The 132,048-nt window shown below is 40.1% G+C and overlaps 10 protein-coding genes and 2 long non-coding RNA genes across 25 annotated transcripts; 6 read left to right on the top strand and 6 right to left on the bottom strand.

Moving 5' to 3' along the window:
* Nucleotides 1–19,661: 19,661 nt before the first annotated feature.
* On the top strand, nucleotides 19,662–24,560 carry LOC112187231 (translation initiation factor IF-2-like). Of its 3 annotated transcripts, none has more exons than XM_024325953.2 (10): nucleotides 19,662–20,051; nucleotides 20,846–20,908; nucleotides 20,980–21,095; nucleotides 21,167–21,228; nucleotides 21,338–21,403; nucleotides 21,521–21,579; nucleotides 22,869–22,961; nucleotides 23,042–23,142; nucleotides 23,332–23,371; nucleotides 23,534–24,560. In XM_024325953.2, exons 3-9 carry the CDS (start codon nucleotides 21,072–21,074, stop codon nucleotides 23,368–23,370), a joined length of 444 nt encoding a protein of 147 aa, XP_024181721.1. In that variant the 5' UTR covers nucleotides 19,662–20,051; nucleotides 20,846–20,908; nucleotides 20,980–21,071; the 3' UTR covers nucleotide 23,371; nucleotides 23,534–24,560. The 3 variants fall into 3 exon arrangements, with proteins under 3 accessions (XP_024181721.1, XP_024181703.1, XP_040369645.1); XM_024325935.2 differs by having other exon boundaries at nucleotides 21,521–21,665; XM_040513711.1 differs by having other exon boundaries at nucleotides 21,521–21,895.
* A 1,896-nt stretch (nucleotides 24,561–26,456) lies between these two features.
* On the top strand, nucleotides 26,457–28,055 carry LOC112182631. The gene is made up of 3 exons (XR_002929517.2): nucleotides 26,457–26,770; nucleotides 27,270–27,546; nucleotides 27,657–28,055. It is a non-coding gene; the product is annotated as an uncharacterized LOC112182631 (long non-coding RNA).
* A 307-nt stretch (nucleotides 28,056–28,362) lies between these two features.
* Nucleotides 28,363–29,234, bottom strand: LOC112181716. The gene is made up of 3 exons (XR_002929073.2): nucleotides 28,945–29,234; nucleotides 28,812–28,837; nucleotides 28,363–28,698 (listed from the first exon to the last, which is right to left on the bottom strand). It is a non-coding gene; the product is annotated as an uncharacterized LOC112181716 (long non-coding RNA).
* A 15,513-nt stretch (nucleotides 29,235–44,747) lies between these two features.
* LOC112167748 (glutathione S-transferase T3-like) lies at nucleotides 44,748–45,366 on the top strand. The gene is made up of 2 exons (XM_024304804.2): nucleotides 44,748–45,047; nucleotides 45,190–45,366. Exons 1-2 carry the CDS (start codon nucleotides 44,757–44,759, stop codon nucleotides 45,349–45,351), a joined length of 453 nt encoding a protein of 150 aa, XP_024160572.1. The 5' UTR covers nucleotides 44,748–44,756; the 3' UTR covers nucleotides 45,352–45,366.
* Nucleotides 45,367–46,009: 643 nt separating this feature from the next.
* On the bottom strand, nucleotides 46,010–47,263 carry LOC112167738. Its single transcript, XM_024304792.1, has 2 exons — nucleotides 46,744–47,263; nucleotides 46,010–46,605 (listed from the first exon to the last, which is right to left on the bottom strand). The coding sequence occupies exons 1-2, from the start codon at nucleotides 47,261–47,263 to the stop codon at nucleotides 46,010–46,012; spliced, it is 1,116 nt and encodes a 371-aa protein (XP_024160560.1).
* Nucleotides 47,264–48,454: 1,191 nt separating this feature from the next.
* On the top strand, nucleotides 48,455–76,403 carry LOC112187759 (serine/threonine-protein kinase Chk1-like). The gene is made up of 12 exons (XM_024326676.2): nucleotides 48,455–48,657; nucleotides 55,314–55,349; nucleotides 56,293–56,352; nucleotides 58,539–58,640; nucleotides 58,734–58,814; nucleotides 58,947–59,012; nucleotides 59,125–59,204; nucleotides 59,393–59,539; nucleotides 59,677–59,719; nucleotides 59,899–60,277; nucleotides 75,494–75,686; nucleotides 75,803–76,403. The coding sequence occupies exons 1-12, from the start codon at nucleotides 48,514–48,516 to the stop codon at nucleotides 76,401–76,403; spliced, it is 1,932 nt and encodes a 643-aa protein (XP_024182444.2). The 5' UTR covers nucleotides 48,455–48,513.
* Nucleotides 76,404–91,824: 15,421 nt separating this feature from the next.
* Nucleotides 91,825–93,928, top strand: LOC112180074 (F-box protein PP2-A13). 2 transcript variants are annotated; one of them, XM_024318582.2, is made up of 4 exons: nucleotides 91,825–92,699; nucleotides 92,819–92,937; nucleotides 93,009–93,074; nucleotides 93,174–93,928. In XM_024318582.2, exons 1-4 carry the CDS (start codon nucleotides 92,385–92,387, stop codon nucleotides 93,583–93,585), a joined length of 912 nt encoding a protein of 303 aa, XP_024174350.1. In that variant the 5' UTR covers nucleotides 91,825–92,384; the 3' UTR covers nucleotides 93,586–93,928. The 2 variants fall into 2 exon arrangements, with proteins under 2 accessions (XP_024174350.1, XP_024174359.1); XM_024318591.2 differs by lacking the exon at nucleotides 93,009–93,074 and having other exon boundaries at nucleotides 91,837–92,699.
* A 5,961-nt stretch (nucleotides 93,929–99,889) lies between these two features.
* On the top strand, nucleotides 99,890–104,556 carry LOC112180066 (F-box protein At4g00755). 4 transcript variants are annotated; one of them, XM_024318577.2, is made up of 7 exons: nucleotides 99,890–100,042; nucleotides 100,497–100,683; nucleotides 102,117–102,530; nucleotides 102,631–102,791; nucleotides 103,330–103,448; nucleotides 103,976–104,223; nucleotides 104,259–104,556. In XM_024318577.2, exons 2-6 carry the CDS (start codon nucleotides 100,539–100,541, stop codon nucleotides 104,208–104,210), a joined length of 1,074 nt encoding a protein of 357 aa, XP_024174345.1. In that variant the 5' UTR covers nucleotides 99,890–100,042; nucleotides 100,497–100,538; the 3' UTR covers nucleotides 104,211–104,223; nucleotides 104,259–104,556. The 4 variants fall into 4 exon arrangements, with proteins under 4 accessions (XP_024174345.1, XP_024174339.1, XP_040368597.1 ...); XM_024318571.2 differs by having other exon boundaries at nucleotides 103,976–104,556; XM_040512663.1 differs by having other exon boundaries at nucleotides 99,972–100,037; nucleotides 100,495–100,683; nucleotides 103,976–104,556.
* Nucleotides 104,557–105,100: 544 nt separating this feature from the next.
* LOC112182109 (peroxisomal membrane protein 11D) lies at nucleotides 105,101–108,254 on the bottom strand. Of its 4 annotated transcripts, none has more exons than XM_024320548.2 (8): nucleotides 107,979–108,254; nucleotides 106,738–106,946; nucleotides 106,390–106,464; nucleotides 106,230–106,304; nucleotides 106,051–106,131; nucleotides 105,873–105,947; nucleotides 105,567–105,740; nucleotides 105,101–105,411 (listed from the first exon to the last, which is right to left on the bottom strand). In XM_024320548.2, exons 2-8 carry the CDS (start codon nucleotides 106,927–106,929, stop codon nucleotides 105,376–105,378), a joined length of 708 nt encoding a protein of 235 aa, XP_024176316.1. In that variant the 5' UTR covers nucleotides 106,930–106,946; nucleotides 107,979–108,254; the 3' UTR covers nucleotides 105,101–105,375. The 4 variants fall into 4 exon arrangements, with proteins under 4 accessions (XP_024176316.1, XP_024176317.1, XP_024176315.1 ...); XM_024320549.2 differs by having other exon boundaries at nucleotides 106,738–106,943; XM_024320547.2 differs by having other exon boundaries at nucleotides 106,738–106,943; nucleotides 108,087–108,254.
* Nucleotides 108,255–112,521: 4,267 nt separating this feature from the next.
* Nucleotides 112,522–116,084, bottom strand: LOC112180045 (protein CELLULOSE SYNTHASE INTERACTIVE 1). Of its 4 annotated transcripts, XM_024318559.2 has the most exons (4): nucleotides 115,885–116,084; nucleotides 115,599–115,790; nucleotides 115,347–115,440; nucleotides 112,522–114,429 (listed from the first exon to the last, which is right to left on the bottom strand). In XM_024318559.2, exon 4 carries the CDS (start codon nucleotides 114,380–114,382, stop codon nucleotides 112,700–112,702), a length of 1,683 nt encoding a protein of 560 aa, XP_024174327.1. In that variant the 5' UTR covers nucleotides 114,383–114,429; nucleotides 115,347–115,440; nucleotides 115,599–115,790; nucleotides 115,885–116,084; the 3' UTR covers nucleotides 112,522–112,699. The 4 variants fall into 4 exon arrangements, with proteins under 4 accessions (XP_024174327.1, XP_024174322.1, XP_040364458.1 ...); XM_024318554.2 differs by having other exon boundaries at nucleotides 115,599–116,084; XM_040508524.1 differs by lacking the exons at nucleotides 115,347–115,440; nucleotides 115,599–115,790; nucleotides 115,885–116,084 and adding an exon at nucleotides 115,032–115,049.
* A 2,147-nt stretch (nucleotides 116,085–118,231) lies between these two features.
* LOC112167730 lies at nucleotides 118,232–118,891 on the bottom strand. Its single transcript, XM_024304783.1, has one exon. It carries the CDS (start codon nucleotides 118,889–118,891, stop codon nucleotides 118,232–118,234), a length of 660 nt encoding a protein of 219 aa, XP_024160551.1.
* A 2,486-nt stretch (nucleotides 118,892–121,377) lies between these two features.
* On the bottom strand, nucleotides 121,378–125,241 carry LOC112182081 (serine/arginine-rich splicing factor RS41). Of its 2 annotated transcripts, none has more exons than XM_024320507.2 (6): nucleotides 125,081–125,241; nucleotides 124,654–124,787; nucleotides 123,163–123,275; nucleotides 122,581–122,816; nucleotides 121,872–122,168; nucleotides 121,378–121,647 (listed from the first exon to the last, which is right to left on the bottom strand). In XM_024320507.2, exons 2-6 carry the CDS (start codon nucleotides 124,757–124,759, stop codon nucleotides 121,611–121,613), a joined length of 789 nt encoding a protein of 262 aa, XP_024176275.1. In that variant the 5' UTR covers nucleotides 124,760–124,787; nucleotides 125,081–125,241; the 3' UTR covers nucleotides 121,378–121,610. The 2 variants fall into 2 exon arrangements, with proteins under 2 accessions (XP_024176275.1, XP_024176277.1); XM_024320509.2 differs by lacking the exon at nucleotides 125,081–125,241 and adding an exon at nucleotides 123,475–123,708 and having other exon boundaries at nucleotides 124,654–124,789.
* Nucleotides 125,242–132,048: the final 6,807 nt, after the last annotated feature.

Below are 132,048 nucleotides of genomic sequence, written 5' to 3'. Positions count from 1 at the left end.
TGCAATAAAAGCTCCTCCTCCCCCTCACCAAATCAATCATAGCCAAGCACTCGTCTTTTCCCAGTCATAGCCAACTTCCCGGATGGGTGGAATGACAAGTTGTTTATCGCCTTCCAGTGCGGCTTGAAGCTCTTGAGGAGGATGAAGAGGTGGGCTTCGTAGATGCAGAACGACCCATTTTTAAAAGTAGGAGGAAGAAGAGGAAGAGTACTGCGTTAATCTTTATTAAAAGAAGGGAATATTATTTTCAATAAAATTTTAATAAAAAAGGAGGTCTTGACAGCTAGCGTTAGCCTTCAATTAGGGCTGTCAATGGGTCGTGTCGGGTTGGGTTCGTGTCGGGTCAAGGTATTAGTAGTGTCACAAGAGACAAACCCAAACCCAAACCCAACCCATTTAATAATCGTGTCGCAAATTTAAACTCAAACTCAACATATTTATTAAACGGGTTACCCGTTTCCAACCTGACCCATTTATTATATAGGTCATGTCGTGTTGGACCAAATGACCCATTTAACCACACATGACCCATTTAACTAAAAAAATGAAAAATTGATTAAATTCACTAAAAACTCCACAAGATGATGAATATAAATAATTATATATAATTCATAAATAATCAAATTCAATAATGATGAAGAAAAATATTTCAAATTGTCAAATCTTAGGATCAAATACTCCCAAGGTCCAAAATTTCAAGAAGAAATATAGCATAATCGGGTTATGCGGGTTTACTTCGTGTTGACGGGTTGACCCACGGTCGACCCGTTTATTAAATGGGTCAAGGCGGGTTGACCCTCGGCCGACCCGCTTTTTAATTGTGCGGGTTCAACCCATTTTATTTCGTGCGGATTTCGCGTCGTGTTATCGGGTCGTGTCAGAATTGACAGCTGTACCTTCAATTCTCAATAAAAAACAGCGTTAGCCTTCTGTTATGTAAGAGTACACGTGTCAAGCTATGATGTAAGTGACATAATAGGGACAAAAAAAGCTGGGGCAAGTTGAGGAGGAGATATTCTTACGAAGTGTACAATTTAATGCTATGCTCATCCAACATTATTATATGAACTATGTTCATAAAACTCCTTGCATGGTATCTCTGCAAATAGGTAATAAGTGGATAATGGAAGTACGAGGGAATGCCAGTCGGTGTTACAATCAATTAAGAATGCAAAAGGACGTATTTTATCGGTTATGTAGCGATTTAGAAGTCAAATTTAGGGTGTTGGGTTCAAACAGGATAAGTCATGTTGAAGTAGTGGGAATGCTATTATTTTGCCTAGGACAGAGATGTGGAAATAGGTCAGTAGCAGAACGATTTCAACATTTTGGTGAAACTGTTTCTAGATATTTTGGAAAGACTCTAGATCTTTTGTGTGAACTAGCTAAAGATATAATCAAGCCACCGGATCCCGAATTTAATGGGGTTGCACCAGAGATAATGAGGGATAAGAGATACATGCCGTATTTTATGGTATTTATGATATGTTACTTATAAATTATCAATTTCCTTAATTACTTATATTCGTTGAGAAATAACATCATTATTTACAGGATTGTATTTGGGCTATCGATAGAGTGCATATTCCCGCTTCAATAGCTCCTCAAGATCAAATACCGTACATTGGTAGAGAAGGAATACCAACTCAAAACATTATGGTAGCATGTAATTTTGATATGCAATTTACCTTTGTATGTGCGGGTTGGGAAGGGTCTGCTCATGATACAAGAGTGTTTCTATCGGTTCTTCGAAAGCCCGATTGGAATTTTCCTAAACCTCCACCAGGTAATATATTTAATTATAGTTATTATTTTTTTTTGTCAATCTTTAATGCTATGAATGAAGTTTTGTCAAATTTTTAATATGTATTTATTTGACAGGAAAATATTATGTGGTAGATTCGGGATACCCTCAAATGAGTGGGATTTTGGGACCTTACAAAGGCCCAAGACAGCATTTTCAAGAATATAGTAGGCAAGAACCAAGAAATGAAAAAGAGGTATTTAACCAAGCACACTCTTCTCTTAGAAGTGTTATAGAACGCACATTTAGAGTTTGAAAAAAAAAAGTGGAAGATTTTAAAGGACATGCAAGGTTTTTCATTTGAGAAACAAGTGAAGATTGTCATTGCCACCCTGACACTTCATAATTATATACGGAGACATGCACATCGTGATAGGCATTTTGTTCACGGTGAAGAAAGAGAAGGTGATGGGTAGAGTCATGGGATGGAGATGGATGATGATGTAGAAGAAGAATATCATGGTCATGGTGCACAAGAAATGGAAATAATAAGAAATGGCATTACTCAAAGTTTGATGAGTGCGCGTAATAACTTGAACATTTGAATGTGTTATGAAATTTTTTGTCGTTAGTTGATGCGAACCAGGAACCAATTGTTATTAATGTTACTAATATATTTGTATAAGTTATTTTTAAAATTGTCCAATACTAATCATATGCTCATCATAATTTATAAAAATTGAAAGTTGACAAAAATGAATAAGGACATAATAAAGATTAAAAATAATAACAAAAACATTTGATCAACATTGTATTACCAAACAATCAAGGCAAAATAATCTCTCATGTCCAATTTGGTCATTCCACAAACAAAAAGCACAAGCCAGTTTAAGTTTACCAAACACTTTGCCACTGACAGCACTTAAAAAAAGTCAGTTTACAAAACACTAAGCTGCTTTGCTTTTCAGCTACTTTTTCTCAGAAATAAGCAGAAGCCAGCTTTTCTGAAAAGCACAGCCATACCAAACACACCCTTATACATGTGTAAGTTAGATTAATAAGTCAGTGCAAGGGAAAACAAAGTACTTACAAGAATACAATAAGTCGTTGTACATGACCTATCTTCAATTACACCCAGACTCTCGTTCAAGGCATAGGCAGCTTTCTTTCCTATAAACTGTAGTAAACAAAATTTCAGTCAGTTTTGAACGTTGGTGATAGATCAGGAAGTTCACCAATTGTTTTCTCTAAGAAGCCTATATAGACAGAATATTTAAATAAAATAAAACCAATCATAATCATCAAGTATCAGATAAAAGAAAGAGGAAACTATGGTGGCGAAATGTTATCACTTAGTATAAGATAGAGAACATAATTTAAGACATAAACTTGTTGAATATCTTGAATGCAAAAGATAATGATCAAGTAAAGAGCTTACATGTTTTGCACCAGCTTGAGCATAAGATAGAAAGAATTCCTGTGCCACAGCCAACATCCATTACCACCTGCCAGCCAAACAAAAGAGGTTCTAGTAATGATGATAACTGCTATTTCATGTTCTTCCTTCTAAGGTAAGATTTGTGCCTTCATATGTTCAAAACATAATATGCTATTTCAAGCCAAACAAACAGAACATGATCATACCTAAGAGCACAAATATACCAAGTGAGAAAGAAGTAAAATGCAATCTAGTAACATATATTATTGAATGCCCAAGAGTCCTGAAACTTTAATCTATTAGGAAGTCACCAACAAGCTATAAACAGAAGGCAATACCACCATGTTATAGAACCAATTATTGAGAGACTAAACCTGTTAGGTTGTGGCCCAAAAGTTGCAACTGTGCTTAGAGGATCATATTCGAGGTAGTAATTTATATTTCCAAAACATAGAGTTGATGAAAATATAATCATTCGTCAAAGCAACAAAACTCATCATGCAAAACCCGAATTGTTTCCATTAATCTACAAGAGCAGAAAAATATATGAAGCTAGAGAAGATTGTCCATATATTATTTTTCATTCACTTGATAATACACCAACTTATTAATAGATGAATTTAACTTTAGCTACAATGCACCAAAAAAGGGTAAATTTAACTTTAGTTCATCCAACCTTTTAAACTCAAAGTTGCATCCTAGCCCACAAGCTCGGCTGTCATGGACATTAATATATCCATAGCATTAGATTCCATGAAGAAATATACATAAAAAACATAAACTAGAGTTCAGATGAGCAATACAGATGATGAAAAGGCTTCCACACCATTACGCCTATTTGCCACAATTTCATACAGAAAGGGCTTCTCCCTGGATCTCTTCACAAACAATAAACAAAAAGAAACAAATGTAACAGACATGATGACAAGGAGTTGCTAATGCTCTTATACACACAGTCCTTCCAACACCAAAATGTAACAACAACAATCCCAAAATCATTGATAAACCGAAACCAAGCTCAAAACCTTGAAATCAAACCACCCACAACACCCAATCGAAAAGCATACAAACCAATAAAGAAACACACTCAAATTGATTCTAAAAATATCACTCACCACTTGTATCTTAGGAAGTGGCCATCAAGAGGGGCTGACTCCAGAACATCGTCGAATACACAAACAACTGAGGCGGATACTGGATCCGCCATTTACTTGGCCCCAATACCGCCAGCCTTGACGGACCTCCCAAAACCCTAACAATTAGTCTTTGAATTCGTCCGCCGTAGATCGAGCCCTTTCGATTGAGATGACATGGGATTGCGAAGAAGGAGGATGGAGGAAGGAGAGGGGTTGCTCCGGCGCGTTTGGGGAGTGCTTGTAGTGCTGAAATCCCTCTTGGTCCCTTTACTGCAACAGAAAACAATCGCATCATAAATCAAAATCCCCAAAATTAAGAAAATCAAAAAGTTAGGTCAAAATCGAAAAGAAAAGAAATTGGATAAAACTGTTTACCCATCGGTGCTGAAAAGTGAAGGCTCGATTTGAGCCAAGAGAGTCATCTTTGGGGCCGGAGAAGCTCCTTGCAGATGTGGAAACTGGTTTGGTTGTTAGAGAGAGGTCTAGGGTTTCAATATGATGGATTTGGGGAATAGGTGTAGAAGATAGAGGGAGAGAGGAAAGAGGTCTAGGTTTGGGATCTGATGGAGAACAAAGAGATATGGTTGAAGTGGGGAGGTCATGGTTGTAGGTTCTGGTTTTGGAGGACGCAGAGAGAGAGAGAGAGAGTGTGTGTGTGTGTGTGTGTGTGGGTTTTTTGTTTTGGTTTTGGGTCTGTGTCAAGAGAGAGTGAGGCGCTGCCTAGAGAGAGAAAGAGAGGAACTTTGGCTTTTTTGTTATTTTTTTGCTCAAGTGTTAGGGTTTCAATCCCAGCCTATATTAATTTGGATACACCCTATCAATTTGGACAACGACTCACACAACAGAATCTCATAAAAATGTGGTCTAAATGCAGCCATTATAAATTTGGGGTTTGTCTCCTATCAATTTAACTTCCCTATTTGGGGAGTTGGAGAAAAATTGTGGTGAGAACTCTCCCTCCTTTCTGTCAAACATATTGATCAGACCACACTTATATTATTTTTCGTCGTATGATCAAGTGCTATGTGGGGGGGGAATTTGGAGTATGAGATGTGGTCTGGCACCACTTACATGGTGGGAAACTTGCCGCTCAAATTTTTTGTCTAAAACAATAAAAATCAATCAGACGGCAGAAAACTATAATGTATCATCTAAGAGGCGTCATCTGATTCAATTTTTGTAGTAGTGATAAAACAAGAAACCAACAAGAAATGGAAGATTGAAAACACAAACAGCAAAGGTTTGAAGTAAAATCAAACTCCGAGAAGGGAAGACAAATAGGCGCACCAATGGGAATCAGAAATAAGCACAATGAGCCTCGCCGAGCTTGGAGCCAACTTCGCAGTGAATAAGGCTGACAAAAGCATGGTCGAGCTGAGAGTGGGACCGTCAATTGAGAAAGTCGAGGGTGACGAAGACTAAAGATATGAGCAGAGGAGAAGTCGTTTCTCTCGGCTACGAGTTCGGCTCTGAAGAGAAGAGATAGAAGCATATATTCAAATCTGAAAAAGATACCGCTTTGGGTTTTGCATAGTATACAATCGAGGTAGCGGGTGAGGGTTTGGGGTTTTTTTTATGGCTGAGATTGAAAAAAGAAGAAGAGAAGAATGAGTTTTGATCTGGACTCTAGAAAGAGCAGGCACGTATAGAGATAGTTTGGCGTTGGTTTCTATGAAAGAGAGATTAAATTTGGCTAAAAATTTGAGCGAGTCCAATTTTAGCACATTTAGTCATTTACGATGTACTGAGAAAACACACTCTAAATGATCAGAAAGTCAAGTCTTTTATGGCTCACAAAAAAGGATGCCGTAAATATAATGTGATATATACGACGCACATGGAAAACACGCTGTAAAATACCAGAAAGAGAATTCTTTTACGGCGCACAAAACTGCTAGCCGTAAATAATAGTTGATCTTTTACGGTGCACATGATATACATGCCGTAATTTACGCATTGTAAAAGACAAGTTTTCTGGTATCATGTGCACCGTAATTTACATGTCGTGAAAGACAAGTTTTCTGGTAGTATAGACAATTTACTACTCTAGAACTTTCAACGGAACCCTCGTAACAAGGCGCATGCAATAATTATTCTTAGCAATTAAGCCCTAGATATGCATACTAAGCTACGCACCAAAGTAAACATAAATAGAATTCATCGATGTAAAAACAGAAATTAGGTTCTCATCCAATAGATAAACAAAACTAATTAAAAGTCATAACAAGTTTACAATCATGATTTATGACTTCAATCAACTCCTAACTACTAAAGAGTAAGTTATTCATGGAAAGAAAATTAAAATAAATCAAAGAAAGGGAAAAAGTCTAGGGAGAGAGGAGAGAGAGCCTTTTTAAATTGCTCCTTGAGTCCTCTTTAATTCCTTTTTAGTATGAGATTCCTTGAAGTAGAAGAGAAATCAACTTCTTGATCCTATAATTTAATTAGGATTTCTCCACATCTGTCACGCCCCTGATTTTTAAGACAAATAAAAATCAATATATAATCCCATAATTATACATGCATGATGGTTCAGCCATCAATACAAAATACCTGGAAACTTTTTTTTTCTTTAAACCAAGTACATACTGATGCTCTGAACCCACTATGTCAATATTGACCTGTCCACAGAGTCATATATTACATAAACTTACGAATTAAATTGTCAACTCAAAATAAAACGTAAATGCTCCTCAGAGCTTACTACACAACGGAAGTCCTTATCAACAATAAAGTCACAAAAATGGGTTCCTACAGTAAAGCTGCAAAGGCGCTACCTCAGCTTCAGCCACGATTATCCTGACCTGTAGGATTAACCTCTACACCATTGAATAGTGCACCGGGTTGCCACACAACGAACCCGGTAAGCTTATGAAAGCTCGTATGAGTAACTCAAAACCACCACAAATAAACTCACACCAAAACTAAGGAAAACAACTCACTCCTTGATTCCTTAAACACCAACTCAAGAAAGCAACTCACGCCTTGTTTTCTTTCAATTCACGAAATAAGGAAAGCAACTCACACCTTGATTTCCTATTCAATCACAAAATAAGGAAAGCAACTCACATCTTGATTTCCTATTCAAATCATGAAATAAGGAAAGCAACTCACACCTTGATTTCCTATTCAATCACAAAATAAGGAAAGCAACTCACACCTTGATTTCCTATTCAAATCATGAAATAAGGAAAGCAACTCATACCTTGATTTCCTAAAAATCGTATATAAGAAAAGCAACTCACACCTTGATTTCCTATTCAAATCATGAAATAAGAAAAGTAACTAACACCTGGATTTCCTATTCAAATCACGAAATAAGGAAAGTAACTCACACTTTGATTTCCTAAAAATCGTATATAAGGAAAGCAACTCACACCTTGTTTCCTTAAAACACAAATTCATGAGTTAGATATAACCTTGCACCGTTACCCCATAAATTACACTGGCAGATAGACTAGAGCTCCAACTGAAATCGTAACCACTTGTCTGACCAAAGACGTGATTACTCGATATACTACCTAAGGTCATCATGTGACCTTAATTCCTCGGGCCTCATAGTCCCTCGGAATAAAGCATTTAAAGGAGTCGCTCAGGACTCAAAATGTTACACAAATCTCAATGCTTTTCAAAGCAATAGAAATCATCATTTCACAATCAGTTGTTTTCCGAAAAGCCACAACACAAAACAATAAAAAGCATCATTCATGCATATTGTTTTCATAAATCAACAAATTCACCAATACATATATATTTCACGTAAATATATATATATATATATATATACGTAGTCATCCACTCAGGAATGCTTACTAATACCAACTATAGTCTGTAGTTACTAAATAACTCTCAAAACAATAAAGGTAATTCCGTTCGTAAATAAACCTTGTGAGATTACTCACCTCGAAATTCCCGCTGCATCTTCAATATAGAACATAGCAGCCAAACCACAAAATAACCTTCCAAGAATACTTTGTCAAGTACCTAATCACTTACGGTCTCAACTTAGTAACGATTCACAACGATTTAAGTCCGAAACCCCTGTTTTGAACTAAAATCCCCAAAGTGACGCCAATCGAGGCAAAACCACATCTGAGACCACCCAATGTCTCTAGAATACTTCTACTATTGATATGTCAAAACCACAAGTCGATCGAACGCTCAAATCCTCACGGATCGAATCATTGAATGGTCCGAAACCGTAAAAATCACAACATATTCATACAATCTCCCAAAATTACGTATTATATATCGAAACACTCGTATCAACGAGTAGATGATATATAAAATCAGAAACTATCCATTACATGGCTGGAAGGTTGCCAAAACGTCGTCACAGTTAGTGGCACAACCACCACAGACCAAAACTCAAAACTAGATTAATCCAACCGTCCAAAATGTCAAAAACACCAAATAGATCAACTTTAATACCTGGAGTTTAAGCCAACTCGGCCTAGATGGCCGCCATAAGCCCCGTGAACTGTTCACCGTGAATTGATCCGATTCCGACGTGAATCGATCAAAACAAACACCATGGATTGCTTGAGGAGGCTTCTACGAACTCAAAACAGGAAGCTTGAAGCCATACAGTCGTCGGAGCTAGGGTTTCCGATCGGGTCCGACTGCACTCAAGTTCACCGCCTTCCAGCGCCGTACACAGTGAAAATCGTCGATAGAGGACGTCACAGGGAGGAGCACACGGTGAAGGCGAGTCGGTCTGGACTTGCTTCACCCGTAGAGGTCGCCGGAGATAGCTGGAAAAGCCGGGTCGGGTCATGCGCACTGAAGAGAGAGAACGGAGAGTTTGAATATTTACGGAAATAGAAACCCAAATGAAAATAGTAAATTTCCCGAAAGGGAAATTTCTATTTATAGTGGTTTCCAAAAAAATCCAAAACTTCTGCAGACCATAACTTCCACATACGAACTCCGATTTACGTGGGTTCACGAATTTGTATCGATGCGCTCTACGACTTTCGTGAAGGAAGTTTTTGGAGTATCTCAACGTATCAAAAGTCAACCGTGAACCTCCCCCTAAATCCACACTTTTCGAATAAATAATTGTCCGAAACAATTCCACTTCACATACGACATACGAATCAAGCATAATAACAATAATTTGTACAATTGGTGCATTATTAATTACTAAAATTAAATAACCAAAATTCAGGTCATCACAACATCACTTATTCAGAATGTGCCATGTCATCATCTAATTGGGATTTCTCCATCAAAGTCTGGTGCTTGGGTAGTACATCAAGCTTTTACTTTTTTGCTCATCTTTCTCAACCCTAATAAACACAAAAGTAAATAAATAAAGAGAAAATAAAGCAAACTAACATAGACTAATATAGGGACTAACAAAATAAATGTCGCATAAAATGCTTGTATCAAAAACCTATATATAAAAGTGAATTATTCAAGAAAGACAAAAATCTCAATTTGCAAAAGAAAAGAAAAAAAAAATTAAACATGTTCTTCACAAAAACTACATACTATTTTTCAGTTTTTTTTTTTAAATCTCCCACAATCAGGGTCTGGGCTTCCTGCTGGTATCAAACTAAGGGAAGAAGTCTTCGATAATCAATTCTGTTCATTAGTTGTTTGCCTTGAGGTATGTTTACTTTCGGTGCTCAAAAGAAAATGAGTTTCTATTGGGACCTCCAAATTTGCTCACTTGACCTCACTTTATTATGAATTATTAAATGACATATATAACCTACTATAAAATGACTATTAAGGACAATAATTATACCAAAAAAATTGTTATATTTATTTTCTCTAGAGTTTCCAATTCAATAATATTATATTGCATTCGTTATTATTTTCCCTATCTATTTTCATTTTCCAATTTCACTACATACTCATTAAAGCATTCATATATATTTAATAAGAAATAAAACTATGATTAAGATAAAAATGTATGATATGCATATTGAACACATATTGGTCAGGGAGAACAAAATAAATTGTATTATGACCTAAATCTAAATCTATCCATTATATTTGCAAAAAGAAGAAAAAAATAGAGCTAGCAAATAAAAATAAATAAATGAATATTTAAATAATTAATCATGTGGTACAGAAAATAGAGAAACATTAAGTAAAAATGATTAATCTGTTTTTTTTTTTTGCACAGCTAAAAAAGAAAAAGTAAATAAAAAAATCACATAATAGTTCATGTTATTTTATTTTTATTAATTTTTAAAACTCAATACCTTGTGTCTGATTTTTTATATATTATTGGATAAGAGATTTATGTTGTCTGAGTAAGGAATGGAGATGTAATTAAGATTTATTGAGTAATTAAATCATTGAAATGACTAAGTTTTTTTTATTATAAAGATCTTAGTTTGTTTGTAAATTATATATGTGAGGTTATTTGAGGAACTTTAGTAAGGTTTAATGAGTAAATTTAGTATTTAAAAATTTGATAGGAGGTGTAAAAAGCATAGAGGTCAAGTAAGTAAATTTGGAGGTTCCAATAGAAAAACTCAAAGAAAATATATACTGAAGATTGAAAGAAAATTTTGTATGGACATGCTTGAAAATTGACGACATAAATGCATTTCATACAAAGGCTAATCGATCCCTCACCAACCTTTATTCTTGCAGTAATACATACCACAAATAGCGCTATGCCACTTATAGATATCACAATTGAAAAGTAGATTTCCAACGTCTGCATGCTGGTCTGGAGATTTTCACCAAAAGAACTACACCCCAAAAAAAAAAAGTTAGTTCTTGTTGTTAGATTGCAATGTGGCTAGATAGACACAACATACGCACAAAAAAGATGGATTTATACTAACATCATTGATCATTACAAGTTTACAACGTTATTGTTATAGCCTTATATATAATGGAAAAATTCACCAACGGTGTCTGGACACTTTGGTGACTTTCAGAATGATACCTGAACTCTTAATGTTATCAATGTGATACCTAGACTTTACTTTTCGTATTATCGTCATACCTCTGGCGAACTTCTGTCACGTCTCCGTCAACTGTGAGCACGTGTGACTCACGTGAGCCTAAATATGAGGGCAAAAAAGACATTCTGCCCTCAGTTTGTTTTAAGAAAAAATTCACCAAAGGTGTCTGGACACTTAAGGGACTTTCAGAATGATACCTGAACTTACAAAGCTATCAATGTGACACCTGGACTCATTTTTTCATATCAACGTCGTACCTACGACCAATTTCCATCACGGAGCCGTTAAATTTTTCACGTGAGTAACTTAATGAAGACAAAAAGACCGATTTACCCTCAAAACTTTTGTTTTTTCCTTCCTTTTATTTCTTTCTTTCTTTCTTTATTCTTCTTTCTTTCTTTCTTTCTTCTTCTTCCCCTGATTTGAATCATCAAGATTCAAATCATCTTGCTCGTCCGATTCCCACCGCCGATTGCCGATCAAACACCGCTGCTGTGTCTCAATCCACCTTCATGCACTGCAGATGTTTATGGTTTCCCCCACTTCAAATCCTACAGCAAATTGAAATTGCACTGAGGCTTCGCCGCTCACTCCGAGTTCATCCCCGCCGCCGCCGCCGACGACTTAGCCACCACCACTCTCGTTCTCTCCTTCGACCCCCTTTTATACACCATTGATCAGAAACTCAGACCCTGCCAGCCCTCCACTCTCAAATCACAGCTCCAATCCCACCCTGCCATCCTCTCCGTCATTCCCAACATGCAACACCACCTCCACACCATCCTCACCTGCAACTTCATCGGTCTAGCAGACAACTTCGGCCTCTAGCCAAACTTCGATCAGAAGCAATTGTAGGCAGCCAAAGATTAACAACTTCGGCCTCCACACCAGCCTCACCTGCAGAAAATTCGAGCTGTTCTGATTCACTAGCTCCGCCAGTCCACTGCTACCCACCATTGTACCTCGCCGATTAGCAGACAAAGAACTCGGAGCCTCCACCATCGAGAAATGGAGGCTCGCGTTCTGCGTGTCCTGCGTGGCAAATTTCGGCACCGTCGGAGAAGATGTTGTCTGAACAAAAATTGACTTGGGGTTCCACGACGACAGCTCGTCAATTGTGGCCTTGGCTTTCTTGATGACCCAATCGACGGCCTTGCTGGGCCGGTCATATCTGAGCCGATCTTGCACGTCGTAGAATTGAATGGCTGTGTGGGCGGCGAGCCGGACGCGGTAGTCCCTGGGGCCTTTACAAAGAGAAGATAGTGGGAGTAAAAAGTGAGTTGTGGGTTTTTATTTTTTAATAATAAAAGTATATTTGTAAATGTCATAATTGTCCTTGTGATTTAATTAATTCTCAAAAAAATTTAATCTTTTAAGGTCATTTCTGTCAAAAAAATTTATTTTAACTAACAAACTCTCTTCTCTTAATAATAGTATAAATAAATGAGAATCTATTTTACTCTAAAATAATATCTTAATGAGAACCTTTTTCCACGTTACTACGGGAGTCATCGAAGTGGTAATACAAGTTCACAAAGTTGTAAATATTATCAGTTTAGATATGTATAAGAAATGTTAACATACCATAATCTTGCCTTGGTCGGACTATATATGAGAAATGTTAGTGTGTGTGTGTGTGTCACTCATTAAACCCACTTTGCGATCACATATTCACATCTTAATCGTTCAGTTTTTAGGAATATATGAGTAGATTATTTATGCAAATTTTTAGTCAAATTGATAATCATTAAGACATTTATAACTGCGATTTACAGTTATGAACACGAATGGTTCAAGTTGGACAGATTCGGTTCGTTCATTGATTTAATCTAGTTCCATACCTGAACGATCATCAATTTTGCTGAAAATTTGCAGAAATGATCTATACATTAGGACCTAAAAACTGAACAGTCGAGATGCCGAAATATGATAACAAAGTAGGTTCCAGAAGGAAAATCTTAAAATGGCAAAAAAAAGGATCCCCTAGTGAATGACTCTACACACACACATATGTACACGTATGTGTGTGTGTGTGTGTGGCCCATCTAGTAAGGGATCTTTTTTTTGGCTATTTTAAAGGATTGCTAATTAGATCAACTTTTTAATCACATATTAGCATCTCGACCTTTCAAATTTTAGGTTTATATAAGTATATCATTTCTGTAAATTTTCGAGCAAATTGATAATCATAAAGGCATTCATAACTGCGATTTCCAATAATTATAAGCATGAACGGTTCAAGTTGGACAGATTTGGTTCTTCCATTAGTTTAATCTAGTTCGATACCTTAACGGTCATCAATTTGGCTGAAAATTTACAGAAGTGATCTATTCATATAGTCTTAAGAACTGAACTGCTGAGATTCCAATATATATCGAATTAGAGTTTGATATTTTTGGAAAGTTTCCGAAAACAGAAATAATGAAAATATTTCCAGAAATTTGTATTTATAGGAAATTTCCAAAAATAGAAGTTTTTCCGCTAACCATAACTTCTTCATATGATCTCTGATTTTCACATGTCGCATGTCTAAGAATTCGTATCGCCTTGTTCTATGACTTTTGTAAAGAAAGTCACCAAAATCATAATGAATAAAAAGTCAACCTCTATGCTCTTGAAAACAAAGCGTTTTCAAGCATTTATTCGTCCGAAATAATTCTATTTCCCAAATAATGCCAAATCAAAACACAAGAACAAGAAATTGTACAAACAGGTCCCTTATTAATTTTGAGAAAGTAATAAAAAAAAATCCAGGTTATCACACCTCACCCTGATTTAAAAAAATAAATAAATAAATAAATAAAAACAAGAAAGGTCTCCATAGCCTCCATTAATTGGCAACCACATAATATCTATCAATCTATCATATATTTCAATCATTATCTTCCATGCTGTTCCTTCAAGATATTTTTTGTCAATAATTCTACGAGTACGAGTACGATCAATGAATAGAAAGAAAAAGAGAAGGGTTAGTAAGAACAGAATATTAATGCTTAGTAAGTGATATGTTTTGAAGGTTTTTTTTTTTTTTTGTAATGATGATCAAAGGGTTTCACTCCTGCCCCCATGATGACTCGAACCCATGACTTGGTACATAGGTAGTGGGTGTTCTAACCACTGAGTTAACACCACTTCGTCATATGTTTTGAAGGTTATATTTGAAGGAAACGTGGTAAACATCATTTTGCATATAATAAAGAGAAAATATTTCAAACAGTACCCGAACTAAGGCCGACTCCTAACTTCAGAACCCGACTATGCAAAACTATCACTTTAGTACCTCAAGTTTGAAGCTCGACCCAAGAATGGTACACGCCGTCCATCACAGCGTCAAGTGTTTGCTACGTGGCAAACCATGAGGGCCCTCAAAATATGTCACGTGCTTAGCTAGTTAACGCCGTGATGAACGGCATGTACCATTCTTGGGTCGGACTTCAAACTTGGGGTACCAAAGTGATAGTTTTGCATAGTCGGGTACTGAAGTTAAGAATGAGTCTTAGTTCAGGTACTGTTTGTAACATTTTCTCTATAATAAATAGCATGGTTACCTATAAATAGAAGAATTAGTAACAGTTCATTGTTGTGGAACTTCCTAGGCCAGCAGCCCCCGCAATCATGCAGGTTTCTCTTGTCCCTGACACTTGGAACATATAGTACCCGTCTTATCGACATAGTACCCACGTTTTTCATGTCCATGTTTGTTTCCTTTACAGATGTGTGCACAGCCAATACCGCAATAATGCATTTTTGTAACCATTGAAAAGGTTAGGTAACATGGGTCTTGAGAATTTGTTTGAGATTTAGTGAATTATTTTCTTTTAAGAAAATTCTTCGCTCCAGCAGTGTAAGTGATAGGACCTGTCCCGTATTTCACCCTGAAATCAGAGGTGCTCTACGGGGCCCACTTTAGGAATAACTCTACCGAAAATTTGGCGAAATCACCCCTAAAGATGGACTACCCAAAACCTGCATACCACACGATTACACTTCTAGCAAACCAATCACCCTGCTCCCAAAATCATATCATCTCTAATTTCACAAATACAAGTCTCAACTCAATTCCATTAATCACATAGGTTATTAGAGCAATTCTAATCTAAGGTAAACAAGGAAAACATAAATCAAATGAATATGCGGAAGCTGTACTGTCGACTATATCTCAACTCCATGTACGTCTGACTTCAACTAATCTAGCCTGCAAGCTGGGCATTTAAAACCGAAGGGCCTAGGAGAAGTAGTTGAAAAACATGTTAGCATGAGTAGACAAAAATAAATGAATAAATAAGTTAATTTAGCATCATTCACTTGTCCTTTTTTTTTCATTATTTTTTTTATTTTGTCACATTGAAAGGAAAACGAACCTCTCATTTAGTCTAAATATCCAACTCCTCTTTCACCATTTGGACTAACCCAAAGGGTATTGATTTGTTCTTATAAATGAAAATAGTCTGTATGATGAGGTCTACCATGACGCTACCTGATTGCTGTCACATATGCACATACATTAGTTCCAACTTTGCTAATTTTAGACTTGTTTTGATCCCTACTAATGCCACCAACTGAGGAAAATTATTTGAGGAAATAACACCAAACTGAACCAGACTCGATCAGTTTGGTTCAGTCAAATCTTCAATAGTTCGGTCAGATATGTAAACCTTTATTTTTCCCTTACATTTGTGGCGGTTCAATTGTAGATTTGTAGGTCTATGATTATTTAACTAGGACATATATGAAATTAGGAATGTACCAAATACAGAAAGCCCATATAATCACGGGCTTGGAAAGATGTAGCCCCAAACCATCACATCTCTGAAACAAAGTCAAGTAAACTAAAGTCATTTTTGAGGAAATAGATAACTTCATTAATTTATCTATGGTCAGAAGGCACGTACATCAGATGCTGTCTTATACCAAACTCATAAATGGCACAAGGTACCGAGCAAAGGACAAGTGACCCTCACTGTTAAAATATACGCTCACTTATTGAGCCTAACAACAAAAAGCTAGTCCTCACTACGAACCTCTCTTTGAATAGTAAACCTAGTCGCCTAGAGACCTCAATTGGTATACAACTAGAGAAAACTAAGATGAAAGTAATAGAAGACCAACTTTCTAGTAGTAGGCAAGAAGACCAGGAAAGCCTAAAGGCTTTCCATTGCCATTTTCTCGAACCTCCAGCTGCAGGGTAATGCTCCTCCAGGATCCCAAATACGAAACCCTGAAGAAATAGGGCCTATTCGTAGGGTCCTCCAAAGAACCCAATTCCAACATGAACACACTCCAATCCCATCTGATTTTAGCCTTAAAGCTGATTTGGGCCACCACAGCCCTGCAGGATAGGTGTCAACACAATGGACATGGGCCGCATAGCAGCCCGGAAACTGGGAAGCCCAGGCTGATCTGGACACCCAGAGTAGCACACTCCGGCTGCGGGACGATGACCACCTTCACCCCAGCCACCAAGTCAGGGACCAGCCTCCTCCCTCGAAGATCTCCATCAATCCCAACGGTAACAACCACATCCCATTGGATCTGGAAACCCAGCCATAAACATTTGTCACCATCGCAATCTGCAACTCAGGCCTCGACACAGACCATCGCAGCAACCACACCCACCAAAGCAGGAACCAAAGGCAGCCCAGAAAAAATTGTTGGAGCCGGCCATGCCTAGGCCGTGGCCAGAAGCCACCTGACCCAATCGTCACCATCAATAACCACCTCCATAAAAACTCTCCACATCGGAGAAACCTCGGCTGGAAACAGGTAGGAGCGGCCACAGGCGTAGCCGCTGTGCTCAGTCGCTGATAAAAGCGCTGGCTGGAAGGCTTGGGAGACTCCCATTGATGTGGTCTGTCACTGGCGGCTCTAGGATAGCGAGAGCTTTTGCTCTCGAGGGTTTTCATTTAGTACTATGAGTCAATTTTTAAGTAAACTAAAGTCCTTATTCGTAACAAAGATTCATTTATCTTTGGACTCAACTACACGGACCTCAAGCTAGCAGCTCAAACCTGCGATACAGGCATCGCAGGTCATGGCCCGAGACTTGTATCGCAACGACTAATTACCATCATTTCGAGTAAATATGGCACGGAACGTGAAATGTACAATTCTCATTTTACTATCCACACTCTATGTTTTTTTTTTTTAGTATCTTAATATTATATTTTTACAATCCATACTATAAAAAGACAAAACTTAAGATACTAGAAAAAGAAACATGAAGTATGAGTTGTAAAATGGGGAATGTAAATTTCACTTCCTACATGGCAACTCAAGCATCAGTTTCTAATTACTTCATTCTTCTAATACTCTCACTGATTTAGGCATCAGATAGTTTTTCTGCAAGTACCCCTCTTCTCCACCTATAGTTGCATTTCAAGGTTTCATTCAACAACCCTCAAGGAAACGGTTCGAGATAGATTTGTTGGAATTTACTTAGAATATTTCAAAATACCAGCTATATTTGAAACCTCCATTGGACCTTTAATTGCATATGGTAATAGTCATTAACTCTCTTTGATTGTGATTGACACCAAGATTTCATCAGTTTACTCACATACCATTATTTGATCAAAATCTGCAATTATGGTGGTTCATTCCTTATTTGCTTTATTCTGTTTTGATTTACTCATCAATGTCAAGATATATATTGCCTTTCTGTTACATAAGTTACAGAGTATAAATGTCATTTCTAATTAGACGTTTTGATTCTTCCTAATCAATGTCATAATATTCCTTTCAGTTACATGAGTTACATAGCTTAATTGCTATTATTAAATTGTCATTGCATTGATCATTCCCGCCATATATATAATCCCTAGCTTTCCAGATTGAAACACACAAGAAAACTCAATCCTTTGTTTCCTTTCCGAGTTAAAATTTCTTATGTGTTTCCTTTAATTGTTCTACTCCACCAAAAGAAAGTTTTCAAGTTGTTCGATACGATCCAAGTATTGTGAGTGTACACCTACAAGGATCGAGGTTGTTGTACCTTGGAGGGTAGGCCATCAACACTTACTACACCGAGATATAATCTCCGAAGGGCGGACATCTACTCTTAAGGGCAGTGTACCACACGCCTCAACCTACAAGTTCTTTCTCAAAGCATCATCCCAGTGGTCCTTGTTTGGACTTTGAGTGTATCTGCTCAATCTTCCAATAAAAGAACATTTGTTCAACCTTACACCGATAGAGGTGGGGAGTACGATTCAAATTCCTTTATCTCTTTTTGTGAAGAACATGGCATAATTCATGAGGTTACTCCGCCGTATTCTCCGGAATCAAACGGAGTAGCCGAAAGAAAAAATAGAACACTAAAAGAAATGATGAATGCCATGTTAGTAAGTTCGGGAGCATCACTAAATTTGTGGGGGGAAGCTATTTTATCGGCATGTCACTTACAAAATAGAATACCCTACAAGAAAACGGGAATAACTCCTTATGAGTTATGGAGAGGTCATGCACCTAGCTTAAAATACCTTAAAGTGTGGGGGTGCTTAACAAAAGTCCTTTTACCTGAGCCGAAAAAGAGAAAATTAGGACCAAAAACATTTGATGCAATGTTCATAGGATATGCTCAACATAGTGCAGCCTATAGGTTCTTAGTTATCAGTAGTGACCATAATTTAATGGGGGTCAATACCATACCATAGTTGAAACTAAGAATGCAACATTGTTTTCCTATGAAACATGGTAGAGACGAAAGAGACAAATCTGTTGTTCCGTCTCTTTGTACACTAGAGCCTAGAGAGAATCTTGAACTAGAATCAAGGAGCAAACGAGTTAGAAAAGAAACCTATGGCTGGTTCATAGTCCAAAAGACACCAGTTTTGATGCATTAATTCTCACTTTCTTTTAGTATTCCTTATCTTACAGATTTACACTTTCCTTGAAACTTTGGTATTTTGAAATATTCTAAGTAAATTCCAACAAGATTAACTCGAGGAAGATTTGTATTCATACGTACGAGTTGCTGAAAGACGACTTGGTGTTCTCAAATCGTTAAGGCAGTCGATTCAAGATTGGGCATAGTTCCACTCGAACTTTATTGGTGATTTCACCTACCCCTTCATGTCTGCTATATATATACTTCTCTGTATGATTAACTTCTGTTTCCTGCGATTTTCTATTAACTTCTGTTTCCTGCGATTTTCTATTTTCACTTAACCAAGCCCAACTCGTCCCACCTTGGTTTACACAAACCTCTTGTTCGGTAATGGACTAACAATAAGCATTTTGGACCTATTTTAAAGGATGGTTTTGACATGTAAGGAAATCTCACTTTTACGGGTTGAAGGATTACTGTAACAGTGTAACGTGTGACAAAAAATTAAAATTTTAACCAGACAACAATATAAATTTACATGCATCACGTTGCTTGGCTGGCCAGAGAATGTGCTTCTGCGGAAGCCAAAAGATGGCGGCCAGCGGCAGTCAATCAAATTGTATTTTTTTATCATATGGCTGCTGACCATTTTGAACTTGTCGTTGAAGACCCAAGTCCGTCATGAGCAAGAAATATGATATTCAATGGCGGACTACACGACGCATGGCGAAATGTCATGGAAGATGGTTGATGAGGGAGTGTCAAGTCTATATTCCAACTCCAAAGACCACTACTTCATTAGCAAAACTCAGTAATCCTAATGAAAGCAGTCACTTCTATTCTCCACAAAGTTACAGGATCCCAGTCTCCGATTCGATGGGACGAGCACGACTTGACCTTGATCGGTTCCGGCTCCTCTGGGCGTGTCTTCTTGGGCAAGGATCAGTCCAGATCGCCTATTGCTGTCAAAGAGGTATTTCTTTTTTGCCGTTTTGGGTCTTCATTCTGTATTCTAGTCATAATTTTGGATTACTTTGCTCAGTTGCTGGGTTTTGGCTATGGACTCTATTTCTTTTGGCTCTGTTCTTGTTGACTTTATTTGGATTGTGGTTAGGAGTTCGTCTATCTCTTTCTGATTCTCAAATGGGTTCTTACCAAGTTTAGCTTCATAGTTCTTTTGCTTGTGACCTTTGTGAATTTTGGAATTGGTGTCCTAAGTTTCTTTCCTCCTTTTCTTTTTTAGTTATTAGTTATTTCTCGGTTTAATTTCCTTTAGTTCAATTTTGTGTTTTTCATTGTTCAATCCGGGTTTTGGTTTTAAACATCATTTTGGTCTATTTTGAATTGAATGCTTATGTTTACCGATAAATTCTAGACTGCTTTTTGCCATCTATATGATGATTGTGATGTTGGAACTCAAAGTTGAGTCCACAGAAGAAGTGTGGATTACATTAGTCGAGTTTGTTTTGGAGATCATCAGACACACATGAGTTGAACTATTGCATATGCATCATTACTATCTCACAATCTTTCTTAACTGCCACATAAAAACCAGATAGGGAACATAAGTATACGCTACAAAATCAAAGGCCAGCCTTCTCACTTCTTCATTTACAAAACGATCCAAGTAGCATATTATTTGTTCTGTGTATACTTCTTTCTACATCTGAAAATTTAAGTTTTCCTAATATTTGGAACTTATGACAGCTAATGTCCTGTTTGTTAGTTGGTTTTGATACTGATCAGTGATTTTATTGTCATGAGTAGGCTCACATCAGGGAGCTTGATGAAGTGAAGCTTCTACAAAAGTTGTCTCATAAGAACATTGTCGTGAGTAGAGCCTCTTGTATTTATTTCAGTTCTTGAACTCTTTCACTTCTCTGACGTTTGTGGTTTCTCAGAAATATTTGCGTGAGGAGACAAAGGAAGAAACCTCATATATTCTGTTGGAATATGTTCCTGGTGGATCTATTATTCTATTTCAGCACATTTGATGAAGGGACCTTTCGATGAGGATGTAAGTTCACACAAACCTAATTTGCATCTGCAGGTGTTTAAATGCTAAATTTTGTAAATACTTTTGAGCAGAAAATAAGAACGTACACTCAGCAGCTGTACACCAAAAAGAAATCACGCATGGTGACATTAAGGTACTTTGCCTTACCTGCTTGTGATATGCTAGTATAATAAGGTCTTTTTCCTTTTTTCCTAATACTGTACTTGTGAGTGGATAATATCTATAATGATATGAACTTGCAGGGAGCAAATATCCTTATTGATGCTGATGGATGCATTAAACTTGCAGATTTTGGTCTATCTAAACAGGTGGTTGAGCTGGCACATAAATTTCATTTCCTTTAATTTTTCGTTTATATAATTAGTGTTTATTATGTGGTGTTACTTCCAGTATGCATATATCTAACTGAGAGCTGGTTATTGTAGGGTGCACAACTCTGGATGGCTCCTGAATTCCTTCTCCAGAAGGATCTGCATAATTGCAGGCATGCTATTTGATGATGATGATATATCATTCTAGTTCTCTATTATCTTGCGAGTATTAAGAGTTTCTTTATATAAGGAAGAGAAGGTACAAAAGACTTATTTGAGAGAAGCAAAGGCCACATATACTTGATAGAAATAGAAGTGTAGATTTTCTAATACAGCCATGGTCTAAACTTCAGGATTGGAGAAAATTTTAGTTGTCTAACATATCTGTGAGGGCTAGGTAATGCAAGACCTACAGCTTTGTTACCCGCTTGCAGATTAACCCTACTCTAAAGCTAAAGCTTTTTTTCGTCTGGAAGTCTCCATGATATTGTAAGACTCGTCCTATAAAGTTACGCAAAGAAAACCAATCAAGAGTCAATATTTGAGTTGATTTTAAATTTCTATAAGAGTATTCTAGGGTCTACTGCTATTAATAGTCTATTTGAGTCTTAGGATAAATACAATGTCCCTAAGTTCTGTAAGGGTCTCTTGTTTTTTAACAATTCTTTTGGTACTTTAAGAGTGTATGGAAAATGCATTTTAAGCTATAAATAAGGCCACTCGCAAGGCAAATCACAAATGGAATGAATGAAAATTGAGTATTGTTGAGTCTTCTCCTCCCTATATTTTCTGTCTCTCTGTTTTCCTTCAAATTACAGCAACTTAAAACTTTCTTTTCCTAAATTCTCCAGTTACTCAGACCTCTACCACCTAAAGCTCAGCATGACCATAAGCTATCCATAGTCATACAAATCCTTTCATTGTCCTACTTCACTAGTTCACTGCCTCTCTGCTAAAGTATGTACATTTAGATTAAAGGATGTGCGACATGAATAAAGAGTTTAAGTGATGTTTTCGATGAATGATTTCTAGCTTCTTATTGCAAATGTTAATTTCTTCTTTCTAAAAAATGTGATGTTATGGGTCTTTTTGATCATGGTGGAAAAGACTTGTAATTCAGGAATGAGTATCCTTTGAAATCATACAGCCCAGTAAAAATATAGGGTCCAACATTTTGTGTACCAGTTATGTTTACTAAATGAATGACAGTATATATGTTAGTAGCTTATTTGTTGGGGATAAATAAGGTTCATGAGATTGAAGAAAGGAATCACTATTACATTATTTGATATATGAAATTTGGTATTGGGATCCCTAGCAGTACTTCTAGTAACCTAGGCAAACTAGTGTTGGTCCTTGGTAGAGAGTTTCATGGTGATGATTAAAATTCTGCATTATCTATTTATTGTCCATTATTTCCTGGATAACTATAAAGCACTGACATTTGAGAATAATTCTTTAGATTTACTGATAAGCCTGATATATGGAGTGTGGGGTGCACTGTTATTGAGATGGCCACTGGAGATCCTTGGAGGGGAAATTACCACGCGCAGGGGTAATAATTCTGCTTATTTTTTAAAGAAATTAAAGAAAATGTTTTCTCCCATATGTTTCCACTGATGAATCATTCTTCAGGCCTCTTTTTTCAAACATATGGAGAAATCAGATTCTGTTCCTCCAATCCCCGACAATCTTTCTTCTTATGGGAAACAGTTTTTGAGACGATGTCTGCAAAGGTAAGCTAATGCTGTTGTCTAAACTCAATTTAGTATAGTTCCAGTACTAAGATTTGCATTAGTACGTTCTTTTTTATTTACTTATGCATAGGGGTAGGAGTAATATTGAAATTCAACATGTAGATCAAAACAGAGATGGCTCTATTTATATGTATCTTGAACTTATGATTCTTTTGGTCCCCATGGCAGGGAACCAAATTTGAGGGCATCTGCATCCCAGTTGCTTGAGGTAATTCAAATTTGGCTAATTTTTTTCCTTATGTAATTAGGATTTTTCTTCTAATTCGCCCACTTCCACTGTAAATTGTGCCTTCTTGTCTGCTGGTTATATCCCAGCTGTGGAAATTTTATTTCCTAAATTCTTATATTCCTTCTCCCCAATCAAATGCAGGATCCAATCATAACCAGGAAAAACTTCAGGCACCCATCTGGAGCTGGTACAGTTGTTGGAGCTGTTGCTGCCCCCGTCATCCACCAGCAACACGTATTTACCCCAGCTGCTCCCAAGCAACGCATTGTTACCCCTGCTGCTCCCAAGCAACGGCTTGTTATCCCAGCTGCTCCCAAGCACCGGCTTGTTATTCCCGCTGCTCCCAAGCAACGGCTTGTTATCCCCGCTGCTCCCAAGCAACGCATTGTTATCCCTGCTGCTCCCAAGCAACGCATTGTTACCCCGCTGCTCCCTCCCAAGCAACAAATGGTTACCCCTGCTGCTCCCAAGCAGCGCATTGTTACCCCATCCACACAAGGCATTGTTACCCCGCTGCTCCCTCCCAAGCAACACATGGTTACCCCTGCTGCTCCCAAGCAGCGCATTGTTACCCCATCCACACAACGCGTTGTTCACTCAGTTGCTTCACGTCCTGCTGCTAGTCAAGCTACCCGACCTCCAGTCCACTCCAGTTCTCATTCACATTTGAGTTCCAATTCCGGTGTGAATAACAGTTCATCTGTGAGCCTGAACTCCAGCTCCCATTTGAGTTCCGGTACACATTTGAGTTCTAGTTCACGCATGAGTAACAACTCCCGTTTGAGTACCTGGTTGGGTCCCAATGCGACATCCATATCTGGTTCCAAATCCAGATCTAGTCCCTCGCAACATGTAACGAAACACAATATGTTTTCCAAAGCATCTTGAGTTTGTTTGGGTTGTTTCAAAGATAACCGCATCAGCTTCTGATCCTATCACCTCCCAAACGCAACATGTTGTACCTTTATTTGTATTTGCTTGCCTTGCATAGCTGTAGCACTGTTGCCTACAAAATTTCTTGTATACATGAGGCTTTATACCTTTTAAAAAAACACTGAATAAGTAATGAGTAATGAGATTCCAATATCATATTCTATCACAGAAAGAATGTATTTTTACCTCAGTTTATTTCTCTTTTTGCTTTTGTTTTTACGAATTTTGTTTAAAATGCTGCCAGACTCCTCAAATTTACAGTGATAAGAAAAGTAGAAAACTGACATATGCAGAAAAATTGAGAATAAAAAACAAGATCAGTAATTGCTTCTATTTTCCTTTTCTTTGTTTCTCTTTTCATCATGATTTGAATATTCGTATATTTCAGTTTTCATTATCCTTCTTGATGCAATGAAGAATGGTCTAGGATGCTCCATAGCACTAATGCAAGTCAGAGATAGACCCAGAATCAAGCTTTGAAGCACAAATGAAGATGCCATCAAATGACTTTGTAGCACCACCTCTAATATGATTCTGCCCATTTTGTTTTAAACTTAATAGGCTCAGGTATGTTTCCACTGTCGCTTAAATCTAAATCCCTGAGTTGGTCAGGGATGTAAATATTCCCAAGCCCTCCAATACAAAATTACAAAGTACTTGCAAAGAAGCCAGCTTTAGTGTTTGTGTGTGCTATCAACTGTTGAATAAGTGCAGTTAGTGGACATGGTCGTGCCATTTGAGTGAGATATTATGTGTAACATTGTTTTTGATAAAATGGAAGTCGTCTTTCATTCCAAACAAAAACTTGTATTACATGATCATTTTGTTTTCATATTCTTTATTTGTATGAAAAATTGTACGAGGCCGCACCCAAAAAAAAAAAGTAAACAGTGATTTTGCGAGTTTAGCGAGTGTCTGAACTCTGCACCAAGCCAAAATTGTTTTGGTCAACCAAAGCACATCAAAAACAGAATAATTTGAATTCTCACCCAATGAATGAGTTTAATAATAGTGTTGTTAAGAATAATGGAAGTACTGAGTCTTCTAATAGCACTTAATTAATTCCCTAAGCTTTTTCTTCTACAAAGTTTTGTGGACCCAAAGACTTTTAAGTCATTTTAGGCAGCTAAAATCACATACATACAACGTAATCATTCTTCTATTCATGAAAAGATTTTGACGATACACGTACGTTATGTATATGTAATAGCTAGCGTGGCATAAATACTATAACAAATGTGACCAAAATTTTAATTCAATAATGTATCATGTCACATAAGCTGTCATATAAAGTAAATTTTAGATAATTTATCCAAAATTATTAGAAATTATATATCTCTCCTTCGCGTTAAACATTCATTAGTTCTTGTTGCTAGTTTTTCTATTCAAATATTTTATTTGCACCATTTTATCAGATGGAGAAACTTTTATGATCATATAATTGATATATTCAAATGGAAGGATTTCATTTGCAAAGAAACTGGCAAATTGCCGGTCTCGTTTGATCTTGTCTTAAAGGAGGGGGCTTGACTTTACTATAGTACGTAGAGATGGGATAATAAGTGGACAACTCAAGATGCAAATTAGGTTTTGCATTCCTTAATTTACTAATCAATCAGAAGACTAGAGTTGTTTAGTCGTATTTCTCCTCCTTATATCCGAAGATGTTTCGAGTTCAAATCACTCATCTTTTTTCTTATAATTGCGCATCCTTTTTCTCTTATCTAGAAAGCCCAGTGTTTACGCTTTCTTTTTTCAACTGAGAATGGAGCTATCGGCAATGTGTTTTCTCTCTAATTTCGCGAAGTCATTTTGTAATATTATCTAGTCAACCGAGAAGCTGCTTATCAAGCCATTTCAACCGGCTGATGTCTCATGCAAAATATAAAAGACAATCAATAACATCTAGGTCATCGAACATTCTTTTTAATTATGCTGCTACGGATGCCGACGTTAAAACTACGTATCACGTATGATGAAATTAGTTGGAGATAATATATATATATATATATATATATATATATATATATATATATACAGCAACGTTCTAAAGAGGACGTCCGTGAGTATCAAAAAGTGCGGACGAAACAATATGAGCCGTAGATTGCTTTAAATGAAAAGGAACGGTCTAAGATGAATGCCTCCAATAATAATCGCGGGTCAAATAACTTTGTGCTTCAACCCGACTCCTCAGTCTCACTCTCTCAACGACAAAACCAGAGTTCTTGTCTTGACTTCTCCGACCAAAATCCAGTTCTCCAACCCGACTCCTAGTCTCCACCATTGACGCTTGAAACTGACCTCAGATTGCACGATTGTCGCAACACAAACTCTAGCTCTTCTTTTCCTTTATCTCACAAAAATTGTAGTGCTCTATGGTACCGGCCTCCCTTGGAGTTTTCGCGGCAAAAGTTGGAGACATGGAAGCACAGAAACACATCTAGAGTATGAGTTCTCTCTTTTTTGATGTGTTTGATTTCCAATTACAAAATTTAGGGTTTTTACCATATTTGGGACTTTTCTTCTTTCTGTTTCTGGGTTTCTTTTTTCTTTCTTTTGTTGTTGAAGTTATTCATTGATTTGTATATATGTTAATTAGTTTTAGGCAACAATGAAAAGCATTCACCAAATTCATTAATAAATTCTATTTGATGAATTGGTAATAAGGTTGGAATACTACGGTAGCCATTGCCAAGGCCAAGACTACACTAGTGGCCCCGGAGAACTGTACGGCAAATTATCTTTTGCATCCCCCTAATTATTTGAATTGAAGTCAATTTCTTTCATCTTCTCTTTTGGATTTATTATTCTCAATTGTATTGATGGTAACTGTTATGATATGACTATCTCAATGCATGATCAAAATAGCTTGAAATATGAGTCAATTATATTTGTCATCTCATTTGTGATGTTTCATCCACTCATAAGTTCTTTTATGCATTAGCTAGAATTGACGGAAATATGAGATGGAGGACCTCACCACTGAAGACCAGTCTCAGAAATTGGGATGTTCCCTGTTGGAATTCTGATCCTATTTTCCACCACTCATCGAATTCTAATCCTATTATCCACCTATGAATAATGTGGTAGTTTTACAGTGAGGTATCATAAAGTTCATGAAGCAAGATTAAATCCTTCACTTCAGCACTCTAAATGATTACATGTCTGAAAGGTGATCCGGAAGATCAAGGCTTGCCAAAATACACTTCTTTGTTTAATTGGTTAGTTGTTTTATTGTTCTTTTTATACCAGATACCATAATTGGGATTTTTCCTTCTTTTTTTTTTATCCCGTTTCTGCTGGTGACTCTGGTTTACTCTTAATGTTGCAGCATTGCTGGCATATGCCTCATGTTTACTGGGAGCTCATTTTTTCTGTGGGCTAAAAGGAAAGGAAGGTTCCCTCGACTGTTTATGACTTTGCAAAGGAATTTGATTGAGAGAGGCATATTCATAGTTAGACGAATGTTGGAAGGAATGAAATCATTACACGAATGTTGTATTATATATCCAGCAGGGATTCCATTATAAAAGGCTTTAGTTAATGTTAATTTTGAATACTGGTCTTGTTCCGGTGGTTTGATGAAATGAAACTATGTTTATCTTATTGGTCCCTATCTTTTTAATTCAATCCCGTTCCCTTGTTGGTGTTTCTGGTTAAATTTCCTAAAGTTCATCTTGAGTTGGAACTAATTGAATCTTTGTAGCTTCAACTATGTATGTAACAATGATCTAGATGAGTTGGGAGACTTGATTTTGTCACTACTGGAGAGAAGTAGCAATAACATAAGTCCCTTGATGACATGCTTTTATGTCATCCTTGTTATCCTTTAATTGGTCACATGAATCTTGTTCTTCATTTGCCTCTTTTATAGTGTTTGGCTGAAGCTAGCCGGAAAATAGATGACCATTTCTAATGCAAAGGGATAGTTGTGAACAAAATGGTCCCAAAGTAGAAGAATCTGAGCCAAAAAAGCAGATTCAGTTCTTGGACTGAAGAAATCATTTACACAACAAAGAATCAAGAATTTCTTGCTGTACCAAAGTTTAACACTTTTGTAATTGAGCTATTAAACTGATAACAGATGACAATAGAATCAAGTACAGACCTATAAATAAGGCCAACATAATTTTTGTGCATCTGCAGTCACAAAATAAGAAATATTTCTACTCAATGATAAGAAAATCTACTTTGTACAGAGTGAAGCTCATTCATAGAGAGCATCTGCAATCACAAAATAACTTATCTGTCCCAAACAGATTTTGCAAAACAAGATGTCAATAGACTAGTTAGTTATAACAATAAAACAACTAATCAATTAAACAAAAAAGTGTATTATCATACATGTCTTGCAAGGCCGGGGCATCCAAAACCTAAAGAATCAAACAGACCACAAAATTCATAAGCTAAATAACCAATCACAGAAACAATTTCTCAACAAACTCGAAACCAGCACAGTAGCTAATCAATAAAGCTAATACCCAACCTGAAATCATCTTGCAAATCCAAAACCTGTAAAATCAAACGCACCACAAAATCCATAACCCTGAAAAGGACCAAATCAAACGCAAAATCTGAAAAATCCCAAATCTTCAAACTCAGAAAACTCAAAGTTTTACCTTATACGGCGACTTGGGGACCTTCATCGGGGTCTTCACTGGTGATGAATTCCGGTGACCATGTCATCGTCGCCCCCAAACGGCAGTAGTGAGGAGGACTAAGGAGATGATGAGGTTCAGCGGGGACTGATATCGGGCGTCACCGGTGGAATCACTCCAGCGCTGTTAATGGTTTTTGAGTGGAGATGATGAAGAGGACTGAGGAGTGAGAAGAGAATGATGACAAGCGAGAGTGTTTTGTCGTGGAGACTGGGTACTCTGGTTTTCTCGTGGAGACTAGTTTTGGATCTTAGACCGTTCTTTTTCATTTAAAAGCAATCTACGGCTCATATCATTTCGTCCGCACTTTTTGATACTCACGGACGTCCTCTCTCGATCGTTGCTGTATATATATATATATATATATATAGAGGCCCTTCCACTAAGGAATTCATTTTTTTTTCAATTATATATATACATATAATGATTAGCGTGCAAACTAGGCCTGGGCTCGGGTCGGGCCGGGCTCGAAAATCAGTAAAATCGAGACCGAGACCGAGAATTTCGGTTCGGGCCGGTTCGGGCTTTTTTCGAAATGAAAACCGACAGGGACCGAACCGGTTCGGGCCGGTTCGGGCTTTCGGGCTTTTCGGGCTTTTTTCGGGCCTAATTTCCAGTTCAAGAATGTTTGCCTGTTTTCCAAATACAATTCTGCACCCTGTCATTTGCCACTCATTTTGGCACCTGGAAGACTAGAATGCATATCCAATTATCTCATTAACATAACAGTAATCATGCATTATTACAAATTTATATAGTTTACAACACAAAGTCACAAACTCACAAATACATTGTCCATTGTCCAACAGAAAACAATCCAACTTATTCAATCATTTCAACCATGTGTTCAATCATTTGAAATTCAAAGTTTGAATGGTACTACAACTGCAACAGAAACATGAACACAATCCTCCCGTTTTGCACAAAATCACAAATTGCTGCTAGGCCGGCTCCCATGCTCAACAGGTCTAGAACTCCATGACAACTCCAACTTGCAGCTCTGCATTCACATTTGAAAGCTGATCAATTTACAAAGTTGAAGAGAGAAACAGAAAAAGTAACTGAGAAACCCAGTTCCATTAACTGAAAAAGCCTAGAACAGTTCCATTAAACGCATGAATCATCACTAACCAACAGTTCCATTAGAACAGTTCCAATATCATCAGTTCATCACTAACCAACAATCCATGAATCCAATATCATCACTAACCAACAGTTTCAGCCTAGAACAGTTCCATTAAACTAATTTCAGCCTAGAACAAAAAAGCATAAACGCACAGTTTTAAATGCATAAACGCATCCTTTTGTGCTAACTAAATGCATAAACGCACAGTTGACAGTTTTAAACAAAAACTGGGGCAGATTGCATAACATTAACTAACTTAAGGCAGTAGGCTCAACCAAATGCAGAAATGCACAGTTTTAAAGAATAACTGGGGCAGTACCTTATTTTGCTGCTTTACTTTTGCCTGCATTACCTACCCTTGAATTCTTTGAAGCTTTAGATGATTTAGACGTAGATGGGTTTTCAGGCTGATCAATTGTACTAGCACCTTCCTCCCTTGCATGTTCTGCAAAACAACAAAAGTACAAAGTTTATTTGCAAGAACTGTCCCAATTTTGGTAGACATTACTACATTGCATTATAAACTTGAAATAAATTAACAACGCAGCCATTCCAAAAATAAAAATCATACCATCCTCCACACTTTCATAAAATTCAATGTCCTCGATACTAGGAACATATTGAATGTTGTGGATGCTTTCGGATCTGATCCAATTTTGGTAGCATATCAATGCTTCCACCGTTTTGGGAGTTAGAGAACTCCTAAAGGGATCAATGACCCTTCTGCCTGTGCTAAAGCAAGACTCACTTGCCACTGTGCTCACTTGTATTGCCAAAACATCCTTGGCAAGGGCAGCAAGATTAGGATACTTGGCACCATTCAACTTCCACCACTCCAATATATCCCACTTATGAGGAATTGCAGGCTTCTCAATCGGGTCCAATAAGTATCTATCCACTTCATGTGCAACAACAGCTTCGTCGGAGTCTTCCAATTCTTTCTCCCAATCTTGTTCCATGTCAGCTATTTTTCCAGTAGGCTCAACCGTCCTTTTGGAGCTGGATTTGCTGCCTTGGCTAATTGAGCTCTCTCCACTCCTAGCTTTTCCATTTCCAGCCTTTGAAAACATCAATGAGGAGCTGTACAGATCACAAAGGGCCACTAGAAGCTCTTTAACCTCGGCAGACTTCTTCTTAATGTCATCGGACTTCATTTTCAGCCACTTATTGCAGATACTTTCAAAGTTTCTGATCTTGAACCTTGGGTTTAACACCAAGGTAATGAATAAAAGCTGATTGCAGTCTTCCAAGCTTCCAAAATACTTATCAAACTTCCCTCTCATCTTCACAACCATATCGAACAAGATCATTTCAGTCTCTGAACCAGTGAAATCATACGGTTTATTGAACAATTCATCGATCTCCGATTTGATGGCCACTATATCATGAAAAGCTTTCCATGATGTTGGGTGATTTGAGGCACTAATCCTCATTGTCATATCATAGAAGACCTTTAAAAACCTCACAAAAACTGCTGCCTTTTCCCAGTCCTCTTTAACCGGTGGCCCCACCCTTTTTGTCTTCTGTTTCTTCCTTGAATCAGACCCTCCAACAACTTGCAGCTCATCCACTTCACCGTCGATGTCTTCTTCCTCATCAAAGTACTGCGTGTACTTGCTGTCCTCCTCATCAGCCATTCTATCAAAGGCTTTTCGCAGCTGTAAAGCAGTCTCTAGCATTAGAAAGGTAGAGTTCCACCTTGTTGGCACATCAAGGATGCATACTTTCTTCGACTCAACCTTCTCATTCTCTGCACACTTTTTAAAAACTTCAAGTCTTTGTCCACTGCTCCGAACATAGCGTATCGCATTCCTAATTGAAGCAATTGATTTCTCCATCATTTTTAGGCCTGATTTGACAATGAGGTTCAGAATATGTGCAAGGCACCTAACATGCAGGTACTTGCCTCAAGAACAGGCTGTTTCTCCCAGCCTAACATCTTCTTCCTAACGTACTCAATTGCAACGTTATTTGCACTTGCATTGTCAACGGAAATTGTCAACACTCTCTCAACTTCCCAATCAAGCAAACATGCCTCCAACAACTTCCCTATGTTATTGCCCTGATGATCAGGAATTACCCTAAAATTCAGTATTCTTTTGTGCAATGTCCAACCAACATCAATAAAATGGGCAGTCACCACCATGTAATTGATATTTTGCACTGATGTCCATGTATCGGTGGTCAAGCAAAGGCAATGATTCCTTAACTCTTTCTTTAGCTCTAATCTGGCTGCTTTATACATGGACAGAAACAGTTTCACAATAACCCTCCTAGAAGGCACATCCCACCTAGGTACAGCTACACTACAAAAGTATCTAAACCCCGGCCTTTCGATGAAACTGAAAGGCAGTTCATCCATTACTATCATCTTGCAGGCTGCTTCCCTGCAAGCTTCCTGACTCCATTTCACCATCACCAACTCCTTAGTGCCACCAGTACTTAATACCTGCTGCCCACTTTCTAAATCAACCCTACCCGGATATTTTTTGCACACTTCTAGTATATGTCTCCTAAGTGAACTAGTTCCATTTCCATAAGTATCAGATGCAAGATCAGCTCCACAGTAATTGCACTTAGCTCTCTGTTTAACACAAGTTTGAACTTTCTTACCATCCTTAATCTCGAACTGAGGCTTCTCAATCTTCTTGAAGTGCAACCACACCCAAGATCTTCCAGCAGGTTTTTCTTCTTTTGCTTCTTCTTTTTCATCATCTCCAGCATTGCTCGGTTCAGCAGCTGCAGCTTGACCATGTTTTCTCTTCACACCAGCCTTCCTCTTTGAGGCTTTGAATGTTTTGGGAATCGTCTGAACCCTTGAAGCATCAGTTGGTGTTGGAAGAGCAATGGCTTTTGAATTGGAATTGGAATCAGAACTTTGGGATGAATTGGAATCGGAACTGTGGGATGAATTCTGAGGAGAAGCCATGTAATGCTATGACTATGACAACTTTAAATACACATTCAATGGCCTGCACAAATAGTAAACAAGGAATTGTTAATTGCAGAAACTATATGAAGCTGCACAAATATCATTACAATTAACTTTTCTTTATATTTTAGTCACAAAGAAGGTTGGTTTAAGAACACGGTCCCACAAAAGTATAACTGTATAACCATTGCAGTGTCATTATAGAGAAATATTTGAAAAAAAAAAATAACCAGTAAATTAACCAATATCAAAAACCAAACATGACTGCTAGAAAGTCAATTAAACACAATTAGATAAATCCAATTGACATACCTTTTGAAATCAAACTGGATACAGATGGGAGTCTGGGACTATGCCGGCCTCGAATCAAATCCTTTTCATTTGTAAACGTTAATCACAAGAAAACAGAGGCACCGAAAAGTAGAGTAGAACCCTGCAAGCCACACAGTTATTGAATCAAAGCAGGTAATAAAGGAAAATGAAAAGGGAGGATGCAAAATGAGATTAAATAATAAATCATCATCATGATAACATACGATGAAAATCAGCAACACATAGGCATTAACTGCTTACTTCAGGATCATAGTCCTAAAAATAACACAGTTTCATATAACACAGTTTCATATGACATGGAGTATCAATTCTAGGTACTAGGTAGTCAAGTTGAAGTGAATATGAACACAGAAATGATGCTACTAGTACTAGACAAGTTTGCTTTTTAGAGTCCCCAAACAAGCAACACCATCCAAAAAGCAAGTTGGGTCACCTAAAAAACCCAACTACCATCTAATGCAAATATCCCAGCACTACATGTTCTTAATCACTATCATTCATTTTCCAGATGTCCATTTACTTAATGATGCAGTTAAGCCCCATAACAAGAACCAAAATACTCAGTAGTCATTATCCTCAATTTGGTTTAAGCTTCGAAAATTCTATAGTCCTATTTAGTAATGAAACTCCTAAACCCTAAGCGTAAGTTAAAAGTTTTAACAGATAAAACCTTGATAGCACATGAACTGCAGAACACAGATTAAAAAAAACTAAAAAAGAAAAAGAAAAAAGAACCCAGCTTTGGTAAGACTATTCTACCAAATGAACTGCAGAACACAGATTAGTCATAGCGAGAGAAGAAGAAGAAGAACCGAATACCTAGGTATAGCAGAGAAAAAGAAGAAGCTTTGATCACAGCGAGAGAGAGAGAGACGTTGAGAAAAAGTAACGGTCAAGCCTTGACCTTCAGTTTTGATTCCGTGACAGAGAGAGCGGAGGAGGATTTCGATATTCGGAGATCGAGACAACTCATAGAGAGCAGGCCGGAGCTAAGAACTCATACTTAGCTCCCAGGCCGGAGCAGGCCGGAGCTTGTCAACATGTGCCGACTCCGTTTCCTCTCCTCACCTCCCCTCCCATGCATAGCCTTGCATTTTCCCCAATCCCGATCGCGCCTTCAATTCCAACACTCACCATAGATCGAACACTCACCATGATTTTCCCTTATCAATCGCGAAAACCTAGATCGCCCATCAGAATTTTCTCCACCGAAAACGAAATCGAAACCCTAATTCCACACACCGGATGGCTGGCTGGGTCTTCCTTCCGCCGATCCAATTCAAGCTCAGATCCAATACCAACGTCTCCAACTTGCGAGCCGCCCTTTCGATCTAGAGAGAGAGAGAGAGAAACTGGAGAGAAACTAGAGAGAGAGAGAGAGAGAGGAGGGACTGAGAGAGTGAGAGGGACTGAGGGAGATTTGGGGCAAGCAAAGAGAGGAGGCTGTCGTCTATCGAGTGTCGAGTACTCGAGTTAGTGGACTGGACTCACTGGAGGACACGGAGGCCTTTAGGTTTAGGGTTGTGTATTATCATTTTTTTAATATTTAACTTATTATTTTAACACCCAATCATAGACTGACATGTGGCATGTGCTACAGTATTCGGGTCGGTTCGGGCTTTCGGGCCCTGAAAATATGGAACCCGAGACCGAACCAAAAATTTCAATTCGGGTCGGGCTTTAGACCGAACCGAGAATTTCAATTCTAAAACCGAACCGATTCGGGCTTTTTCACTCGGTTCGGATCGGGCCCTCAGTCTTTCGGGTCCGGACGCCCAGCCCTAGTGCAAACTGCTATTCCCTCTAGAAATCATATGATTAGCAACAATTTGTCGTCTTTTTTTTTTGGACTTGTTACCATGGCCTCATATCAAAATGAATATATATTTTAGGAAAACATATATTCAAGGCCGGCCCTGAAGCGGGCCTCCGTCAGTTTTTTTTTTAATTTTTTTTTATTATATAAATAAAGACTTCAACAATCTTTTATATAATTTTCTTTGCCCACGTTACATGGTGGATTGTTGTAGTTTAGTCGGAGGGATCCTAGTGGCCTGTTTTTATAAGGCTCTCACCCAGGTTCGATTATCAGTTTGTCCAATTCATTGTGGTTTTTTTTTTATTCTATTTTATTTTTTTTGGTTTACTTTGGCCTTCTTTTATTTTTCTAGTTTCTTTTTTTATAATCACATTTAGTTCCTTTTCTTTTTTATTGTTACTAATGTATATGAGTTTAATTTATTTTGCCCCTCATAATTTAAGAAAACAATACATATGTAACAAAATACTATATGAAAATCAAATTTTATTATTGAATAAAACAAATTTGGTTATTGATCAAACACTATTCATGAGACCACATTTTAATTATTCGCCTCATACCTCTAACATGACCGGCCTTGCATATATTAAATCTAATGGCGAGGTATAATAAATTTGTTATTCTTCTAAATAGAACCGAATATCAATCTGTGGGACATTATTCTCCCCTATTATCTCCGATCTCTACATAATCACATAAATTGTGTTTATTTTTTAATGGGTGGTTCTTATTGGATCTCCAAATTTGCTATTTGGACTTTCCATATTTAGTATACCTCTAATTTACTTTTTTGAATACTTGAAAAGTTAAGTAGACATCCTTATTTTTACCAAAACACCCTTGAACATGAGATACAACTAGATAGACCTTCAACCACAAGAAGAAGAATAAATCAAAAATCACATGATATTACTCTCTTATAAATAGGTCTCTCCTCAACCAAAATTAATCAGAGGATTGGTTCTTGATCTTGATATGTTGCTGGAATCCCCTTGAATTTGCTAGAAGAATGATTTCAAGGTTTTGGTTGGAAGATCGAGTAATAATTAGGGTTCTTGACCAAAAGCACCAAAATGAGGCAAAGTTATCCCATTTACCCCAGCAACAGATTTTTATTCTCACTTACCATGTTTAAAGCAAAATGACAGTTTTGCCCTTCACTTAATTAATTAATTACATCCTCTTTATGTCTTTCTCCTCTCTCCACAATCTGAACTCTCTCTCTCTTCCCTCTCTCTCTCTCTCTCTCTCTCTCTCTCTCTCTCTCTCTCTCTCTCTCTCTCTCTCTCTCTCTCTCTCTCTCTCTCTCTCTCATCGCTCCCCGATCTCCAACTCCGGCGAGGTTCGACCTCTCGTCCAGGTTCCGCTACAACTCGCAGGTGAGCTCTACCGCATCCAACCGCTGCAACGCCCAGATTCCGTGCAACTCGCCAGTGAGCTCGACCACGTCCAACCGCTGCAACGCCTAGATTCTGTGCAACTCGCCGGTGAGCTCGACCACGTCCAACCGCCTCGCCGGTGCGGGTCGACATTTGCCAAGATTCTGATGTAGCTCGGCCGACGCTGACAACGACGACCACACGACGTCTTCAATGGCCTCCTGGACGCCGCAGGTGCTCGACCCAGGCTATGGCAGAGGAGAGAGGTGATTGGGTGCCCAGAGCTTTTCTCTGGGTGCCCAAATCAATTTCTAGCTCTTTTTTTTTTAAGTAACAGGACAGAAGGAAAGAAAAAAAAAGTTTTGAATGTCTATTGCCCTATAATAGACATCTATTACCCCTCTATTGGACGGCAATAGACGTTTTGAATTTATGTAATCTCCTTGTTTTTTTTTTTTCTGTAATCAAAGTTTTATTTGTCTAAATTTAGGGAAATTAGTTCTCATTCTGGCAACTGCAAGTCCTATTGAGGGGCAATAAACGTCTATTAGGGGGCAATAGACTATTGGGGCAATAGACATCTAATAGAGGGGCAATAGAGGCAATAGATGTCTATTGGGGCTAAAAAAAACTTTCTGACGAGATTTTCAGCAAATTCCGGTGGGCGGCAGCCGGTGACCGGAATCCGGCGAAAGTTGACCGGACTCCGGCGAAGTCTCCCATGGTTTCTCTCTCTAAGTACAAAGGGGCGAGGGTAATATGGTATTAAAAAAAATCTTAATGGGGTATTAGGGAATATCTCCTTAGAGTGTTTTGGGTAAAAGGGAATTAAAAAAACTTAATGGGGCAAGTGGGAAAAAAATCTCTAAAAATGGGGTAAATGGACAAAAACCCTAATAATTATATCATTGTTGTAGAGAAACTGAATTTGAGAGGAATTTGCTATGTATTCTCATTGATAATAGGGGCCTCTTTATATAGAGGATTACAATGCATAGAATCTCAATCATACAAGGAAAGTAATTCTACATTGAATAGGATTCTAGATCCTTCTAATTAAATCCTATTACCACTAGGTCAAGTAACCTAGAGTTTGGGCTAAACACAAATTAGGTTTTCCTTGAACACTCCCCCTTGTGTTGCCCAAACGCGGTGCTTCTCTCGTTGCCTCGTTAAAAACCTTGCCGAGTAACAAAAACCCAGTGGGACAAAAATAACCTCGGTCGAAGGGTTAAAAGAGCACAACACACCCTTCACGTTTCGAGGTGAACATGTAGACATCTCCCCCTGATGTATGCGCCTCCCCTTGATGACTACGATCATGGGAGTTCATATAATTTCCGCAAGCCAATTCTTGCCACATGTTTCTCGAACGTGGAATTGGGCAATGACTTAGTAAACAAGTCTGCCTCACTGTCCTCAGATCGAACCTAGTTCACTTTGATCTCGAGGAGTGTCTGTTGTTGCTGATTATGCTTGGTGTTGTCGCTTTTGATGTAGCCTTGCCTCATTTGTTCAAAACAAGTAGCATTATCCTAAATGCTCGTAGGCTCATCTGTGGTAGACTTCAGACCACAATTGTTCGAACATGCGTAACTATGGATCCAATCCGTATACATTCACGAACCACTTCGTGAAGAGCAATGATCTCTGCATTGTTCGAAGATATAGCGACTACGGTCTGTTCTGTAGACCTCCAAGATATCACGGTCTTTTCCCATGGTGAACACTTAACCAGTTTGGGAATGACTATTGTGTGGGTCAGAGAGATACCCAACATCAGCAAAACCTTCCAAAACACATGTCGTTTTGGGATGGGGATAGAGAACGTAGGCCAGCGTTGGCGGCGTTTCTGGTGTGTGATGGGTCCGAATCCATCATCTCTCTATAGGGATAGAACAAGCCTATATCATTCATACATCTCAAGTATCGAAAGATATCTTTTACACCAATCCATTGGCGTCGTGATGGCGCAGAGCTATATCTAGCTAACAAGTTCACAACATATGAGATGTCCGGTCTTGTGCAGTGGCATAAGTACAATAATGCGCCTATTGTACTAGGTAAGGCACTTCTACCTCTAGCACATCTTCGTCATCATCCTTTCGACGAAGAGGATCCTTTTCAGGATCAAGACTACGGACGATCATGGGGGTGCTTGAAGGCTTGACCTTGTCAAAATGCCTAAGCATCTATCGACACGATGCTCAAGTTCCAAACCGAGACATAATCGTGTTCTCCCAAAATCCTTCATCTCAAACTCGGATTTCAAGTGTTCAGCGGTTTCCCTTAACTCTTTAAGGACTTCTAATGAAGATCATGTCCAACATGAACCGCGATAGAATCCGAAACTTGTTATAGAAACGCGTGGGCATATCCCTTCCCAATCAAGTAGTCACTTTAGTGAGTGTTTCAACCTTATTGTAAACGCGCTCCGTGGTCTAGAGCCTCTTGACTTGGGTAAATGAAGTTCGCCATGAACCTTCATGTATATTCCGTATCTAGATCCCTATAGAGATACGTAGTAACCACATTTGTAAGCTGCATGTTCAGTTATTCGGAAACTACCAAACTGACAGGGTAGTGGAGTGCAATGACATCCATTACGAGAGAATATGTCTCATCGTAGTCGATTCCAGGGCGTTTTGTGAGAAGCCTTGCGCCATAAGGCGAGATTACCATCTCTTTTTCTCATCACGCTTTCTAACGAAGACCCATTAGTCAATAGGTTTTATGTCAGGAGGTGTTAGCATCTCTAGCTCGAAAACCTTCCTCTTTGTTAGAGAATCCATCTTAACCTGGATCGCATCTTTCCATTTAGGCCAAAAACTCTCTACGTTGGTATTCATTCATCAACGGAGCGTGGTTCGATATCACCTAACTCAACAAACTCATGCGCAACAAAATACGCAACTACATCACCAATTATGATGGAGTTTCTATCCCACGTCTCATGTACACTAGTGTAAGTTTCATAGAGCTCTATATTCTCAGGAATAGGTTCTAACGTTGAGGCGTCCCCCAACGATAACCATAACCCGGAAGATACTCATGAGACGGATTTTGAGTCTTGATGATCAAAGGATTGGAATGTGCCAAAGTATCCTTCGAACCCACGGGCCTCCCATGCATCCTAGCTGGGGCCATGGCCTGTAATGCCAGAGTGCCACTCTCTTTGGCGTTGGCGCCATGCCTGCCTCCGTGTAGGGTGGCGCTACGTCCTCTCGTAGGGACGTCCTTCCTTGCAGGCATGTTTGCAGCATATTTGTGTGATCTCGTCACTTTAATACGGATCGAGATGAGACATAGTGGGGACAGGCCACGACAATTTCTGTCGTTCCTGTTGAACATTCGTGTTCTTATCTCCCCCGAACGACGGGAAGACTGTCTCATCAAAGTGACATCCGCAAATCTAGCGGTAAGGAGATCGCCTAGCAAGGGCATTAAGTGGCGGACGATGGTTGGAGTCTCAAATCCAACGTAGTTGCCCATTCGTCTGTAAGGACCTATCATAGAGCGCTGTGGCGGCGCAATTGGCACAAAAATGGCTCACTCAAATGTGCGTAAGTACAAAAGACGTGTACCCAGTCACTAGTTGTAATGCAGAGGTACATTGAGTGGCATTAGGTCGTAGACGAATTAGCATAGCTGCATGCGATATTGCATCACCCCAAGCGGATGTAAGAAGATTGGTGCGCATTACCAATGTTCGGGCTACCATCGTAGTCGTTTCTGTGAGACCAATTGGGTGTGTACATGGGAATATGATGTCCAACATCAAGCCCATTGCAATATCCATCGAAAGTCTTTCGATGTAAACTCTCTAGCATAGTCAAATCCAGTTGACTAAATAGGATGATTCGGGGAGTGAGCCCGTTGTTGTATGATATGTGCTAGGAGTGTAGCATAAGCAGCATTACAAGTGGACAATGGCACAACATGTGACCAGTGTGTTTGCGTGTCAACCAACATCATGAGATATTTAAACGTCCGCAAGTTGGTTGAATCAATCCACAAAATCCCCATGGATTCTTTGTAAGAACAGAATGAGTAATGTCATATCCTTTGCATAGGACGGTCTCAGTCCTAATTTCCCTAAGGAACAGGCTTAGTAAAACGAGCGAGAGGCTTTAGAAGCAACCAATGAGAATTTTGGTTAAGCCTGAGCGTCTGAAACGCTATTTTGAAGCAAGTTGGTGATTGCAGCATCACCTAGGGCGCCATCACCATGATGGACGCCATCCATGGAGTCATGGATAGGGACTACGCCAGCCCTAGGCTGGTGGTGGACGGAGGCGGTGCCCTAGGCAGCAGCATCGGTCACACTTAGTCTAAGAATCAACTTTTGATTCATGCTTCATTTCGCTCGAGAGAAAAGATGTCCGTGTGAAGTCTTTTTGTAGACAGATCATCATATCATGACTAGGATGATCTATCCTGTTGTGACAAAGCCAATATGTGTCTAAATCGAAGAGATCTTCTCTCATAACTTTATTGGATTTAATAGCTCGAATAGTGACATAAAGTCCACTAGAGCTACACATAAACTTTTCTAAGATGCGCCTTTGTTCGCAATCATTAGAGGTAATGCAAAGGAACTCATTTCCGTTCTCTACATGCATTTTCGCATGGAATTCGTTGGCTATTCATAGGTGTGATTTTCCCTATGAGCGTAGAGAGCTTTTGCGACAATAATCAAGGTGCCTTTTGGCAAGGGGAACTTGGGCTATTCCATGTCCTTGGATTAATATTGATGGCCTAGCCATCGTAGTCACAAAATAATACGCTTAGAATCAAAATTGAGTCATAATGAAAAGCACTCGAAATTTTATTCATAAGCCAACGGAGTACATCATTGTTTCTATGATCAAAGAAAATCTAATCCAATAAAAAGTAATATGGCAATCGCCTACATCTCTTGGAAAATAAAAAGACTTAATCAAAATCGCCAATTTCTTGGTCTTGATCCTTGTAGTCTTCCACCCTTAGATCTAGATCGCCATCTTGATCTTCTTGTGCCATGTAATTCGCTTCCCTTGCTTCACGATACGTCTTGTATGCGTTTACAACATTCTGGGGTGCGGTACATGTTTTGGCCCAATGTGCAGTTGATCCAAATCGAAAACAAACATCATTATGGTCAGGCTCCCTTGATCGAGGCGCCATTAGGGCGCGATTTGAACGACTTATCCTCTTGGTGGCGTTACCACCATGGTCGGAGGCTCCGCCTCTCTCTCTCTTCACACGTTGACCTCCACGGTTCCGTGCACGCCTCTCTTGGCGATTTCCTTCCTCTTTAGGGCGAACATATGGACCAGAATGTCCAGAATTGTCCCTATCCTTAGGGTTTCACTCCTTGCGTCCTCCATTGGGGGCGCGACTATAGTTAGACTCCGGAATAGACTTAGTTCCCACGGGTCTAGTATTATAGTTCTTCACAAGGATATTATCGTGCTTTTCAGCTACGTTCATGGCGCCAATGAGCTCATGAAACCTTGTGATACGTCCTGCATTTACATCAATCCGATAATTCTTTGAAATCATCAGTGCAGAGACGGGGAAGGTAGAGAGAGTCTTCTCGATCAACATCGTATCAGTTATGGCTTGGCCACAATACTCCATCAGAGACTTGATACGAAGAGCTTCCGAGTTATAATCAAGCACAGACTTGAAATCACAAAAGCGGAGGCTATGCCATCGCACTTCTAAATCAGGAAGCAGGGAGTCACGAACGTTGCCAAATCGCTGCTCAAGTTCTACCCATAGCTTTCTTGGGTCTTCCTCATTGAGGTATTCATTTTGGAGCGCGTCATTCATGTGCCTTGTCATGAGAATTATGGTTTTAGCTTGTTTTGCTTCAAAAGCAGTAGCTTGCTCAATGGAGAGCACGTTCTGACTAGGCTCTTAGATGGTTTCCAGAAGTCCATCAGCCTTAAGATGTTGGCGCACATCTCGGACCCACCTATGGTATCCTGCGCCAGTTGTCTCGAGTGGAACAAAGTTCAACTTGTTCAGGTAACTCATCCTTAAAAAGATGGCCGAAAAGTGGTCGCCGGAAAGTTACTGTAGCTGACCGAAAAAGTCACCGGGAAGTTGGCCGGAAAAGTCGCCGGAAAGTGGCCGGAAAAGTCGCCAGAAAAGTGTTGACCGGTCGTTGACCGGGGTGCTGACGTGGCATCGGAGCTGACGTGGCAGATACCTTGGCGGCTTGGCGGCTAGCGGCTTGGCTTTCACGTGGGCTTCGCTGGGCCTGCTGGCGGGCTTGGGCTGCACAGGTTCATCCCCTTTTTTTCTTTCTTTCTTTCTTTCTGCCGGTTCAGATCTGGTGAGCTCAGGTGGCCGGTTCAGTCAAATTTAGGCCAGTTCCGGTGATGAATTTTCGTCTCCGGTGATCTGGGGTCCGGCTACAGCTGCTGGTGAAGTTTGGTAGCAGTTGGCTGGGAGGAAAGCATCGAACCGGGCAGAGGGACTTTCGATACTTCCGGTGGCCGGTTCGGATATTTTCCAGCCGGTTCTGGGGGCGGGGCAGCCGGTTCTGGACTCCTGGAGTTGAGATCTTCAAGGTGGGTGGCGGTGGTTTCTGGGATTTGAAGGCTACGAATTTAGGATTTCAGGGTTAGGGATTCGTGCTGATAACATGTTGTAGAGAAACTGAATTTGAGAGGAATTTGCTATGTATTCTCATTGATAATAGGGGCCTCTTTATATAGAGGATTACAATGCATAGAATCTCAATCATACAAGGAAAGTAATTCTACATTGAATAGGATTCTAGATCCTTCTAATTAAATCCTATTACCACTAGGTCAAGTAACCTAGAGTTTGGGCTAAACACAAATTAGGTTTTCCTTGAACAATCATAATATTAATGAATTTAGTTTAAGAAAATTTGAAATCATATTGTTTTTAATTTATTTTTGTATTAAATGACAGGCCATCTATAGAAATTATTATCTTTACTTAATTGTTTTAGATAAATCATAAAACTATATAGGCAATATAAGGAAATTTCATAAAAAGGAAAAAAAAAACAATTTAATTGAATATTATATTTGGGGGAGGCAAGAAGATTTATTTATTTATTTTTTCTTTTTGTCTTTATTTGTCCTTTCATATGACTTGACAAAATCTATTAATAATTGAAAAAAGTTAGAAGTCCAAATATCATATTTAGAGGTCCAACTAGAACCATCCTTTTTTAATTAATGGTTTTTTAATTTAAATTAAACTTGTAGTTGAAACCCCCACGAGTGAAATGAAAAGCATGATATTCAATGATGGATAATTATAAGATCACAGCTCAGCCAAATCAACCCCCGCGTATGACTAATGCTTGATCAGGGAGTCTCTGATGTGTGTGTATACATATGTATCTATAGATAACATACATGTCTATTTGTGTTTCTATATATATAATTAGGGTTATTAGGGCAACTCCAACCTTGGGGTGCCAAACCTATTTTTGGGCCATTTTGAGACTTTGGATCTCCAACCTTTTGTTTTTGGGGGGTCTAGTCCTATAAATATAGGACTTGGACTCATTTGTAGTCTCAAATATGAGACTTTTCCAAGACCAGAACTTATTACTGTGCATGGGGGCCAGCCCCGTTGCTGTCTCAGCCCACATGCCGAACCAACGCACGGAACGAAGAAATTGAAGGAAACGCGCGCCAAAGGGAGAAGGAAGAGACAGGACGCGCGGAACGCGCGCTGGAGAGAGAAAATTCAGAGCTTTCCGTCTGCAGCCGTGGGCCCCTCGCCTGCGCAGCTGTCCCCTAGTGACCGTTGGAACCCCCAACGGTCATGAAATGCACTGTCCAGATGTTGCACTGATCAATTTGGACGGTCCGATGTTACCACTTTTTTTTTTTTTTTTACTGTAACGGATCTATTCAAGATCCAACGGTTCAGATTATTTGGAAAAAAGTGATGAATGGCTCTTATTAATTGAAGAGTTATTATTTCATTTTTGTTCCAAAAAAATAAAAAAAATTACCAGAAAATTGGGGGAAAAAATATACCCGTTGGAACAGTGAATTATAGGAAATTCTATAAATACCTACCCATTCTTTTCTATTTCCTCACACCAAATATCCTCCATCTCCTTCACAATTTTCCATTCATTGTTACATCTTCTTGTTCTTAAATATATCTTCCTTTTATTTTTTTGTCTTGGAAAAAATGGCTCCAAGAGGGGATTCTTGGAGGCACAATGAAGAAGTTATTCTTTGCCAAGCTTGGATCACCGTTGGGGGTGATGGTTGCGTTGGAAAAGATCAAAAGTCGGACTTATTGTGGAGTCGTGTGGCGGAGGAGTACAATGCTCACAAACCGGCCGGTTGCATGGATAGAACACATTCTAGTTGCCACGCTCGTTGGAAGAAAATAAGTCCGGCATGTATGAAGTGGCGCCAAGCTCTTAACAAGGTCGAACACTTTCAACGAAGAAGCGGCGAAAATATGGAGGACGAGGTAATTATATTGAAATATGTTCAATAATGATTATTGATTTATTTATCATTTAGTTCAATAATGTCCAATATATAGTTTATTCATCGATTTATACTAAGCCAATATTTTTTTTAATATTTTATTTACTTAATATTATATGTAGCTCATGAATGTTAAATCAACGTACTACGACTCGGAAGGTTGCGATTTTGTGTTTGAGCATTGTTGGCAATACTTGAAAAATACGGAAAAGTTTGGGAAAACACCATCAATGGAAAACACCCACTTTAGTGTTCCTAATCATGTCAACTTGGATGACGGTTGAACAACCACTACCGAGGATGAGCTTCCGTCATCAAGAAAGGCACGTCCTCAAGGACAAAAAGCACAGAAGCTAGCTAAGAAAAAAGGCAATAAGTAGGATGCGGATGGCCTACGAGTTCAAATGCAGAAATATTATGAACAAACCGAACGCGAGTACCAACAAAGGCAAAGACAGTTTGAGGAAGGTCAACTAATTAAGCAACGCGCTGAGGATGCTCGCACGATGCAGGTGGATCCATCAATTTTCACCCCAAGAAAGAGGAGCTATTGGGAGAGGAAGCAACAACAAATAATTGATAAGGAGGCAGAAACTTCAAGCATCCCGGAACAATCTCAAGATCCTACACCCCCTGAAGGAGACAACACAGCCTTGACCACTTATGATCCACTTGGCGAGACATCTTGGATGTAATGAATATTGTTAGTTGTTTTGAATGGTTTGTGTTTTAATTTATGATAATAAAAATTATTTTGTTTAGTAGATCATCTTCGTAAAAAAGCATTGAACTTTTATTTTCATAATAAAGCACACCACACAAATTAAAAGCACACAACACAAAGTAAAAGCATACCACACAACAATACAACCAAAGTAGGCCATGACCACTTATCATGACAACATGGCCACTTATTGAAAGCACAAAAAAAAAAAAAAAAGCTCACTGGTGGTTCTGATTAGCTTGTAACTTCATGGTCCATAGGTGATCGATTAGATCGTCTTGGAGGTTTTTATTCATCACTGGACATCTAACCTCCCTATAACGACGCAAGAATTGATTTAGTTGTTGCGGATTGCGATCAACATCGGTGTCCATTACTGGTCTCTTATATATCTCTGCTTTCCTTGGTCTGGTTGGGATATCATCCGGATCAAATGGCTGCGCTGCATCTTCATCATGCTCATCTTCAACAATCATATTGTGCAAGATAATGCACGTCATCATGATGTATTGAAGGTTCTCCTTACTCCACCCACGAGCTGGTCCTCTTATGATTGCCCAACGAGCTTGGAGAATACCAAATGCTCTCTCCACGTCTTTTCTGTATGCTTCCTGCATCCTTGTGAAATGTTGTGTCTGCGGTTTTCGGATTGCTTGTACAAATGACCCCCACTTAGGGTATATGCCATCAACTAGGTAATAACATTGACGATAATGCCTATTATGTACCTGGTAGTTCACTTCAGGGGTTTCACCGGTGCATACGTCATTGAATAAAGGTGAACATCCAAGGACGTTAATATCATTCAGGGAACCTGGAAGGCCGAAGAAGGCATGCTAAATCCAAGTATCGTAGGAGGCCACCGCTTCTAAGATGATTGTGGGTTTCCCCTTGTAGCCAGTATACTGCCCTGCCCATCCGGTGGGACAATTTTTCCACTGCCAATGCATACAATCAAGGCTACCGATCATCCCCGGGAATCCCCGTTCTGCAGCTTTGTCAAGCAGCCGTCGCAAATCTGCTGGTGTTGGTCGGCGGAGGTAAGTCTCATGGTACACATTCCAGATTGCTTTTGTGAAGTGCTCAAAAATCTCAATGGCAGTGGTCTTTGCAATATCTAGGTAATCATCACAGAAATCAGCTGTGATGCCATACGCGAGCATTCTCATGGCGCATGTCAGCTTTTGTTCAGTGGATAAGCTGAGTCTCCCACAAGCATCTCTTGTTTGAACAAAATATGGGTCGTAGTTGGCCACATCGCTCATCATCTTGTCAAAGACCCAAGGTTGCATTCTATATCGCCTGCGAAATATGTTTGGTTCATACCTGCACAGATCCGTGAAGTATTGAGCTTTGAGTTGAAGATCCATCAGCTCTCGATCCCTGGCCTTATAGGTACGACCTTCTGAAGAACCACCCCATTGTGAATCCTCATCTTCCAGAGTTTGGATTTGCAAGGCAGCAGCAGACATCATCAAGGCTCGTCGACGGCTTCTCGTGACGGCCTCTTCTTGATCTTTCTGCAACCATTTCGTCAAACGATTCATTGCAGAAATGGTTTGACAAAATCAAAACGGAAAAGAAAGAAAGATTTGTATGATTTGGATATGAGAAGTGTTTGTGAATTTGTGAGAGATGAGGATGATAATGACCCCATATTTATGGACGGTTTGAGTTTATTTTGATTAGATAATGTATGACACGTGGCGGACGAAGACTCGACCGTAATTAGGACCACCAATTAGAGATTGACACGTGGCGCTGATATCACATCGAAATTCGTATGTTTGGCATATATGCCGACACAAAACATCAAAATATCTTCTAAATAGTTAGATTCTTTGTCGTATGTGCCGACACTTTTGTCGTATATGCCGACAAAAAAAAAAATTTCAAAACCTTTTTTAAATTCATTAAATAATAAGAATAATTTTTAAAAATTAAATTCATTAAATAATAAGAATAATTTTTAAATATTATGATAAAATGTTAAATTATTTTTTTTACCTTATTTCATTAAATTAACATATTTTTAATATAATATTCATCAAAATTATACTTATATTATATTTTAGTCAAGAATAGTGAAAATAACACCCCCATATAGGTCTAATGGTTGGAGATGAGAATTAAGTCCTATATGAATAGTGCAACAAGGGGGTGCTAAAATGAGAATAGCACCCCCAAATGGTGCCTATGGTTGGAGTTGCCCTTATCACAAATGGTACCTGAACTTATCCTTTATTTTATCGATGGTACCTGAACTTCAATTTTGATCACAACCAGTACCTGAACTTTTCGATTTCATTTTAAATGGTACCTAAGGCCACATTCGATCACTATTCCGGCCAAAAAAACCAAATCTAAAAAAACAAAAAACAAAAAAACAAATTCAAGACAAGTCTATTACCAAAAAATCATCACTATATATGATCGCAACCCTCGAAATCATCAAAAATCATCACTATGATCGCCTCCCATGCCGTTTTTAGTCGGAATAGTGATCGGAGGTGGCTCTAGGTACCATTTAAAATGAAATCGAAAAGTTCGGGTACTGGTTATGATCAAAATTGAAGTTCAGGTACCATCGATAATATTGAGGTATAGTTCAGGTACCATTTGTGATAATACTCATATAATTATATATACATATCGCAACACCAAAGACCAGTATAGTACGTACTCCATCAGAAACCCAGAGTAACCCAAAATAATTATCGAGATGTTCAGATCTTTCCTTCCAAAACTCTTAGAACTCCCACCACCTCAGATCGACTTCGGCTTGGACTTCCGTATTATAGAAAGTGTCGGTGGCCGTGTGTACAAGGCAATACATGATTCTGGAAGAATTATTGCTGTTAAAAAGGTGGAGTACTTTTGTATTGCTTTTGTGCTATTCTTGGGTGTTTGATATGGAGTTGAAGTATCTTTATTTTGTTCTTCATTAATTTGGTTTGCATTTTTTGTTCTTTTGGTGAAACATTTCATCTTGGTTTTTTGTTCTTTTTTTTTATTGTTACTCGGCTATTGGTATAATATAGGGGATTTTGGATGTTATTGTTGTTAGTGTGAGTCATCGTTCCCTATTAGGAATAGACTACAAGAGAATATATTGTTGTAATTACTTACCTTGTATATGTTGTGTAGTACGGTTGTAGTACGATTGTAATCTGTTTATATACACCACAGAATGGGTGTGATAATATATCAGAAATTTATTCTCTCAACCTTGTTCTTTTTGACTTGGTATCAGAGCAAAGATCCAAGAGGACTTTGTCTCTTTGTCTTAAATTCCAGACTATCATCATCGTTTGTCTGCACCCTAGGCGCCCGTCAAAGAACGACCAGTGTCTTCTTCTTTGACTTCGGCGACACCCTTTCCTCCAGTTTGGGCCCCATCGTCTGCACCAGATCGTCTGCACCAGACCGGTCCCATCGTCTACACCAGATCGTCTGCACCAGACAAAGACCCGCTGGTTCCCAGATCGTTTTTTGAACCAGACCTGTTGTTTTTCCAGATTCGGCGTCGCTGCCCAGTTCACGGCTGCATCACGTCAGGTTCTTCGTTCTGGCGTCACTGCCCAGTTCACGGCAGCACTCCGACAAATCCAGACGACTCCGTTCCGGTTCGATTCAGACGACTCTGATCCCCTTCGAGGTTCGTCCTTCCCCGGTGCGTCATCCAGCCGGTTCGGCCCTCCAGCCCAAACCGACGATCGATCCTCACCTCCAGATCGATCGCTCTCGATCTCCCCCGCATCTATCTCGACCCGCCTCCTTCAGTGAGTCAACCCGCATCCTTCAGTGAGTCAACTCGCCTACATCAGTGAGTCCCCTTGTCCCAACTCGGTCCACAGTCAACCAGGTTCCCCAAAAAAAAAAAAAAAACTGTTACTATTTGTTTATTTCCGCTGCGTACTTTGGGATTCGTATATTTTCTATTGTATTATTGCAATGGGTGGTGATGACAGTGAAAGTCAGGGTTCTAAGGACAATGAGGTACAGAAGGTTGAGGTCTCTGTCAAGAGCTCAGAAGGTGGTTCTTTCGGAGGTACCAAACTCACTGGTACCAATTTTCGAACATGGAAGAAGATTATGTCAGTTTATCTCCGTGGAATACACAAAATGGGGTATGTGACTGGAACAATCAAGGCTCCCAGTGAAGATGATGTGGATGCCTATGCTAAATGGGCAGATGATGATGGGCTGGTAATGTCAATTCTATTTCGCACCATGACTGATGATGTGCTACAGATGGTGGAGGAATGTGAAACTGCTGAGGCGATATGGAAGACATTGGGGGATTTGTATACCAACGAGTCTGATTTTATACAGGTTCATGAATTGATGTGTAAAGCTGCTAGTATGCAACAGAATGGACAACCAATAGCTGTGTATTTCACCAAGCTGAAGAATGTATGGGCTGAAATTGATCAGAAGAGTCCTTGCAAGATCAAGAATCAGGAAGATCTGGTGTGGTACCAGAAGGAGAAGGAGCTAGAAAGGGTTCATGTATTCCTGAGTCCTGAGAGGGTTTGATGAGAAGCATAGCAGTGCCAAGGGAGAATTGCTTAGAATGACAGACCCTCCTAGTTTGACCACAGCCTTTACATACATCCGCAAGGATGAGTCCCAACAGGAAAGTGTCAAACATGCACAGGTTGAAGTATCTAGCCTAGCCATTCAGGCCAAGTCACCGGCACCTTTCCTCCAGCAGCAGAGTTCAGCCCCACTTTATCAGCAAGGTTTCCCATAAGGCTTCACCAACCGCCCTCGTCCTCAGTGTTCTTATTGCAATGACCTTGGGCATGTTCGGGAGACTTGTTGGAAGTTGAATCCATACCTTAAACCTAAAAAGCAAGGTTATCGTCCTAAGGCGAAAGCAGCTACTGTTCAATTGGTCCAAGAACCAGATTTCTATAGAGTAGTTGGCCAAGATCATCATACAGCAGGTGGAGTTACTCCTACAGCCTCTATAGCTGGTCGAGGTAAAATTGATATGGCGTTAAAGGTTTCTAATTTTGTTGGTTCTGATACATGGATTATTGATTCTGGTGCCTCCGATCATATGACTTATGACAAATCATATTTTACTGAATTGTCTTCCCCACCAGTGTCCTATGTAACCAATGCCAATGGTGAGGCATTTCCTGTGTTAGGGTCAGGATCAGTTCGTATTACTCCTACCTTAGAACTTCATAATGTGTTATTTGTGCCTGACTTGTCCCACCATTTGATATCTGTTCCCCAGTTGAATACTGAGTCTAAATGCTCCGTAACATTTTTTCCTATGTATGTGATTTTTTAGGATCTTCTCACCAGGGAGCTAATTGGTCGGGGGTATCTGAGGGGCAGGTTGTTCCATCTGGATCAGACATACGCAGGAGAGAAACCAGGAGCACAGTCCCGCGCCGCTTTGACTTCGAGTTCTGATAAGCTAAGTGAAATTTGGTTGTGGCATCGCCGCTTAGGGCATCCCTCTTTTAGTCTTATGAGAAAAACCATGCCTACTTTGTTTATTGGTGTGGATGAGTCTAGTTTACATTGTGAAACATGTGTTTTGGCCAAGAGTCATCGTGCTACTTATTTTCCTAGTATTTCTAATAAAAGTGTTGCTCCTTTTGAGTTGATTCATTCTGATGTTTGGGGGCCATCTAGAGAACCCACTGTGTCGGGTATGAGATACTTTGTGTTGTTTATTAATGATTGTACAAGATTGTCGTGGGTTGCTCTGCTAAAAACCAAAGATGAAGTTTTTCCAGCTTTTCAAACTTTTCATACTCTTGTTCAAACACAATACCATAGCACCATTAAAGTCCTTCGTTCTGACAATGGGGGGGAATATGTTAATCATGTTTTCCAAGAGTTTTTTACAACCAATGGGATTGTTCACCAAACTACATGTCCATAAACACCAGAACAAAATGGAGTGTCTGAAAGGAAAAACCGTCATTTACTTGATATGGCTCGTGCCATTCTCTTTAGTGCTCATATGCCTAAGTATCTTTGGGGCGATGCTGTACAGGCTTCCTCCCATCTTATTAATCGTCTTCCATCTAGCGTCCTTCAGGGAAAAATTCCATTTGAGGTTCTTGCATCTCATGTCTCCTTACCTTCCTTTCATAATCTTCCAGCTCGTGTCTTTGGTTGTGTTGCCTTTGTCCATGTTCCTAAAAACCAGAGGTCTAAGGTGGATGCCCGGGCGCTTAAGTGTGTCTTTGTTGGTTATGGAGGGAATCAGAAGGGATACAAGTGCTATCATCCACCTACCAGGAAGTACTATGTCACTATGGACGTTACCTTCTTTGAAGACATGAGTTATTTTTCCACTTCAGATACAGCTCTTCAGGGGGAGAATTCATATTTTGAAGAGCTGTATCATGGAGAGGGGGAGGAAACAGAAGGAGGAGAGGGAGAGGAAGAAGTCACACAGGCAGGAGGTATTTTGACGGATCCAGTTGAGACCATCAGCCCGCCACCTCTTGAAGCAGTAGCTCCAAGCATCCAGGCACCAGTTCCTATGGCTGAAAATGAAGTTGAAGACACGACTGCCCCTCCTGCCATCGCTTCTACCCCTGACCCACAGCTTCTTGGTACGGAAGATCACTCATTTGAGGTATGTCCACCCACTAGTACTAGTAGTAGTGAGTCTAGTGTTGAGCAATATGTGTTACCAAATAGGATCACTCGGGGTAAATCAGTCAAAAGATATGAACCTACTCTTACTGCCAAATCAAAATACCCAATAGCTAATTATATGTCCACTAGGAGATTGTCTAAGTCATATGAATCATTTGTGAATCAAATATCTGCTGTATCAGTACCTAACAAAGTGCAGGATGCATTGGGGGATCCAAAGTGGAGGAAGGCAATGGAGGAAGAGATGGAGGCGTTGCAGAAGAACAATACTTGGCAACTTGTGCCTCCACCACAAGGCAAGAAGGCTGTAGGTTGTCGTTGGGTGTTTACTGTGAAACATAATGCAGATGGATCAGTGAATCGGTACAAAGCACGCCTTGTAGCAAAGGGGTTTACTCAGACATATGGTATAGACTATCATGAAACATTTTCCCCTGCTGCCAAGATGAACACTATTCGGGTTCTGCTCTCATTTGCTGCTAGTTTAAACTGGCCACTCCGACAGTTTGATGTCAAGAATGCATTTCTTCATGGAGAGTTAGCCGAGGAAGTGTACATGAGCCTTCCACCTGGGTATGTAGTTGCTTCTCTTGGTGATTTTGTCTGTAGATTGAGAAAATCTCTGTATGGTCTCAAACAGTCATCACGTGCTTGGTTTGGAAGATTTTCACAGTTTATGCGGAAGGTTGGTGTAGATACCTCTACTAGCAAGGCTAGTTTGCTACCTCACCACGCATAAACAACACTCTCATGGGATCCAACCGCTACTTGCATCTTGTAGCCCTATGTTCAAGCTACGCTACGGTATCCGGAAGTCGCAAATCAGTCGCCGGGAAGCCACCTTCCCGGCCTTGCCAAGTTGCCTCCACAATATGCTTCTCTAGACTAGAATAGTAGCTTTGAGTCCCACATCTAAGAAAATGTAAATGAGGGAGCCTCCTTCCCCTATAAAAGGAATGCCTCCTCCCACTTAAACACAATCCAATCCCATTACTTCTCTTGTAATCTTGTTAGACCGCAAGGCTCGACACACTAGTACACATTCAAGTGGACGTAGTTTCCCGCTAAGGCGGGAGACGAACCACTATACATCTTGTGTCAATCTCTCTATCTCTTTCTTTACGTTAATTAGATCCCCAACGGATCCAAACGTTAACAGTTGGTTACAGGCAGAGCAACTCAGACCATACCTTGTTTCTCAAGCATCAACAAGGGAAGGTAACAGCTCTAATTATTTATGTGGATGATATGGTAATCACTGGTAATGATACTGTTGAGATGGATAGACTGCAGAGATAGCTAGCCTCTGAGTTTGAGATGAAGGACTTGGGTGAACTTAAGTACTTCTTAGGAATTGAGGTAGCCAGGGGGAGAGAAGGAATCTATCTGTGCCAGAGGAAGTATGTTCTTGATTTGCTGACAGAGACAGGTTTGTTGGATTGCAGACCTATTGACACTCCTATTGAGCAGAACCATTGTTTAGCTGAGTATCCAGATCAGGTACCTATTGATCGAGCTCTCTATCAGAGGTTAGTTGGGCATTTGATTTATTTGGCTCATACTAGACCAGACGTTGCATATGCAGTGAGTGTGGTGAGTCAGTTCATGCATAATCAGAGTGAGAGTCACATGGATGCGGTTATGCGGATTCTGAAGTACTTGAAGTCAGCTCCAGGAAGGGGAGTACTTTTTTTCTAAACATAACAACATTCTTGAGGTTTGTGGCTTCACAGATGCAGATTGGGCTGGAAATATCACAGACAGGAGGTCGACATCAGGTTACTTTACCTTTGTGGGAGGTAATCTGGTTACATGGAAGAGTAAGAAATAGAAAGTTGTGGCACGGTCTAGTGCTGAGGCCGAGTATAGAGGTATGGCTCACGAAGTGTGTGAATTGTTGTGGCTGAGAAATCTGTTACGTGATCTGGGTTTCAAACTCAAAAATTTCATGCAATTGTATTGTGATAACAAGGCAGCTATTGACATATCACAGAATCCAGTACAGCATGATCGTACTAAACATGTAGAGGTTGATCGTCACTTTATAAAGGAAAAACTAGATGCCAAAATTATTAGCTTTCCTTTTGTTCCAACTGAAGAGCAACTTGCAGATGTACTTACCAAAGGAGTTTCCAGGATGGCGTTTTATGACTCACTTAGCAAGTTGGGCATGGTTGATGTATATGCGCCAACTTGAGGGGGAGTGTTAGTGTGAGTCATCGTTCCCTATTAGGAATAGACTACAAGAGAATATATTGTTGTAATTATTTACCTTGTATATGTTGTGTAGTACGGTTGTAGTACGATTGTAATCTGTTTATATACACCACAGAATGGGTGTGATAATATATCAGAAATTTATTCTCTCAACCTTGTTCTTTTTGACTCGTATAGTATATTTTCATTATGGACGTCTTTGTTCTTGTTGAGTTCATATGGATTGTTATTTTGTGTGGATTTGGCGAGGAGTTACTTCCTTGTTAAGGTGATCATATCTCAGTACATCCGGAGTTTGGTTTGATTTTCATTTTCATTTTCTTGTTGAGATCTTTGGAGGTCATGGCCTTGGTTCTTGTTGAGTTCATATGCTGTTATTTTGTGTGGATTTGGCGAGGAGTTGCTTCCTTCTTAAGGTGATCATATCTCAGTACATCCGGAGTTTGGTTTGATTTTCATTTTCATTTTCTTGTTGAGATCTTAATTTGTAGGTCATGGCCAAATTGAATACTCAAGTCAACTTTGTTATTTGTTTGATCAGTTCGGTTTGGGTTTCCCTTAATTGAATTTTCAACGTACGAGTTCCTCTCAATGGCTTCAACCTCAGTTTTGACTTTGATAAGGATTATCTAGTTCTGATCGATTTGTTTCTTGGTTCTTTCACAGATTCAAATTCCAGAAGATGGTTCAAATGAGAACCAGGTTTGAACTGAATGCTTAATTATGTTTCTTAAATATAAAATATTATACATGCAGTTTACATTCTAGACTTCTAGTCGGCTAGCTATTTCTTGCACTCCTTCCGGTTCTTATTATTTTTCTAATAAAACTATATGATATTCATTTGCAAGAATATTTCTATATTAGCCACGATCCTTTCCTCAAAAGCCAGTGGTTCGGAAATGTTGCTTCCTTTCTTTTTCTTTGGGCAAAGTTTTTTTTTTTTTTTTTTTTTGGTACAAAGAAATGGTGCTTAATTCCTTTCTACTTTTCTAGCTAGTTTCTATAAAATCTTTATTACTCTTTTTCTTCTTCGTCTCCATCATCAAAAGCAAAAGCCTGTTCTATTTTCTGAGTTTGTCTTCAGCATGACAGCGTCAGAAATTTTATTTGAAAGACATTGTTTTGCGCCAAAGACTTATCATTTCCAAAGAAATTGGAGTTATGTACGTAAATTTCTTTTCCATTTCCATTCAAGAGTTCCAGTATTCAAAAGTTTGTTTTGCTTTAATTACCAAATGATACCGGGAGTTTGTGCCTTCAAACTAGCTCATCATTTTTTGCGCCCCAAAACCCCCAAACCCCACAAAAAATAAAAATAATAAATAACCGTACTCATCTTTAGGCATTTAGTGATTATTCTCACGGCACACACTAAAGCAGTTTCATCTGACCAGCTAAAACTCTGTGAAAATTAATTTGGCTGGCCATCCAATTACTTTTTTTTTTCTTTTAATTGAGATCACACGGTTCCTCAAAGGTTTTAAGGCCCAGAGACTAATCCGTAGTGAGGATCATGTCAAAACGCTTCCTCCCCCTGACCACTAATAATAGATTGGGATTTACTAGACATGTCTATTTTGTTTGTTTTGTTGGTATTAATAATTGATGGTTATAAATTTTTCAATGCTATGACTATGCTCAGATTAAGAAGCTGGAAGATGAAGTGAGGAATCTACAATTGCTGTCTCATCCAAATATTGTTGTAAGTAGGATCTGATAACGTGGTGGTTCACCAATCACCGTCATTTTCATCTGTGTTTAAGCTATTTAATAACTAGGATGTAAACTAATGGATGTCGTTTTTAGATATGAAATTCAGTTTTCTTTTAGGGGAAGTTGTCTGGCAGCAAATCCTCGTTCCTTATTTTCCTGTCCCATCCCTGTGACCCATTCGTTTTATGACACCTATTACTTTAACAAACATATGCTTAACACCGTTAACGGCTGCTCCTAGAAATTAAAAACCAAAGTGTTTAAGGAGTAAATTTAGAAATATAGTAGAATTCGAAACTCAAATGTCCACACAGATATATATAGAAGAAACACATAAGATAAGAGGGACTTGCCTGAGAGAGACAAAATTCTTGTGCTTACTGGGATTTTGCAGATGAGTCAATGAGATGCCAATTCTGAGGTCGGTGTTTCCACATAGCTAGGTTAATCTTTTCAAATTTAGAATGAAAACTTGGGGAAGCGACTTAATTGCCCGTGTGTACCATTTTCTAGAGGCGGACGTTGCTTACTGTGCATGAAATGAGTGCTGTAAATTTAGGAAAAAAAAATAATATATATATATATATATATATATATATATATCAATCACTATCCCCGCCACAATTGCATTCTTTAACGCCACAAACCGACAAAACTATTCCAACGATCAAGAGCCCAAAATCTACCCAGATCAGACAAGCATTCAAACCACAAAACCACCACTTGTCTAGAACAGCAATCAAACCACAAAACCTCCTATTAGATGGTTACCTTAGTGGAATGAGAAGTTGTCAAATGGTGAAGTGGCTCCGAGAGTTCAATTGAAAATTTGATCTAAATCAGGATAAATAGTTTGAGGTGGTCAAGAAAATTGTGAGTTTAAGTCTGGGTTAGGGAAATAACTAAATTTGGTTAATCAATTATATAAAGATTTTCATAGTGACATTCAAAATTTAGATGTATAAATAGAGATGTCATAGAAGTATGCTGTGAGAGAATAAGAAGATTGGCTAGGGTGCAGAAATTAAGGTGGGTTTCATGGTGACACATAAAACTTACTACCCCAATATGTGGTTTGACTTCATATGATTAGCACAGGATTGCATGTGTCTTCGATGTCCTGTCGGTCGACTTTGCTCGGAATCGGCAACGAGACATAAGTGGAAGAAGGATAAAAATGATATTGAATAATTAATTGAAATTAAAACATAAGACTTGACAGAGTTAAGTTCTATGAATCAAAATGAATAGGTGTCATAAAACGAATGGGTCACAGGGATGGAGACAGGAAAATAAGGGACAGAGAATTTGCTGCCGAGTTGTCTATGGTACTGAGATATTTTTCATACACTAATTTTACATCTAATTAAACCAAAATTATATTTTAATTGAACCAAATTTACGACATTGACAACAAATTAAGTTACTACATTCCTAACCACTGTAAGTGGCTTAGTGGTTCTTGCCTAATTGGGTGTGCTCCCCAACCTAGGTTAGAACCCAGAAGCTGTCAAAGTGGCTAGACACTGTGCTGCAATGCACAGTTAAAGTATTTCACATGCGCCGAAAGGGGTTTATCTTAGGCCTAGGAAGCCTTTGGGTTCCCCTTGACAAAGTAAAAAAAAAAAAAAATTACTACATTCCTTTTACACTCTACATATAATTGAACCCAATTATCATATTGACAACAATTTGTTCACAAACTTGTAAAAATGTCGTAGGTGGAGTAATTACTTCGAATAAAATTAAAATTACCAAAAAAATGACTCCCCTTACCACAATGACATCAAATTTGTTAACATATCTGTAAATGTGTGTATCACATACAAATAGATATCTTAGAATTTTTCGGTAATTGGGTCATAAGTAAGGAGAATATTTTTTTATGCTGTCAACACAAGTGATCGATAGTGAACAAATGCATGTCTTTAAGTCAACAGATAGCAGTTCATTGCTAATATAGGTATAGCTTGACCAATCGCCTTAAGGAGAACTTCCTTCCCGGCACTCCTAAGCAGATTAGACTTCCAAATAATCACCTTTCTCAGTAAGTTTTCTTTTACACCGCCTCAACCCACCAGTGGGCCAACGAATGGTAAGCTAGTAAATAAGTATTTCTTGCATCTATTTCAACTCTTGAAATCTATCACTTACTCTGATGTTTGGGTTTTGTAGCAATATTTGGGAACGAGGAGAGTGGTGGGATCTTTGTGTATCCTGATGGAATTCTGGGGCAAATCAGACTGCTCGAAGGAACTAAGACTGTTCAACGAGACAGTAAGTTCATGCGATCGAAATATACGTGTATACGTTAGACTACAATATTCCTAGTCATTTAAAACTCTTTTTTTTTTTTTCCCTCTTTTGCAGAAAACAAGAAGATTCACCATTCAGTTGTTGCAGGGACTACAATATTTACATGAACGTAAAATCGTGCACGGGAATATTAAGGTATCTTTCCCTACACCCTAAACTTAGTGGTATGAATGTATGATCAACGAGATCTTTCACCTTTTTCCCCCCAACACTTTTCCTTAACTGTAAGTGGAATATATTAATATGATATTTATTAACTTTCTACAGGGAAGAAATATCCTGGTTGATGCTTTTGGAGACATTAAGCTTGCTGATTTTGGTCTATCAGCACATGTAATTGATCATTTTTATCTTTAGCTGTACTATGTCTCTACTATATATAGACACACACACACACACTATACATATATGATGTAGCTAATTGAGGGGTGCATTAATGTTGTAGTCAAACCTTTTGGGCGCTCAGTCTTCATCTGGATACAGACATTCTGTTGAAATCTTTCAACCCCCGCCTCATCTCGACCCGTAAGCACAATCGTGTATTTTAGCCTTATTTCAGGCACGCATGTTATTTTGACAGTGGAACAGAGTTGTAATTGAACTGTTGGAATCTTGTTAAAGAGCACGTATCCGATACCAGATAGTGGTGATCGAATAATGATCGATCACGGTTTTACATCTAATGTAGTTTGATCAAGTTTTTCATTCTTCAGATTTGCTGATATATGGTGTGTTGGGTGCATTATGATTGAGCTGACCACCGGAAAGGATCCATGGCGAAGAGAGAGCTGGTCGAATTATATTTTGCCTAGGAAATTTTCTTTTCATGCGAAAAACTTTTTGCAAGAGTGTCTTCAATGGTATGCTAAAGACGATGTTATCTTTAAATTAATCATCCAATTTAGTTTGAAGTCGATTAAAATCTCGTAGATATATCTACCATCTTTTATGGCATTGATCTTTACCTAATTATATTTTTTTGTCTCATGGGTGACAGGGAACAACAAGATTCGAGGCTACCCACATTTGTCTTGCTTCAGGTGAACAGATTTTCACTTTAGTTGCGTTATGTTGTGTTATATCATATGAACGTAGTTAAGCCTAATGAAAAATGTACGTACGTGGTTCGCATAGTAGTATTCTTCAGACAAAAAAAAAAATCTTTATTACTTTCATGTTCGTTCTTTATTATTAATTTCTTGTTATCATGATAATGCAGCATCCATTCTTAAATCCTGCATCAATTGAGGTCCGACCTACTCAACTACTTCCGAGGGAAAGCTTAGTTGCTGAAGTGCTATATTGTACCTCACCTTCACCAACTTACGCAGCTGTTGGTGGAGATCATTCTAGATTGGTGCTAGATCAGAATAGCATTTCAGGAGATGAGGGAGCTGCTGAACCTTCTCATACTGCTGAACCTCCTATAATGCGGAGACCTAATCAAGCTTTTGCACTTCAACATGGTGCCGGAGCTCCTGTCAATTTAACTCTTAGTTCCAATGTTGGATTAACTCCCAGTACTTGTCCTAATATTAAGTCCAATGCTTCCGACTCCAAATCTATTTCGACACTTGTTCATATTCTCGATCCAAATAGTACGTGCTTCCAAAAGAAGGCGTACGTACGTACACGTCGATCCGGGTTCCTTAAGTTCTTGTGTTTTTATTCTCCCTAATAATAGATCTCCCCCTCCTCGTTGGATACTTATGAGTGTGTGTTTCAATGTTTCATCTTTTTTCTTTTATTATAGGGTAATTTCAAGAGCTTTCCAGGGGATAAAGAATTTTTATTGAACAAGTGAGTATTTGTTAAGAACAGCGTCAGTTTGCATACTTCTCAGCAAATTTTGAAGAATAACTCGGCGTACCATGTTTTTATATGTATTAGCGATTTGCAAATGATTGCAGTTGTAAGATTCATATTCAATTGAATGTTTTCTACTTCATTAAAGATTTAAAGATTGAAAAAAAGAAAACCAAAGCATATTGTTCGAGACTAAAGGGGAAGTGGGGAACCGGCCACTTGTTTCTAAACCCTGAAGATGCCCATCAGCTGCAAATAATGTCAATCTAGTTATAACTACGGTGACAAGTCCATGCCCAGGTTTACTTTTAAACAAGAAAGCAGGTTTAAGTGGACATGGAGATGTACGTTTCATTGTCCCTATAACGATTCATTGTAGAAATGACAATGATCAATATGAAAATGAAACACAACATGATTTCGCATCAAAGTAGCACTGACCTAAATTGTTCCAAATTGTATGAATTATAACCAATAGGGAGCGCATTTAATTTTTTTTCTTTTGGGGGGAATGAATATCAATATATTAACTGGATCAATGTCAGAAAATTATATTCCCCTGATGTTGATCATTTTGTAGCTAGAATGAAAAACAATGAATGTGAATAAAATCTGATGATCAGCAAGAGCAGAAAACAACTTTAAAGCTGACCTTTACAAGTGTAGAAGCAACTACCAACCCAAGTATTGCATTCCAAAATTTTCAAAGACGATCTTTCTGACTACGGCCCAATTTGGTTACCTTAACAATAAGGTGCAGGGCTGTTATGAAAGAGGTGGGAGGTTCCACTTTCGCCTCTTACTAAATTTATTTCATTTGCATATTGGTTCGGCATGTATATGTATATTCATATACTTGGGTCGGTATGAGAATTCTCATACCATAGCCGAGCGTAAATCTATTCTCGGTACGGTTTCACCCGAGATAAAATATTGATAAGCTGAATATTTCGTAGGCCTGGCATTTAAACCCGTAACCCACAAACCCGCCCGTTTATTAATCCGGGCTAAAAAAAGCCCGCACTCAAAAAACCCGCAAATTAACGGGTTTTGCGGGCTAAACCCATTGTCCCATTGGAACCCGTTAACTAAAAATCATTCTCAAAAACCCATTTCCCATTACCCATACGGGTTCCCTTTTTTTTTCTTCTTTTTTTTTCAACCAAGGTATTTTTATAATTTTTCTTATTCCCCATGAGGATCCGACAGTTGGATCTTCGTATAATTGTGAAAAGACAATTCAAAAGGAGATCCGTGAGGATTCGACCGTTGGATCGTCGTATAATTTTGTGAGGATGATTCTAAAGGCGATCTGGGACGATCCAACCGTTGGAGCTTCGTATAATTGTGCAAAGATGATTCAAAAGGCGATCCATGAGGATCCGACCGTTGGATCGTCATATAATTTTGTGAGGATGATTCTAAGGGCGATCCGGGACGATCCAACAGTTGGATCTTCGTACAATTTTGAAAGGATGAATCTAAGGGCGATCTGTGAGGATCTGACCGTTGGATCGTCGTATAATTTTGAGAGGATGAGCCTAAGGGCGATCCGTGAGGATCTGACCGTTGGATCATCGTATAAATTGGTAAAGATGATCATCTAGGTGATCCGTGAGGATCTGACCGTTGGATCATCGTATAAATCGGTAAAGATGATCCTCTAGGTGATCCGACTGTTGGATCATCGTATAAATCGGTAAAGATAATCCTCTTGGTGATCTGTGAGGGTCCGACCATTGGATCGTCGTTTAATTGTGATTTGAGAATTATTTTTTGTCAAAAAAGGAAAGGAAAAAAAATCTAAAAAGATAGAAAATAAAAAATTTCAAAATAGAAAACCAAAAAAGTTCATATAGAGAAAATGGCAAATGAGGGTGTTAATGTCTAAAAGTCTAGCGGTAGCTGGACCTTAGTTAACGCTGATCCGGCAGGCGGATCGATACCTTTGTTGTGAGTGGTTCCCGTTACCTGTCAAATAAAATACAATGGGCGTCAGAGGGAGACCGCGCCGGGCGGTTCTTCAACTCTCCGATGCCTAAGTTAGTCAATGTATTTATGTTGACAAAGTAATAGTAGGTAAGTATTGAATGCGTCATTAATGAGGAGAGAGGAGAGAACCTTTTATAGGTGAGGAAGAGGATGATCTTCTCTTTGTTTTCGATGTGGGACTGATGGTGCTTCAGTTCCCAGTTTCAGTAGCTTCTGATGCCATCTTGACACGGCGCGTGGCGGCGCGTCGGCGGTGCTTTGGGGTTGATCCGGGGCTCAGGCGGTAACCCGGCTAACTGTCTTTACGCCAGTCACTCATATGGTGGGCGTTGGTACCCCTGGTGGTACCATGAGCGTGGCTCATTATAGCTAATTATGCTTGCAAATGGACATGCATGTACAAGTCCCCAAATCCCCAGTCAAGGAGGGCAATCTTGGTTGGGGAGTTGATCGGCGGTTTGAAGCGTTTCTCCCGCTAGACTTTGCAGAAGCATAATTAGCGTCAGTGCGTTGTCAACCATGGATTTACTGAGCAAACGCTTTGTGCCCTTTCGGGTGGGCCCCTGCTAGGCCCCCCAGGGAGTCCCCCACTCCCCGGCTAAGATGGACCTCCGGATGGTCGTTGTTATTGTTTGTTGAGGGGGAGCTGCACGGAGCAGCGCTGCACGGAGCAGAGGGTGTTGGGTTGCGAGCCCAATCTTAGCACCCAGGTGACGGGGGTCAACGTACCTGATCAGGGCTGTCGTAGACTGTTGACTAGTCCCCGTGTCCCGTAGGGACATTCTGACCGTAACTCCGCGTGGCGGCGTTGTCAGAGAGGCGTGGCCTCGGGATCCGCCGCTGGCGGAAGTCCCCCCGCTAGATGTAGCAGGAAGCAGCGTCAAGTAGACGTGCTTGGTATTTTATTGAGCGGTGTTGCGCTGAATAAAGTACGCAGCTTGTCAGATGAGAAATGGGGTCAGCCAGCGGTGCGCTGTGTAGCGGAGGACGCCCCGTTTACCAAATGAGGAGAGAAGCTCCGCCGGCGGGGTTTCGCTCAGCGGAGACTCCGTCACTTGGAAGATGACAAGTGAGGATCCGCTGGCGGGGTTTCGCTCAGCGGAGACTCCGTCACTTGGGAGATGCAAGTGAGGATCCGCTGGCGGGGTTTCGCTCAGCGGAGACTCCGTCACTTGGGAGATGCAAGTGAGGATCCGCTGGCGGGGTTTCGCTCAGCGGAGACTCCGTCACTTGGAAGATGACAAGTGAGGATCCGCTGGCGGGGTTTCGCTCAGCGGAGACTCCGTCACTTGGGAGATGTAAGTGAGGATCCGCTGGCGGGGTTTCGCTCAGCGGAGGCTCCGTCACTAGGGAGATGACAAGTGAGGATCCGCTGGCGGGGTTTCGCTCAGCGGAGACTCCGTCACTTGGGAGATGCAAGTGAGGATCCTCTGGCGGGGTTTCGCTCAGCGGAGACTCCATCACTTGGGAGATGAAAGTGGGGATCCGCTGGCGGGGTTTCGCTCAGCGGAGACTCCGTCACTTGGGAGATGCAAGTGAGGATCCGCTGGCGGGGTTTCGCTCAGCGGAGACTCCGTCACTTGGGAGATGCAAGTGAGGATCCGCTGGCGGGGTTTCGCTCAGCGGAGACTCCGTCACTTGGGAGATGACAAGTGAGGATGGATCCGCTGAGCGGGGTTTTCGCTCAGCGGAGACTTGCCATGGTTGGGGGTTTACTTGTCAGGTGGTGACTTCCCTTGGAAGCCAAAGAATGATGACGGTTGACACGTGGCTAACTCTGAGAGGGTTAGCGTCTGGAGGCTTGCCTCCTAAGCCTAGCCGTCTTCTCGTCATTAATGCGAGTAATGATGGATTTCGTAACCGAGGCGACGCCTCGGTTAATCCAGGGAGTTAATGAAGACGTGGGACACGTGTACGGTTGGTACGTGATGTAGTTTTGTAGCGGACGGCTCAGGATTATTTGATGTTGACATAAAAAGGGGGGAACTGAGCGAGTTTCGACATTTCTGGAAAATCTTCAAATCTGAGTTGCCTGCTTCGAGCCTTGTTCGCCTGCGAATTGCGAAGGAGATCCCCGGGTTTGCGTGGAGTAGTCGGACTGGAGAGGACGAAATCTGTTAGTGAAGACGAACTGCACTCCAAAGTCTTCGACGTGAGGTTGGTATTTCGGATCCTCTTCCTGTTTCATTGAATCTGCAATGGTGGTTTCTGGGTTTTGGTATTTCTGTTAATGGTATGATATTGCTTCTGTGCTGTTTTCGGAGGGTGTAGGGAGAGATTTGAGGGAGGTTATGGTGTTTGACAGAAAGTTGGGGTTTTGGGTTTTGCTAGACGGTCTAATCTGGGTTGAGCGTGCGGTTGTTTTTGTTTTGGTATTTTTGTGGGTAGTTGTTCTTGGCATCTTTGGCTATATCTGATGTGAGAGTAGGTTAGATCTGTATTTGTGCTAACTGATGTGGGTTTTAGGGTTTGGGATGGCCAACGTCATAGATATTTCGAGCAGTGAGGATTCCGGGTCTGACGTGTCGTTCAGCGTGGCGGATATGACCTTTATTGACTCGTTGCGTCCGTCTGCCCATGCAGGAACCTCACTGCCAGAACCGCTTGAAGTTGAGCCACTTCGGACCATCCCCTGGGAAATAGCTATGGATCGTGGTTCGCGTCCAGAGAGCTCTAGGGCGGGTGAGTTGGCTAGGCGCGACGAGCGCTTGGCGAGCAATAGTGCTGCTAGCGGCTCCGCTGGCGAAGGGGAAGCGCCGGGCCAAAATGTCGAGTCGGCGTGGTACCTCTCAGATGGCACCGCCGTCGACGAGGCAGGTGGGCGGATGGATGCCGCCGCTGTTAACCGGATGAAGCGGACGTTCCGGTTGCCGGGCTCGGTGAAGCTGCGCCCCCCGACAGCGGATGAGAAGGCCTCGATGCTCCCAGCGGGATGTGCTACCGTGCACGAGGCCATATTCCGCCAAGGAGTGACATTCCCGCTAGTGCCCAATCTCCAAATTCTTGTGTGCGAGTTTGGTCTTGCCTTTGGGCAGATCTGTCCCAACATGTGGCGGTTGCTGTTGGCGATGAACTCCCTGTGGCGCTTGTCGGGGTGCGAGGGGCCTACCGTGGCGGAAGTGCTTCACTTCTACGAGCTAGTGTATGTGAAGCGCCGAGGTTGCAGAGGGTGCGTGAACCTGAGCCGCCGCCAGGGAGCGCCCAAGTTGATTGAGAATCTAAGGGACTCAATGTCCTACTGGCGGGGGACCTTCTGCGTCGCCACAGATGGCTGGGAGTACCATACTAGGTCGAATGTGGAGGGGCCGACGTTTAAGACTAAGTCGGAATTCCAGCCCATCCGAGGTTGGCAACTGGTTTCCGCTAAAACTAACTGGCGGTTTCAAACTTTTGCAAACCTGCGGTTTTTGCTAATGATTATTGTGTTTGTGCAGCGGGACTAAGGTATATTCTGACGCGCGAAGAGGAGTGTCGCGTGGAGAGGATCCGCGGCTGCTGGCGGAACCGCAATTTGCTTGACTTCCGTCTTCTGACCGGTTGGGAATTGCTGGTCGACCTGGGGCTAACTCGCTCTATTGGTGAGAGCCACTCCGCCACACCTCATTTTTTTTTTTTTTTTTTTTTTTTTTTTGATCCGGACTGACTGGTGTTTGTGTTTTTCTTTTCAGAAACCCCGCCCGGTAACAAATCTAGTCGCGACGCTTTCGAAAAAGCAATGGATCGTGCCGAGATAGAAAATTTTCTGGAGGCTATGTATGCCGAGGGGCTGGCGGCCCAGCAGACGGTGGTGAACCCGGAGACGCTGGTGCTGAGCCAGTCTGAGGTTGCGGTGGAGCTGCCGATGCCGCACCACTCCCATCTGGGTGAGGATGGCCTGCCGGTAGTGCAGGCGGACACCCAAGTGGGTGGCGGGGAGAGGGGGAATGTTGGTACAAGGCCGCGGGAGCGGATGCCTACCACCCGGCGCGGTCCTCAAAGAAGACGGTGCAGCCGACGGGGACTGCCACCGAGTCCCGGGGTGAGCCGCCGGTGCGGGTGACGAGGACCGCTGCTGGGACACAACGGGCGTTGGAGAAAAAACGCCGGCAGCCTGACTCCCCCGTCGAGGAAGAGGAAGAAGAGGTGGTGATCGGAGTCCGCCAACAAAAGAAGGCTCGACAAGCTGCGTCGAAGGGTGCAGTGGCGGAGGGGAGGCAGCAGCCGTCAGTGATCTGGACTCCTTTGCCGAGTATGCGCCATTCATGACAGAAGGGGAGCGGGCATTCCTTTTCCATCTGTGCGAGCGGCTGGGGTTCGGGGGTCTGGCGGGCATATCGCGCCCGACGGCAATTGACCAATCGCCCTTCAGCTCGGCGTTTGGTCAAATATCTGCGGGGTTACATGATATGTTCGAGGCGGCGTCTAAGCAGCCCCGGATTGAGGAAGAGCTCAGGGGGGAGATCGGAGGTCTCCAGAGGGAGCTGGCGGAGGCCAAGGAGAGATTGGCGGAGGCTGAGCAGGGGCTGGCCAAGGCGGAGTGTGACTATGCGGGCGCCCGCGGCAAGCTTAATGCGGCCATAAGGCGGGACCTGGAGAGGAATGAACGCGTCTCCCAGTTGGAGCAGGAGATCGCATTACTGCAGGAGCGGATAGCCGCTAAAGATAAGAAGCTCATTATTGTGCAGCGGGAGTCTGCCGCCAGACTGGGTGAGATGCAGCGGCTGGACGGGGAGGTCAACCGCCTGAAAAATGAACAGAGTTCTTCTGCAGCAGCCGCCGTTGAAGCGTTCAAGATGTCGGCGGAGTATAAAAAGACATTGACCGAAGCGGCGAAGTCTGGGGCCCGGGCAAATATAGACATGTTGACGCGGAAGGGCGCCATTGACTTTGTAAAGGCGTCACAGCCCGACGTGCCGGTGGTCGAGGGTGTCCCGCCGGAGACAGAAGTCGTGCCTCCCACTGCGGCAGGTACCCATTCGGGCAGCGGGGAAAGTGGCTCCCATCCGCCGGAAAGGTCCCGGCAGACTCCCCAGCAGACCCCGTCGGAGGTGTCACGTGCCGGATTTCTGGAGGCACACACCCGGGCGGATGGTACAATGGAGACTCCCAGTCCGACAGCTCGAGGGTCCGATCAGGCGAGCCGATCGGTCGTGCCGCCGCCAGTTGAAGCCGGAGAAGCCGAAGACAACCGCTGAAGCCAGCTGAGACTTCCATAGGTTTTTTTTTTTTTTTTACACTGTAATAATGAACTATTTTGGGTGGGGAGTCCCAGCCCTGAAATGAAATTTCAGAGTTTGACGTTTGTCATGATGTGTTTGTACCGCTAGAGTTTTGACGTAGAGATTTTTCTTTTGCCAAGCAATGAAACATTAAAGGAATTAAAATTGGTCCAAGTGCACCACGTAGCGGACGTGGTCCGCTGACGATTCCTGGCGTTGCCAGTTGCCCTCAGTGCTAGACTTGGTAACAATGGTTTGAATAATTCCTCGTTTCATTGATAGCTGACTGATCAGCGTTTACAAAAGAGGGGTAGTACCCGTTGGGTAGCTTCCCTTAGCTAAATATTGAACAAAAATTTAGCTAAGTCAAGATGCTCTTGGGTAGCGGCATGACTATTTGTAATAATACCGAAGGTGTTCGATATTCCAAGGGTGGGTCGTTGTGACGCCGTCCTTGTCCATTAAGTAGAAGGTGCCTGGTCTAACGACTTCCACAATTTTGTATGGACCTTCCCAAGTTGGGCGAAGCTTTGTTGGCGGTGGAATGACTTCCTTCATTACCCAGTCCCCCAGTTGGAGGTTCCGGGCCTTGACTCTGGCGTTGTAGAAACGCGATACCCGCTGCTTGTTTTGCAGGTTGCATAGGTGGGCCCTGTGTCGCTTTTCCTCCAGGAGGTCCTTGTCCAGGTTGATGCCGTCAGTGTTGGTCTCTGGGCGGTAGCCCTCGACTCTGGCGGTAGGTTGAGAGACCTCAATGGGCAGGACAGCCTCCTTTCCGAACATCATGCAGAAGGGAGTTTCACCTGTTGCGGAAGTTGGGGTTGTTCTGATGGCCCATAGAACTTCCGGGAGTTTCTCCGCCCATAGACCCTTTGCTTTGTCGAGTTTTTTCTTCAGCAGCCTTTTGATTATCTTGTTTGCTGCTTCGACCTGACCGTTGGTCTGGGGGTGGGCGACAGATGCAAAACTCATCTTAGTACCCAAGTTGGCGGTGAAAGAGATGAGCTCCTTGTTGTTGAATTGTGTGCCATTGTCGGTGATTATCGTGTGTGGGACACCGTAACGGCAGTAGATGTTCTTCCAGAGGAAGTGAATTACCTTGGCGGTAGTTATTGCTGTTAGTGGTTCCGCCTCTATCCACTTGCTGTCGTAGTCGATAGCCACTATGATGTACTTGAACTGGCCCTTGGCGGTTTGAAATTTTCCCATCAGATCCAGGCCCCAAGTTGAGTGGATCCATGGGGCGACGATGACCGATAGTGGTTCCGCCGGTGCATGCGGGATGTCAGCAAATTGTTGGCACTTGTGGCATGATCTTGCTACCTGGCGGGCATCGTCGCCGAGAGTAGGCCAAAAATAGCCTTGTCGCATTGTGCGATTGGCTAAGGATCTGGCGCCTGAATGGTTTCCGCATTCTCCGCTATGAATTGCTGCCAGAACGACCTTTCCCTCCTCTGGGGTTAGGCAGCGGAGGTTGGGATGGGTGAATCCCTGGCGGTACAGCTTGCCGTTCTGGATGTTGTAGCGGGTTGCCCTCCGCTGGAGTTGTCGCGCCTTAACTTTGTCGTCCGGCAATGTGCCGTTGCGCTTGTACTCAATGACTTCGTCCATCCAGCTGGTATTGACCTCAATGTTGAAGATCTCCGCCAGGGTTTTTGTGATACTTGGCTTGTCAAGACATTCCACTCTTGTGTCCGCTGGACTCTGATGTGGCTGGGCGGTTGCTAGCCTTGCCAGTGAGTCAGCCTTGGCGTTCTTTTCCCTGGGGATTTGTGTGATGTTATGAAATTTGAATTTCTTGAGGAGTGTCTTAACGTACCCCAAGTATGCCGCTAACTGTTGGTCCTTGGCCTGGAAGCTGTCATTGACCTGATTTACGACCAACTGGGAATCACTGAAGATGTTGACGCTGTCAGCCCCTGAATCGATGGCGAGGAGTAGGCCGGCAATGAGTGCTTCGTATTCCGCCATGTTGTTGGAGGCTTTGAAGTTGAATTTTAGTGCGTATTCCACATTCAGCCCCCAGGGCCTGTGAGGATGACTCCTGCGCCGCTGGCCTTGGCGCTGGCGGAGCCGTCCACATGCAGGTTCCAATCTGATTGTAGGGGAGCTGGCTCCTTAGCGGTGACCATTTCCGTCCCGGGCTCATTCTCCGTGCTGGGACTGGGCTGACGCTCAGTGAGCTCGGCGATGAAGTCCGCTACCGCCTGACCCTTCATGGCGGTTCTTGGCTTGTAGTCTATGTCAAATTCACTGAGCTCGATGGCCCACTTGCTGAGGCGCCCTGAATGTTCAGGGTTCTGCATCACCTGTCTCAGTGGTTGATTGGTCAGCACGTGGATTGTGTGCGCTTGAAAATACTGGCGGAGGCGCCTGGCGGCAACGATGAGTGCAAGAGCTAGCTGCTCTAAGGGTGGATACCTTGTTTCTGCCCCGTTCATGCCCCTGCCGGCGTAGAAAACTGGGAGCTCGTCCTGTCCCTCCCGCCGGACAATGGCGCAACTCACCGCTGATACCGATACCGCTAGGTATATGAACAGTGTCTCTCCTTGCACAGGGATAGAGAGTAGTGGGACTGCCGCCAGGTAATCCTTCAAGCCCTGAAACGCCGCCTGACATTCTGGGTTCCAGTTGATGACTTTCTTGTGAGTTGTTTTGAGGAGTTTGAAAAATGGGGCACACCTGTCAGTGAGCCTGGAGATGAATCGAGAGAGGGCGGTTAACTTGCCTTGGAGGCATTGGACGTGTACCTTATACTCAGGGTCTGCCAGGTCGAGTATGGCCTGCACCTTGTCCGGGTTAGCCTCGATGCCTCGTTCACTGACGATATAACCCAGAAATTTGCTGGCGGTGACGCCAAAGAAGCATTTTTCTGGGTTGAGGCGCATGCCATAGGCCAGGAGGATGGTAACTATGATCTTGAGGTTTGCCACGTGTCCGCTGGCCTTTATACTCTTGACCAACATGTCGTCCACGTAGACCTCGATTATCTTGCCCAAATGTTCAGCGAACATAGCATTCATCAGCCGCTGATAAGTTGCTCCGGCGTTCTTCAGACCGAAAGGCATAACATTGTAGCAATAGAGGCCCTTGTCGGTGGTGAAGGTGGTACACTCCTGATCGCTGGGATGCATCTTGATCTGATTGTAGCCGGAGAAAGCGTCCATCATGCTGAGGAGTTCATGCCCGGCGGTTGCGTCAACCAGCTGATCAATGCGTGGGAGAGGGAAACTGTCCTTTGGGCACGCCTTGTTGAGATTTTTGAAGTCGACACACATCCGCCACTTGCCGCTAGGCTTCTTGACCATGACCAGGTTGGAGATCCATTGGGGATAGATTACCTGGCGGATGAATCCAATGCCCTGGAGTTTGGCGACCTCTTCTCCTATGGCGCGGTATTTCTCCTCGTCGAAGGCCCTTCGCCTCTGCTTGATGGGATGGAAGGATGGCTTAATGGTTAGTTTGTGTGTGATGATTTCGGGAGAGATACCTGGCATGTCCGCATATGACCATGCGAAAACGGCGGCGTTGTCCCGCAGGAATTGAGTGAGTTCTGCGGCTACTTCTGGGTCTAGCTGAGCTCCTATGCGGACTGTCCGCTCTGGGTGCTCGTCAGAGATGCTGATGACCTTCAACGATGTTTCAGGATTGACCGGTTCCTTCCTTACGTATTTCTCCTCCTCATCCCTAGGATCCTCGAAGATATCTGGTGGCGGTGCCTGATTTCCTACTGTTAGGATTTCGTGGCGGCGGGTTGACCGCGCAATGGTGGTAGAGTAGCATTCTCGTGCCAGTTGCTGACTTCCCCTGACACAGCCTGTGCCGTTGGGTGTGGGGAACTTCATGAGAAGCATGTATCCGGCGATGATGCATTTGAGCTTGTTGAGTGCCGGCCGTCCTATGATGGCGTTATACGAACTGAAACAGTCCACAATTATAAATTCGGTATGTACCTCCGCCATACATGGACTGGAGCCGATGGTTAACCGCATGTAGTCAGAGCCCAGCGGCTGAGTGATATCGCCGGAGAAGCTAAGCAATGGCTCATGGTCTTGTAGTAGTTTCTTGTTCCGCTTAAGGTTGTTGTAACAACCGCTGAATATGACATTGACAGCAGATCCGCTATCCACCAAGATTCTTCCTACTGACCATCTGTCGAGAATGGCATCGATCAGGAATGGGTCGTCATGGGGTAGATGTACTCCTCGCTCCTCCTCCTCTGAGAAGGTGATGGGCTCCCAACCAGACTTTGGGAGTTTGGTGGATCTCTCGTAGCGGATGTTACAGACTTCCTTTGGGTGATTGGTGCGTGCGTAACGCTTTCTTGCCCTGTGAGACATGTTGGTGATTGGAGCCCCGCCGTCGATGGTGTTGATGCGGCCCAGTGGCTCAATGTTGGCAATCACAGGTGGCGGTTGGCGCACCCTGAATTGATCCATCTTGCCGTCACGGTATAGGGTCTCAATGGTTGTTTTGAGAGCGTTGCAACTGTTGGTATTGTGACCGCTGTCCTCGTGGTACTTGCACCACATGCCGGTGTTTCTTGGCTTACCCTTTTTGGGGAATCTCGGCGAGGGTGGCGGTGGTATCTGATCCTTGCACTGATTGTAAATCTCCTCGTACGAGGCTGTGAGGACGGTGAACACTGCATACCGCTGAGAGGATTCCGTCTGCTTGTTGCGATTGTCCCCCTGGGATTGGCGGTTGCCCTTGTAGTGGTTGTCTTTCTGCCTCTTGCTTTGGTAACCGCCCTGCTGCCATTCCCTCTTCTTGTCAGCTGGCGGTGCAGTGGGGGCTTTGCTGGCGGTCTCTTGATGGCTGGAGGAGGGTTGAGATGACTTTGTTGGTGTTGCTGGTGGCGGTGGGGTTTCTCCGTATGTGATAAACTCTGCCTGGGCATGAATGACCGCCTCACTCATAAGGTGATCATACGCCGCATTTGGATGATTGTAGTTGAGGTGATATAGGAATGGTCCCTTGAGGAGTCCCTGCTTGAAAGCCGCCGAAGCCATTGTTTTGTCGAGATCGCGGCACTGAGATGCTGCCGCTCGCCATCTTGTGACGAATGCCTTCAATGATTCGTCCCCTCCCTGTCTGACGCCAAACAACTGGCTCGTGTTGTGATGACCGGCGGACAACAAGATGAATCGAGAGAGGAAAGCATGAGATAATGCGTGGAATGAGTCGATGGACCCTGGCGGACACTCGAAAAACCAACTCATTGCCTCACTATCCAGCGTTTCGCTGAACAAGTGGCACAGGGTGGCGTCATCAAATCCCTTGTTGTTGGTGACCTTCTTGAACGTGTCCATGTGGACGAAGGGATCGGTCTTACCGCTATAATGTGACATTTTTGGGGTCTTTGCAAACGCTGGTCTGACGGCTTGCAAAATTGTGGCGGTGAATGGGCCTGGCCTGGACGCGAAGAGTGGGTTTGGGGCTGGCGCCGGGGTGCCTGCCTCCGCCAGGATTAATCTCCGTTCTAACTGCTGCATCCTCTCCAAAATTTGGGTGGTTGCGTCGCCAGCGGGGCCCGCTCGGGCGTTCCGCGGAGCGAACCCCCGCCCGGGAATGGGTAGATTACCCTCAGTCCTTGTTCTAGTCCTCGAGTGGTGGGTGCGCAGCGATGACTCCGCCTCCTGCTCCGGCAGTTGTGGGATAGGGGGTGGTCCCATTCCTGCCAGCTCAGGTGGGCTTAGCGGTACCTGCATTTGCACGATGGGTCCTATACCAGCGGTAGGCCGGCTGTGTCTGGTGCTGTGTGACTGCTCACTTCGTGCAGGGTTGGCGTTTGCGTCCAGCGTTCGCCTTAGCTCGTCGAAACGTGTCATCAGCGTGGCCACTTGGTTTTAGGCCTCCGCCCTCTCCTTGCGTTCCTGCTCGCGCTCTCTGTTTGCTTTGTGGAGGTCCGCCAGCGCCAGTTCATACAAGGCGGTGAGGTCCTGACCTGGGGGACGGCTGCTGCTTGGATTTGTTTCACCGCCTGGGTTGACCGGGGTGTGGAATAGTGCGCGGTTGATGCTTACCGCTGGGCGGGCGGGTTGGGGAACGGCGGACTGGTCTGCCTGCTCCCCGATATTTCCCCCGCTACCGTTAGTCATGGTAACTGTGATGGGATGACCTTCTGTTCAAGGATTCCCACAGACGGCGCCAATGTTAATGTCTAAAAGTCTAGCGGTAGCTGGACCTTAGTTAACGCTGATCCGGCAGGCGGATCGATACCTTTGTTGTGAGTGGTTCCCGTTACCTGTCAAATAAAATACAATGGGCGTCAGAGGGAGACCGCGCCGGGCGGTCTTCAACTCTCCGATGCCTAAGTTAGTCAATGTATTTATGTTGACAAAGTAATAGTAGGTAAGTATTGAATGCGTCATTAATGAGGAGAGAGGAGAGAACCTTTTATAGGTGAGGAAGAGGATGATCTTCTCTTTGTTTTCGATGTGGGACTGATCGTGCTTCAGTTCCCAGTTTCAGTAGCTTCTGATGCCATCTTGACACGGCGCGTGGCGGCGCGTCGGCGGTGCTTTGGGGTTGATCCGGGGCTCAGGCGGTAACCCGGCTAACTGTCTTTACGCCAGTCACTCATATGGTGGGCGTTGGTACCCCTGGTGGTACCATGAGCGTGGCTCATTATAGCTAATTATGCTTGCAAATGGACATGCATGTACAGAGGGGGATATATATAAGTCTTAATTGGTTTTAATTTCTTTGATAAAAATTTAAAAAATAAAAATAAAAAAAATGTTTACCGGTTTTAACGGGTTCCAATGGAAAACCCGCAAACCCGCGGGGTTTGGCCCGCGAAACCGGTTAAGTTAACGGGTTCTTACCGGGTCGGCTCGTTAAAAACCTGACCCGTTAAGAACTCGCACCGTACCCGCACTATACCCGCACGTTGCCAGGCCTAATATTTCGGTCCAAATCAGTTTGACTCGGCCTCAAATCGGTACGGTTCGGTCCAAACGGCTCAAAAGGCCAGCCCTTTCAGCTTATAAAGTTAACTCTGACCGACTTATATAATCTGTCATCAAATTGTTAAATTTTTGAAAGAAACTTACTCAATTTTACCATATACTTTTTGCTGCTTATCTTATATATAATAATCCAAACTGGGCCTAACATAGATAAACTTGGGAGTTATATTCCCAGTAACAATGGAGCTAACGGAGCTGCTGGAACTTCGCTATCTAAGCCAGCCGTGTTAGTGTTACAATTTCATTCAGTAATTTCTTTGTTACTGTATGTGGTAATCACTTGTTGATTAAGCTGGTTTAGTTGTTAGTTAATTGTTTGTTTGTCACCTAATGCTACGTGTAAGTCATATGCAGCTCCTTAGCAAACTATAAGTACATGTACGAACTCATTTCTATTAATGATGAAGCCCCATTTTCTTCTTCGATATTTCTGCTTTCTTTCATTTTCTCTCTATTTCCTTTAGTTCTTTCAAGCCGTTAGTACGTAATCGCTTACCTAATCGTCAAAAATTATATACATTCTTATCAACTTGGGAGATACGTTGAAGAGTTTTAGAACTTCAGAAGATGACACACAGAGGATACAATCTGGAGTTTCCAAGCAAGGTGATGATGATAATTCTTGGGTATTTGATTCAACCCGAGGTAGCTACAAAATTCTCAATATTCCTTTGAGTAGAACTGCAGGGGAAGATCAATATAGATGGAGGCCAGAGAAGAATGGAAAAGTACACTGTCAAGTCTACATATTGGATTGCTCGACAACAGGTCATAGGAGAGTTCCTAACTTCTACCTCATCTGGAAATCCATACGAGGTTCTATGAAAGAAAATTTGGAACACAGGTTCCTGGCAAAGTGAAAATGTGTCTCTGGAGGGCTGCAAACAACATATTGCCTACTCGAGAAAGCTTGAGTCACAAGGGATATACTGGGCCCTTAAAACTGTTTGCTATGTAGTGAAGCTTGGGAAACAAATAGCCATGTGTTGTGTCACTGTCCTGTGGCACAAGAAGCTATTGGCGCAGCAAACATTCCAGTTGCTAGTTGTTTGCCGTGCGGTTTCAAAGATTAGCTTTTGCATTAGGGCCACCATCTAAACAAAGAAAATTAGGAGAAGCTACTTATGCTACTATAGGCTCTATGGAAAAACAGAAATGGTAAATTGTGGAATGATACGCTCAAGAGTGCAGAAGAGATTGTTGTTACCACTTTCACTTGGTATGACCAATTCCTACAAATGCAGAAGTTACAGCCACAAGACAAAGCAGCCAAACTGGGTAAACATTGGACTCCACCATCAAGACAACAGCTCAAAATCAATGTTGATGGAGCTTTCTTGCCTTCTAAAGATATTGGAGGCATTGGTGGAGTGATCAAAAGAAAAGATAGTTCTTTTGTAGCTGGTTTTTCAAAGTGTGTACATCATGTTTCACCTCCAAAGCAAGTGGAGCTACTAGCAATCCGTGAGGGCATTGATTTTCTACGGCAGCGTAGCCTCCAAGAAGCATGCCTTGAGAATAATTGCCAGGTTGCAACACAAGAGATTGGGGAAGAAGATTTTGACCTCAATGAAAATGTCAACTTGTTGTTGGATATACATCAGTGCAGCAAGTATGTACACAATCTGGAATTATCTTTTGCTCCTAGAACTGCCAATGTAGATACCTCTACTAGCAAGCTTATTTTTTCTGTCACCAAGCATAAGCAACACCCTCTTAGAAGGCCCACAAGCCGTGGTGGAGCCCAACAGTGACATATATCACGTGGCCTGACATCCAACCTACCCTGTGGTGGTCGGAGGCGGCCAAGACCTCACCGAGAAGCAACTTTCCTGGCCTTGCCAACTTGCCTTCACAACATACTTTAAGGACTAGAAATGGGACTCCTTGTCCCACATTGAAGAAAATGTAAAGAAGAGGGGCTCCCTTACCTATAAAAGGGACCCCTCCTCCTACTTAGAGACCATCCCATTACATCCCTTATAATTATGTTGGGCCGCAAGGCCCAAACACATATAATGCAATATTGAAGTGGACGTAGTCTCCCGCTGAGGCGGGAGACGAACCACTATACTTCTTATGTCTCACTTACTCTCTATCTTTCTTTCTCTAACGTTAACTAGACCCCTGTGGATCCTCACGGTAACATTGGCGCTGTCTGTGAGAAGCCGATACAATGGCTTCGTTACTTACCATGCGTTAAGTCAGCTTAACAAAGCTCAAAGAATTTTTTTTCTCTTCTTCTTTGAGTTATCTAAATTTGTTGCTCACTTCCCAGTGCAAGCATTAACTCAATTTTCTTGGCGGCAACTTATGCCCAAGTTTGATCAACATTGCCTCATCCTTGGCGGTAATAAGAAAAATGGCTTCTCTACACGAGAAACTTGCTCCGCCAGCTCAAAGTTCAAATATCTTCATGAGAAGTTGGCTCGGTTAATGCCAAGCGGTAGCAGCAATCACAAAAAAAAAAAATAATAATAATAATAATAATAATAATAATAATTTAAGGTGCCAATTTACTCTGGACACCCAAAAATAGGCTCTAGCATCCAATCTTCTTATTACCTCGTGACTCTTGGTTGACGAAAGTTGTCACCATGATGCACCTCCAGTGTTAGGCTGCTGCTTCGCCAAAGAGCCCTTGCTACAAGTTATCTCCCTGGCTCGTTACTCCGCTAAGCTCTCTCTGGACACCCAGCCTTCCCCAGTTGGCTCCGCCAAGCAAGGCCCAACTTTATCAACAAGCGCCAGCGATCACTAGCACCAGGCAGCAGCTCATTAGCCCCAATCCTCAGCATCGCTACGTCAATCCTAGCGGACGACAGACCTTCACCACCAGGCGTCAACAACGCTAGTAGATTCAATTAGCTTTTATAAAAAATAATAATAATAATAATTAAAAAAAATAGAGAGACCGGCTTCACCCCGTCACCGCCAGACCAGCGACTGCCAGTTGGCGTAGCGGAGGCCAACGTAGAGGCTAGCAGCCAGAGCTACTGAGGCTAGAGAGCATCAAGTGCTGAACGCTAACACCAATATCCTCGCTCGCTCTCGATCACCTCACTTACCACACAACCACACCATCAGCGCCAGCGTCAAACATCAACGATCACCTCCAACCGCCGCTAGCGCCAGCAGCAAGTGCCGCCAGCACCAGCAACGGGCGCTGCTAGGCACGGGTGCCAGACACCAGCGCGAGCTCCGCCAACCACCAGCGTCAAGCACCGTAATAGTCCTGAAGCAACAGCACAATCTTGACACTGCACACAGTCTTAACGCACCGCACACCAAAATCTTCTCTGCACACCCTCCATCTTCGGCATTCACGCATTGGTTGTAGGTCATGATTGAATTGAATGAGCAGTTTAGGCGTTATTAAATAATCGTCTTCAATTTTTCGATCAATTTCAAACCAAGCCTTTGACCATCTCTCTCCCTTTGCTGAACACCAAGCCAAGATCATCATCTACTCAGGGCACCCATGTTCAATCTATCTTCTCTGGGCACCATATTTGCTCTTTCGCAAACACCCATTGTACTTATATAGGCATTTGCCTAAACACAATTAGCTATCATGGGCTATGCCCATGATGTCGCCAGTAGCGCTAGCACCGCCATGAGTGATGCCTTCGGGAACACCACCAAGTGGGCTATCACCTGAGCTTAGGCTCAGACCGAGATCACCGCTGATGCGCCCCCACGCGCCGTGTCAAAAACTGTGGTGACCCAAGAGGGGGGTCCCACAGCGCCGCGACCCCAAGCCAATGAGAAACCGACATGTCACAAATGACATCCTGATAACTCATCAACCCGAAATCGCAAGGCTTTTTTGGGTTCAAACTGTTGGTTCACAAAACACTTTCTTAGACAAGTCGTTCTAGCAACCAAACAACACATTTTCAAAAGCGGAATTTGAAATGGGCTAAGAGTTTTGGGCTTGAGATCGGAGACCAATCTGGAAAATAAAACAATCACTAAGTAATTACAAGCATGGGAGACGCGCCCCAGGGTTACGGGTCTCCAGGAGTTTTTGGTAAACGAGTAAGAAATAAATAAATAAATGTAACCAAACAAGGGGCCAAAACCTTCTTTTAACAGAGTCAAAGAGAAATGCGCCAAGCGGACCATGTGCCTCCCATGTACGCTTCCCGACCACGTACTCGAAACCTGCACACTGTTGTAGGGGTGAGCTTTCGTCCTCGCATGCCCAGTAGGGGCCGACCCAACCATGCTAGGTTTGAAAGATAATAATAATAATCGAAAATATGTACCACGTAATATTGTGCACGTTTATCGAAAATACTTTAAAAATAGGCAATCACAAACATTTATTTCTTTTATAAAGCATATGCAGTATGCTTCACACAATTTGGAGCTCTGAGATACTTACTTGCCGGCTAAAATAAAACGAATCGGTGACCGACCTGGTCCGTCATCCTTCGAGAACCAGCCAACTACTCTGTAGTCCCCGTGACTACAAGTAGCGAAAGTGTCCATTTCCTGGCCCTAAGTCTCCTATGACTGGTTCACTGTCTGTACTTACCTTTCCTCGACAAACATAGGAGCACAGCCCCCTCCGGAGGTTCACGATTATCGACACCGTGGAATCCCTAGGAATCTACGCGTCTAGGTCTCATTCACTTTCAGGTCACAAGTATAAACATACAAGGGTACAGTATCTCAACATGCAAGTCTAGCCTCGGTTTTCGCAATTGGCAATTATCAGTTCTGAAAACACATGTATCACAAGGCATCGACTATTAAACAACCAAAAACGTTCTTGCAAGCAACATACTATCTTAGAATAGCATTCCACATATATCAAAAAGCCTCTAACAAGGAAGGGACAGCTCACCCTACCTGGATATGGAGTGCTCACTCAAACTTAGCTTCGTTTCCGACTTTCGATACTTCTTCCAATTTCATGTGCACACGCTCGAGTCCTTTATAATAAAATTAAACCAATAAGTAACCAATTCATAACTCATTTGCTCAATTTCTTTATGAGTCACCAATTTATTCAGAATCGATATTTAATGGTAACCATTCCCAAACAATTCACTTAACGTAGTAAGCTCATTCGGGATATGGTGATCACACTTGTTTCCATGTTAAAGTTTCAGTCAACCGGTTTGACCTCATTTTATTTTATCTTTTAAACCTTAAGCAATTAAATAGCAACCACCATTCCCAAATAATCCAAATGATATAGCATATAAATCATTTGGGATATGGTGACCATACTTGACACATTCACCTTCATTTGTTTAGCATTTCTACTTTAAGAAAACAAAACACAACCACCATTCCCGATGGATTACGATTTTTGGGATAAGGTAGCTTTTAAAGTACTTCAATTGTAATTTACTTCATTTATCGAAATTGAATGTCCTAATTTCACTTAACCGCATAAAGGTCACCAATTTAACCATTCTTTGTCTACCTTGTATTTACGACAAATCCACAATTAAAACAATTTCATCTCCTTAATTAAACGCAAAAAGATCACAAGCATCACTAGAAATCACAACATCAGCACAGATGACATACCAAACGTTTAAACCCCCATATCACCATTTTACTCTTTTCCATTCATGAGGCAACAAACTACTTTCTGTTGATTTTAACAACTTCACTTTCTAAAACAACTCCAACAAACCCATTTACAACGATCAGAAACAGAACACCATCACCATCAATTTCACAATTCAGAATAATCGGGCCCTACCATTCTTCTTTCCCAAACTGTAACTCGATCCAACATAGTCGTTGTGAGCCCCGGAAAAATGTATCGAGCTTAACGGAGATCGTACGCGAAACTATTCAACGATCTCGATAAAGGTTAAGATGCTCGAGGAAATTTTCAGAAATTTTCATAAAGTGAAATCCTCAATTTAGGAGTTGGATAATAAAGTACATGTCACAACGAGTTCGTGGAAATTTTCGGGGAATTTTCCGGATACCCGAGCCATTTATAGCTATTTTCCGAAGTTGTGGAATTTTAGAAAATAAATTAAAGAAATAAGATTTTCAGCGGTGCAATCCTGGCCGTTGATCTATCACCGCTTCATCCTGGCCCTTGATTTCTATTTTGGTTGAGGTATATAGGGCCCTTGATTAGATCAAGGACAGAGATTGAATCAGAAAACACGAGAGAGAGAGAGAGAGAGAGAGAGAGAACTAGAGTTCTCCGACCCAGACACCTCCGCGACCCGAGAAGAAACCCGGCTGTCGCGCCACCATCCGGCCACCCCACGACGGCGAACACCCACCATTCCCTTCGCCTCCGCGTCGTCTACGTCCCTGTGGTTCCAGATCTTACATGCAGCGACTAGAAGCGGGGATTCGACGACTGAAAGCCTTGGGTCTCCTCCGGCGATTTCTGCAAACTCCAGCGACTCGGGCCACCGACAGAGCCGCTTGTGGTATGAAACTCACTCTCATCACGCTCTGCACGTTAGTCTAATTAGTTTTTCAATTCGATTGAGATTAATGGATTGTGTTTCTGGGTATGCTTCGGACGCCGTCGAAATTGACGTTGCCGGTGGTTGTTTTGGCTTCCTCGGTTTAACTTCTGCGTCCTAACCACCACTTGGGTCTTGGTCGAGATAAATCTGCAGTCTTGGGTTGAGTTGATCAACTCAGAATCGACTAGGCTGACTCCGGTTTGCTGTGTTCTTCGACAGAGAGCCGACCTGCAATTTGGGATTTTGTTTGTGATCGAGTTTGATGGCAAGGTTAGTTAGAATCCATTGACAGTTCTGGGAACTTGTTTGTATAGTTTGCTTCTGAAGTTGAATGCCTGTGTTTACAAGTTTACTGTGAAGTTGTGTTGAGAATGGTGGATTGAATTGGTATGGGTTCGTTTCTGGTTGGTACTTACTGTTTGTAAGGGAGTTGGTTTTATCAGTTTGATATTTAGTTAAGGTTGCTAAGGCAATTTGTTATGTTAGTGGTTGCGTTGATGTGAATCGGAAGAAATTATATTTCAGTTAAGGAGAAAAGTTAGGGTTGGGTGCCCTTAGTAGTTTTGGGCTCACCTTGTATGAAAATTCGAAAGTATTGGGTGGCCTTAGCAAATTTCAGGTACACCTAATATGTTTGAAATTAAGTCGTTGCTTGATTTACTTCGACATAGTCGTAATTGGTCGATATCGTAATTTCACGTAAAATGTTCGGTAATTTGGGTTAATTATCGAACCTATTACGGTTGGTCAAACTTGTCAACTCCTAGTCAAACTAGGAAAAGTTGGTCGGACGATTTATTAATCGTCAAGATTTAAATAATTGTTCAAAATATATTAACTATCAAAATGTCAGAACTTAGGACTCCAGCTACCAGAGGAACGGAAAGTTCGTGATCTCAGAACAACGTGAAATGGTAAAGCTTCAAAATCCAGGTAGGGGACTCGGGACTCTCTATTGGCTAATGGTTTTCCATGTTTGATTATATTTGATGCATGATGAAAGTATACTGTAGTTCAAATTTGAAATGTTTTTAAGTTAACGTGCGTATAAGATTGTTGATGGCGGTGTGTGAGAGCGGAAAGGTGGTCGATGACTTCCTTGGGGATTAGCCACCCCTAAACCTCCGGAGGGTTAGCTACACCGGTCAGACGGTGCGCAATCGCAATGACGACCCGGTTCCGTGTGTGTAGCTAGTGTGTTAAAGTTTGGCGCTCTGTGACTGGTAAGGTCAGATGTTGGTTCTATGGAACCAGGCCATCAGGTAAATCGCACGTAGTTTTCTAATCATGCATCGAGTTTTAAGATGAATGATATTTTAAGTTTGTCGTTCTTACCTCTATATTCGCTTTGTTTTCACACTGGGCCCAAATCCAAATTATTACAAAGTTTTAGTTGATTTTCAAACTTAGCCGGAGTAGGTCCCATAGAGCAGCGAGGACGAAAGCTCACCCCTACAACAGTGTATGTGCAGGTACTGTGCACTGGTAACGGGATTGTAGCGGACGAAGCTGGGTGCGTGGAATTTGATAACCTTTCCGGACGGTAAACGAGTTTCTGATGTACTCTTGATCTTTATTTCTTGATCCACGCCATTTTGAAACTTGTTGTTGAGTGTTCATTGTGTGGTTAAGTCTATTAATCCTCGACCAGTCAAAAATGACAAGTTCTAGACGAACAAAGTGAATTTTGTAATTTCAAGAAGATTTCACCTCAAAAGTATTTTAAAGTCTCCGCTGTGCGATTTACCGAAAAGTTTATCAACAAAAATGCCTTGCGATTCTCTAGAATGTAAATCGAGCATTCGGTTTATGTTTTAGAGTCTCACGGCACTGTGACGTGCTCAAGCTGGCGAGGTGCAGATTGGGGCGTTACAGTCGTGCTCCATCCTCACCAATCTTTCGAATCCCTAGCAGACAGTACAAACTCAACAATCAACCCAACACCAACGTTTGTATCCAAAACAGAAACTGAGCCTAATCCTTACCATTTCTTCCCTTTTCAAACAAAGGCGAATCCAATCTTTGCTGCTCTGGCTCGACTGCTCCTTGACCAACAATCACTCGAATTCCTAGCAAGCAGGACGAGTTTAATAATCCAACCTTAACCAAATTCATATGCAAGACAGAGTTCGTGGTCCTTACCTCCATCCATTCTCAATGAACTGGCCCAATAGTTCCTCTTCTCCAAAACTCCAAATACGCAAAACTTCACAAACCTCATACTCCAAATTAAACAACAAGTTAGTAGGGCTCACTCTACTCAAACCAGAAGCTCCAGCTAAGAGAAATCAGGAAATTACCTAATCGAGAAGACCTAACGTTTCCGGTGACTGTGAGCGACGGAGCTATGGTGGTCCACGTACCAGCGGTAGCTCTAGTCGGAGTCGGAGGTCCAGAATTTAGGGGCTTGGGAGGTTGTGAAGCGAGGATTGTATCCATGTGAGTGTTATAGCTCGATTCAGACCTGAAATTGAAGAACAAAGAACCGCAGATCCTAGTCTCCGGCGATGGCGCTTACGGTGGTCTTCCGGCGTCGGTTGGGGAAGTTGCTTTTGGGTTTTGATCTCCGTAGTCCACTGAGCTGAGCGGTGATGGTGGTGTGGTGAGGCGGTAGCCAGGATTCGAAAAGAGGTAGCGACAGTGGCGTCGTGGTTCGGAGGATCACAGGTGGAGGCCGGAGTCTATGCATGTCGATGGTGAGGCTTGGGCTTGGGTCGGATTTGGATGCTGGATCGATTGGGGGTAGCGGTGTGGTGAGATGGTGGCCGAAGCTGGAGTCTCCGGTGGTTGCAGAGAGAAGAAGGGGGAGTGTCAGGGAGAGAGAGAGAGAAGAGGACGCGGCTGGGAGAGGAGAAAGGGAGAGAATGAGATTTTAGGGTTTTCTATTCCTATTTATACTAGCGCGTGAGAAATGTCGAATTTGCCCTCACGTCAAATTACGTAATACTCCCTGCTGATCGCTTTCGGGTTTTCGGGCTCGTAACCTTGATTCGTTTTTCACCAACGATTTCTCTAACAGACTCAATATTCAAATTCGCTACAACCAATTCGTATCCTATTCCAATTTACTTCGACAATTTGTCTCGATAAATTCTAGTAACAATTTAGGCCCAAATAAAAGAACATTGGCCCAAATTTAAGAATCTCGTCACCAAAGAAATCTTCGAACTCAACTCCTTCACTTGAGTGACCTTGTGAAAAAAAATCTTATTGGCGAAAAATTTACCTTCAAAAATTAAACAAAATTTTCGGGGGCTCGCAAAACCACCTCGCTAAGGCATCACAAGCCAAGACCTAATGCATATTTGTCCCACATCGAAAGCAAGGAAGAGATTAGGTTCCTCCCCATCTATAAAAGGTCCATCTCTCTCCTCATTAAATACACATTAATTATCTTATCTAACGTTACTTTGTCAATACATATACATAAACTGACTTAGGCATTGGAGCTGAGAAGGCCGCCAACCACAGTCTTCCCCTCTGACGGTCTGTGTCTCTTACTTAACAAGTGGTGCTAGCACCATATTCATCTCATTTAGCGGTCCGAACAAAGACCAACGTTAAACGGAATTTGACTACTGCTGAATCACGAGCATTAACACTCATTCAATTCTCTGAAGCTTATTCTCCCAAACTAGACCATGGTATCGAGGAATCACCAAGCCTAGATAAGTTCTTTCATGCTTCTCACTCATCTGTGGTATTGATTATCATATGAATGACCGCATATATGGATACTGCACAAAACCACGTAGATTCATACTTTAGTGCATTCTGGTACCTTGTCATTGGTCGCATGTGTCATCTCTACTTGCTCTTCGACGCATACCCATCTATTGAAACTGGCTGTCCAAACCAAGTATGCATATATATCAAGTTATTAACTAAGTCCTACTTGAGCTTCTGCGTCCCATATGTCATGCACACTGACGCCATGTTATTGTGTATGTCATATATATACCATACCATGCTTAAGTTAAATTACCTTGTCTTACTCCCGGTGCTGTTTATATGTTTGGACATTCTGAGTAAGCAACCGAGCAATATGCCCCAATACCTACAAATAGCAGAACTCACGAGGCAGGACGCTTACTTTGGTGCCACTTATCAAATAGCATGAAAAATATATTTAGTAGATAGCAATGGTAGTGAATTGAAGGGGTGCAATGTAATTTATATTAATGGCAAATTAATATATTTTGATTGGCATAGTAGCCATTAACAATATTGATTGGCCTAAGTTATTTGTGAAACAGGCTTAAGGCTTACTGAAAAGTAAAGGCATGACACTAGTAAATGTCAATTTTGATAATGACAAAGGCAAATCAGCTGATCACTTATCAAATATGTACATGAAAATGTGCAGCGAGCAATATATGTACATGTGATTAGCTAACGTAGCTAGGTGGTCCAATTGAGCTAAGGTGTAGGTATGCATATTTCTAAAACACTAGAATTCAGAAGGTATTGCCGCATGACCAAGTATTAGTCAAAAAGTGTGCTAATGCTTAGTATTAATGGATGACGGAAGCATATATACCATGGAGTTTATACATGCTTTTGAGACAAGAGACTTCGTCTATATATGGGTGTAGCATCTATATGCGTTTACTGGCAATGTATCTATATATGTTATCATGCACTTTCAAAATGAAGTGAGGTCAGATAAGTTGAAAGAGTAATTTGTGTTGACACGTTTGTTTACATATACCTAGATATCCATAGAAGACAAAGTAGACCTTAATAATAGTAGATCATGTAAAGCACTCATAGACATGTGCTGTGCCGTATGTTTATCAAGCTTATTGATAAGAGGCAAGAGTTTAGCAGCCTTAATGTATCATGCTTTGTCACGGTATGCACACTTAGTGTGCCTTGTCTGGCCTAGCGAGGCGGCAAAATATTTGCTTGATCAAATGAACGCAAGCCCTTAGCGGCAGGATGAAATTTAGTGTCGCCGGATTTATTTCTGTGCGGCAACATAGTGGGAAAGCTGTGTTATTTGTAATGATGCTTCTTCGTTATAGAGTTATCTGTCCGGTATATCACTGCTATGTCAAAGCAAATAGAGTAGCATTTCGTGCACTCTTTGCTTATTGGTGCTTGTTAGAATACATAGATTTTGAGGAGAATCCTGGTATTATTTCAGGATACTCTCTTTATACTTATTGTAATATGAGGTTCAGGCTTTATGTCCCCCCCCCCCCCCCTTATATGTCAAAGCAAATAGAGTAGTCTTTCGTGCACTCTTTGCTTATTGGTGCTTGTTAGAATATATAGATTTTGAGGATAATCCCGGTATTATTTCAGGATATATACTCTCTTTATGCTTATTGTAATTTGAGGTTCAGGCTTTATGTCCACCCCCCCCCCCCCCCCCCCCTTTTTATATTCTGCAGCTTCATTAATCAAGACTTGAGGGCCGCTAGCCCCTTTCAAAAAAGAAAAGAAAAAAGAATGACTTCAATTCTTCAAACAAATATATATTTCCATTGTTTCCTTATAGGCTAGGCATTTTTCCAGTTATCGTATATAATAAACATTCCCAATTATGATATAGATTCATTAGTTTTAACCTCTTTAGCAATTTTTCTCTAAAGTAGAGAAATATATTCTAAGTTCAAAGATGATTTAGCGGTAGATTTTCAGTTGAATATTAAAAAAATAATAATAAAAAGACCTATCATCCTCTCAATTGAAAAAAGAATGACTTCAATTCTTCATACAAATATACATTTCCTTGTTTCCTTATAGGCCAGGCTTGAGATTACAACCCAACACACACAAATTTAAAAGTTCAATAACTCAAAATCACATGTACGTAAACATACTAATTTGTACTTTGACACATGTAAACAAAGCTCTCTACTATTGTTAATGGATAAGATCATCTTCTTCTCTTCTCCCTCCCTCCCTCCCTCCCTGTGTGGTGTCCATGACAAGAAGAGCCACCACCGGATTTACATGAAGCTTTGCTGACTCAACTCCACATATGCCTATCCAATTTTATATCATTCATGATTAGCTTTGTCGATGAATGCTAATGCTTGGATTATACCCTAGACTAGAACACATAGTTGTATGATTCACGTTTTGTTAAAGAAACAACCAGACATTTTGGTCCTCTATTAAAAGGAACCTTTAGTGTTGCTTTTTTTTAGTTTGATCTACAAAAGTAGTGGTTCCTATGAATTAATTAGGTATTATGTCATGGACAGTTGTTGATTAGGAAGTTAATTTGGATTAGAAAACTCAACACTTTTTGCATTTGAGGAGCAAGCAGTTGACAGGTGAAACTGTGAAAGGAGATGGACCCTTTGCCTTTGGTTAGGATCTAAAAAAACAATAAAACAGGTGAGCTTTTTAATAATTACATTGTAGCACTTGTTGTTTAAACATATGACTGAATAATTAGTTTAATTGATCATCGTTTTTGATGAGGATGATTGGTGTAATTTTCTAGTGGATAGGGCTTTTTAATTAGTAGTTGGTTGAAGCAAAAAAATTGTTTTTGTTTTTTTTTTTTTTAAATAAGGGCTGTGCGGCTGCCCTCAGGTCTCGATTAATGAAACTGATTAATACACAGGGGGGGACATAGTGCCTAGACCCCATATTACAATACATCTCAATAGGACCTCCTGAATAATAACAAAAGTCTCTACAACTACCATGTATTCAAACATGCACCAAATAGCAAAAAGTATCATGCCGACTACTCTATCTGCTTTACAATAATGGTGGCATATTGGAAAGTTAAAGCAATGTCATAGAACTAATAAAATAGCTTTCCCAATATGCTGACAACCGGAGATAAATCCAATAACACATCGTTTCATCCTATCACTTGGAGGTTGCAACCAATTCATGATCTGTCGCCTCGCAAGGGCAGACAAGGCATAACGAATATGCAGACCAGGACAGAGCCCATATGTCCTTACCAAAAGTGGGTAAGGATTTATTGTAAATAAAATACACCTACATATTAAACTTAATATTGAAAAAAAACATAAAACCTAAGACAGACCCACAAGCAAAGGCCCAGGAACACAGGCAAGGCCCACGACCCAGAATGTCCAACAACCTCCACCCCTTGCAGTCGGGAACCTACCACCATCGCTGACGAAATCTGCATTCGACCGAAGGCCAGTAACCGTGGCCGGACTCAAATCCCGCCGCCGCTGAATCCCACTGACCGTTCGGCAACAGAGGCTGGCTCCCAAGATGATTCAACCATGGTCTGTAACCATGGCTTGTAGCCTTGCCAAAGAAGTATGTAACTGCTAGAACAGGTCGACACCCGGCTTTAATGATGTCGACCTGGCAGTAGAAGCAGGCAGGAGAGGCCGGAACGCTCGGCAGCAGAGGCTGATCCATGTTTCTGTGTCGCAAATCAACCATTGCACTTGTCCTCAAACAATTAGAACTCCACTCTCGCCCCCACCCCGTGCCGCCTTGACCTTGACTTGTGGACTGACAGACGAAGACTACCCGTCCGACGACTACGTCTGGAGGACGCCCCGCCGGACGCAACGTGAATGCAAGAAGCGCAAGCAAGTTTTTCTCTTCTCCAGAAAACCTGGAGCAAAAACTAACGAAGCAGTTTTTAAAACTAGTAATCAAACAATTTTTTTGCAGCCTACAAATTTGCAAACATTGTTTTTGTTTTGATGCTTTTGGATTAGTTGAAACAATATTGAATCCATTGATGAAGAACATGACAATTACAGACTAAGACCTGTTCGTCTCTTTTAAATCCTTTATACATATGTTGCCATCTAGTTATCAATCTACGTTGGAGAATCTAAAGCAATGAACTACATTTGCAAAATTCATTAGACTTCAAATTCATCCTCAATTATATATATTTTTTTTTTTAATTTACAAGAGAGAACCTATCTCCAATAGATCAAAACTAAAAGGTGACATGCCTTTTCCTTTTCCTTTTTTTTTTTCTTTTCAAATTTTGTTTTACAGTCTATTGTGGTAAATAATAAGTTTCTTGCATGTGATGACTTGTCGGTAGACCTGTAAATGGATCGGATTTGGATCGGATCGACCTAAATCCAAACCCGTTTACTTAAAAAAAAAATCGATCCAAACCCACTCCGTTAACCCGGCGGATCATTGATAGCTCGATCCAAATCCGTATCAGCCTAATTAACGGATACCCGATCCGCTAATCCGACCCGTTTATAATTTCAAATATTTTAAAATTTTAAATAGTAATATTAAATTTATATCATGATACCTCATAAGATATTAATAAAATATTAAAACAACATGAAAAGTATTATTAAAAGTAGAATTACATTATCAAAATTCTTAATGCTTCTTGAAATCTTGGGTGGTAGACTGTCCCTTAGATTTCTGCAAAAAATTTGTATTAGAAATTCTGCATATTTTATATTTTAAAAAAATAATAATATATTAATAAAAAATAATATTTTATTATTATGAAAACGGGCCGGATCATTAACGGATCAACAGATCAAAATTTTCGATCCAAACCCGTCCAATAGCCACGGATTTGGAGCGGGTCCGGATCAAAATCCGGTCCATTTACAGGTCTACTTGTCGGAGACATGTTCAGCACCGACTCTTGGAGTACTTTATCACCTCTTTTCAACTAGACCGGAGGACAAACCTTTTTCCAAAAATTTTCTCTCCATCTTTTTTCTAATTAAATCTCCCACTCTATTAAGAAAAAAGTAAGATTAATAAATCTACCCATGTTGAAGAGTCTCGTTATATGACCAAGTGATATGGTTATTTATCAACTTTGGTTCTTCCTACGGGTTTAGATGAAAATTTTTTGGACAACGTAGTTCAATTGTTTGAATGGAAGAGGGGGCCTAAGACACGGTGTCCTCAAAGGCGACTAATCCGTGCTGGAGGGATCTTGTCAGAACACTTCCTCCCCCGGCCATCAAGAATATATTGGGATTTAATCTCAATAAGCATCGGTTGGATTTGAACCCGGGTGTGGGGGTTCCACACCTTGAGGCTCTTACCAACTCGACCACCTGCGGTGATTTAAACATCACATACTCTAATATATAGTAGAAGTTTCGCAAATTTGAAAGCTCTATCATACTTTTTCATATTTGAAAAAATAATAAAATAAACTAATATTTAATGATTGAAAAACTCGAAACATCACATACTTTGAAACATACTAAAAGTATTGGAGCAAAAGGAGAAGGAAAAAAAAAAAAAGGCAATATTTGTCACTCATGTCTATCCTCATTTGATCATATGGCGTCATCAAGCCTTTTACATTGTCATCTTCACTCAGTATTCCAACAAAATAGGGATTCTATTGGTTAAATATTTCATCAATTTAAGAACGTTGGTTCTTTAATTGCATTTATTAAAGTCACATTTGTCAAAAGACTAACTTTATTGCTGATAAGTTGACAAATACTTGTCATTTTTTCATGTGTTTATGCTTGTTCATGGAGTCATAATTTCCCTTACGATGTTGTTTTGCTTTTTTGCATATAGACTTCCAAGTTAGCGACATTCGCGGTTTCTATTTGTAGTTCGTACAATGAGCACTACTTTTTTCTTCTTTTTTTTGACAAAGAAAAAGGAGCATTATCCATTCATTCTTATCCATAACCATTATCAACAATCTTTCCAAACCATGATTTACAAGAAGAATTTTACTCTAATATGAACAAGAAAACTCGATCACACATTTACAAATTTGAACAAGAAAATTTGACGATTGAGAAACCTAAACATCACATACTCTAATATATAGTAGAAGTTTCGGAAATTTGAAAGCTCTATCATACTTTTTCATATTTAAAAAAAATAAAATAAAACTAAAATTTAATGATTGAAAAAATCAAAACATCACATACTTCGAAACATACTAAAAGTAATGCAAAAGAAAGAGAAGCAATATTTGTCACTCATGTCCATCCTCATTTGATCGGATGGTGCCATCAAGTCTTTTATAGTATCATCTTCACTCAGTATTCTAACAAAATAAGGCTTCTATTGGTTAAATATTGCGAAATGAAATTCACACTCCTCATTTTACAATCTACATTCCTTATTTCCTTTTTTTTTTTTTTATCAAATACAACAACTAGTCTATTGTGAGTCAAACTCACGACCTCTCACTTACAAAGGGGAGACTTATGTCACTAAACCAAATGGTACTGAGCTCTTATTTCCCTTTTTGATTGAAATTCTTATAAAAAGACAAAATTAAATCATTAAAGACAAAAATTTAAGTCATTAAAAAATAAAACATGAAGTGTGGATTATAAAATAGGGTGTGAATTTCATTCTCTTAAATATTTGAACAATTTAAGAACATTGGTAACGTTCTTTGATCACATTTATTCAAGTCACATTTGTAAGAAAACCAACTTTATCACCAACAAACTGAGAAATATTTATCATTTTTTTAATGTGCTCACGCTCGTTCATGGAATCATAATCTCCCTCTAAGTTGTTGTTTTGCTTTTCTGTGTATGGACTTTAAGTCGGCGACATTCGCAGTTTCTATTTGTAGTTCGTACAATGAGCACTAATTTTTTTCCTCCACAAGGAACAAGGAGCGTTATCCATTCATTCTTATCCATAACCATCATCAACAATCTTCCCAAACCATGATTTACTAGAAGAATTTTATTTTAAGAAATAAATATCAACTGGCATTGTCCCATAAACCCAACTCTCACTTACGCGCCGGCGCCAGCGTGTCCGAAACACAACGGACCCCGTCAACGCTAAACCACAGCGCGTGCATCACACGGCCACTCCCCCAACTCCACCATCTCCTTCTCTCTCTCCGTACGAGGTTGCGCTGTTTAAGAGGCTCTGCTCCTCCATTCTCAGCCTCAGAAAATCCATATCAGAATCCGGAGAAAAACTAACCTCCGGGCAAAAACCCGCGGGAAGGTAAAGAATCCGACCGCACGTGTCCGTTCATCTTTCTCCTCAAAGTTAGCGCCTTTCCTATTTTTGTCCCCCTCAAAATTCGAGCTTTCAGATTCACGTAGATTACAAGGATCCAGATTACAACTAGATTCAGTGATCAACGTGTTGATTTGATTGTAATATTTCAGATTTCTGGTTCTTGAAAAGCCCATGTTTTTGAATCTGAGTTCTGGGTTGGGATTCCTGTCCCTAAACCTATCTCAGAAGATCTACAAGTTCAGATTCAAGCTTAAGGTTTAGACAGGAAACAGATTCTGGGGTTCTGTGTGTTTTTGTATAATTTCGGATTTGGGTTCTGGGACTTGGGTGATGGGCGCTAATTTATCGGGGGGTGTTTCGGACACGGAGGGTTATGCGCAGCCGAGGCTTGGGGATATACCAGAGAGCTGCGTGGCGTTGGTTTTGATGTACATGGACCCTCCTGAGATTTGCAAATTGGCCCGGTTGAACCGGGCTTTTCGTGGTGCTTCGTGGGCCGATTTCATCTGGGAATCGAAGTTGCCCACCAATTACCGGTTTATTGTGGACAAGGTGTTCGATGAAAAGTCTATGGTGAAGAATTCAGGGAAGAGGGACATCTATACCACGCTTTGCAAGTCTATTTCATTTGATGATGGAACAAAGGTAGTTTTTTACTCTCTAAGCTATACTGCTTATTTGTTTACCTATGAGAAGATGGGATTTTTTTTGCATTTACATGAGTTTAGTTTAATTTGTTATGGAATTTTTCTTGTTTTGTGAAGCAAATTTGGCTAGATAAGACCAAGGGTGGTATTCATCTATCGATTTCTTCAAAGGCGTTATCGATTACAGGGATAGATGATCGAAGATATTGGAATTTCATAGCGAGTGATGAATCAAGGTGAGTATGTATATAGTGGATATGTTCATTATTGTTTTAGGCCTTATGTTAAAGAGTTTGATATGAGCCAGGAAACCAGCAAGAGCTTCAATTGTGTATCTTTGTCCCAGTTTGCGAGCCTTGCCCCTTTTTCATATGTAATGTTTCTATTGTGGTCATACTATTTTCGTGTTCCACAAAATCTGAAATGATAGGGGATTCAAGAACTTGATGTGTTGTGTTATTAAATTGTGTAGGTTTCAGACAGTGGCTTATCTCCAACAAACCTGGTGGTTTGAAGTTAATGGAGAGTTTGAATTTCAATTTCCATTAGGGAAATATAGCCTCTTCTTTAGGCTCCACCTTGGCAGATCCTCCAAGAGACTTGGTCGCCGAGTATGCAATTCGGAGCATGTTCATGGCTGGAACATAAAACCAGTGAAGTTTGAGCTTACAACTTCTAATGGTCACGAGGCTGTATCAGAATATTACTTGGACAACCCTGGAAACTGGGTCAATTACCATGTGGGAGACTTTGTTGTTGACAATCCTCATGCTTTGATCAAGATCAATTATTCGATGACCCAGATCGATTGTACTCACACCAAAGGCGGTGTCTGTGTAGACTCTGTGTTGATACGCCCTAGTAGTGTAGGAAAAGAGGATTAGCTCGTTTTGTTAGGAGGTAGAGTTGGCAAGTACTAGTTGCAGTGAGTGAGAGATCGATGGAGATTACTGGTTCGTTCTAGGGGCATGCAATCTCTTTTGGGAGGGAATATGTATATATATTGTACCTTTTGTTAGGAATGTTGGAGTGTTGTTTGCAGTTATATTTTACCAGATGAAGAAACTGCTTCGATGTATTGTGAGTTGTGAGTCTTATGTCCACTATCAATCGATGTATTTCATTTGACAAAGCACTTTTCTTCTTGTTTCTTGGTTATGTAGCTTGGTTTTCTGTACTCTACTCGTAAGCCAATGAATGAAAAAGCCCTTTGTTTTTTCATGGTAATATAGTATTTCCAATTAACTTTGATGTGCATTCTCTGTTCTCATCAATCATCATCTTGGCATTAGCATTTGGTTTCTTGCTATTGCCCCCATCCTAATACCTACAAAGAAATAAAAGTATTTTGCTCCGAGCGTGAGCATGTTTAAGATCTTAAAGTGTTCATTGGGTTAATAGAGATTTGTTTACAGTGGCTCTTGCCCAATTTGAATAGCGCTCCGGCCTACATGTGTGAGTCACATGTTATTTTCAGCGATAACACTCTAAAACTAAACTAGTATCAGAGTCACTTGAACCAAAACTAACATCTTAAAGATTCGATCAAAATACAAGAACATAAAATAGTCGTAAACCGTAAGTTCTTTGGTCGGTTTAGAGAATCAGTGGTAGAATGAACTACCTCACATTAGCAACTATGTTCTTGTTAAATAATATAATCACACTTGTAAAAGCCATTCAAAATTGACCACACTATAATAAGTTGGGAAAGCTAATTGGTAGTATCCAACGACTTCTTCTATACAATGTCAAATAAAGCCCTCTTTTTCACATATAGCTAGCTATAGTTGACCCAAAAAGAAAATACAACTTGTAGCTATGACAATATATCATAGCAAAGTAAGCTTAAGTCCATGTATCAAGATTAAAGAAAAAAGAAAAAGAAAGGTGAATTGTGGCCTCTTATTTTTATATTTATTTTTTAACTTTTCATTGAGTCCGGGGAAAGCTCCTATGTGTAGGGTGTTTTTTTGGGCACATGAATAATATTGGGGGAAAGGTCTTGACTGTGTTTAGAGTCTTTCTTAGTAGCATTAGGTTACTTAGATCTTCATTCTAGAGTTGCATTATATTAGTTTGCTCTAGGGCTTTTCTCTAGAGTTTTCTTTTAGGATTAAATTCTACTTACTACCTTGTACTTTCAAGGGTTCATCAGTTCAGTCCCTACACTTCTAATTTAATCAGAAAAGTCCTTGCACACTCCAATTTCATCAAATCAATCAAATCCGTCACTATTCTGTCAATTTTCGCTGTTAAAATGCTGACGTGGGACCTTCTCACAGAGAAAACTCCCAAACTACCCATCGCTAGGCAGCCCGCCGACGCGTCAGTGTTGTGAATGCATATGGGTAGTTTGGAAATTTTCCCTAAAAATTGACGGAATGGTGATGGATTAGATTGATTTGATGAAATTGGAGAGTGCAAGGACTTTTCTGATTAAATTAGAAGTGCAGAGACTGAACTGATAAACCCTTGAAAGTACAGGGTAGTAAGCAGAATTTAGTCCTTTCTTTAATAACTCAATATTGTCATAGCTCGGTAGCCAATGTTTGAGCGAGTCATCTTATCTTGTAATGTAATTCTCATTTACTATTAACGAATTGACGTCTCTATTGATATAAATAAATAAATAAATAAAATAAAAAATAAAAAAACCATAGTAATCATATATATTTTTTTAAATAAGGGCTGGTGCGCTCCCAAGTCTTCTTTGATGAAACGGATAAATACAAAGGGGGAATATAATGCCTAAACCTCATATTACAATACACCTCAAGAGGACCTCCTGAATAATAACAGGAGTCTCCACTACTCCAATGTATTCGAACATGGACCAAGTAGCAAAAAATGTCATACGGACTATTTCATTTGCTTTACAATAATGGTGGCATATCGGAAAGTTAAAGCAATGTCATAAAAGCAATAAAGTAGCTTTTCCAATATGCTGACGTCTCTACTTTCACAGGCTTCTAAGACCAGATAATCTTGAAAGTCTCAATAAAAATAAGAAACACTACACCATCTTCCACACCGTCTTTCATAGATAAACCACGTGCAAAAATGACTCGTTAGCATATCGACAACAAAAGCTTACCGATTATAAAGTAACGATTATCTTTGATTCATTGAGCGAGAGTATTTTTCCTCATAAATAGTGTTATAACCACATCTGCACATTTATGGCCTTATTTGAAAAAAAAAAAAAAACACATAGATAAACAATACCCCTAATACAAAAAAATGTAAATCCGATATGCCACCATTATTGTAAAGTGATCTTTTATGAAGTTTTGTCTTGTATTTGTTTCTTGGAGAACTAGCGACAAGCCGACAAGGGGTTTTATCAAAACATTGGTGTAAGGTTGATGATTGTCTCTGCTTTTGTTATAGTAAGAGCCTTCTCTGTCCTCTGTAGCTCACAAACCCCCCTTTACCCCAGGGCCACTGAGCCCAACTCTCTCTCCATTTGTTTTATTTTTTTTTAAGCTTTAGTGAAGTTAATAAACCACTCACTTATAAGTTATGTTTGGGTATAGAAAAAATTATATTTTTTTATTTTCTTCAATCTTAATATGCTCCATCCCATGGGACTTAACCATATGCAACATAAGAAGCCAATTTCATATCTTAAACTTGTGTCATATTTAGGAGCTAACACAAGTTCTTGAGCGCCAAGTCATTATTCATTTACTAAAGCCAACACATTTTTATGAAGGTTCAGTCGTTCTTTAAATAACCCATTGACCCAAGATGTGATTATAAAGAATGACTCATTTTCGATACCATATTAAATAACAACAAACATTTTTTTTTTTTAGTAGAAGAGGTCATCTATTATACAGCTCAGCAAGCAGTATAAAAACGATCCCCCCCTATGGGGGCGACAGAAAAAACCGTTATGTAGAAACTACTATAAAGTTAACCCTAACTAAAAGAGCAAACCAAATTAGTAATCTCCTAGTACACTCACCTTCTAGGATTAAGCCCAAACTCTTGTCCTGAGGAATAAAAATAACGCCTTGAATAATTAGGGCCCAAAAGAGTCTCTCTTTACTTTGCGATCTTTTCTCTCAAAAAAAGAAAAACATAATCATATTCCTCTTAAACAAAAGAGGAATAATGACCAAATAAAAAGGAAAAAAAAAGGCCCAAAACCACTTGTGAGCCCGAAGTCGAGATTGGAGAAATTCTAGCAACCTCCACCAAGGTTACCTCATGACTGCTGGCGAAAATCATGCTACCTCCACCATAGACAACTCCATCGGACGCAGCAGGAATTATCAACGCGACCCAGCGCCTGCATCGCTTGCCATATCCAACGAACGCTCAACGCTATCACTACACCACCACCGCAGGAGATGTCGTCGCCCTCAAATGAAGGCTGAAAGCTAGCCTTATCTTCAGTTAGTCCACCGGCAGACACCATAGCCATCGTCGAACCAGCAAACCACGTCCAATAGAGACCAGCGCCATTCACACCATTACCATCAAAAGGAGCAAAGATGCAGCGCGTAAGTCATGTACCTTCGACAGCAATGGATGAATCAGAAGGCAAAGGAAAAGGCACCAGTTGCTATCCCAGCCGCGATCTAAAGCTATCGGTGCTCAGCCCAAGTGATGCAGAGGAAGAAAGTGAAGAAGAAAACATGGCAGAAGTTAGCTTTGGTTTACTCGACATCAATGAGGACGGTAGGATAGTGCTCCATCAAGGATGGAGAAAGGTACGTGCATAGGCGCCGGGGGCTCCCAAACGTAGTAGAGCTCTGCTAGGTCTCACATTTGATGGCTGTTTTTATAAATAACAACATGGTTTCACTACTAATTGAGACAACATGTAACAATATCTTCCATAACTTGACCACTTTTCAGGTGTAGAGTTTTATTGAGATTGGAGAAACCCTAGCAGCCTCCACCAAGGTTACCTCCCGACTGCCGACGAAAATCATGCTGCCTCCACCATAGACAACACCATCGGACGCACCAGGATTATCAATGCAACCGAGCACCTGCATCGCTTGCCGTATCCAACAGGCGCTCAACGCTATCACTACACCACCACCGCAAGAGTAGGGATGGCAATGGGGCCGGTTGGGGATGGGGATCAGAATACCATCCCCATCCCCATCCCCGGGGTCATTCTCTACCCCCATACCCGCCCCAATCCCCAATAAAAATATATTGGGGATTCCTCGTCCCTATCCCTACTGGAGACTAAGCCTCCAAACTTGCCCCAAATCCCCAATAAGAATTTAATAAATAAAATAATTTTTTCTCATATTGCTTTTTTTAAAATCAATATCTACAACAAATAAATTTAAAATATGATTAAATTCATAAACCATAATTCAGTGAGTGCAAAAGTCAAAACATCATGAAAATAAAAGTGTAGCTGTTAATAAATGTATATATTTGTGATTTATATTATAAACAATAAATTAAAATATATATAAGTTAAATATATGTATATATTATTGGGGCGGGTTTGGGGATGGAGATCACAATACTATCTCCGCCCCAGCCCCAATCTTAGATAGCTGGAATTGGGGATCCCCATCCCCATTCCCCATTTGTCCCCTAATTCTCCCCCCATTAGGGGCGGGTATCCAATGGAGCTCAATCCCGCTGGGGATTTTTGTCATCCCTACGCAGGAGATGTCGTCGCCCCTAAATGAAGGCTGAAAGCTAGCCTTATCTTTAGCTAATCTACCGGCAAACGCCATAGCCACCATCGAACCAGCAAATCATGTCCAATAGAGGCCAGCGCCATTCACACCATCACCATCAAAAGGAGCAACAATGCAACGCGCAAGCCAGGTACCCTCGGCAGTAATGGATGAATCAGAAGGCAACGGAAAAGGCACAAATTCCTTTTTTTTCTTTTTTTCTTTTTTTTTAAAATCTTGAGCCCACCCCACATTTGTCAGTGAGAATCAAACTGATGACTTTTTTTATTTTTTATTTTTTTTTATGCCCTTAACCCACCCCACTCTTACCCATGCCAATGAGAAGACCTTTACAATGTTAGAATTATAATTTATCAACTGCTCACCGACACCTATTTTTTTTCCTTGATTGTGAAGACATATACAAGTTCTTGTTCTTCAATCTTCACCATGAAAAATGAATTTTGTTTAAAAAAAAAAAAGTGAATTATAGTGGAAAATCTGGACCAGAAAGTATACTAGAAAATCTGGAAAACCGGACTAGAAAATCTGGACTTGAATTCTTCGTAGATTTGAATTGAATTCCAAGAATTTTACTTAGGACTGTCACTCGGTCGATTCGAAACTGTTATAGGTATTACCAACTTCAAAACCAAAGCTTTCGGTTTCAAAACTGAGCTATCAATTACCAACCAAAATTTTCAGTTGTTAATTATTTTTACCAAATTCGGTATTTCGGTTTTCGGTATTACCAACTTTAGAACAACTAATTCTTTATAATATAAATTAGAATGAACAAAACTAGGTTTTTGAATTTTATAGTCATAAACTTTGTAATCATCTACTAATTATAGCTTTCTTTTGTATATATGACATCAAGTTTTAGCAATTTTCAATAACACTAGGTTATTTAACCATCGTTGACTAGGTTACTTAAAATATATATACTATTAATGTAGTAATGTTCATAATATTATAAAAGTTTTTATGTTTATTTCTTAATATACATGTATGTGTATTGAAAACTGTAGTATATAAATCTAATATTTAGATAATCGGTAGATTCGGTATTTATCAAAACCAAACCAACTTTTTCGGTAATTTTTTATTTCGGTTTTATCGGTCTCGGTTACCAAAAAGTCGGTTTACCAAACCTAAAACATCAGTTGGTATTCAGTCAGTTTGATAATTATCAAACCAAGTGGCAGCCCTAAGACTTTTTGGGTTCTTTCTGTTGGTAAAAAATTGATTAGAGACAACGCACATAACTTTCGTTTGACCAATCAGTTTTCACGATCTCCAGTGGCCTAAATAAGGACAAAGCATCCTTTCAAAAAAAAAAAAAATAAGGACAAACTGACAAAGCATTGCCAGCGGAATTCACCTGTAGTAAGCACCCAATTTTTTTTTTCACCTTTTGAATAAAAAAATGAACAAAAGATCTTCATGCAAAAATAGATCATAAATTAGAAAAATATGAAATTACCAAATCAGGCACGTCTCAGATACTCCAGTGGGCACTAACCTTGATGGTACACGCCAACCGCCATTTATCTGTTACGCTTATCACTAACAAACCTTCTCCCCCCATCTCTCTCCATTCTTTATTCTCTCTCTAGGGTTTGCCTCTTTCACACACACCTACCCTTTTTTTCTTCTTCTCCCCCCAAAAAAGGTAGAGTTTGATGCTTTCTTCCAATCCCAATCTTCTCTGCGTTTAAAGTTTCCGCCTTTTCTCTTCTAGATGGTTCTCTCCAATTTTTTGATACGATTCGTATTTGTGTTGTTTTGTTTGGATTCATAAATTTCCAATTTTGATGCATAATTCTTTCGATTCGAAACGTTTCGTTAGGCTATAGATAATCTCGAAATTCAATTGTGGTTTTAATTTTAGATAATCATGATGCTCATCATCGACCTGGAGAAGAGTAATTGATGTGGGTTTTGATGCCATGCATGTCGGGAATGTGATCAATTTGATTTTGTTTTTTATCAAATTGGTAATCTTTAATAGGCTTTAGTGGTTTTGGGATGGAAGGTTTTGCATTATGTAAAATTGGTTTAGTTTTTAATTTTTTTCAATGATCATTGTGAACTGGGCTGAATGGTTTGTTACAATGTGGATTCAGGTCTTAAGAGGCTGAGAAAGGCATCCGGGTTTTGTTTATTTTATGTTGGAGTTCATTCATACGGCTCCATGTATGGATTGGTTGAACGGGCTTGAACCTGACATGTCGGTGAAGGTCCTAACTTGTTTGGACAATCCAAAGGATCTTGTTCAAATTAGTACTGTCTCATGCACTTGGCGTCAAATTGGTAAGCTAAAACAGTTTTAACATATAGTGGTTTCATTACCTTAATATATGTTATAGTTCTGCAATGTTAAATTCCGTCTATGATTGTGTGCGTTATATAGATTGTATGTAGCTCATGTATTAAGTCTATCATAGATTTTAAGTTGATGGTTTTATTTATTATGTGTAGTAGTGCGTCTGCTAAGTTGTCTGTAGCTGGTAGATGGGTGCTTGTTTATATGATTTCAAGCCTTATACTGTCTAATTTATACGTTTTCTTATGGTTGTCCGTGGAATTCATTCATTAGATTGAGGGCATCTGAAAAAGCTTACTCAGTTTTGAATGGTGGAAACTAAGTATCCCATATTGTGGAATGAGACTTGACAAATTATGAGAGGAAGCATCTCACTTATCTGATTTTATGCTCTCCATCTTGGAGGATTTAAATAGGCATACGAGGTATTTCGATAGTCTACCTTCTTAATTGCAATAAATTTCTTTCATTGTTCCTCCCCAAAGCTGGAGCTTAGAACGTCCAGCTTGACAAGGATCACTTTAAAGATCGTCATTAGGTTGAAAAAAGTGCCAAATAGAAATTTGATTCCTACAGTCAACAAACCATGCAGCGGCAATATGGTTGCCTATGTCTTGACTTTTTAGTGGTGATTGACTCTTGTTTTGATTATCCTGCGGCAGTCGACATAAACTTGACCATCTAATCAACAATTTTTTAACATTCTTTCTTCTTGTGTTTTTTTTTCCCTACTGTTCTCTTTTCTTCTTTGTTTTTTTTTTTTTCCCGCAGACAAGAAACCATGCTTTGTGCTTCAAAAGCTCTTGCCACTTTTTTTCCCTTCTAAACCATAGGCCAGAACACTTGACTATCAAGACCAATCTTCACTCCCCTAATAAGTTCCTAGATTAGTGGAAGAAGTTGAGGCAGATAAACCTTTTTAGTTTTTCCACCAAAGCAACTGGACTTCCTTAATGTCCTTCTTTTCCTCTGATATGGGAACATATTTCTCTTTCATCCCAACAGAGTTCTGGAATTTATGGCTTCTGGGTTGAGTGAATTTTTCTGGATTTTAGTAATGAGAAAAATCTGGAGTTGGGGCATGATCAAAGAAAATCAAGGCAGCAGAAGCTATAGGATAAATCAGACGGCTCAAGTCTATCTAACAAACAGTGGTGTGCTGGGTTCTGGTTGTGAGGCTGTGTTGGTGTACAGAGAAGATAAAAATTTTAGGGGAAGTATCTGACGGTTTATTCTGTCCATATATAGGAACACAATGTATTTAAATATCAAACTGTATATGAAAAGTCAGAAATTATTTTGTAAAGTCTACCCTTTTAATTGCACTGAATTTCTTATCTGATTTTCTTAGTCAAGATGTGCTGCTGACAACTTATTTCTTCGACAAAATTTACAAGTTTGTAATTTAAATGTCCTGCAGTGGTAGAAAATGGTCTTTGCAAGAAGCTTTGCTTGAGAATGTTTCCTCAGTTATCCAGAGTTGGTCATGTGATCGAGTCAAACAACTCTGATGCCAAAGATTACGCAGAAGTTGGATCTAGCAATTCAAAGGAATGGGACACGTTGGAAAGGGAGCATAGAGTCTATGCCTTCTTAGCTCATGCTTGTACATCTTTCCCTGAGGGGGATTGCATTTCAAAGGCAATCAGTGCTTCCAGCACTGACAATTATCCAGAGGAAAGCATTCAACATACTCTAGTGTTTAGTGTTGCGCGGAGAGCTTCATACTGGTCAAGTAAAGGCCAAAAGAACCCTGCAGTGCCTGAGATGCTGACATACAAGTTGAAGTCTGATTTTGTTATAGTTACTGAAATCAACATACATCCTTTCAAAGGCAAGTATTTGAGTTTTTTAAATTGTGGACTTTGCCAATTTGTTTTGAAGTTATAAATTTGTCTGATCTTCTCTGTATATATCTCTTTTTCTACTTGCAGCTTACTTCCAGCATGGGTCACCCATATATTCTGCCCGTGGTGTTCGATTTCGTATGGGGCATGCCAAATTCCCTATTGTAGAGAGTGACCCCATGGAGGAATCATGCCATGACGACAAGTTTGAGTGGACTCACACTTCGCAAGTGTTCCCAATGGCTCAGGTATGTGACCTGATTTAAACTTGTCTCCTACTTTCTGTACTTGCATCTTGAATTTATTTGTTGTGAAATCTTCTCATCTCCAAGAGAGAGCCCATGTTGTTTCTTTGTATACTGAATACCTCCGTTTTTGGGGTAAGGTGGTTTAAAGATAAACAAGTTTGAAGATTATGGTTCTTGTAAACTTTTCTGCAATTTTCAAACTAGAATCTCTGTTTGGGAGCTAAATTATGACTTGTATTCTGGTAGACTTTTACACAGCTCTGAAGCTAGAAACACTGCTTGTGAGCTTTCAATTAGGACTTTTACACAATTAGTCCGGGAGCTCTTGTCCACTTTTGTACTTCATTAAACTAGAAGCATTGTTGGATCAGAAGTTTATGATCAACTACCCGATTGACTTTTTGCTTGATTGACTTTTGCTTGCTAAGTCTTTCATAGATCCTTTGACAAATTTTTTGAAGAAATTGGTATATTGCTGTACCTGTTTTGATCTTCCAATTCAGTTAACTAATTGTTGGCTTTTTTCCCTTACAAACAGAAAAACTGCTTGCAGACGTTCAAGCTTCCAGAACCAGTTCTTTGCATAGGTGGATTCTTGCAGATTGAGTTAGTGGGGAGGGTTCAGAGACAAGAAATGGATGACCTGTTCTATATATGGTTTGTTCTGCAGCTTCATTTCTCTCAAGTGTTGTAACAATTATGAATCTACTTAAAAGGAAGAACATGAATTACTGAGAGTAATATACAGTCTTAATAATACAACAGTGTTTATAATCCATAGCCAACAAATCAAAGCTGACGATTGTACTTGGTGGTTCAGTAATATGGAGGATGGTTTGATTATTAAATGGCAGGATGCTTTGATTATACAGACTTTTTATTATGCTTTGATTATACAGACTTAGTCTCCCATATTACTGAACCATGCTTTTTAATGACCAGACTTTTTCTTCACATGCTTTGATTATACAGAATGCCTTGCATGTTGTGGGGAAAAAGTCTCCCCTTTGTCCTCCTGTTAATTTTAGATATTTTATCTGGACTGCACTCTGGGATGGCAACAATTGTCAGTTATTATTTTTTTTCTGGAAGTTGCAATCTTAGTTATAACCATTATTACTACTGAATAACTTTTTCTTTTTACGTGTATATACTAACTTTTGGGTGGTTTTTTGCTTCCTCAGCGTGTCTCACGTTCAAGTCAAGGGGAAGTCACTAGGACCTGCATTTAGTGTTGAAACCAATGTACCGTCTGGGCTGTTTGTGTTGAAGAGACAAACTAAATTCAACCAACCAAGCTTACCTGAGAATGAGTCCGATGCTATCTCCACTGGTGATTTGGAGAGACACGGTAGAGAAATGCTGCCCATTGTGAATGTGCTGCTTGCAAATGTAGATTTTGAGGAATATTATGAATGAGCTGATGCCGATTATGAGACAGACGAGTTTGCTGTCTAAATTATTTATATGCTTTTCATTTTTCTATAAATCAATTGGATAGCAGCTCCATATGTGGCTACTTTTCTCGAGTGTTATAGACTCACAGTGAGAGTGAGTGTCATAAACTGTTGGTGTAGCTATCTACCTAAGGTATTATACAAGTATTAGTTGTTATATATTAGTATCCTAATATTTAAGAATCTGTTTGATGTGCTCTGGGTTTTGGGTGGTGTCCGACACCTAAAATGTCATCCTCAATTTCCTTCTTAAATGAATTTTTTGTAATCCACTCTTTTGAATGTGTGTTCTGCCAGATCTTTGCATATACGTGTGAAGTTCTGTATTTTGATGTCGAAATGCATGGTTCTCCTGGGATTATTATTTGAATGTATGTTCTGCCAGATCTTTGCTAAAAACGGGGAAGTTCTGTATTTTGATGTGAAAATGCATAGTTCCATTGGGGTGCTATATACTATTTTGATGTCTAAATTGTATCACTACAAAAGTTTCCCACCGACTCGGTTTGAGATCATTATTCTCTATGGTGCTCGTTCTAGACGTATGCTAGTTGATACAACCAAGTCTTTCCAGATGAAACTTTTCCCTCGCTTGAGGGGTTATATTTCTTCAAAACTATTGAAATTTCTTTGGAAATTTTTGTAAATATAAACCTACTGATAAATAGGGCTAAAATATATCAACATTTTTTTTTTAGGTCTGAAAAATATATCAACATCAGTTGCTGCATACCAATAATTATTGAGATCCGAAGTTTCCATCGAAATGATTGTGAGTCTGTCTGAAGTACCAAAATTTTCATTGAAACCAAAATTGCTAACCTTGCTCTTGCTACTCTCAATCAGAACCACTTGATCACATCAAATATTGTTTGAAATGTATTTGTGAATTGGGATAAGATGGTATCTTTAGCGAAACATTGCCCAACAAATGATTGCTTTATCATCTATGAAAACGGAAAAACATTATTTCTATTGAAGAGAGCATTACACGGACGGCGACAGAATACAAGTGAAGTTGTAAGTTCACCCTCCTAGTTTGCATATTGTCCAAACTTTTGCACTAAAAAATATTCATATCACCGATAAAACAATTATTAGGACACTGAAGCTCATTGACCTGCTCTTTAGGATGTTTTAGCCTTCACTGGAGCTGGAAGCAACTGCATCACGGAAACAAGGGAGAATGTCAGCAGACAAACTATGTAGCAGGTTACGATCAACCCGAGCTTACATCGCCCCAAAAAAAGTAAAATTTATGTAAATCTGGTAAGCATTCATAAAGATAGATGTTCATAGAAAACGGTGGCACAGAAACCTGATAACAAGAGATCAGAGAAGTAGTAAATCCCAAGGCTCCAGTAACACGGGGAGTGATTTTCTTAGGTGCCAACTGAAGCAACCCAATTGCGACCACTGTATCCAAGGCTGCTTTAATCAGGGCTAGTGACCTTTCATTCGATTTTTTGAGTTTAGCACGGTACGCCTCATTCTGCAGGCAGCCACAGATGCAAAAAAATAAATAAATAAATAAATAAATAATGTAAAGATCGCAGTAATTTGAGCCAATGAAATTATCACATGTCAATACATTGAACAAGGTATGGGTTCAACTTCAACATACTTGATACTTGTCGCTGGTCTTCAGATCCTTCTCCAACTTCTTAATTTGTCCAGAAAGCCTTCCTAGCTCCCCAACCTGATTTAGGAGGTAACAGGAACAAATTGTTCATGCTATGTGTATCTCTAAATATAAATAATACACATAAAAAAACAAGGGGCATAAAGAGGGAAGAACAAACCTCAACTAAAGTGGTGCAAACTGAGGAACTCATCCAACAGTAAAGAGATATACGGCCAATTAGCTCAGCACGTTCTTTGTTCTATTACAAACATAAGTTTCAAACTTTTACCACACTACTTCCCCAGAATCCAAAACATAACAATGGAATTAGAATGGAAGTACATGGTAAATATATACCTTATAGATGCCTGTTCTGCCAAGCCAGACAATTTGGTCAAGAAACAGAAAAGTTGACAGCAATGCATTTTTGGACTGTACAAACATCAGGTTGAAACTTAAAATTCATTAAAATATGACCAAAAAAAAAACTCACATTCCGGTAAGAAGTAAATCATACCTTTCCAAGCAGAACAAGTGGAAGAGGAGTTCCAGGAGCAGTTGGACTAATCAGACCATGAAGATCATTCACAAACTGGAACCAAGCAGACAATTGATAAAATGTTCAAGAATGAAAATCACTGAAATTCAACTTCAATGTGATATTCTGATTGGAGTACTAAAGGTCCACTAGCTTCCTTATAAAGTGTGAAGGAGGATTAGAAATAGCTTCAAGAAGGCGATTCATTTAAGCCTTATCCTTATTCACTCTGGTTCTTCCAGAAGATTGTGAAAAGAGCATCATATAAAGCAGGAAATAGTATTTTGGCCTATAGTTTAATGTCAACAGTCAATATATCTTTCTAACCTTGAAAAGACGGAAAACTTTTCGTGCCAAGCTAGTCGTTTTGTCAACATTTTGGGCAGTCCCGGGTTGTCCATTACTCAAGAATTTAGAACCATATTGTATCGCCCTGCATATCTTGTCCCTGGCCTCAGCCTTGTTCAGATAAAGAACTGCAAGAGCAAGTTCGGCTCTAGTTGCATCCAATGTACTCATCTCTTATCCTGAACCTGCTGAATGAAGTTAAGACAAACTGTTAGTACTAAGCATGTTGGGGAAGCTTCTCAAGGCATGAAAATACATATATGATACATAAAAGATATACAAATCCATCATTCAAAAAGGAAGTTTCTTTAAGCCTCTCTTATAAGGTTGTAATTGTGACCTTCCAAAAGCAAGTATCTACAATTCTAACAAGTTATTCACTAAGCCATAAACCAAATAATGTTCAATATGCTTCAAAATCATATTATCCCTGATTTCATCTGATCAACATTACTCTAGGAAAGGTAGTCTTCATCCTCACTATCTCAAAAGTCAAAAGAGCACAGACTGTGCAAAGTAAAGCTCAAATCTTGTAGTCCAAATCGTTAATCAAACAGCAGCAAACAATTTCCATCACAAAGAAAGCAATAGGCCATAACGATCAAAGACAGTATGAACTATTTTCGTTTGCAATCTGAAATTAGAAGTTCTATATTCTGCACACACCTTTTAGCCCAACTTCACAGCTGAGATATGCAAACAGACACGAAATTATGAAGCCGAAATTCAAAAATCACGAGAAAATACTCCGAGAACAAAAGGGTGTAGTCAACTGAGTATGGAACAACTAATTGGCATGACTGTCCTTTTCCAAAGATTTCAAAATTTTAACCAACACAGCAACTATGACAGCAATCATGTAATCATTTTCCTCTACTTTCCGAGCAACCAGACATAAAACTTGAGCATAAATCGGCAATTAAATCCAAATATCTACAATTAACTAACCTATCAACTATATAACAGCAATCAAGCAAATATGTAATCATTTCTCAATTTCGTCTAGCACTTCTTCACTTCCATAGTAAAACCAAAGGTAAAACCTTTCATAACCAATCAATATGAACATGAGAATCCCAAAGAAACAATCCAATCTAAGAAATACCCGGAAACCAAAATCAAAGTTTGAGCAAACAAATGGAAACCCACCACCCAAATCATCACACACAGAAAGAAAGACACAATCTTTAAGCTTGAGATTGAATCAAAGACTCTGTTACCTAAAGTTAAGGTCTTTCTGGGTTTGTAAAGTACAGGTCAACAATCAAAGACATAAAATTTGTGAAATATAGAGAGAGAAAGGGAGATAGGGGAGGGGAAAAGAGTACCGAAAAGAGTGCCCAGGAAAGAGCCTCGAAATTGCAAAATCTGACAAGAGGATGGCTGCTTTGGCTTTGTTCTGGTTTGTTTAGAACGTCAGCTCTGTCTTTGGTTTATCCTTCTCTCTTCGATAAATTGATAATGGCGTGTTTGGTCCTTCTTTTTCTGCAGTACAAACAAACACCCAACCTTCTCATTATTCCTATAACCAAAGAGCCAACCATTTTTATTTTTTATTTTCTTTGATCGGAAAAGAAAGACAACAATTTTATTTTCTTTTTTTGTATTGTTAGTTTCTATTTTAATCGACTTGTGTTTTTTTTTTTCTCTCTCTCTCTAATTTTATATTGACATATAGGAAAATTGATTCATATGTCAATATAAAATTCTATAATCAAAGAGCCAACCATTTTTTATTTTCTTTGATCGGAGAAGAAAACAATTTTATTTTCTTTCTCTGTATTGTTAGTTTCTATTTTAATTGACTTGTATTTTTTTTTTCTGTCTCTAATTTTATATTGACATATAGGAAAAATGATTCATGATCTATTATTCCTTGTTGTTCTTCCAAGTCACTGGTCTACTCTCCTTCTCAACATAAAAAGTTAAAAATTATACTCATTTTTTTTTAGGGTTATTATCACAAATGGTACCTGAACTATACCTCAATCTTATTGATGGTACCTGAACTTCAATTTTGATCACAACCAGTACCCGAACTTTTCGATTTCATTTTAAATGGTACCTAAAGCCACATCCAATCACTATTCCGACTAAAAATGGCATGGGAGGCGATCATAGTGATGATTTTTTATGATTTCGAGGGTTGCGATCATATATAGTGATGATTTTTTGGTAATAGACTTGCCTTGAACTTGTTTTTTTGTTTTTTTAGATTTGGCTTTTTTGGTAGAATAGTGATCAAAGGTGGCCTTAGGTACCATTTAAAATGAAATCGAAAAGTTCAGGTACTGGTTGTGATCAAAATTGAAGTTCAGGTACCATCGATAAAATAGAAGATAAATTCAGGTACCATTTGTGATAATAACCTTTTTTTTTAATATAAAACTCATCGAAACTTATAGAGTTTTTATGTTTTGGTGTAACATTTAGCTGTCAATGGGTCGTGTCGGGTTGGGTTCGTGTCAGGTCAAGGTATTTGTCTTGTTGCAAGATACAAATCCAAACTCAACCTATTTAATTATCGTGTCAAAAATTTAAACTCAAACCCAACTTATTTATTAAACGGGTTATATATAGTGATGATGTTTTGGTAATAGACTTGCCTTGAACTTGTTTTTTTTTTTTTTTTTTGATTTGGCTTTTTTGGTCGGAATAGTGATCGAAGATGGCCTTAGGTACCATTTAAAATGAAATCGAAAAGTTCAGGTACTGGTTGTGATCAAAATTGAAGTTCAGGTACCATCGATAAAATAGAAGATAAATTCATGTACCATTTGTGATAATAACCTTTTTTTTTAATATAAAACTCATCGAAACTTATAGAGTTTTTATGTTTTGGTGTAACATTTAGTAGGGCTGTCAATGGGTCGTGTCGGATTGGGTTCGTGTCGGGTCAAGGTATTTGTCTTGTTGCAAGATACAAACCCAAACTCAACCTATTTAATAATTGTGTCAAAAATTTAAACTCAAACCCAACTTATTTATTAAACGGGTTACCCGTTTCCAACCCGCCAACCCACTTAACCTATTTAACAAATAAGTCACTGGTCTAGTCTCCTTCTCAACATAAAATGTTAAAAACTATACTCTTTTTTTTTAATATAAAACTCATCGAAACTTATAGAGTTTCTATGTTTTGGTGTAACATTTAGTAGGGCTGTCAATGGGTCGTGTCAGGTTGGGTTCATGTCTGATCAAGGTATTTATCTTGTCGCAAGATACAAACCCAAACTCAACCTATTTAATAATCGTGTCAAAAATTTAAACCCAAACCCAACTTATTTATTAAACGGGTTACCCGTTTCCAACCCGCCAACCCGCTTAACCCATTTAACAAATAGGTCATGTCATGTTAGACAAAATGACTCATTTAAGGGTTAACAATGCGACCCATTTAACTAAAAGAAATGTAAAAATTGATTAAATTCACTAAAAACTCTACAAGACTAAGAATATAAATAATTATATATATTTATAAATAATTAAATCCAATAATTATAAAGCAAAATATTTCAAATTGTTTAATTCTTTGATCAAATACTCCAATCGTCCAAAATTTCAAGAAGAAGTATAGTATAATCGGGTTATACAGGTTTACTTCGTGTTGGCGGGTTGACCCGTGACCGACTCATTTATTAAATGGGTCATGACGGGTTGGCTCACGGCTGACCCGCTTTTTAGTCGTGCGGGTTCAACCCGCTTTATTTCGTGCGGATTTCGAGTCGTGTTATCGGATCATGTCAGAATTGACAACCCTAATATTTAGACTGCATGATTTGATGTGATAGTTATACACTTAAACTTTATATAATGCTACAAAAACCAAATGATATAAATCATTGTTGAGTTTGGACATTAACTGTCACATCATGTGATTTAAATGTGATTCATTGAATCAATAATTTCTAATAACATAAATTTTAATTTTTGTTTGGAACTTATTCTATCCAAGAATTTCCATGTCCCCCCGAAATTATGAGTTCAGAACCCTTGTATAACTATTTTCCCAAATGATATGATAAAGCTGCTTCATCTTGCATGTTTGGAGTTAGAACACACAATAATGGTGGTAATTCTCCAATTGCTGTATGTAACAAACGATATCTTCCATGATGTCATTGTTTGTTATTGAGATCTTGAAGTGCAGCAACAAGAAAACTAGAGACAAAAGTGTAGAGTTTATCTTTTCAAGTTTTACCGAATAGGATTCTTTGGCAGTAACCATTCCTAGTTACCATAATTGGATTTCTTTGCCCGAAGCGACATAAGGTTTGACCTTAACAACAAACGAGCCGGTGCTTAGGATAGTTGAACACACGAGTGAGTGAGTGATTTTTAACTCTAGATACATGTGAAACTCACAGTATATAGTACATGAACGGTTAAGAATTATCTGCGCATAAATAGAAGAGGCTACAGAGGAAATGTGTTAATACGTTTTACATGACTAAAAAAAGCGTCGAAGTATCCTAATGTCAAAAATGGTCTAAGAAGTTATTTCTTTTTCATTATCACTTTAACAGTATTGTAAAATAAGTGCTTAAATAAAGATTTTATTCAAATTTAAAGACAAGTGATGACAATACATTTTATGGCATGATTTAGTTCGAGAACTACTAATTTTAATGATCGTGTGGAACTCAACTAATTAGTAAATGCACAAGTTCTCACTTGTTAACTTCCTTCAGAGTTAGGAGATCACTTGTACTGAAATCTTGTAAGGTAGTTTGAGCATTTATAAATTTGCAGTGCTCTCATATAAGCCATTCATAGCAGTTGAAATTACAAAGCAGTTTTAGCACATGAACCAGTCAGTGAGTGACCAAGATGGAGTTGTAATGAAATTGAATTAAAGTCGAGTGGTTGGGTCAATTAGAATCAATTTCAAGGACGGGTAGAGATGGAATGACTAAGAAAAACTTCAACAGAAACGGTGCAACATATATCAACAGAGTGACAGCTTGGATTGATATGAAATGAAAAACTTCCAGCTTGCAGGTGAGAGGACGCATAAACGACTAAACATTGAAGTACAAATGTGCGACAATTTTAGTGTACTAAAAATCCCTCTAGGCGACCGTCTAGGCCCCGTTTAAGCATTAGAAGGTGGCTAGCCGTCTCGACTAGTTTTCTATTTTAATTAAACACTTACTTAAAATAAGTGTTTTATAATAAAATTAAAATAAAATAAATATACATCCACGCACCCGTCTAAGCAATTAGGCGCTAGATCCGTCTCTATCGCCTCCCTATTATCTAGCGATTTTGAGAAATTATATTGATAAAAGAAGAAACTTGTACAAACCTGCTCTTAGTGCTCTGTTATTATATATAGGAGAATGCCCTGTCCATCGAATGATGTATTTAACATACTATGTTGTTGGATTGGACAGTCTAGACCTAAAGTCCCACCTTATGGAAGAATTCATCATATCGAGGGTCTAAATTGACAATTTGATAACATTACATATCACCTTTTACAAAATAACAAATTCCTAATGATGATGTATTTATGATAAAAGAATGTTGAAACATTCCACCAACAAACTTGGTGCATCACTTCATCCTTATGCAAAGGCACAAGTGACTAATGCTGTCATGGCATCCCAGAAATTGTACCAGAAACATTTTCAAATTAGTAGCCCCTGTTGAAAACAAGTCTTAATTTACATGTCAAAGCAAGCAATATTTTAAAGATCAGTGATCCAACAGTTTGAAAGAACAAATGGAATAAACCATGCACGCCATTAGACAAGGAAGTAGATAATGGACTTACAACTATAATTTTTATAAATAAACAATAGAACACAGACAACATAGATTCCCAGGCCTTCGCATGCCAGTTCATACCATAACCTACTTTGCTTCATATAGACAATGAAACAACTACTACATACACATAAAATAAGCTTACAACAGTCGCTTAACATTTCTTCCTCTATTTTCTTGTGAAGAAACTTCTCAATTTTCCTCTTTCCAACCTCTCAAGTAGCTTCTTGGCTCCTGGTATGTCCATCTCAGTAAGCTTCTTGAGGTACCCAATTGCTCCATAGGATATCATCAGCTTCTTACACTTCTTACTCGAACAAATTAAGCCGAGGGCACAAACAGCATACTTTTTGGCTGTGTTTTGTGGACTAGGATCGAGCAATTGGACCAAATTTGGTACACTTTTGTTGTCCCTTTTCACTTCTCTACAATTGTGTGGCAGGCTCATCAAACTCGATATCGCCTGTGCAGCAACCTCTCTGGCACTGTTTGATTTAGCCTCGAGCATTTTGATAAGAAGAGGAATGTAGCCCGCCTCACCGATCAATTTCTTCATCTCGGTTGAGCTGCAAACTCGGCATATTGCTGATGCAGCTGCTTGTTGTGCACCTAGTGAACCGGATTTAAGCACGTGAACCAAGCAAGGGAGTAGACCAAGAGAAACCAAAACTTCCATAGAAACTGAGCCAACCAGGTTCCTCAATGCTGCGACTGCAGACTCTTGTGGCAATGGACCGGCTAGATAAGCCAGTAGGCTCCGAATTCCACCTTCTGATATTACAGACCGTCTTAGATTGTCATTGCTTGCAGTGAGATTCTGCAAACACTCAGCTGCATATTCTTTGGACCCCAATAACATTCCACAATCAAGAAGAATGATCATAACCTTTACAATTCCTTCCTCAGCAAGAGTTTGTCGAACCTCGGGGACAGCTGATATGTTCTTCAAAGTGCTAGCAGAAGCAGCTTGAGAAACTGAATCACCAGTCTGACAAATCTCAATCAACGGTCTAACGCCACCGTGCCCAACAATGGCTCTAGCTGCTTCAGCTGACATTGACAATCTCTGAAGCGAAATTGTAGCCTTTTCTTTTCCAATAGCACTCCCAGATTCAACTAGCCTTATTAAAGGTGGCAAGACACCTTCAGAAACAAGCCAATTCTCACAACTCCCTGATTCTGCAAGCGAGCAAATAACAGTTACAGTCTTCTCCCGGATACGAGGAGATGTTGCGGTGAGCAGTTGGACCAGAGCAGCAATATTGCTACGCCCCAAAACCGACAACACATTCTTTTCATCCTCTTTCATAAGCTCAACAAGACTGTCAAGAGCTTTGTGCTTTGCTTCCAAGTGCCCGATCTGAAGCCGAGCAAGCAATTCCCTTATATTACCATGTAGAGCAACCTCAGGTTCAGTTGAAGAACTAGCCATAGACAAAGGCAAAGTAGCCTCACCAAGCACCCCAGTCTTGATCAAAAGGCCACAATCTCGCAAATTCAAGTCCAATTTACCAGACAATGAATCAAGATCACTCTGCATACGAAGTTTTCCTTCATACTTCTCCCCCACACAAAACTCTGCCAATTCAATAGCTTCTTTCAATGTCTTAGATACTGACTGCAATTGCTCCTTACAAAGAGCATTCTTGGAGAAGCAGGGATGGCTAGACAAGTCTGATAATCGTGATGGGATCTGCTCCAACTTTGAAATGATCATCTTCCATCTACCTGGAAACCCCTTAACCTCTCTTGCCTTATTCAGTGCCAATGGAACAAGCTCCCTTGCTTGTGATAACCATTCTTCGGCTGACTGGGTATCGGACAAAACCTTGCTGCCACTTTCTTCGACCATGATTTTAGTCCGGGTATTAATCAAACTGGATAGCAGAGCTAGACCAACTGAAATTCGAAGAAAACCAAGCTTTCTAAGAATAAAGCAGATGAGGAAATGCAAAGAAAAGATGGCTGATATAAGATTTGAAAGGCAGTGGAGCAGTTGCAATCATAAACATATAAAATTATTACTTAAAGCTGCAATTAAATAAGCTCAGATGCAATAAAACAAATAGGCCAACATCAAGAGCTTCGAGAATCTTGCATGATCACAGCAAGCTCGTTTTCCTGAAAACAATATCCGACCAACCATATGGAAAATACCTAAAAGACACCCCATGACTCCATGAGTCCATATTACTGTTGGCAAGTGATCATCATTAAATGCCAAAGCAAAGTTAAATTTTAATAAACAAACTTTTGAAATGATTGAACTTTATAAAACAAAATTGTTGATCCCACATCCGCACAGTACCACAGCAAATAGTCTAAGCTAAGAAGTAAAAGAAGTTTGCTTTTTAAGGGTAAGCAGTGCCGCCCAATTAACAAGCCGTCGGTGCATGTTTCTTCTCTAAAATCAACTTCATATTAAACGAAATTGGCCTTGTACCGAGTGAGAATTGGTTAATGAAACTTAAAGCAATAAACTTTACTCTTTCAAATACTACCCTGGTAACCTTGGGATCAAAATCGACTCTTGTATTTGGCTATAACCTCATCTTGATCAAGATGTCAGGATCAAAATTTAATGGAAAGAGATTGGGAAAGTGGGAGTCTTGGTCTATGTTGCTGTTACTTTCTCTTAAATGAAGCTAGGTGGTTAGAGAGAGAAAAAGACTTTACTTTGAAGAGAAGGTAGAAGTCTCTATCTACAAGTAGAGTGTATTCAAATAGAGTGTATTCAAATTCAGCAAGATGGACCAAACCCCACAACACAGTCATGAAAATTCAAACAGAGAATTATGCATAATACAAAATTGTACCTTCAATTGATTTTTGACTTTGCTTAAAATTCAAACGGTTCCACCATTGACAGCCACAATACTACAATGCCTTCTTCTCTCAAACACAGTCCTCCTGTTCCTCCAAGCACAAAAGGAAACCCATGAAAACCCAGAACTAGAGCAAACTGGGTAAATCTCAAGCTAATATGTAACACATACAAAAAGGAAAAAAGATCAAAACTTTTTCAGATTCTGAAACGAAGGGGTTAAAAAAACAAGTTGATGACCAACCTTTAAGACTCAGAAAACAGAGACGTGTCCTCTTTTTCTTCAGGGAAGAGACCCACTATAGCTTGAGCTTCAATCTTCTTTGTATTTAAGCGTCAGCAACCCAGATCAAATTGACCTTCAAACCCCTCAATTTCACTAAAAAACTAACACCCTCTTCCTCTCTCTTCGTGATCTCAACCCAGCTCACCGATGCTGCCAAAATCAGCAATCAAAGATCAGCTGGGGGATCTTAATATCTCTCTCACTCACTTTCAAGTAATAACAGTTGCTCAGTTTCAGAAACTACCTTGAAATCAATTCTGTTTCCTAGTGAAGAATCTAAAAAACAGAGAGTGAAAAATAGAAGAAGAACAAGAAGCTCAGTTGGAAGCCAAAGCCTTGAGCTTTTTATTGACACTAGTAGACCCACTGTGGTACAAAAAAACGCATGAATTCAAAAAAATCACATTCAAATTTCTTCTTCTTCTTCTTCTCTCTCTAAAATTGGAAGGGAATGAATATGACAAAATCTCTGACTCCTATCTCTCTGTTTCTCAGATTGTTTTTAAACCAAAAAATCAAGAAAGGATCTTGTACTATTTGCGATGTGGAGAGAGAAATTGTGCTCCTGGTTGAGGCAGTAAGCGTTAAAGGGCGAGCAGGTTTGGGGATCCGACGGCTGTGATTGGGAGTGTGACGGAGAATCCGACCGTTGCGGAGTGGGTAAAATTTGAATATGCTTTCAATTATTATTCGAATTCTTTAATCTTACCGAGGTGGTGACATGGATTTAGTGACACGTGTGATGTGACTTTTCAAAGATTGTCGCACGTTGGAGAGTGACAGTTACTTGGGAAAATGATACAATGATGAAATTACTAATTCAACCTTTGATAGGTGTAATGAATGTGGATTAGTTTTTTGAGCATGATGTGGTGGGATCATTTATAGAAGAGAGTGACATTATAAAGTTAAAAAAAAAAGAATGATTTCAGGCTTTCAGCCCAAAACAAATAATGAAAAGAATGAGAATGAATCATTTCAAATTTAGTCATTTACTAATTTTTATTCTAATAAAGAGATCCTGAAATTCATTGGAAACTAAACAATATGATTGGAATCATACTGTATTACATCATGAATACATTTTGAAGGTTCACTGATTTGCTTCAAAAGCAATAGCAGCTAACCTATGTGCTATTGAATTACATGTAGGCGGTGCATGTTGAACCTGCACACCTGAAATATCACTCATGAAGACTGCGATATCATCCAACAAGGCTCCATTCTTATCTCTAGGTCATGATCGTTGCTAAGGATTTGTTGTATTGCATCTAGACAATCACTTTTTATAGTGATGTTTTGCAATTTCACAAATTTAGCTAAATCTAGAACTTCCCTGATAGCAAGCAGCTCTACCAGCTCTGCTTACCTAATATGCTGCACTGTATGTACAAAAGCAGCTGTGAACTTTCCTTGTGATTTTCGAACGAAATGATTGTATTCTTATTAATGTAAAAGATTATATTTTAATCTTTGATGTCAAAATAGAAACCAGAAGCAAATGAAATGACTAAAATATACAAGTCTTTGCTTCTGGTTCTGTGCTCCATCAAAGACTTGCTTCTAGTTCGTAAATGAAATGTTGTATACATGACTAAAATAGAAACCACGTAGCAAGTCTGCACTCTTTGATAAGTACAAAGCATTGCGTTAATCTCCTCCTCTTATTAACCGGTAGAAGTTAATGGAGCTGCATGGTATTTTTTTTATATATATTTTCTTTTGAGAAAATGGACTTTTGATAATTGAGGCAGGTCTTTTGATCTTTTCATGATCAAAGATAGCAAGATGATTTTGTCAAAGATATATGATTGGTGAATTTGCTAATTGCCACTTTTAGTTTGCCTTAAGTTGTGTTCCTCATTAACAAACATCGGTAAGTATTGTTCCTCAACAAAAAGAAAATGCAAGTGTTGTCTTATTGTAGATGGTAGTAGTTGAAAATTTATGGGCCTTTAACAAAAGTTGTAAGTCTTAGATAGGGCTATTATCTAGTTTGGTAATTGTCGAACCGATCGAATACCAATTGATATTTTAGATTTGATAAACCGACATTTTGTTTGTTTTTGGTAAATACTGAATCTACTAATTATCTAAATATTAGCTATATATACTCTAGTTTTCAAAACACATACATGCATATTAAGAAACATAAACATAATTATTTTCTTGCTAATACTAGATTAATAGTACATGTATTTTAAGTAACATGGTAAGGCTTTAGTCTCATATATAAGAGGTCAAGAGTTCGAGCCCCATCAAGAGTGGGAATGGGGTGGGGTTTAAAAAAAAAAAAAAAAAAAGTAACATGGTAAAAGATCGTTAAATGACTAGTTTTATTGAAAATGACTAAAACTTGATGTCAAATGTACATAAAGAGAGCTACAATCAGATAAGCAGATGAATACAATGTTCTCGACAACTTATCAAATTAAATAATCTAGTATTGTTCATTGTAATTTATATTACAAAGAAATACTTGTTGTAAAGTTTTTTTTTTTTTTTTTTGAAGGGGAAAGTTTTATTGCCAAAGAGCCTTAGCTCTGATGGGTACAATCGGATATGAGGAGATCAGAAATACAAGATGGAGCTTATGAGTACCAAGCTTCTTTGAGATGGGACTCGAAACCTATACCAGCCAAGCGGTGTGCAATCCTATTACATTGTCTAGGCACATAATTAATGTTCACGTCCGACAATAGCTTATGGACCTCCAGTATGTCATCAATGAGGCTAGCAAACTCCCCAGCTCCGGAGCGAGTAAGATCTTGAACAGCTGCTAGGCAATCCATTTTGACTATAACTTGTGGCAACTGTAATTGTACCGCCAAGTCTAGCCCTTCCCTTATAGCCATTAGCTCAGCATGTTTTGCAGAGGACACATGGGTGATGTAATGTGCAAAAGCTGCTAGAAAGTGACCCCCAGATCCTCGAACTACTCCACCAATCCCTCCATGTTGTAGTGAGGGTAAGAATGCTCCATCCACATTAATCATTACATGGTTATCTCCAGCGGGCTTCCAAGATTGCTTTACAAGTTGCTTCGGAGTATTCGAAGGAGCTCTAGCCTTGTGAAACTCTTCGAGCCAGGCCATGGCAGTGCATAGAAGAGCAGTTGCAGGTTTGGATTTATTCTCCCATAAAGCTACATTGCGGTTCCTCCATAATGACCAGACAAGCATGAGTAGTTTTTCAAAGATATCTGCTCTAAGTTTTACAGCAGCTTCGAGCATCCATTCCTTAAAAGGCATGTTAGGCACTAGGGACGAATCTAGATGAAAAGGAGTAGCAGAAAATAATTCCACAGCTATCGGGCACCTTGTGAACACATGTGTAGTATCTTCCCAAAACTTGTTGTACAGTTAGTTATACGTAAAGCTGAAATACTGAATTTGGTAGATATGATTAATTACCAAAAAAATTTGTTGGTAATTGGTAGCTCTATTTTAAAACTGAAAACTTTAGTTTTGAAGGTGGTAAGACTCATAACCGATTTGAATAAACCGAGTGACGGCCCTAGTCTTAGAAGTCAAAATTCATTTTTAAGTCCAGATACAATATAGTGTTGTTTATAAGATGCTAAAGCAATATGTTTTATATATATATATATATATATATATATATATATATATATTTGGTTGTGTATGAAAAGCGCCCACCTTGTGGCTCAATATGTTATATTTGAAAGTAGAGTATTTGAAAGCAATACCCTATTTTCAAATATGAGTATTTGGTTAAAAATGAGTCTAATTGGTTTATGAATCACCACAACTCCAACAATGATTCACCAATAGCCACCATGATCGGAAGGTACTCATTAGCAAATAGAGTGCCACACCTAGATCAAGATGGCCGACATCTCTATCCAAGGCCAAAGTTCTCAATTGCCTTCATTTAGAGCTAGTCTGGAATTGCAGTGACTTTTAAAAAAAATGTTGATACTGTGTTGTGAGAATAATCAGCTGTGAATTAAAACAGTTTCGTGTTTGGTATATAATATTTTTAAAAGTGCTGTCAGTATATAAAATAACTGTAAAGTGTGTTTTGATCTACAGTAGCTTCTAAAAGCAACATCTAGGCTTAGAAGCAAATTTGCTGCCAGTGATGTATAACTTTCAATTAAAGCTGATTTTTATTTATTTACCAAATACAATAAAATCTAAAATCTTAAATAAAAGTTGATTTTTTAAAAAGCAAAGCAATCTCAAACAGACCTTAGTAAATTAATCAATAATTATCATATTCTGTTTTATTGCGTTGAAAGTGGCAAGTAAGAGAGAATCTTGCGTGTGGCAGCCGCACGGACAGATGGTGGGGCGGATCAATCACTGTTCAGCAAGAGGGATGTTTTGGATATAGCACTTTAAGAAGCAGGGATAATTTCGAAAGAGAGGAAATTTTTCCTCTCTTCTGATTGGGTGGCCCTAACCCCGCCTAAGAATTTCTCAGTAAGAGAATGGCTGCGTATGAAACAAAGACAGAAATTTGGGGAACAATGAAAGGAGGCTTTGGTTATGGCGCTGGCGTTTGCGTGGCCTGGACGTGACGCTGTTGCCTGTGTCGATTGTCGGTTACATCTGCCTTGTTTAAACTTATGTCTTTGTCTTCTTCCTCCTCTCTCTCGTCCTTTTCCCACACAACACACACTACTTTTCTCGTTTACATTTAAATCCTACGAGCTACAACAACAAGCCTACAAATGAATCCTACGAGCTACAACAATGACAACCTACAACTACACCATCCCATTATCCCATAGACCTGGTGCAAGATATCTGTAGTCCTTTGATCTCGCTTTAATCCAATACTCAACATCTATGTAGAGAAGGTCTTGAATCAGGTGGTTAGATTAATCCACACTCGATTAAATTGTTCATGATACCATTTTTCTAGCTTCTGAATCTAGTCCTTATGATTGTATATACATTCATCATCTATGTTAAAACGTACAGCAAGAAAAGAACGTGCGACAGTAGCAAGCATATTTCGGTACTTCAACGGAAAAATAAAGGGTAATTAGAGGATGGTGTTGTAGATATCAACCTTCATGACATTTTTCATTAACTTGTCGGACTAATTTAGCGATCTGATTGCTTGACACAAGGCCTTTTTCCCGTGTCACACACTGATAGAAAACTTGAAAACACCAAGGGATTTTGATAAATCAAGGTGGCAAGGTGCTAATGCCGATGGTACCTTCAAATCTGTCTAGTTTCAACCGGATCCTTATTCTCTCCCATTAATCTAATAATTCTCATTGGCATAGAATACCAAAACATGCAACACCCACTAGTGTTGGTGGATTCAAGCTGGGTCTAGGCAACTTCAAACATGTCAAAACATGCCTGCCAATTCGTAGTTGATATTGTAACCTGAAGTATTAACAACTAGCATGCTCCTATGACACAGAAAATGGTACAAGTTCAAACTTCAAAGACTTTAAACCTATCTAATTCTAATTGCAGGGTGAACTTTAATACGGATATTTTAGGGAAAACCCAAGAATCCCTAGAGGTAAAGAGCCAAAAGAGAGAATCATCTCAGAAAACCTTAAAAAGAGACTTATTTCACAGGGGGTATTAAAAAAAGAGAGCCTTCCAAGAAAGAAAACAGACTACTATTTTCTTAACTGAGGTACGACCTCCGATATTCACCCCAAACTAGGTTCATCCGCACCACGCCCTCTGAAAAGTTAAACTCACAGCAAATGAATAAAGTATAAACCAACACCGGAGGCTCCATAAACCATATCATTGGCTACTTAATAAACTTCGAATTTACCACTTGAATAAAGTTTCAGACCCCAAAGAAAAAAGCACAAAGCACACTGCTGTTCAAACTCGCCATGTATCTGAATACTTAACAATAAGGGAATAATCAAATTTAAGAATGTCAACTACGACCGAGTCATTGCCCACAACAGAAAGTACAAATGAGAGAGAAGACCGCTCAGCTAACCACTACTGGTTCTCACGATCGAGATCTTTCCCGCGCTGGGGGTGAACGGCTGCATTATCAACAACAAAAATCTACTCAAAAAGGAGGCACATATAATTATTGACATAAAAATACAATGGGGACAAAGCACATGTAAATCCTAAATGCATTGGTGGAATCTAGCATTGAAGCTCAAAGTTGAATTATAATTTTATCTTCACCTAATGCTTCAAGGCATTCTTCCACCTCTTAACCCCCTCCACAAATTAAAAAGAGTTTAGATCTTTGTCAAACCTGTGGTATCTATCGTTGACTGGGCTTGCGGCTCTCTCATAATCAGGACTTCTTCTTGGAGCTCTATCATACTCAGGACTTCTTCTTGGTTCAGCTCTAGAATTCTGACGGGAACCATGGCCATAATCCGGACTAGCCCTATCTCTGCGGTATGGACTTGGAGATCGCCCACGATCATTGCTTCTTCTCCTCTCAGGAGATGTATCACGGCCCCTTCTATCAGGACTGTGGCCATTTCTTCTATCATCATCATCACGAACAGCATACTCCACTGAAATAATGCGGTCCATGAACTTGCTGTGCACCGAAAAGAGACAAACTATGGTTAATAGAGAACATGCTGCAAATAATTGGGATGGTTTCCAACAAAGTGGCTTTTGAAAGAAAAAAATAATAAAAGATAAAGCATTGATAATTTATCTAATACTGAAGTTGTTCCTTCTTTACAATTTAATTCCAAAAGGGTGAAAACATACTGCAGGAGAATGAGAGAGAATTTTTTGGGCATTTTGATAATGGAAAAATATAAAAATTTGGTGACATAAACCAGAACAGCGCATTCAACTTTCCTCACAAGAGAGAAAAAAACTTGGTACAGAATCAAATACCCTAAGCTGTTACAATGAAATTTTAAACAAGCTGACAGCAAAGATCTCTGAATTTATAAATCAAGCAAATAACATAATAGAACTTGTCAAGAAAATAGAACCTTGAATTTGTTGCATCCAATGCTTTGGTAGCATCCTCCTGTGATTCATATTGAATAAATGCAAAATTTCTTCTAATCCTTATGTTCATTATTTTCCCATATAGATCAAAGTGCTTCTCCAGATCCCTTGTCCTGGTATGGATAGGATCAAAATTGATAACAAACAGGGTTTTTGAGGGCTTTGTGTTCGCTGGTGGTTTTTTTGAATCATCAGATCTCCTAATCCCGCGTTCATGCTACAATCAGAATATAGAGTGATAAGTGAGTGCAAACCTGAGACAAAATAATCAAGTAGAGTCGCTGACATGAAGTTTATCAATGTGATCATATGCAGTACAAACATTACACAACTTGAGAGAGAGGTCTAGAAACATGAAGCAGACGAAAGATATGCATCCTTTGTGATGTTTTGACCAACAAAATCACAATAAAATACAGATGAGGTGAAAACTCAGAATCTAGTAAAGTATAACACTTGTTTGTGTTAGATCCTGATATGGGTGTTGGTAAAATTTTTGTTAATTACGCTATTGAACAAACCATAAACTGATAAATGATTGTGTTGAAAACCAACGACATTACCTTGGTCCACTCAATACGAAGACGGCGTCCCTTCCTACCAAATTCTGTCCTGTCAAGCTTTCGAATTGCATACTCAGCATCTCGCTCATCATCCATATAGACAAAGGCAAATCCTATTTAAACGATAGACAGAAGCAATCCTATTAAAACCAACATGCTATGTAACCAAAGCAAGTGCAATTGAGTTAACCAAACATATTTTCCTATGCACAGTTACTACGGGCAAATCCTAAAATATGACAAAATCTTGACTTCTGAAAAACTAACAAATTCTGTACATACAAAAACATCTGTTAAGAAGTAACACAAAACCTGCCATTGGCTGCGATATCATCATGGAATCTATGATGGAACATGTCGGTAATTGAACACGGAGGAAAAGTCATGAGGAAAGAAAAAGCAATGGTCTGAGGGAAAGTATGATGGCAGGGCTAGGGCAGATCATATTAATTCTTCTCGAAAAATAAACTGAACCGTGCCACATGCTAGAAAAGAAATGCAGACAAGCAGTTCCATCCAAGAAGAGCATGGACATTCCAAGTAATCCTGCGCCAAAGAAATTGTTGAGTAGGGCGGTTTACACTTCAATAAAAAGTTACCTGCTTCTCTGAAAATACCGTGTACACCCATTCAAATAATAATTTAAGGGAGAAGACATTGACCCTTTAGAGTAACAGCTAAAATCTTTTCTTAGATAATATGCCTTTCTTTTATGTTTACTACATATCAGAGACCAGAGAAAGAGCTCAAGTTTCTTAATACGAAGGAGATGCCCTATGGATGAGTATCACTACATTACGATCACTATACTTTTCCTTTAACACAAACCTCTCACATACTTTCAATTGACGGGAGAATCAGTATTTCCACATGCCAATATTTTGATAAGAACATGAGAAAAAAGGTTATGGAACATAACCAGACCATGCATTTGTTGATATACGAAAAGGGTCAATGAGGTATATCTTAAATGCAACATTTTTCACTGGTTGTACACCACAGATTTCCTTTCCTAGAACTTATCCAGGAAACCCACTCTAACTCAACATCATTCAGAAATATAGTCCAATTATATATCAGCCACATAGCAGAATATCATGGTTGTTGAAATAGTCACATCTGTAGGAGGAGGACAAAAGTCCCCTATTAAATTACTCTGTTGCAGTAGGACTTGCTGTTACAGCTCAAAAAACCATTCTACTTATCAAGCTTAACCCCTATCACTCATCTCAGAATGATAAGAATAGCTGCTCAAACTTCAATCCACATTACTTCACACATAACATACCCGAGCAGGATGTCAGTCACTTCAGATATATCAGCACAGTTGACATACAGAAGATCTTTCAACACAATACATATCCAACAAACTCAAACGAAAAACAAATGAAACAAAACAACCACCATACAACATACAACAGTCAATAAACACTCACAATTCAGGGTAGTAATAGCAAAAATTGAACCTTTAATAAAAGAAAACTTATTTACCAGACTTAACATCCACCCTATCGACCTTCCCATACTTATTGAAAAGCCGCTCGACATCCGATTGCCTTGCATCAAAATCCAAGTTGCCACAGAAAATAGGCTTCATTTTCTTCAAGCTCCAATCTTTTTACGCCCTACCAGACATGATAACATCACAGTTAGGTAAATACAAGCACAGAGTGAGCTCTATAACCCTTGAGATATACAAAAAAGACAGTCAGTTTTACTTTAGCAGTGATCTGGGTAAAGAATTATGAAGCTTTCAAGCACCTAAGAAAGTGAACCCAGGTAGTCAAATTGAGGATCACAACGTTTAAATCATGAAGCAAACAAACTAAACTACAATATGAAAAGTAAAAAAGCTGGGTCTTTATTGACACAAGCTAGTTACTTGAGTTGAAGACATTCAAGATCTGAGCTTTAGTACCTTGGAGTATTTTGAGGGAGAGCTGAGAGGAACCCTAGTTGAAGTAGTCGCGCCAACAGCTCTTGAAATGCTTTGAAGCTCGAAGACAACCCGAACAGTCCGTCTGCCTAGGTTCTAACAGATCGAGGGAAAGTACGTCGAACGGCGCCGTATGACTTCCCTACTGTTTGTAACCCTAATTTTGGAGCCCCCCACTTGGATATGACGTCATTATATCTGGATATTTTGGTCTTTTTTCTTTTTTTTGAAGAACTTTTTTTTTTTTTTTTTGAAAGGCTAGATATTTTGGTCTTTAAAATATTATTATTATTATTATTATTTTTTTTTTTATGAGAACTAAAGGGCAGCACCCATTTTGGAACCAATGCAGAAGCATTAGCAACTTGAGTTCCTAGTCTAGGAGGCAAAATGATTTGTATGTAATCACATAACAATCCAAGTAAATGACACGCGCTGTACACGCTCAATTTAGAAACCTTAGAGCTCTGCTAGGGTTCATCAGATTTGGCTTTTGGGCCGTCGGAAGAGTAAGGTGGTGGCCACCGTGGCGGGACATTTTTTTCCCCTTACTCAAAAGCAGAGGTGCGATTGGTAAGACAGGTTCACTACCTGAGGTTGTAACCAGAAGATATTCAAACCAGGGAAAGTTCTCGTGGAAGATCTGGATTAGATTCAATTGGATCTGCCTTGGAAAGGAAAATCCAGGAGGAACATGCCCAGAAATTATCTACCATGCCTTGGAGATTGAAGATATTACCAGCTCGAGGAGCAAATGGAGTCATGCGCTCATTGGGAAGGACCAAGTTTCGCAAAGAACCAAGATCGATTCATTGCATATCCAATACTGCAGATTTTCAAGACGACAAGGATAAGTGAGGTACGCCGTCCTGATCCATCATTATCTCTAGCCCGATTATCTAAAGTTTATTTATTAGCTTGGTTATCAGTTCCTATTTTGAATATTACCGGTAGATTTGGGTTGATTCATTCAACCATTAAGAATTGGGTTGTCATTAATTACACTACCATTAGGCTGCTCTTAGTTAATTATCGCTTCGAGGTTTGCGTTAATTATCAACCCCTTGCATGCGTTGTGCATCTCTCGAGGCCAACGGATCCAAACACCCCCCCCCCCCCCCCAGGAAACGATCAATATAAAGGTAGCTAAGTATGAACCATTTAACCATCAACAACCTCCAGTTCCCCTACTTAGACCAAGGAAAACCATGGCCTTCAGCCCAAATGCTAGAGCTCACTCAAACTCTCTGGCCTAGAGCTAGAGTACCCAGAACCTTCAATCCCTATCTGAGACCTGGACCAAATGAGCCTGCATTTAATGCAGATGTAGGTTCCGCCAAGATAGCGGTTCAATGGAATGAAACTGAGGTTATAGTTCCTCGCATAGTCACAAGCCAAAAAGAACACATGACCAACTACTGCCTTGTGGCCAAGGTGTTTGGGAAGAAAGTGCCCTTCAAGAAAGTCATTAGGAAGTGTCGCCAAAACTGGGCCAACTTAACTGGCAAAGTCAAGCTCAACCAAATGGCGAATGGTTGGTTTGCTCTTGAGTTCTCCATGAGTGAAGATGTCAACTTCGTGCTCGAGAACAGGCCTTGGTTTGTAAAAGGCCGCATTTTCCACATCAGGAGATGGTCACCATCATTTGATCCGGTCTATGCTACTATTGAGACTCTGTTTGTCTAGATCAGGCTACCAAACCTACCCCTTCACTACTGGGACAGAATTGCTATTCAGCCAATAGTAGGCGTTCTTGGTAGATTTGTCAAAATTGACGAACGAACTGAGAATGGCGAGAATTACATCTTTGCTAGGGTTTGCATGGAAATCGACCTTAGGACTCCACTAAAAAGAGTTCTCCTTATTAGAGATGAAGATGAGGAGGAAGCTGATCTGCTTATTGATCTAAGGAGTGAACCAGCCAGGGTGTTCGTGTCCTACGAAGCTGTTTTTGAGGTCTGCTTTGAATGCGGGAGCCATAGGCACAAAATCAGAAGCTGTCCCTTCAAACAGGTGGAAAGACACTTTGTGATGGTGGATCGTGCTGAGTCGGATGAGGATATTGAACCAGTCAAAATGGAGTTAGAGCCTGAGCTCCAGGGACTTATCTCTGAGAAAGTCATGCTCTACTTTCCACAACCAGTCAGGAGTGAGATGCCTGAGACCAACAACGTTGATCTCAACCCCCCATCCCCAGGCTGGAAGTTGGTGCAACGGGGTGGGAAAGGAAAGGAGGCTGAAAATGTCATTAAGCCAAAAAAGAAGATGATTGAGGCTTTTCTGGGAAGAAACCAAGATGGGAAGTCAAAGCTAGTCCAAGGAGGGAAAAGTTATAAGGATGCAGCTAAAGGTGTAGGCAATGTCATCATTGGCGACAAAGGGAAGTATGCCAATCTTGAGAAGTACCAGGAGGACAGTGAGTCAGATAATGAGGGAGATGGGGTGAGTTCCTCCACTTGTTCATCTCTTAATGAAATTTTGTTCAACGATCTTAAAGAAATTGCTAAAATCCATGATTTGAGTGATTCTACCCCTGATCCCAGTGATCATACTGACAAGGTTCTTTACTCTCCCTTGAACCCTATGGATTATTATTATGCTAACTTTAGCTCCCCGCTGAGATTGCAGTATGAAAACTACAAGATAGCTAAGGATGTAGGTATGATTGAGGAAGAGGCCCTTAAGTTCATGACTGCTGAGAACCAATTGGGTCTAAGAGCTCAGAAACAGGTTGGTAGGGACAGCCCCAACTCTAGCATGAGGGCAATAAAGATGCAGATTAGTGATGATGGGGACTATAGGAGCCCCAAGAAGAGAACAAGGGACATGGTGGAAGACTTGAATATGGCTGAGGCTGAAAACAAAGAGGGAAGCAGCCCTCCTTCTGTCAATAAGCTAGAATGAAGATTGTAAGTTGGAATAGCAGGGGCAGCGCTTGGCCCGGTTTTTGTGCGCAATTAAACTTCTATGCTTCCAGTTTTTATGCTGATGCCCTATGTGTCCTAGATACTAGGGCATCTTCTAATATCCTAAATAAGACTACTAGGAAGCTAAGTTATGATTGTGGGGTGGTAGTTCCTACCCAGGGCCAGTGTGGTGGTATCCTTCTGCTTTGGAAATCTAGGATGCTTAATATTAATGTTATTGCTTGGCATAATCGTTTTCTGCATTGTTATGTTACTGAGAATGCCTCAAAGAAGGCTTGTTTTATTACTTTTATTTATGCCTACCCCCAAAAAGAAAAACAACCTGAACTGTGGAATGAAATCTTAAACTTAAAACCCCCTGATAATGAACCTTGGATCCTTATTGGAGACTTTAATAACATTTTGACCTTAATGAAAAACTGGGAGGAACCTAAACAATTACCAATCATATGATAACTTTAGTAACTTCCTCAATAATGCAGGAGTTGTGTCCCTAAATGCGATTGGAATGCCATATACTTGGACAAATAAACATCAAAATGAGGATGTTATCTATGAAAGGCTTGACAGGGCTTGTGTCAATGCCAGCTGCATCAATTTATTTCCCTTACTTTCTTTAGAAAATTTCCCCATAGTTAACTCTAATCATAGTCCAATCTGTCTTTCCCTTGGCATGACACAGAATAAAATACCCAGACCTTTTCGTTTTGAAGCCATCTGGGCGTCACATAAAAATTTTAAAATAGTTGTGGAGAATATTTGGAGGAAGAATCCTGAACCAAACCCCTTAAAGAATTTTCTTGCTATCAAAAGCCATATCTCAGGTTTTATGAAAATTTGGAATAAAAATGTCTTTGGTGATATCTTTCAGAAAATGACTATTTTGCAGGAAAAGAAATATGATGTGCAACAACAACTCATGTTGTTTCCAGACTCAGTTACTCTCAAGGAATAAGATGTAAAAATCCATGAAGTTTTGAGTCAATTATACAAGGAAGAGGAACTCTTCTGGGCCCAAAAGGCAAAAGTAAACTGGTTAACCTTGGGGGACAAGAATACAAAATTCTTTCAAACCCAAGTTATCCTGAGAAGAAAGCAAAATTACATATCAGGCATCAAAGACAGAAATGGATGCTGGGTTGAGCACGAGCATAATTTAGCCAAAGTCTTTATTCATGATTTCAAAAAGCGCTTCACTTGTGACTTTGTGATCAACACAGAGAATCTAGATAACTTTATGGTTCATATACAGTCTGTAATAACTGATGAGGACAATAATCGCCTTCTTGAACAGGTAAAAGAAGAGGAGATCAAAGAAGCCTTGTTGTCCATTGGAGCACTCAAAGCCCCTGGACCAGACGGCCTCCATGCATACTTCTACCAGAACTGCTGGGAGGAGGTAAAGCATACTATCATCCCCATGATTAAAGCTTTTTTCTTTGACAATTTTTCGCTAAGTGACATGAATCACACTAATATTGCTCTTATACCCAAAATAGATAAACCACAAGAGGTTGGCCATTATAGGCCAATTAGTCTCTGTAATGTTAGCAATAAAATCATTACCAAAATCCTTGTTAAAAGACTAAGGCCCCTTTTAGAAAAATGCATCTCTAAAAACCAAGGGGCTTTCGCACCTGGCAGAGCCATTCAGGATAATATCCTAATAGCCCATGAAATTTTTTCAGATTTCTAGAGGAAAAAGAAAAGTTCCACCGCTATGGTGGTCAAGCTTGATCTTGAAAAAGCTTATGACTTCTTAAACTGGCAGTACATTAAAACCTGCCTTGTCAAATTTGGTTTTCGCCCTTCTTGGATTGATAGAATTATGAACTATATTATTAATGTTTCCTTCTCTATACTCATCAATGGAAAGCCAGAAGGTTGGTTCAAGCCTTCTAGAGGTATAAGACAAGGTGATCCCTTGTCCCCCTACATTTTTATACTGTGCATGGAGCCACTCATTAGGCATATGAACAAGCTTGCTGAGAATGAAAAATCCCAGGTAGGCCTTTTATCTTCCCCTTTAGGCTACAGGATTTCTAATCTGGTGTTTGCAGATGATTGCCTCCTCTTTGCCAAAGCTAATCCCAAAGCAGCCAGAAACATTCTAAAGACTCTTACTTCCTTTTCGGTGGCTTCAGGACAAAAAGTAAACTTTAATAAATCCTCCCTTTATTTCTCTCCCAATGTGAACAACCATATCAAAACTAACATTGTGAATATTCTTGGCATGCAGCAGAGAAGCACAATTGGCAAATACCTAGGCATCCACAACGTGGTCTTCTGGAAGGACCCTATTAATAGCAAGGAACTCATGCTCAGAATCAATAATAAGCTGGTTGGGTGGAAGAAATGCACACTCTCAAGAGCTGGAAGGGCAACCCTAATAAAAACTAATCTCTCAGGTATGCCAAACCATGTTATGTCTTGTTTTAAGTGCTCTACAAAAATAACTAATGCTATTGATAAAGAAGCTAGGAACTTTTTCTGGGGATCCATTGCTAGGGGTCCTCCGGTAGCTTGGGAACAGGTATGCACCCCTAAAGCTATTGGTGGCCTTGGAATAAGACCGACAAGCTTTTACAATAATGCTGCCCTTACCAAACTTGCTTGGAAAATGCTTACTGAGCCTAACAATTGGTGGGTACAGATTATGAAAAGGAAATACCTGAGGAAGGTCTCCTTTTTCCAAGCTCGGAAGAGACCTTCCTCCTCTTTTGCCTGGAAAGGTATTCTGGATAGTAGAGAGCTCTTAAGTAAGGGCATCAGATGGACTATAGGAAATGGAAAAAATATTAATTTCTGGACTTATAATTGGGTTTTTCCCTTTCCCCTAGTGAACCTAGTTCCAAATAATCAACTAAACTCTATTAATTGGGATGCTGCTGTGAGTGCACTACTAGAAATCTGTTCATTTACATCACGTCATTTAAATCGGTTAGACTTGCACATGATGTAAAAAAGTAAGTTAACATCGTTTTAGAAAAATACCGATTTAAATGTATAACATTAACATCGGTTCTTAAAATGACCGGTGTTAAAAGTTTTGTTTGAAAATTTGCGGGAACCTCATTTTCGTGGACGCGCTAAGTGTTTTAATGAAATCAAGGACGCGGGGAGGAAAACTTAAAATTTTCACACTTAGAAAAAAAAGCACCCCGCCCGACCCCAAAACCAAAACTCAAACCCTAAGAGGCTAAGCTCAGTCTCGACCTCCATTTTGAACCCATACTCGAGCTCCTCCCAAAACTCGACTCAGTCGAACTCGCGGCCACTGTTAACCTTCATCCAGTCCTTCATCTTACGCGCCTCCCACTACGACAACGTCCGCTGCTGCCCTTCATCAACTCTCGCTGTTGCCCTCCCCCTGCCAAACCAATAATGTCGACGCCGACCAAGCATTGTGCTCCGAGGAGGAGGAGGACATCATCCAGGCTTTTCTAAACGGCTACGTTCCGTCTTAGTCTCTCGATTTAAAGGTCGGCAACTGCAAGAAATCGGCAGCGATTCGGCGCTAGTGGCTTCAAAGAACGACCGGGAGGCCACTGGGTAATACAGGGCGACTGTCGAAGGTGCAGATCTGGACTCTTTAAGGAGACGAAGTAATCTTTGTAAGTATGATTGTTTTAGTATCAAGTTGTCCAACTTTTATCAAGTTCTTCAGATACAAAGCAGCCAACTTTTATGAATTTGGTACCAAATTGACCGACTGGTAATACAGGGCCGCAACTCGAGTTTGAAGAAAAGCCCAACTGATTCCTGTATCGAAACATCGTTGCTCCCTGGAGGATTTCTCTCTCAACTCGACCACTTCAGGTACTGCTCAGATTAAATTTAAATGGTACTGAATCGATGTGGGTTTTTATATTGGAATTTTGAGCAAGTAGTTGATTTTAGCTGGTTTAGAGTTTAGATAGATTTCTGGGTTTTTGTTGTGATATTTCGGCAAATCCGATGTTACCTTGGGGTAAATGAGGTGTCGTTTCTCTTTGTTTGCAGATTCTTTGGTGTGTTTTCTGA

The sequence above is a fragment of the Rosa chinensis genome, chromosome 1 (genome assembly GCF_002994745.2).
Source record: "Rosa chinensis cultivar Old Blush chromosome 1, RchiOBHm-V2, whole genome shotgun sequence".
NCBI classification, from domain to species: domain Eukaryota; kingdom Viridiplantae; phylum Streptophyta; class Magnoliopsida; order Rosales; family Rosaceae; genus Rosa; species Rosa chinensis.
This window is presented reverse-complemented; position numbering and strand designations above follow the sequence as displayed.

What these genes read in the sequence shown, in the direction of transcription:
- LOC112187231 (XM_024325935.2), top strand. Translation starts at nt 23,060, where the DNA reads ATGGAGAAATCAGATTCTGTTCCTCCAATCCCCGACAATCTTTCTTCT. An exon ending in TTGAGACGATGTCTGCAAAG is followed by an intron (nt 23,143 to 23,331) that starts GTAAGCTAATGC and finishes TCCCCATGGCAG; the next exon opens with GGAACCAAATTTGAGGGCAT. An exon ending in CTGCATCCCAGTTGCTTGAG is followed by an intron (nt 23,372 to 23,533) that starts GTAATTCAAATT and finishes AATCAAATGCAG; the next exon opens with GATCCAATCATAACCAGGAA.
- LOC112167748 (XM_024304804.2), top strand. Translation starts at nt 44,757, where the DNA reads ATGGCTCCAAGAGGGGATTCTTGGAGGCACAATGAAGAAGTTATTCTT. An exon ending in GCGAAAATATGGAGGACGAG is followed by an intron (nt 45,048 to 45,189) that starts GTAATTATATTG and finishes TATTATATGTAG; the next exon opens with CTCATGAATGTTAAATCAAC.
- LOC112167738 (XM_024304792.1), bottom strand. Translation starts at nt 47,263, where the DNA reads ATGTCTGCTGCTGCCTTGCAAATCCAAACTCTGGAAGATGAGGATTCA. An exon ending in GATGATCGGTAGCCTTGATT is followed by an intron (nt 46,606 to 46,743) that starts GTATGCATTGGC and finishes TCGGCCTTCCAG; the next exon opens with GTTCCCTGAATGATATTAAC.
- LOC112187759 (XM_024326676.2), top strand. Translation starts at nt 48,514, where the DNA reads ATGTTCAGATCTTTCCTTCCAAAACTCTTAGAACTCCCACCACCTCAG. An exon ending in ATTTTGGTCTATCAGCACAT is followed by an intron (nt 59,013 to 59,124) that starts GTAATTGATCAT and finishes TTAATGTTGTAG; the next exon opens with TCAAACCTTTTGGGCGCTCA. An exon ending in TTGCAAGAGTGTCTTCAATG is followed by an intron (nt 59,540 to 59,676) that starts GTATGCTAAAGA and finishes CATGGGTGACAG; the next exon opens with GGAACAACAAGATTCGAGGC.
- LOC112180074 (XM_024318582.2), top strand. Translation starts at nt 92,385, where the DNA reads ATGGGCGCTAATTTATCGGGGGGTGTTTCGGACACGGAGGGTTATGCG. An exon ending in CATTTGATGATGGAACAAAG is followed by an intron (nt 92,700 to 92,818) that starts GTAGTTTTTTAC and finishes TGTTTTGTGAAG; the next exon opens with CAAATTTGGCTAGATAAGAC. An exon ending in ATAGCGAGTGATGAATCAAG is followed by an intron (nt 92,938 to 93,008) that starts GTGAGTATGTAT and finishes GATATGAGCCAG; the next exon opens with GAAACCAGCAAGAGCTTCAA.
- LOC112180066 (XM_024318577.2), top strand. Translation starts at nt 100,539, where the DNA reads ATGTTGGAGTTCATTCATACGGCTCCATGTATGGATTGGTTGAACGGG. An exon ending in ATGCACTTGGCGTCAAATTG is followed by an intron (nt 100,684 to 102,116) that starts GTAAGCTAAAAC and finishes AATGTCCTGCAG; the next exon opens with TGGTAGAAAATGGTCTTTGC. An exon ending in GATGACCTGTTCTATATATG is followed by an intron (nt 103,449 to 103,975) that starts GTTTGTTCTGCA and finishes TTGCTTCCTCAG; the next exon opens with CGTGTCTCACGTTCAAGTCA.
- LOC112182109 (XM_024320548.2), bottom strand. Translation starts at nt 106,929, where the DNA reads ATGAGTACATTGGATGCAACTAGAGCCGAACTTGCTCTTGCAGTTCTT. An exon ending in CACTTGTTCTGCTTGGAAAG is followed by an intron (nt 106,305 to 106,389) that starts GTATGATTTACT and finishes ATGTTTGTACAG; the next exon opens with TCCAAAAATGCATTGCTGTC. An exon ending in AGACCAGCGACAAGTATCAA is followed by an intron (nt 105,741 to 105,872) that starts GTATGTTGAAGT and finishes GGCTGCCTGCAG; the next exon opens with AATGAGGCGTACCGTGCTAA.
- LOC112167730 (XM_024304783.1), bottom strand. Translation starts at nt 118,891, where the DNA reads ATGCCTTTTAAGGAATGGATGCTCGAAGCTGCTGTAAAACTTAGAGCA.
- LOC112182081 (XM_024320507.2), bottom strand. Translation starts at nt 124,759, where the DNA reads ATGAAGCCTATTTTCTGTGGCAACTTGGATTTTGATGCAAGGCAATCG. An exon ending in TAGGGTGGATGTTAAGTCTG is followed by an intron (nt 123,276 to 124,653) that starts GTAAATAAGTTT and finishes TCGTTTAAATAG; the next exon opens with GATTTGCCTTTGTCTATATG. An exon ending in GTCAACGATAGATACCACAG is followed by an intron (nt 121,648 to 121,871) that starts GTTTGACAAAGA and finishes TTGATAATGCAG; the next exon opens with CCGTTCACCCCCAGCGCGGG.